The 144,179-nt window shown below is 43.0% G+C and overlaps 5 protein-coding genes across 6 annotated transcripts in view; 1 reads left to right on the forward strand and 4 right to left on the reverse strand.

The window, feature by feature from the left end:
- Window positions 1-1,374: 1,374 nt before the first annotated feature.
- cfap90 (cilia and flagella associated protein 90) lies at window positions 1,375-6,034 on the reverse strand (the record flags this gene model as incomplete). The annotated part of the gene is made up of 3 exons (XM_079176309.1): window positions 1,375-1,470; window positions 4,863-4,965; window positions 6,009-6,034. 3 exons carry the CDS (start codon window positions 6,032-6,034, stop codon window positions 1,375-1,377), a joined length of 225 nt encoding a protein of 74 aa, XP_079032435.1.
- Window positions 6,035-10,612: 4,578 nt separating this feature from the next.
- On the forward strand, window positions 10,613-79,526 carry LOC306708349 (triple functional domain protein). 2 transcript variants are annotated; one of them, XM_079176170.1, is made up of 63 exons: window positions 10,613-10,841; window positions 25,473-25,523; window positions 38,451-38,525; window positions 40,477-40,591; window positions 42,235-42,427; window positions 45,208-45,312; window positions 45,494-45,690; window positions 46,014-46,266; window positions 47,047-47,169; window positions 47,618-47,809; window positions 49,149-49,280; window positions 50,336-50,566; window positions 51,288-51,410; window positions 52,445-52,636; window positions 53,149-53,318; window positions 55,986-56,160; window positions 56,360-56,555; window positions 57,256-57,422; window positions 57,547-57,666; window positions 57,812-58,003; window positions 58,107-58,256; window positions 58,350-58,464; window positions 59,242-59,357; window positions 59,499-59,621; window positions 59,733-59,927; window positions 60,036-60,151; window positions 60,805-60,871; window positions 61,014-61,123; window positions 61,686-61,755; window positions 61,879-61,968; window positions 62,050-62,142; window positions 62,256-62,367; window positions 62,528-62,718; window positions 63,222-63,323; window positions 64,643-64,672; window positions 65,356-65,501; window positions 65,608-65,707; window positions 65,812-66,055; window positions 66,151-66,261; window positions 67,035-67,228; window positions 67,320-67,490; window positions 70,518-70,613; window positions 71,195-71,343; window positions 71,440-71,506; window positions 71,737-71,840; window positions 71,962-72,031; window positions 72,125-72,214; window positions 72,301-72,393; window positions 72,694-72,744; window positions 72,840-72,917; window positions 73,038-73,229; window positions 73,395-73,575; window positions 73,694-73,960; window positions 74,052-74,560; window positions 75,403-75,650; window positions 75,819-75,960; window positions 76,051-76,078; window positions 76,202-76,364; window positions 77,090-77,211; window positions 77,313-77,391; window positions 77,510-77,710; window positions 77,818-77,956; window positions 78,621-79,526. In XM_079176170.1, the coding sequence occupies exons 1-63, from the start codon at window positions 10,772-10,774 to the stop codon at window positions 79,176-79,178; spliced, it is 9,345 nt and encodes a 3,114-aa protein (XP_079032296.1). In that variant the 5' UTR covers window positions 10,613-10,771; the 3' UTR covers window positions 79,179-79,526. The 2 variants fall into 2 exon arrangements, with proteins under 2 accessions (XP_079032296.1, XP_079032297.1); XM_079176171.1 differs by having other exon boundaries at window positions 73,712-73,960.
- Window positions 79,527-83,149: 3,623 nt separating this feature from the next.
- Window positions 83,150-124,239, reverse strand: LOC306708812 (growth factor receptor-bound protein 10-like). Its single transcript, XM_079176753.1, has 17 exons — window positions 124,103-124,239; window positions 121,257-121,364; window positions 115,623-115,716; window positions 110,509-110,758; window positions 110,140-110,263; window positions 99,236-99,392; window positions 96,836-96,951; window positions 94,842-94,916; window positions 94,258-94,395; window positions 93,880-93,990; window positions 91,964-92,062; window positions 91,478-91,555; window positions 90,808-90,924; window positions 90,252-90,318; window positions 89,645-89,732; window positions 89,162-89,255; window positions 83,150-88,491 (listed from the first exon to the last, which is right to left on the reverse strand). Exons 2-17 carry the CDS (start codon window positions 121,305-121,307, stop codon window positions 88,345-88,347), a joined length of 1,806 nt encoding a protein of 601 aa, XP_079032879.1. The 5' UTR covers window positions 121,308-121,364; window positions 124,103-124,239; the 3' UTR covers window positions 83,150-88,344.
- A 16,394-nt stretch (window positions 124,240-140,633) lies between these two features.
- LOC306707911 (uncharacterized protein) lies at window positions 140,634-142,979 on the reverse strand. The gene is made up of 5 exons (XM_079175563.1): window positions 142,914-142,979; window positions 142,750-142,772; window positions 142,350-142,461; window positions 142,080-142,253; window positions 140,634-141,937 (listed from the first exon to the last, which is right to left on the reverse strand). The coding sequence occupies exons 1-5, from the start codon at window positions 142,914-142,916 to the stop codon at window positions 141,320-141,322; spliced, it is 930 nt and encodes a 309-aa protein (XP_079031689.1). The 5' UTR covers window positions 142,917-142,979; the 3' UTR covers window positions 140,634-141,319.
- Window positions 142,980-143,568: 589 nt separating this feature from the next.
- LOC306708605 (uncharacterized protein) overlaps window positions 143,569-144,179 on the reverse strand; it is a 3,349-nt gene continuing 2,738 nt past the window's right edge. Inside the window, exon 6 of the mRNA XM_079176472.1 lies at window positions 143,569-144,100. Coding sequence (XP_079032598.1) covers window positions 144,087-144,100 — 14 coding nt within the window. The 3' untranslated portion in view covers window positions 143,569-144,086. The remainder of the gene's footprint in view (window positions 144,101-144,179) is intronic.

Below are 144,179 nucleotides of genomic sequence, written 5' to 3' on the forward strand. Positions count from 1 at the left end.
ACACTTCCCCCTGTTTCCTGTCTTTGTGCTAAGCTAAGCTAATCTACTGCTAGCTGCAGCTTCATATTTAGTGGACAGATAACTCTCCGCCATAAAGACAATTTCTCGAAATGTCAAACTATTCCTTTTTAATATTAACATGACGATATGATCTGTGTAACTATCACATTCACCAATACACCCTCTGGCTTACAAACACCAAATGTCACTGTTTGTTGGCACTTTGTAATTTTCTGCATGATTACTGTCAGAGTGTATCGAATACATATGTTTTTTCTTGGTAAATATAAAGTATGAAATGATTTGTTTTGCTGATGGAGTAACGATCAAAGGTGATGCAATGAGCTACATTCACTGCAGAATCTCTGAGGCTGACTCTGCTGATTGAGGTGTGAAACCATTGTTCTTTTTTAGGCTTTTGTGACCACATGCCAATTTATGCGACAAAATTTACATTTTACGAAGCAATTTTTTCCTCTTCCTCCTTTTGAAAACAACACCTTGTGTATTAGCTCCAAATCCTCCTAAATAAACACTGCACTTCTAACACCAAACAGATTCAAATACTGTATCTTTTCTAAGAATAAATGGTCTATTTCTGCCAGAGTACAAAGCCAGAAGCAAATGAGAGATGTCTGAGCTCCTATTATGTAGGAGGTTGGTCTCGCGTAGGTTCAGGATTAATAGACAAAAAGAACCCAAGAACTTGCAAATCAAAGCTGTTAGTGATGCTGTATTTACATAAAGCAAGGGTTAGAAAGAACCAACTGCATAAGAGAAAACCAAGGGGACTCCAAAAAAACGTGCATGCATAGTGGTATAGTATATGCATGTGAATGATTGTGGGTTAGGTTGAAGCAATCCTTTGTAACTTCTCGTTTATGTGAGCTACGTATGCTCAAAAGACAAATCCTAAGAACCCACATTATTCCTGTCACCGAGAACATTCAGTCTCTTAAACCCATTGTACTGAAGGCAGAAATCTGAATACTGAATCTTTGATATCATGTGCAATATCGAAATGTAATAACTGGAAGACATTCTTGGATTTATAGTCTGTCTGCACCATCTGAACTTTAAATTACGCTCACACTGACGGAGTGATTTCAGCCTCAAACTAGAAAATGTAGCATAACGTTCCTGGAAAATGTCACGTCTTCGTATTTTCAGAATTAATCCTTTGACGGATTATATTTCACTGAAAGTATCATTTATTTCTTGCTTATTACCACGATACAATACAGCAGTATATCATAAATACCTTCTGCTTAAACAATGGTTGGAATGATGTGGATCCATCAACTAAACTGAAATCCATCAACTACAACACTGGTTGATTATCTTCTCAGTGAGAACAAACATGCTGTGATACTTTCAAGTCACGGCCACTGATCCGAATCCTTCTTCCACATTCCAGTTCATCCCATTTTTCCTGGATATCTCAGTGTTTATGCAAGCCAGGCGTGCGTACTGCGTGCGTGTTTGATACCGGCTGGGATCACAATGACGGCCGTACCCTTAAGAAGTGAGCGCCGGTACAGCTCTGGGCTCCTCCTGGGCTCCAGCAGGACGACAAGGCAGAGAGAGAAAGAATAAATATTCAAAATAGTTAAATTAAGGGGGGAAAAAAGAGAAAGGTTTAACTTGTACTTTGCATAAAAAATGCCAAGGCACCCTACTTTACAAACTATTCTATCACAATTCAAAATATGTACATATTTTTCTGACCAATGTCGTGACTGTGGTTTAAATTGCGATTCAGCTCTTTAAACGAAGCGCATTTAAATGTTCATCCTGAGGTCCGTAACGTCACAGAGTGATGAATGAAGTGCTGGGATGGGACTAGCTATATATAGCCCACTAAATGTGTAGGTAAAAACCAGTAAATGTGCTGATACAGTTAAACGGACACTGTATCCAAACCGTCACCTCTTACCACTTGTGAATGCACGGACGATGTCATTAAAAGTACACTTTGTTGTGAAGGTGTTTACAAGTTCTGCCGTAATGATTCATTGACACATATTGCCAATAGGGTAAAATATTGTCTGGAGTGAAAATTGCCCCAACAAATGAAAACTATTAGCTTCACCACCATATTTGATATGTATGAAAAAAACATATGTACAGTGTTGCTCAATAATACCCAGGGTGCCTTGTTGTGAGCAACACTGGGAGCCTCTGACTTCAGGCAGGTCAGACTAACTATCCACAGAACAGACAGTACCTGCTCCTGGCTGTGGCAGAGTCACTGCTGGCTTTCTATTTGCATAAGAATAAGTGGAAACGGAACCCCAAAAAAAAAAGAAACAGCACTGCCATTATCCTCTGAATAGTTTAAACAATAAATTATTTTTGATTCACATTCAAGTGTGAATTCCGGAACAGAAAACGTCCTAATTTAGCAGGATCTGTCAGCCAGCCTCTCAACTCGCTGTAATTACAAGCTCGGCAGCTTGTGTGTGTGTGTGTGTGTGTGGCGGCTTTGTTCCCCACCGTCTCTGCTTTCAGTGACCCAGAAACTCACTGTGAGCCACAGTGAATGATTCCTCTGTGGAGATGAAATGAAACGGAGCCACAGACAAATGTCATGAAACTTAAATGTCATAATACGTACGTCAAACGTCACATGGTGAAAAAAAATAGCGTGTAGATGGAACATTTTCATTTTCAAGCGCCTTCATCATTTCATGTGTTCGCCTCGATTTAGGCATTTTGGCCGTCGCCATCTTAGTTCTTTTCAACAGTAAAGTGACACGAAAGGCTGGAGTACAACCGAACATTGAATAAGACATTTTTAGGCGACCAAAATATTACAATTATCTTACATAAACTGAAACGGACTGAGAAAGAGTCAAAGTTGTAAGACAAAAACACAGACAACTGCCAAACCGGACAAAACCGTGGCAGCGACCTGTCAATCACAAGGTAGCCCCGCCCTAAAGTATTTCTTGCTTTATGGTCTGTTTGACTATAAATGGACCATCATTTACCAAATTAACATCATGTTGTATTGAAGAAGACTTGAAACTAGAGATTGAGACCATAAACTCATGTTTACAATGTTTACTGAGGTAATAAATCAAGAGAGAAGTAGAGTCATTTTCTCTCAGACTTCTGTACAATCAGATCCTTTTTTTCCATTGGCAGTTTGCCGCCTGTAACAAACTGACATTTCCATCTACAAAACACTCCAAAAGCCATATTGCCAATGTTCTGTTTTCATTAACAAGCGTCAGGAAACACCAGGAGAAGGTGTTATTAGCTGAGAGTGGTGATGCTTGCGTGCCAAGTGTGTAGGTGGTCAGTGCTATAAGGCAATGTTCCCCGACGTCATTACTGAACTGTAATTCATGAGTTTAAAACTTCACTTAAAATGTGAGAAAATACACACGCTATAAATATATTCTCCAAACCTAAAGCCTGATGTGAACAGACCCCAACGACCATCTACCATATGGTGTTAATTACCCATAGCTTCTTCCTTTCTGGTCGTGCTTTCTTGACATCATTTCTAAGCCTTATGGCTGTAATATTACGCCCTCTCTTACAGTTGCTATTTTTGGTATATTCTCAGCTCCAGATGACTCCAATGTAATTGCTTTTCTTCTCTCTAGTAGCTAGACACCTAATTTTATTCAAATAGAAGGATGTAACCCGTCCATCACATAATCAGTGAATCACAGATGTGATGCAGAACATCAAGGGGGGAGAAAATGAGATGCTCTCTCGACAGCTCCATTAGGAGATTTCACAAAAACCTGGGAGCCATTAACAAAGTAAGTGAATAGCCTACCTGACCTGGGACTATGACCTCATACCTCTAAAGGTAATCTGTCCTATTTATGCTTCAACATACTTTTTTTGTGATCTGTCTGCATTGGATGTTTTTTGTTTTTTTTTGTTTACTTTACCTTTCTTTATGTATTTGCACCTTGAGATGATCACTTATCTCAATGTCTAATAAAAGGAAAATAATAAAGCTTTAATACAATTATGAAAGCAATGCAATCATTTTCAACATAGTATATCATGTGGGGAACATTATATAAAATGTATCCCCGATACTATATCACCACTGAGTCAATGGTGTGTCCTCTCAAAAGGAAGGATTAACATGTCTTCATCATCCATGGATTTAAATATGTCAAGTTTTAATGATTATTCATTATAAATACTAGTATTAATGAATATAACAAGCCTATCATCTGTCATCATAAGAAGCTGATTTAAAGAAGTAAACTGTCTTTTTTGGCGAGTTCGTCCCATTGGTCCCATTACTGGATGGTTTCTTTTACTACAGAATTACCTGCTCTGTTTGGTGAATTGGTGGAGTAGCAGTAGTCACATGGGCAACACTTTCTATGACCCTCAGGTCTATAATGCATTATATAAACATACATGTAATGTGTTATAATATGCTTATAACACTGAATAATCAAAGTAGTAATAGTAGTAATAGTATAGTGAATTATAATAGGCTACATGATCCTTGTAAAAATAAAATAATGTCAGTGAGTAACCAGCAATTATGAAGTGTGATACTTGACCTTATAAGTCATTACACAATGTTTTATTATATGTTGTGTTTTTAGAAGCTGCAGTAGTGACAGGGAGTCAAATAAGTCAAACCCAGGACAAAGTTTGGATTACTAAAGGATCCACGATTTCTTAACAAACTAAATAAGCAGAAATATCGAGACTATTTCCCACAATTCCAAATAGGTCGAGACAACTCAAATATCTTGCCGAGGCTAAACACACTTGTCTTCATTCAACTCAAGTTTGAGCTCATCAGCAAGCTAAGAGAGTTTAAATGAGACGCTTAGGAACCAAAATAGCAACTAAAGTGTGGTCATTACCTCCTTGTTTGTGTCTAGTCGTCTTCCTTTAAAGTGTCTTCCATCGTCTCGGTGCAGTCTCATATCATAACCCTCTGCCTGTTGGAACACTTGGACCTGCCAACTGAGGGACAGAGAACGAGTGTGTGTCATTCAAAGCGTGTCCTCAAACAGAGATAGTTCATTTTACGCCACTTTGGGTAAAGAGCAGGAGGTAGTGGTGGAACCGAATGCAACAATCACAACAACTTCACCTCAAAAGGGGTTCAAGTTACAAGAAAAACAAACAGCAATGTGGTGGATCAGCAATTTTGAAATTTAACTGGTTTAGCTGAAAGCCACAAACCTAATGAGAAATGAAAACTGTGCTTCTTTTTGTAACAGGAGAATAACAAAGAGAACAGTGGGGATTATTAAATTAACTGTTGCTACTGCCAACAGTTATTGATAAAGCTACCGTTGTTTTTCGCTTTGTAAGATGATTTCTACATTCGGATTTGTTTATGAAACCGAACGAACAGCCTTCCAGTACATTACAGGGATTTATATCAAATGAGACAGTCTGGCATTAGGGGGTGTACGTGTATTTAAGCAGATGCATTTACCATGACCAACGCTCTACAACTGATATAACAGTTATAGTTTTGTATTATATTATAATATATTACATTATATTATAGAATGCTGATATTCAAAGAAAATATATAATACTCTGTTAGCTGATACACAAAATAGTTGAGAGTCAACAGTGGACTTAAATACAGTGATAGCACATCCTTGCACAGTTGCATCGTCCTTTATGTCAATAGCACTTGTCCATTCGAGGTCCTTCAAAGGTCTCTCACTGCATCTGCTGTGTAAAGGCCTTTACACGCCGCGGGCCTTTGTTTATTTCTTGTGCGATTAATTCGCATGTCAATATATTTATTCTGACTGTATAGTTGTTGTCATGAGCTGGCTACTTTCACGCCCCCGGTGTGTAAAGGCCTTAACTCTGGCAGCAGAATCCATTTTATTACACTGGACAGACTATGCCTCCAGCACAGTTTGGAATATGTGGTTCTGTTATGGGTGATGAGAAAAGTCCAATTGCTGGGGCTTTGGATAAACTATAAATAGGCTAACCTCCCAGTCCCTCAGCAATATGGAAAGATACAGATGGTGCACCTCAAGTCCTGGCAAATTGAGTCCATTGGGGAGACAGGGAAAGTAGCTACAAAACAACTGCTGTACAACCAGAAGTTCCAATCCATAATGCTGTAGGGAACCTTACATTTTACAGTTTGACATTCTGGGAAATTAACTTATTCACTTTCTTAGAGAGTCAGATGGGTGGTTCAAAACCACTTATGTATCTGTTATATATGAAGCTACAGCCAGTTAGCGTAGCTTAGCATAGATAATTGACAGTTTACCAGTCTGGAAGTTAGTTTTATTGGGAGTTATGTGCAGAACCTTTTCTTGACCGCACACAGGGATTTCCTGGCCAAGAAATTGCCGTTAAAGTTTGTATACGTTAGTTTTTGAACAGATTAACGCAAACCTTCGGTCACAGCCAAGCACGCAGTTTCCCCCTGTTGTTAACCTTTATGCTAAGCTAAGCTAACCGGCTGCTGATTTGTAGCTTCACATTAAACAGAAAGACACAAGAGTGGTATCCTCCTCTCATCTAAGCCGATTTTGGTTATATTTTGCAAAAACAAAACTGAGAATATAGAATTGCATCCATTTTGATAAAAAGAGGTGATCAGACAAATAAAATGATGCCATCAAATAAAATGATGCCATCATTTTATTTGTGGAACACAAAAAAGAAAGACTTTTAGAGGTTGTGTATGTATGTCACCCGTCATACACATTTTAATCCATCACATCACAGAGTGTGTGTGTGTGTGTGTGTGTTTGTCTTGTACAGTGATAGTGGCTAGAGAGGAAGACGTTGTTCACACGGTGGTCCAGCACATCTTAGCTTTCCCTCCATTTCGGTGATTACAGCCGTGACATCGGGACACAACTTATTTCCTTATTTCTGTGTGTGTCAGCTAGTCCCACCTGCTGTTATGGTTCTCTCCTTCCATGTAATTATGACCGAGCAGCAGGGGGTGGCCAATGAGAAGACACCACTCACTGCGCCAACACACACACACACACACACACACACACACACTGAGACAGAGAGAGAGAGAGAGAGAGAGAGAGAGAGAGAGAGAGAGACACACACAAAGCCTGAGTGCAAAGGTGCACAGATGTTGATAAAAACTGCCGCAGTAGTTCAAGAGGTTCCCAACAACAATGACGTATGAGGACAGAAGGGATATGTGGACAAAGAGAGAGAGAGCGAGAGAGAGAGAGAGAGAGAGAGAGACAGACAGAGTGAGGGAGATGTGGCATGATCCCCGCCTGCTTTCATTCATTTTAGAGGTCGTCTCAGAGCACAGGAGTAATTACTGCTGACATTTCAGTGGGCTATATTGCTATTTGGCAGGAATCACTGTGGTAATGAAACCACCTGAAGGCGGGGTTCAGTCATTCAGTGGTCCGGAGTTATTAAAGGGAAGGTACCAGTGTTACTGAGCCTTGTTCATATCTGTATATGTTTTTTTTCCACTGCCTCAGGCGATGTTTTATTGATCTGGAATTAGATGTCTTCTTTGTGTCATTCAAAACAGCGCCGAATATTTTACGAGCAAGAAGTTCTCATCAGTATGAAGCAGCTTCAGCTACTTGTTTACCCGAAAGGGACAGAGCACGTTTATGAACATCGGTACAAAAGCACACAATGTAAACATGCCGTAGATAGCAAGAATGCTAATTTACATCCATATTCCCTGTAGGCTGGTCACAAAAACAGAAACATAACAAGGGGCAGTATGAGACAAATACACAAATATCCCGGACAACACATGACCTTTCAGAAGGTGTCCGTGTCCCTGGAGAAAAGAAAAGAAACGCAATATTAAAGAGAACAATATTATTGAGAAAAGCAACACATTTTGAACTTCATCAAAGTCATGAAAGGCCCCAAAAATATCCATTTTGTCAATCAGCTTCTTACAGCTTTCTTGTTGTTTTCTTGTTCGAAAACAGTGTTGTTGTACAAGAATTTTGTTCAAAACTTATACATAATAATAATAATAACAATATATTGAGAGGAGAGGAGAACCCTGAAGGCAAACTTCTCCCATGAGAGATTCAGCTCATTCTTTCACGACCAAACACTGTAATATCCCTCTGAGGAGGAAAGCCAGTCCTTCACTGGTATCAGTCTCCCCCTGCTGGACATGACAAGTAACCACACAAGAAACTAAACACCACAAACTGTCGAAGCAATAAAACTAATTATACTATATGTCAATATACAAAAGACTTTAATTTTCTGAGCAGCTTTTGGTCGGTAAATCTAAGAAGTCTTGATAAGCAATGATGCCAATTAAAGCTCAGCAAAATAAAAATTCCACAGCTTATAGCTGTGTTTTCCTGTTAAATCAGCACCACTCTAAACTTTATCAATATGTATTCTTACTATATTTTAACACCTTTTATGATTTATTGCGATATTGTCTTCTTCATCTGATGTTTCTGAAATATGTTATCTGTTAAGTAAGTGAGCTTCAGCTATAAATGTTAATAATTGTGAGCATCAGTGTCATTGTGGTTGAATAAATAGAATAATATCTCTGTAAAAATAAATCATTGTAGGTATATTAACTTGCATTGAAATATCACCAATGGGCCTCACAAGGCTGATCTGCAGTCCTCCACTGACTGTATTGAATACAGATAAAGGTCATTTTCCATGTTGAGTCACAGTTATAAAAACAAAATATGTCTGCTGCGACATCTTCGCAAAACACTTACGTCAATATCAACATTTCTACTCACTGGAAATCATTTGCAGTGTTTTGTGCAGTGTGGGTTACTTGTTAAAGCACTTAGAGCACGCAGCCATGCTGTGATGCTTTCACAGGAGGACCTCCGGGTCCGTCCCTGGAAAGCATTTACTTGACATTACATTAAGGAGGCCCCGAATGTTACTTAGTACCAAACAACTCACAAGTTGTGGGTGATCAGCGTTAATGCTGTTCGCAGCAAGACAGAAGGCAACATAAATCCTGCTCTGACTTTGACTCACACTACGAACTAGAGTTGTTAAAGCCTACTATTCACCCTATCGACGCCCCCCGAAACCTCTGCAGCCAGAGTCACACACGCTGTTGGTGTTTGTTCTTTCGCTGATAGGAATTTATGGAGATCCAAAGTGTATACAATAAAAGAAGACTTAGATAGTTGTACAGTTTATACTGATGCAGTCTCAAACAACTGCCCTGCAAATGTTATGGAAGTTATTTTGAAGTTATTTTAGAGACGTGTTAATCCAACTTCATTCCTATTTTTGTTGGATTATTTTGTGTTATACTGAGAATTGTATCTAATATTTAGTCAACCCTCATTAAAATGCATGGTGTAATGCGATGTAGCATCAAATAGCTCATCAATAAGATGACATCGTGTCCTTTAATAACTTATTTTGAAAAGAAGCAGAATTAAATAACATTTTATCTGACTTTTTACAGTTATTGAATTATCTCACAATTGTTTTTGTTATATTACGTCACACAGTTTGTATTTATCATTTGATTGTATTAATGACCGCTTTGTGTCACTGATTGTGTCTTGCTTGTGTATGGACTTCAGAAGGCTGGATTGTAGCACCGTAAACTTAAGTTTCTTGTTTTTATATTGTCACTGGAAAGAGATTTTGAGCAGATACATGAGTTCCAGCAGGAACCAGCAGAGGGCATCAGTAAAACAGCTCAGATGAGAAAGGAGAGAGAAACGAGTGCCATCACAGAAACAGCTGACCTATTCTGTTTGGATTGTGTCAGGGAGGCTTTACCAGTCACTGTACTCCTCCCTTTAAGTATGAGTAACAACATTCGCACACTTTTTTTTTATGGAGAGTTCACATAAACAATCAACAGTAGGCTACATGAATCATGCACTTTTTTAAAAACGTATTTAATATTCTTTACTGTTATAATACTTGTTTTGATCTTGTTTTTTTCACTATGTCTCTTGTTTGCACTATCCACTATGGTGCTGTAATCCTGTAAATGTCCCCACTGCGGGACAATAAAGGATCATCTTATTTTGTCTTATGTGTTGTCTTATGTGTTTTCATAACTCGCTGTTAACATCCTGTATGTACCTTCTTCTTCTTCTTTTTTTCTTTCCGTTTTGAGGTTTATTGGCGGTTGGCAAACAATGAATTGGTGCATTGCCGCCACCAACTGGTATGGAGTGTGGATCAGGATGTCTAGTACTTATAGTTTAGTATGAAAAAATATAATTAAAAAAGAAAAGAAAAGGGGAAAAAAAAAAGAAATAAAAGAAACAAGAGGACGAAACAAAAAACAACTGGCTCATATTTTGTTAATAACGTTAGTTAGTCGAAGATATTATTTGCCTTCTTCTTGTCCATGTGTAGTTTTCATAACTGTTTTTTTGGTGTGTTTTTTTTCATGACCGACGTTTAGACGCACGCGTGCGCGCACACGGTGACCGCCGTCGTTCCTTGATGACCCATCGTCGGCTCATTTCCGAATGCTTACGGAGATTCACCCCCTCCCTTCCCCCTCACCCACCTCCCCCGTCTCCTCCCCGCTACAGCTACTCTCCCCTCGGCTCAGCTCCGAGGAGGAACCCGGTGCCCCCTCGGCTGATCTGATCGTTTCCAATTACGTTACCCCCCAAAGATGGAGGTCTGCAGATGGCACCACTAGCGTCTACGAGTCCGTGTTGTGTCTTTAACGACGCTTTTGTCGGGACAGAAGTGATTTCGTGCCACCCTTTTTGTCGATTTTTTGTTGGTGGGGGATATCTACTTTTGGGAGTATAACTCCTCCAAGGGTTCGGGTTGTGTGGCAGCCATGAGCTCCGGGGAAGGAGCCGAGGAGACGACGAAGGACGCTAGCGACATAGCGACGTTCTTCAAAACCGGTAAGCCGAATAACGAGCCGGAGAGGTCGGACTGAGCACCGCTGAGAGCTGCTCCCCTCTCTGGTCCTCTGGTCCAGCGACGCGAAGGGACATTGTTCCCGTCTGTGTTGACTGCTTTTGGGGGGGTCTTTATCTCATGCATGTCACAGCTGTTGTTATAAACAATGTGTACAAAACACAACAATGACCAACAAAGTCTTGGAAATCTCTAAAAATCGGTTTATTGCATGTATTTCTCCAACTACATGATCAGATCCGTCCAGTCTGTTGTAGACAAGCAACGTTAGCTAGATCGCTAATAGTCCGAGTTCCATCTTCGGACACCACCTTGTCACAGCTTGGGTAGCTTTCCGTGTACTTTTCTCCAAAAATACTGTATTCTATGTGTTTTTCCTTGTCCATGGCACTACCACAAACGCAAATGATTGCTGTCATGAGTATGTGGAACATAATTTTGACCCAGTAACGTTAAAAACGGTTGGAGAATGGAAAACACGGGGAACCGCAAACGTATGTTGTTTGTCCCGAGACAATTGGAATCAAAGCGACTTTTTATTATACAAAAAAAAAAAAGAAGACATTTACGATTGTATAGATCATTTACTTTTGTCTAAATGTGGACTTTGCTGAAAAACGAGAGAAGAAGAATCAGGTCAGGGGCTGTCCGACAATGGACCAGGCGTGTTAATAACTAGTTCCAACGTTAGCTTCCCAATGCTAACCTGCTAGCTTAGTGAATCCTGAATCAGATTTAAGTGAATCCTGTCTCTGCCTGGTTAGCTAACAAATGCTAGCTTAGGTTAGCGTCGCTTAGCTTGCCAGTGAGTTGACAAAGCTCGCGTCTATTCTAAACTGCTTTAGTGGTGCATGAAGTACAAACACAGACAGTATCTTTAAAGCCACTATTCCGTTAACTCGTTGTTGTTGTTTTTTTGTTTTCCGTGCTGTCAAAAAATAGCACGACTGTGGAAGCTATGTAAACAATACATGGCGTGGCACAGATAGCCTGGGTGTGTGTGCAGGAGAAGCTAGCTGTGCAACATAAGCTATCAAGGCCAGAAGGCTGCCTTTTTTTTTTTTTTATCAATAACACGGTCTGGTGGTTGTGATAACACCGCAGAATGACACTGATTCACACATTAAATGTTGCTTTTGGACACGATTATATGTCGCATACTTGCATGCACGGATTGCTAACGTTAGCTAAGTAGGCTAATTAATCAGTAAGGACTGTGACTTGGAAGTCCTAACACGGGCCTACAGTGATTTCATGGGCTGCAACAATGGCTCATAAAATGTGAATTCCAGGGGTCCTAGCAGAGATTAAAGGGATGCCTAGAAAATGTTAAGTTTTATTTCACCCAGCTGACTTTGCATAGTGAAACCATGTGGAAGGATGTCATATTTTCTGCTCGTTTCCAGTATACAAATTGATACCGTCTGTGCAAAGATTGACAATATATGTTGTAATTTAAGTTTCCTGGGACACAGTTGAATGTAATGGGGATCCATGCGTGATCGTTCATGGGTTTATGGGCTGCCCTTGAATATGCCGGATAACCCTCCAGCTATGTTCAGTGACTGCAAGTAGTAAATTAGATCAAGTGCCTGTCATTTCTGCCAGTGTCATCATCTAACTCCACTCCTTTTTTTTGTAGCACTAGCTTATTGTTTACATGTATTTATTCATGAATCAATAGCAGTGTAGTGGTAGTTAACCTCCACCAGTGAAAGTGATACTCAAATAGGAAACAAGAGGCTTACAAGAGAAAATGAAAAATTTGAAGTACAGTCGGAGGGGTGTAAACAAGGAGGAGAAAGCAGAGTATTGACATCCAGCCCTCTGGCTCCTGTGGTTTTGTGTTTAGCGAGATAATAAGCCACAGAGGGAAGTTCAGTATCCACACTGAGCTGATCTGATGGCTCCCTTTTTAGGGAGAGAGAGACGAGAGGCATCCTGTAACTCACTTGCGACCAAACTCTTTGTATGTTTTGTTGATGGTGCACAGCTGCAGCCATTCTGCCTCACTGTTAATCAAATCTGTTGCATAATTAAAATGTTTAGATATGCCGCCTTTTCTTATTAGCACAAGGCCATCTGCAGCAGTTTAGGAAAAGATCTTTATTTACCAATATAGCAATTTACCAATGCCAATCTGTACGTGAAGCATCTTCTTGTTCGCCGCAGAGATGGAGGTCCTGCTATACATTCAAACACCTTTACCTCATCTCTCATGTTAACCGAGATCTTAACTTAAACATGACAGTTACGAAGCATATGTGTTCAACACTAACACCTCGCCTTGTTGAACAAACCTCTGAAGCCACACCTAACACAGATTATGAGGTCTGTGTTGCTTACTTAGCTCAAATATTACTTTTTTTTTTTGAGGTGGAACTGCTGATTTGTCCTTTTTGCAAGATATTGCTTCAGTGTTTTTACAATCCCCTGAGGGAGCCTGGCACCACCAGTAGTGGGCTTACGTCACCGCGTGCAACAGGACAGCGAATGACGAGACCACCTACTATATGAGATAATGATAACTATTTCCTGGAAACACGAGATCGGATTTTTCAGTCATGCCCATTTTCTTTTTTTCCCACTTTTATTTCTGAGCACTATGTCTGGTTTTGTATTTTACGCAATCTAAGGAAGCTGGCGCTGAATAAATGTGTATGTTATTTGCTCAGAAAGAGTAAAAAGTGGAGCGTTCTTGCTCTCAGAATCAGTCATCTCAGTAGTGAAAACAGTATAGGTGGTCTACCAATGGCTCTGTACAACAAGCTGGTTGGAAGGCCTGAGTGTCCTCGTTGTTTTTGCTCAGGAACTTCCTCCTTATAGATCTGGGAGTCTTGTTTTGACATGCACAGGTTTGAGTGTCTCGCCACAGGCAATGCCTTTCCCCCCCCCTTCCCTCCATTCTCATCTCTTTTTCCATCCTTATGCATTTGGTGTCTTTGTCTTTCCCACGTCCTCCCTCTTTGCTTTCTTCCCTACTCGCTGTCTGACTGCCTGCTGTTTGCGTGTTCGTTCGCCAATGTCTGTTTCATGTTTTCCTCCCTCTTTCATTCTTGTTGCGTCGTGTTGGGCCTCGCTGTCCTAATGCAAAATGACATCTAATAAAAAAAAAAAAGAGAGAGAGCTTCCCCCCGTCTCTCTCTCTCTCGCCCCTGTCTTCCAGACTGGAATTAATACCGAGGCCTCAGAGCTGTGAGACGGGGAGTTTTGTTGTGGCATGTTGTCAATCATCAGGTTGTTCCACACTAAACATATCTTTGACTACGCTGGTGACTAAGAGGCTGATTTAGTGTTGATTTCATCCAGTTATTACTTGTTGGTACTGTAGGGTATTATTCACGGCGGGGGGGAATAAACCCACTGCCAGGCCTTCATGAATGAACGTTTAGAGGCAGCAACACGCCGTTCACAAGGCCGGTCTGTCTGTATGTTTGAATGAGCATCGGTGTGTGTTTGTGCGAGAGAGTAGTGAAACAGACGAGAGAGAAATCTGATCCAGAGCTTACATTTATGACTCAGGCTCATTGACCCAGGATGAGGCACGCACACACACACACACACACACACACACACACACACACACACACACACACACACACACACACACACACACACTGAGACTAATGGATATTGATCCAGGAGATGGAGACTGATTGAGCTCCCTCATTTCAGGTTTCCTCCAGGCTTAAAGCTGCCAAGTCAGACACAGAGCAGAGGCTAAAGCCTAATGCTGCACGAAGCAGATTTCTTTCATCATCCCATGTTCACGGGATGGAAGTAAACACAGAATTGGTGCATCATATAAGTCAACGCATAGGGAACGATAGAGCGGTCGGTGCTCCTTTCTTGCTCACAGATTTAGTTTCTACTTATTTACTTGACAGGTTGTTCAGAACTTGTTATCGTATAAACAGCCGGTTCCATATCCTGACTTTTTAGCTCCTTAGTATGAGCCACACCCCCGAAACACTGGATCCTACATGATAGCAACTCGATAGCACCCGATAGCGTCACCAGGTCTTATTTTTATCTGACCGATCTCTTCAGATTCATAGAAAATAACTGTTTCTGTTCCACCGGTAGTTAAATCATAATTTTTAGGTAACAAACAAGCAGAAATCAGCTGCAAAAAATGATTTCAGAGCACAGAAATCAGTACATCTGAAAGACTAAATTTCAGAAGCTCAGGCTGAGTAATCAGGGGTAACTCTTCTCGACACTCGGGCATCATGTGGTTTCGCCGTACGAGTAGCTCCGTGATAGGCAGCCGCTGTTCTGTCTGAATTGCTGTTCACGTGCACTCACACGGGCACTTTCTCTGATTTTTGCCGTTCCCACTGTCTCCTCCATCTCGTCTTCTCAATGTCTTTGTATTGTCGAGGTCACAGCGTACTACGATCACACCCACAGCCATTTCTACTCGGGTACCTCACACACCTCTAAGTAACTGTACTTTAGTGCAAAAAGAGAGGAGTGAACGTACTCAATGGAAGCCAGCTGGAGGGAAAGATGATGGTTATGAGATTTTAGCCAGGCAACTTCAATCAAGAGCAAATGGATGGCCGGGTAAAAAGCTTTTTAAAAAAAGGGGGCCGCAGATTAAGCTAAAACGTGAGGCTAAAAAAAACACTCTGCTCCAACTGTTCCCTTTGTTGTGGCATTAAAAATGAGATGTTTTAGTTAGAAAGGCATCCATCCCTCGAAACGAAGCACAAACACATGGTAACAAGATGAGCGGTGGCCCAAACCAGCGTGTCCTTAACGGCTTCTCTCTGTCACACTCGTATGTTTCCAGAAATATGCTGAAAACATTAGCTGGCTGGTGGAGAGTAAATAATTCAAATAGCTCTCGTTTCCCCTGAGTAGTTGTGTAAACACATAATCTTTCTCATCCGTAGTAACAGGTGCAGGTACATTAAATTTTAAAGCCGAGTAAACTTCCCCCCCCAACAAAATCTGCTGTGAGGTCAGTGTGAGTGGGAGGATTGGGATTTTTCTGCTTTCTTTCTTGTGTGAATTATCTGTTGAAGGCCGTGGCAGTACGATCAGAGTTTGTGTTAATCATCAGCGTTCGAACACAGAGTTAACCAGCCTCTCTCGGTGCAATGAGGAGGATGACATGGCGGATCAGGATTAGTGCACGAAGCCTGTTGTGATGCGCTTGATCCAAAATGACAGAAACTGCCCATTCGGAGAGTGTAGCAGGATTTTTTTTTGGGAACCTGTCCTGCTTTCAGACTAAGACCAACGCAGCCACAGCACCGACATGCTAACAGCTAATCTCACACCGAGGAAAGTGAAATAAAGCAACTGCTTGAGCACCACCTATTTGAACAACTGCCTGTTTTACACACCTAACAGATGAGTAGCATCACAAGCATGGGTTTGTGTTTCTGACCACTACCTGAAGTCCTATTCATGCTCCTCCTGGCTGTGTTTCTAGAGTCTGACCCCTGAGCTAGCTCTTTAGCTGCTTAATACTCCATTGTGTTTGTCTGTTGGTGTTTAGCAGGAAGTGTACAGCGGGTCTATAGAGGGTTCTTCACTTAAAACAGCTGCCTGCTGCAGTAAAAACAGAATAACAATGCTGTGAGTGTTGAGAGAGAGAGAGAGAGAACACAGTGCTTAGTATCAAGCTTAAAGATGCTAAAATGCTCCGTGGAGCTGAGGAGGACTACAGTCAGGTGATGGTTCTCTGTGGATTTAACATTAAACCTGCTCACATACAGGCACTCACAATCCATTGTTATTAAAAGAAGAATATTGTTTCTAGCACATTTAAATGTTAAGCCATGTGGTGCTCAGAAAGGCCAACCCGTGTTCAGTTGACTTTCCGTGGAAAATATTTGGTTAGACAGTTTCTGTGGTGAACCTGGTGCCGAGCTGGCACAGTCCACCGTTTCTGCTCAAAGCCTTTGTTGCCGCCCTGTGTATCGTTTCACAGGCTTGTGAGGACCGGTCATCTGGGTCACGTTTACTTTGGCATCACAGGATGTATTCCTGTGTGCAAAGTTTGGGCTTGCCCGCATAGTTTTATGATATTTTAATGTGTTATTAATGTGGTGAGGTGAGCCAAGAGGTAGATTTCTCACAGTGGCAGTCAGGCAGTAACGGTGTCCCGAGCCACCTTGGGTTTATGGTTGGAACCAGTCGGGTAGAGATTAAACGAGGTAGTCTTTATGAGGTCTTAAAATGTGATGAACCCACCTCGGACGCAGACCAGGAAGCAGTCGTTCGCAAAAAAAAAGAAGGGAGAATCGACCAGGAATATCTACAGATATTGATGCAAAGGGGAGAAATAACTGATACAAATTCAAAGTTTTTGGGCTCACATGTTGGGGGTCCGCGGAAGAAATGGTCCCCCCGCAAATCTCTGGGTAGACTAAACAGTACAATTATTCAATCAGAACACGGTGAGCAAATCCACCAGAAGCCATGAAGTAAACGGCAGCGCTGGAGTTTGTTTGTAGCCCAAAGCATGTCTGACGTCAGCGTGAACTCTACGGCGTACCACAGTAACACAACCCGAAACCAGAACAAAAAGCACCGGCTTGTGTTTCAGAGGGAAGGACATTCACTTCACTCATAGTCAGATTTTCACTCACTCACTCACTCACAGCAGTACCTGGCCCTGTTTGAGTGATGGTGTGATGTTGTCGGCTCCAACGACATCAGGGCAGGTTAGAAATGAGAGTTCATTGGATTACACATGCTGACCTAATCTAATCTGGTGTTTATTCTCTGGGATTACTGTGTGTGTGTGTGTGTGGTAGAGAGAGAGGAAGGTGGGAATGTGGCGCCTCGGTGCATATGGTTACATAAAACAGACACACACAACATTTACCAGTACCAAAACGTTTTGTTGATACCTTGCTTTACGGAATATAAACTCGTTTTTTTTTCCTACAAAACGTTTGAGCGAACCGCCGATCTTCCGTGGGCGCCGCGCTCTGTCTCCTCAGCCAGTATAGTTACTTCTCTGGTAGGATGAAGCCCGCCTAGTGTAAAGACTGGCAACGCGGGGAAGTGGCTAATTTAGCTCCTCTTGACCCTAATAAAGTCACAAAATCAAAAAAAGAAATCAAATGCAAAAAGTTGTGTTTTTATTATTTGTGGACTATTTGATGGCCGTAAAACCAAACCCTTTTGTAAAAGTTATTTTTATACGGATGAGATGGTGATTTTGGTACCTTTGGACACAGCTAGGCTAGCTGTTTCTCCACTTCCCGTCTTTATGCTAATCTATGCTAGCCATCTCTTGACTGTAGCTGAATTCTTAAAGGACAAAGATAACAAACTTCAAACCTAAATGGCAGCCTTTATCCAACTTTCAGGCCATGTGTACATTTTAGGATAAAGCAGTGTTGTAATCCAGAAAAGAAATATACTTCGTAAAGACTGCTTTCTGTGTTTTAGGAGCATGTTATGTAAACCAAACAAGCCTGGGCTAGGACCTATACTATGTCTTTACTAATACCCTTTTCCTGCCAAAATGAGTGCACGTAAAGAGGTTTGTAGTATGAGGTAGAGTTTAGTAATCCGTGAAAGTGTGACGGTGGTCACTCTCAAATGAGAGTTTGGGGACAGTTGGAACAGTGGAAATAAATTGTGTGTTTTGTACATAAATAAATTGTTCAAATGCCGGCTGATTTTATGTATTCTATATTCACTTCAACACGCAATAGCATTGCATTCCACCCCGGTTTCCGTCACTGCCGATCGAAGCTGCAGCCGACCAAAACCACTGCGGAGTCTTCTGTCCCGGGAATGAATAATGAACGTAACCTTCTCACCGAAGACAAAAGCCAGATGTTAGTAGATGTTTTATTTCCAGTGGGCTCAAGAAGCCAGACCAGGTGCTATCAGTGAGGCTTTACCGCTCACACAGACAGACGCACAGGTTTCCGCCCTGATAAGACCAAAGGTCAGCTGATAGGAGCTAATGGAGACGATCTGTGTCTGTGGTCCTGCTGTGGTCCGTTGAGTTGAAGGGTCGATCGTATGCTGCATTAAAAAGTTTTACCTCAATCACGATACTTACAAATCAGGGCAATGTGTTTACAGTCAGAGTAGGTAATGAGAGGGGGAAGTGTTGAGTGCTGTAGTACTATTTTGTGATGTTGCGTAAGAGTTATTGAAAAGTACAATATAACAATGTCAACTACAGTCTGTTCAGTTAACCAGGAAAATGAAGAATTAGGGTGTTTGTCAGATGTTCACTGAAACACATGAAACAACACACACTCTCTCTCTCACACACACACACACACACACACACACACACACACACACACACACACACACACACACACACACACACACACACACACACACACAAACCTCTCGCCTCTCTGTGTGTTTATAAAAAGGAGCTTGTCCCACTTTTCCCTCTCATCCGCCGCTCTCCCGTTCGGTAATTTCTCCGCCGTGATAACTAATTGGTGCAAGCTCGGGGAACATTTTTGCCGACGTCTCCTTGAAACAAGCTGGAACGAGAGAGGGAAAAGAGTCGAGGGGGAAGTGAAGAGGAAAATGGAGAGAAGGAGGAGAAGACAGGAGGTAGGTTGCGGGGGGGGGGGGGGGGGGGGGGGGATCGGTGCGCAGGTTGCAAGTGACCGTGAAATCACGTATACGCAGATAACCATTTTCTTTATGCATTCTTGTTAGCGGAGCATAAAACAATAAGCCCTGGAGTGAGTGAATGATTTTATTGTCCTGTTTAGAGGGAAATAAGGAAGTCTATTCAGTGCAGGTGTGAGAGAGAGAGAGCTTGTAAAGATAATGAAGAGAGGAGACGTGTAGATATGTGCCAAGCTGTGTTCCTACTGGCTAATGAAAGAGGTCAGTAAAAGAATTGAATCAGCTTGATTTGGATCAGTGTGAAAGATTTACAAGACTGGTCTGTGCTCCTATTTAGAGAGTAGAAAGCGAGAGAGAGAGAGAGAGAGAGAGAGAGAGAGAGAGAGAGAGAGAGAGAGAGAGAACCAAACTAGGACAAGTCCTGAAAGACCATTGTACTCTTTTTCTTTGTGTCTCCGGTGCATTTAAAACTGCTATCTCACTGTTGCCCTCCCCATCTCGCTCACTTTCTCTTTCGCTCTCTTCTTCCTCCGGCTGCCTTTCACCCCCCTTGTTTTCCCTCCCGCTAAGGGCCGGTAACCGAGAGACATTGATCCACTGTAAACATCACAGTCGGTGGCCTTTTGTGTCCTTTTTTTAAAAGCAAAGGCTGTGCACCGTTGAGGTCCCTGAAGAGAGCTTTTAAAGCAGTTTCCTTAAGTCCTGATCTGGAGGGCAGAACCGGGCTTTTTCATCATTGCTACAGAATCCAATGAGGGCTCTTATGTACCTGGGAGAGCAGAAAACAGGGTTGGAAACATGTCAGTCTTGTGCATCAGGTCCTTAAGAGTGCTGATCTAATGAATTAAACAATTCTAATGTATTATCTATCATAGACTTGGGTGCACAGGTAGGGAAGTATTTAAGGTTTCAACTTCGCCAGGAATGAAGAAGAGCTAGCGAGCTAGTTCACTGTAATGAATCTCTTCAGGGTTACACGAACGAGCTCTGTGACCGTTGAACCAAACAGGAAGCTGGTTTTAAGGTCGAAATGAATACCGACTGACTCAATTTAACTAGAAGGCACATTTTGTAATCACATCTGGCTGATACCGGATCTGTTACATTTAATAGGAGTATCAGCAAATCAGGATCCAGCATATCGGGTTGGTGCAAATATGTGAACAATACCATCACTGCTGCTTGTCGTCGACACAAACGTTTGGTTAAAAAGCAGGTATGTAAGCAAGTAACTTGGCAGATGACTGCTGACCATCGTGGCTGAACGAGCAAAGAAAGGAGCACCGCCGACGTCCCCGTACCGATCACCTTGTTTGACTAAGAGGTTATCTCCAATATATCAAATACACCAAACACTTTTATTATCCCCTGAAGTTTAGCGTGTCCTTACGGTGACCAGACGTCCCGGTTTGCACACTGACGCTTAAGTTTGTCATGCGGAAGTGAAAGTCAGATTTCTAGCTCCAGGAGGTCACTTCTTCTTTCGTAAAGTAATGCTGCGTTCCGCACACACTGCACGAGTACTATTTCCTGTGACGCACGGTGGAGACGCCCATTTAAAAGATCACATCAAGACGGCCAGATAGCATTGTACGATAGCACCCCTATGATAAACAGGGATGGGTATCGTGCTAGTGCTCTTATCGGTTCTTTTTGATTATTTTGTGAGGAAACCAGACAATTAATAAGGAAAATAATCAACATTGCTTTCATTTTTCTTTTATGGAAACAAATAGTCTTTCTTAAGCAGCAATACATAAAGTTCCAAAACTTTGCTAGACTCACTAGACCTCACGCAGAACCGTTAACCCCGGACCTTGTCAATACTCCTGGTTTCTACTCATTTAGATCTGGTTCCCATTTAGAACCGGGTTTCGTGGGGGATCCCTAATAATAATATTGACTTATGGGTCCCGGCTTTTAAAAATATGGTCCCCTCACTATTTTGATCATCAGTTCCATAAGTTGACATCATATATATTAATATATCCTCCAAGTTTCCCTCTCTCTATCGGTATCTCGCCACTTGCAGCTCGGTGCCCTTCAACAAGAATCCCGAGATGAGTCGTCTCTTCGGTACTGTATTGTTAAATGTGTTGTCTGTGGCCCTTTGACATTTAAATGTTAGCTAAACCCCCTACAGCACTCGCTGCCACTCCACTCTCCAAGACGCATTTGACAGCAGGGTATTGCTCATTGTTGTTGCGCCTCGCCGCCCCATTGAAGTCGGTGTGAGCCACACAATAGGTATGTTTTAAATGAAAGGGGGGTCTTTCCTATTTGTGCGTGAGTCAAACGATGAGTGGGCCTGCCGAGAAGGGAAAGGCAGGAGGCCCACAGAAAGGGTGGTCTCGTGTTAACGTGGGCTCAGAGACAGAAGTGGTGTGTGTGTCGGGACAAGACGGAGCTGTCTGCAGATACAGTACAGCCAGTGTTCAACAGAGCTGAGGTCTACGTGAGTTTACTGTATCTGAGAGCGTTTACATGTTTCGGAGAGACGGGAGTTTGGATGTTTTACGGGATCGGGACCGTTGCATTTGTTTGCTTTTTCATTTCCTCAACGGCCGTTAGATGTGTATCCGATCTCTTTAACTTTGTCCAAATAGCTTGGCTGACGTTTCAGCGGTTGGCTTAACCTACTGTGGTTGTGTGTGTGTGTGTGTGTGTGTGTGTGTGTGTGTGTGTGTGTGTGTGTTTGTGTTGTTGTTGTTGGATTAACACTGCTTCAATGGGCCAAATCTCAGAGGAAAAGCCTTGGTTCATAGCTGTCAATCTGTCTTTTTATACACACACACACAATGTGTGTTATGTCCTTTTTGTCCACGTGTGTTTGACTTCTGGTTCGGCTAGAACTCCTTTTTGTTTAGCTTGCGATAAGATGCGGGCCACCGCTACTGTAGTCTGGTATTACATTGTTGCACGCTGCGGCTTAAGTGGACATCTTTGGCATTGCAAATATGTGAAGTATGTGTGTGTTTGGTCTTTCTCTCGCCTTCCCTTTTCCCCTTCATCCCATTCATTCTCTGTTAAGTTGTCCCAGGTTCACATCTTTAGAGAAACATTCCTCTGAGATCTTTGTGCTTCTCTTCCCGTGCCATGTTATTGTGTGTGTGTGTGCGTGTGCGTGTGTGTGAGTGTGTGTGTGAGAGCTTTTTGCTTATGAACACGAGCCCCTGTGGCGTTGTTGCCAGCAAGTTTGCTCATGTGTAGTTGTGTGTGTGCTGCTATATGTTCATTAATGGAAACGGCCACCAGCTAAATATTGCTAAAACATAGCGGTCTATTAGGAGAGTTTACTTTAGCAGCCACTAAGTAAGGGGACCCGTTGTCACAGAAAGAACTATTATATCATAAAGACGGATTTAGATGAGAAAATAAAACCGTAGGGTGATTTAATATGATAGCGGGGTATTGGTCCTCTTTTTCTCCCTGAAGAGAAAGGTCTTAGCCTGTTACATAAGACGCTACGGTTAAGTTTTCAGGAAGGCAGATACTTCCTCTTAACTCGGACCCTCGAGTTAATGGTCAGTCCCTCTATTTCTAGTGTGTAGCAGCCACATTGTCGCGTTTATGTCATATCGGAGTAACTTTAATGAAAGGTTTCCCACTCGTATGTCACGTTCAGCACTGGATGTCGTTCACTAGCGATACCAGACAATCGGAGATCTCCGTCTACTGAATGTTCGAGGATTTCTAAACGGGACAGTACAGGAGTGCACCGTGGGAATAAAGCGCTGTGATTGGTCGACGGAGGGAGCCGGAGATTCTTGAAGTCATAAAACCTGCAACCGCGACTCACATCCCATACAACAAATCCTGCCGCCACACCAGACGTGGGAAAACTTCCCATCGATAAATCTATTATGACGTGAACGTGAAATAAGTTAAATCACTGCCCCGTCTGTTTGCAAGTGCAAACATGTGAGCGAGATACAACTAATACCACCGTCAACTGACAACTAAGGAACAGGTTTCAATGTTGCCTGAATTAAGACTTGTTAATGTGACTCAAGTAATTCTTTTTCACTCCAACTCCTCCAACAATTACTGGCAAATTATCAGGGTTCTGTATTAACGCTGGAGGACTGTAACAACGGGGCATCAACACAGATGATTGCACTCAGAAAAGTGAGCGGTAACACTCTTGATTTGATTTGCTTGTATAAGAGGATGCTAACCTCGTCACAACTGAGGCTCTGTGTTAGTGTGTGTTTACGTGTTCCTCTTGCTTTAGTGCACTTTGGGCGTATAGAAGTCTGTTTTGTATGTAGAGGAAGGAAACAGCTGAAATCTGTTTTTAAGTCAGTTTCCCCAAAGTAAGCACGTATTCCCTTATCACAAGATCAAAACAACTTGCACAGCATTTAGCGCACCACACACTGCATGTACTGTATACTGCATTTAGTATAGGTCTCCGTATTGTTAAATACGTGACGGCAGAGATCCTATGTTCGGTGCGACCACCGGCTTCTCTCCGCCTGAAAGCCCGTGAGGTTAAAACGGGAAGGAGTCGAGCCTGAGTCAGAACAGAGGGAGCGTGTGTCACTGAGTCAGCCAGCTGAGCGTTGTTTACATGTTGACGGCACATGACACGGACCATGTCTTCCTCTCAGTCACAGCAGCAGCTCCTCTCACACATCCAGCTATAGGCTGCATCAATGGGCCGATTGTTGTAACCGGCTAAGCAACCGGTGGGCCTCGGTCATGAGATGTAGGGGGATGAGAAGAGGACTTCGTGCGTGCACCGGTCCGGTGTTGGTCTTGGGAACAGATCGGTGGTCCGTTGGTATAATAACTATGGATGGAGATGATTTTATGCTCAGTGTTTCTTGTGACTAACACGATGTGGATACTACTGAACAAGCTTTCCATCAACCTTATATAATGCAAGTAAACACCTATGAGGGCCCTCCGGCACAAACAGCACCAGCTTCCCTGTTTGCTGTAAAGCAGCGCAGCAGATTTCTGACAGTCTGTACAGACTTGTTTTTTTTTTTTAAGCCACAATAGCACTGATAGCAATGTCAACGTGACACTGTGTGTTTGTTTGTGGTTTGGAGAGAGACACTTCAACAACCATTCGATGGATTGCCACGAAATGAACAATAAGGACTTTGATGATCCGCAGACTTTTTATCTCGTACCATCACTACAATTTTTATTCTTCCAATTCTTTGGTTTGTGATCAGCGAAACTGATACTTGCGAAACTAACAATATTCCCGTCAGCCTTCGCTCTGCTTGCCAGACAGACTCAGTACCGGGTCAACCCCTGAGGTGTAGTTACACAATTCCCGATAGAAGATGTTGCATGATATAGTATTTTAACAATAAAGTTGTGCAAATTCAGCCTTTAGTAAATATACAAGCGAGTTGTGTTCAAAAGATCCGGGAACATGTTCTCATCAGTAATACAATAACATGCTTGGTATCACTGAAAACAAGAAATTCTGATCTTTCTAATGCACCTGAACGCACCTCAACTCAACACGCGCAGCATCAGCTGTTAACAGGGAAGCGAAGCGTTCACACTGATATACAGCTATGTTGTTGCCAAAGTATTTCAGGCATTTGTCATTTTCGCCCCAAAACAACGGATTCTACTTACTTACGTGTCCCCAAACTAAAATAGAGCTCATGATGAACCTGCTCAACAATAACATGTTAGCATGCTGATTAGCATTTAGCTCAAAGCACCACAGTGCAGCCGCACTGAGCTGCCAGTATGGCTGCAGACTCCAAGTTTGCTCCTAGTTTGCTGTTGTCGTGGCATTTTGACCATTTTTGGGAACTTGGCTTTGGATGTGTCAGCAAAGTAGCGGGAATAGTGTTGAGTAATCGAGATATAAAATACCCTTTTCTGGCACAATGATCCATAAAGTGTAGAGGATTGTAATGGAACCTATTTCACAACATGTCATCATTGGTTTGTTGTATATTCCTTTGAATCCTCCTCTTTATTGTTGATCTTTGCTAAATCTGCTCTATTTCTATGTTGGTAATAAAATCTTGTTTTTGTGTGTGTCCCTACAGATGGCTCCCTCCCTAAAGAGCCAAAAGGAGACGTATCGAGTCAGATCGCAGGTAAAGCAAACACAAACAGTGATTCAACATTTTGCAGTTTATTTTCCATCCTCATCACGTCAGTTTTTGTGGAGATGGTGGACAAGGAGTTGGTTTAATATGTAGTCTCACACACACACACACACACACACACATTAATATTTCAGTGTTCAGTGACAAAGACAGGTCATTGTCACTGTAATTTCTCACATCTCCCTGACTCCCCCTCCCCGTCTCCATCCTTCCATCCCCCCCACCATCACATACCATGTTTCCCAGCCTGTGATTGGTTACCTGTGTCTAGCACATCTGTCGCTGCGTCTCTCCAGCAGGCTCTCCATGATGAGTTGAGATGGACGATGTCTGTCGCTTTCTTTCTCTGTCTTTTCCAGCCCTCTTGACTTATTATTTGGTTGTAGATTTGATACCTCCTGTTGCTTCTGCTGTCTCCTCCATTAATGATTATTCCCTCATCCTAAATTGACCTTTCTTCTCAGTCACCGTATTGACCAAGTCAAAAAAGGATGTTATGATGGTTCGTTCCCGCATACAAGATGGATGATATCCGCTCCTCGATGTTGCTTCCCTCTGATGTGACATTTTGAGGAGACGTGGCCACTTTCATATTTAAGATTATTACTCTCCTGTGCGTCAGTGGGACGTTTTAATATTTTATGGACTCGGCTTTCTAGTCTGAAAAGGAGACATGCAAAATGATTGACTTTCAGTTGCTTTGGTCTGAAAGTCTCGGCAGCGTCGGGCTTAGAAAATCACAACCCTCAAACCCTCGATCTAAAGGAGGGCAGTGAGTTGGCAGGTTGCTCTGGTGCCCGGGGGCCCGCGATGGAGACGGCTCTAGCGCCTGCAGAAAAAGGCGATGGAAAAAAACACGAATGCAATTACATCTCGACAATACTTTGCTTCATCGCTACTGTTCGGTCTGTCCGTGCAACACTGTCACGGCAGTGTTTTTCTTAAGCTTCCTGGTGCTTGCCAGTGATCACTTCCTGGTTTAGAAAGGAGGGGGTGATGGGAGATAAAGCCTGTCCATCTGTTGGCCTGGCCTCCTCAGCCACTGGTCTGACTGGGCGGCTGAGAAGTGGGTTGCAAGGGGGGGGGGGGCAGCAGTGCTGTTATGTAATAATGTTAATGCCTTTGGACCTTGACAGATGTGCTGAAGAGTGCTTTCCAAGGAGGACTTGTGCACTTCTGTCTCCTTGGTAGTTTGGTCCAAATGAACCGCTAGTGTGAATCTTCAGGAATCGATCTCATTCTACAAGCTGCCGTTTCATTTCGTAGTCTCCTCCAGATGGCGTGTCTGTGCCGATTGAGATAGCTGAAGCAGAAAAAGGGGGGCTTGTTGTTGACAGTGAACTGCAGCAGGAGTCAACAGCTGAAAACAACCCGACAGTGTACGACATACTGTGTGTCGCACTGAATCTCAGCTGGTAACAGAAAGAAGCGTGGAAGTATTTTACAACACTAAAAAGTGTCTGTTTTCCTGTTTCTATCACGGTCATATCGGACTTTTAAATATAAACCGTAGTGTTGCAAACGAGGCCTTTTCTCCGTCTCGTCACGGTTTGCCAGAATGACATCATGTGGCATTAAAAGACCCGGACAAATGAACTCTTGGCTCCGATAACAAGCCGTCTTTTCTCTCTCTCGCTCTGTCTTTCTTTCCTCCCTCCCTCCTCCCTCCCTTTCCACTCCTCCCCTGCTGTGTTCGGGTCGCTGGGGTAACCCTGGCCTGTTTGTCGCTCGGTTAGCCTACCCTGCTATTAGAGGTCTGGACGGATGGAGAGAACAGAAAGGCGGAGGTAAAGGAAAGATGGTGCGCTCTTTCTTTTCTTTTTTCACCCAGGCCAAAACTCAGATTTGGGGACAGAATGGGGAAAATGGGGGAGGACGTGGAGAGTCTGAGGGGAGTGGACTGGAAACAAACAGGCTGTGCTGTTGAATCGCTCACGCTGAGCTTCTAGATAATGATACCCCGCTTTCAACGCAGCATGAAATCTGTCCTTCACAAATATCTCTTCTAAATAAAATTGCCCCCTTTAGTCCACGCTGTTTCTGTTGGATCGCACCAGACGGCTGGCCGGAGGAGTCATTCCAGTGGTGTCGAGGAAGATTTTACTCGTAAGTTTAGAGGCCCCAGCCTGTCAAATATGACTCTAAACGGCCTTAAACTGCCGCTTAGAGCGTTTTAGTGTCTCATTATGCAGCGCAGGCTTTCATGCCCCAGTGACTCTGTCTTATGTTAACTAATAAAAGATGATCAAGAGACCATTAAAGAGAAAAATAAACGTTCACGTGTCAGGCAAATATACAATCTGTTAAACTTTTTATTAAAAAAAATGGGAAAATGTTAAAAATATGGATGCATATTGCTCAATCGTCAGATGTAACAACAGGCCATAATAACGTGTTGTTCCTTGTTAACTAGTTACCAGCTTGTTTGTGTGTATACAGTGGCATAGCCCGTGCCAGCTGTACCCACAGTAGGTGCATTGTTTAGTAGCACAGCTGTGTCTCGATCGCCACAGCCAATCAGATCAGCCCCTTTTTGTTTCAGCAGTAAGGCAACACCTTCATGTGCCGGCAGCCAATCGGAGCTGCTTTACCGGGACAAGAGGAAGACAGGGTATCTGTCAACGTTTTATTTGGCTGGCTTTATGTTGCCTCTAGGGTGTCGGAAAAGTCTTTAATGACTGGAAAACAAATGTGCTCCACATCTACTCCCAGACACATCTGCAGACAGTAGCACTGCGTTTCTTTGGTTCTTGTAAAACACATCCAGTTTAGCAGTAATTGACAGTTTTGCTAAATGCTCCCCCCCCGGGGCGGCTGTGATTGTCCAATCAAGGCGGAGTAACCATAACTAGGCTAGAGCTGCACGAAGAGCCATTCTCAGCATTTAAAGAGTTTAGGTGGTTTATTTAGGAATAGGGAATAGAAACGGTATGTTTATCTGCTGTAGCATGAGCCACATCGTTTAGCTTGTCCTGCTCACTAACTCAGGACTTAAAGTAGCAACCAGCATTACTCCAAGTCCAAGGAGCACTTCATTTTATTTTGTGGGGTAGTGAGTGTAGGCGTAAGTTAGCAGATCTATCCCTTTTTGATTTTGGGGAAGTTTATACAGACAAACTCATTATCCAAGAGGTTATTATGCTAAAAACCTCTTTCTATTGTTACGTTGAAAGGTGTTTAGTTAGAATGAAACAACGGGTCTGGTCTTACATTTTTCTTTATTATACTTATTTTACTCTTTGTAGCCATAATGTGCATATTTAAGACCGCTGTACAGGGTTCTTATTCTAAAACCAGTCTGGGACATTAAAAAGTCAGACAGAGGCCACGGTTTTCACCATATCATCAAGCTAACGCTAGCTAGCTTGAAAGTAAACGAAAGAAAGAAAGAAAGAAAGAAAGAAAGAAAGAAAACTCGACAGGTGTACATCAGAAACGTAAGCTCAGCAGACCGTCCGTTGACTGCTGCCCTTTGGGCCATTTTCAGATTTTCACATCATGAATCTATCTCGAAGCGCATGACGGTGCTCAAGTTTCATTTTGACCATATAGTGCATAGTGATGTCGCTCACAGGGCTGTAATTATAGGGAGGGCAGTGACTCAGAAACAACTGTTAGACCACGGGAAAAACAAAGCATGAATAAAATGTTGTGAAATCAATATGAAAATCTAGTTAATTACATTTAATGTTTCCCACAATGAAAAAGCATGCAACCAAACCAGCATCTATTTATATATTTCTTTATAACCAAGTGATCAGGATTTAAGTCAAGAGGTCCAGGTCATGGACGCCCCAATTCCTGTCCACTCCCTCAGCTTTAAGGAATCCCCCCCTCCAAGCAAGGAATTTCTGGCACGCGGTGAATGTGGGAAGTCCACAATTATGCAGGGATGCTCCCACATGTGTCCGGTGTGGGTTTCTCTTGACCCCGTAACAGCTGGTTCAGAACCGACAGCGTCCACGTCAGCTGCTGCGGAGCCATTATGAGATTTCGCCTGCATGTAACTGCTCCTAAATCAGATTTGTCTTTTTCACGGTATGTCGGCAACTTTCCCCCCCCCTCCCTCCACTGACTGACCGTACCACCCGTCCCATCTGTCCCGGTCCAGGCAGCTGTTGCATTCTGTCTGTCTTTTTTTTTCTTTTGAAGCAGACACACACACACTCCAACCCCTCCCCGAGGTATTTGTCACAGTCTCTCTGGGGGAGTCTTGTAGTGGTTGTTGTTGAGTAAACTGCTTTGTTGTACGAGCCGGCCTAACGCCCAGTTGACCTCTCGGAGGCCCCGGCGAGTCTCAAACCTCTGAGGTGTGTGCGTGCTGAGTGTTGACATATTCTGATACACACGTCCCAGTTTACAGTCCTGACCTGAACGATGAACTGACCGCGCTGTAGTAGTTTCCATACGGAGAAGGATTGATGGATATTTGTGGCATTTCCCTCTTTGCCCTTTCTCACTGAGGGGTGCAGTTTCACCGCCACCCACTTCACACGGGACCAGTGACCCAGGACACACTGGGACGGACGTTCGATTCGAAAGGTTAATCTAGTTAATGGTGCGTTTTTTGTTGTATGGGATCGATGATCTTCCTGGAAAATACAGTTCACCTCACCTTCTGGAGAGTGAATTCTTCGGTTTCTCTGAATTAAGACGTCACGGATAAGGTAATAATAACCCTAATGGCTTATTGATTATGAGCAAAATGAGGAATGTCGTGAAATTACATATTCTTGTGTTTCCCACAGTTACCTTCATGACTGTTGGGTGGGTGTAGGTATCAGCAATCGATACTTTTAAGGTATTCATAATAATAATAATAATAATTTTATTTGTATAGCGCTTTAAAAGGTATTCAAAAGCACTTTACATGGTAAAAACGGAAACAATAAAAGCAATAACAACATATAGAGAGATTACATTATAACAGTAATAAACAACAACATACATAACTAGCATCACACGGTTCAAAGCAGATTTCAATGCAGCGCCAAGTATAAAACGTTAGATCCTTTTTGTACCCAGATCTAGAGTAAAAACACCGTTTATGGTTTTCTGCTATCCAGTTTACAGCGATACGAATCATATAAAAGCAGGAAATCCTCACATTTCAGAACCTGGAACCACTGAATGAGTTTTTTTTGCCTGAAAAGTTACTAAAATGTTTAATTGATTGTCAAAATATAGTTACTTTTTTTGTTTTTGTTGATGACTTATCAATTAATCAAATATTTACCGCAGCTCTAGCCTCTTATTAAGTAAGCAGAGGGACTAAGCAAAATCATAATAATCTTTCACAACATCAGAAATTGTTCTCTCAGAATTACAGCCCAAAAACAACAAAAAAGTGGCCCCTAAAACTGCTTATTATCTCTTAATAATGACATTAAATAACTGGAAGATAATAAGTAAATACACCTGTGACTTCTACATAATGAGCTGAAAACATTATGAGCAATTATAACTATATTCACGCATGCTGCACTTTAAACCTTTATGATGTATTCTGGGGGTAAACTATGGAACATTGACATGCATAGACACACACACAGATGTGTACGCTGCCCGGTACAACCATCATCAGCTACTGTTGGTCACTGACTGGCTGCACTGGACCGGCAGCAGAGGAAGGAAAAGACTGTGACGTGTATTTGATGTTGTGTGTAAGCCTCTCCTGCACTGTCAGGGGTTCTCCTCATCAATCTCAAGTCTCCCACCTGAAGCTAAGCAGCTTCCCAGGGTGCACAAATGCAGCGCAGGCATATTCTAATGATTGCCCCTCCTACACATCGAGGATTACCTCCAGGAACCTGCCTTTTCTAAAAGACGGGCAGATTAGCGGCTCACCTAATGCCGCGTGGGGGGGGGGTTCACACCGACTCTGAATCCACACAGATAGCCGCGTTCCTGCTCGGAAAAATGTTTGCACCAGCTTTTCCACGTGTGGGCGCATAGACAACGCACCAGAATGGGCGGTTTTTGGTTGTCTGCCGGGTTTGGAATATCTGCCCTCAGGAATCTGTGGATCAGCCTCAGCAGCTGCGACTCTGCCCACAGAGGACCGGGTCATTAGCTGCTGGTAGCAGCAGGACTATGTCAACGCCAAAGAAAGCCGCAGCAATTTCTTTTTTTTTTGGTCAAATTTGTGGAAGAATCATCGGGCATGGCTTGCTGGGCAACCAATCACAAGTGGCGGAACGCCCAGACAGGCTCCGCCCTCATCCAGTTGACAGGTACATACAACGCTGCGAGTGGTGGGTGTGTAAGTAGATCTACCATGATGTCATCACCCTCCTCTGCTTTTTTATACTCTTCCTCACCTCCTGCATCTACAGGAGGTGAGTTTAACTTCTTCTCTGGTTCCAGTGTCTTACATGCAGGGTTCGACGTAAGGGCTGCAAGGTAGCCGTTTACTTTTTAACGTATAAAAAATAGGGACAGAAAAACGTGCACCACGAAATGATTCCATTTTTGATAGTTGTTGCATCAGTGACGATGGTGAAGCAAACTGAGTTGTTCTACCGTGCGGTGAAAAGTTCGACTAACCCGTCAACAACGAACCGGATGAACCTGAATGGAAAAGTCTCTGTGAAGTATCCCGCCATCTTTTGAGCTCGATGGAAAGTTCTACTGCAAACATGTGCAACATACACAATGACATGTATATGTGTCACAAAGAAGATTCGCCTCCTTTTCTGTTTTATTTGATAGTAAATGAAATATTTTTGGACTGTTACAAGTCACTAACACTCAAAAATGACTTCACCACTCAATCCGTTATCAAAACCGTCCTCTCCGTTTTCTACTCATCCTCCTCATCCCTCCATTGACAGGAAGTACATTTTACTCGTCTTTATTTCTTCATATTGTTTTAAATGAAAAGAAAACAATGCTGAAAATAAAGATGGAGAAGCACAAGAAAGGAAAAGAAGGCGGGAAGGGAAGAGATTGGGACGAGTATCATTACCTGTCATTTCCCACCCTTTCTCCTCTGACATCGTTTTCCTCTCTCTGACTGCCTCTTCCTCTCTCTCTCTCTCTCTCGCTCTTCTTTTTTTCCTCAGCCTAGTTACGACGAGATGACTCGACTCATTATCTCACATTTTTGTAGTTTCTCTTTTCCTTGTGCGCTTCTTTGCTCTTTTTGTTCGCTCATCATTCATCCAGAAGACAAACCTTCTCCAGCGTGTGTGACCCGGCCGCTCTATATTTAGCTGCTGTGCCACTTTTTTTTTCTTTTCTTTTCCAGCGCACCGCATCAAGCACAGGGAAGTGATGTGTCTGTGTGGTTAAACTTACCTTTTGTGTTTGGCAGAGGATGAAAATCCACCCCCAAAAAGTACTTCAACACAGTTACAGGAGGGTGTACTGTACGCGTCAGGCTATTCATAGAAATACGTCAAATTTGAGATATTTCAACCCGTTCTCACCCAGTGCTCCTCTGCGCCTGACAGTTAGTGTTTGTATGCGAAAACACTGAAAACACGCCGTCACTGAGACGCACCGAACTGACGTTAAAGAGGTTCAAAGAGCGTCGTAGTTTGAAGCTTAACTGACCAATCGTTGTTATTGGACGCATTGGTGTGAGAATAGGTTGGATGTCTCCAGATACACTGCCATTCAAAGCAGAAAATGTGTCAGGGATACAGTCAATGAGCCATGTAATCATGAGGCGATTATAGCAAGTGATCCGGTGTAGAGAGGCGATTATGCATCAACAGTCAATCACACGGGATGAAAGAGGCACCGATAACAGTTTCACTAACAGTTGCATTAGCTGTTCAGAATGCATTTTGCTGACCGCAACGAGTTTATTTGCACTTTTCTGGAGCTTGTCGAAAGACATTTTGGAAGATGGAGGAGATCACTAACTGAAATTGCAGTTAATGAAGGAACATTAAGGTTTTAATTTGCAAAAGAAAGGAGGGAGGGGAAGGTTTCGTGGGTTTAAAGTGTGCATCTGTTTTGTGGTGTTTACACAAAGACGTAGTGTATCTGCGCAGACCTTAATCTTGTGACCGTTAAATCTGACTGTACGGTAGTGAATTCACACAGAGCTACAAAACACTCACTGTGTGCTCCGTCTAAACACACACACACACACACACACACACACTTAGTGGTTGTCTGCTTGTCATCGTGTCAACATCACATCAGGTCTTTTATTGACCTTTTTCATTTTCCTGCTGGCATGCAGCCAATCAGACAACAAGTTTGTGGGAAACATCAAAGATGGTCTTTGCTTTAGAAGATGAAAAACCTCCATGGGGGGAAAAGATGCTTACTTGTCTGTTTGTGTGCAGATGTATGCACACCTCTCTAGAATTAAGCCGAACACAACGGACATTACTACTAACGACAGCGTCTTTCTCTTGGTCTGTGGTGCAAAACAAAAAGAATGCGTGACGCAATATACAGCGGCAGTGAAGCAAACATTCAGACTTCATATCAGGTGCAAGGTACAAAAACAAGACATTGAACGGTTACACACACGATACAAAACAAGCTGCCAACATGCGGTGCAATCGACAGGACTATAGACAGAAATATAGCAGTCTGTTGTAAAAGAATAGAAACACATATATATATACACACAAATGAGTGCATGAAGAAGTTTAGATGATCATTTTCATTATCAATAAATCTCCTTATTTTCTCTCTTTTATTTAGTCTATAGAATGGTTAAAGAAAACAAACGCCAAATCTCAAATGTGTTCATTAACACAAGACAAAGAAAAGGACTTCAACACTAAATCATTAAAAGAGCAAATTCTCCGTTGTTTGACTAATTGATTAATTGCCTCGGTATATTCTCTATTTTTAACTCTGAAACATGTCCCATTGGATGAAAAGCCCATTTGTCTGGGATCCCAAAAACAAACGGCCATTGTTCTGAAAATACACACCAGAACATCGCTAATTATTCTGCAGAGTGACGTCGTCGGGCCGTCCCGATCTCACCGGCGAAGGCGTGACCCACCACTCTGCCTCGTGTTACTCGATGCCCTCGTTGGTTGGGGTGGGTAGGTTTAGGCATGAGGAGTGAGATTAGTAAGGTGTAGGGTAAGAAAAGCAAGACCACCACGTGATTTTGCATCATAATTAGTTATATATTAGTTATTAATTGTTCATAATTAGTGTTTATGTTGGGGAGTTTGTGACCTCTGTAACACTAGCTGTGTATTTTGCTTGTTTTTCGGGCTGTTGGAAAGAAATGGGCTTTTGGTCTCAAGGATTTTTGGACCACTGGGGGTTTTGGAATAATGTGCTGTCATAATAATGACATGGCACCATCGTATACATAAGGAGTACTTCGCTGAAAAACTATTTAGAACTTCTAATTTATAGTATTTGTTTGAAACCCATAACCCTGATTATCAAGTATTTATCTTCCTATAAATATGATCCCTATAGCCTAAGTTGACTCCCCCGCTCTCTCCATAGAGAGCGATGTCTGGTCCACGTGTGGCTCTCTGTCTGCAGCCTCGTCTCATGCATCATCTTTAAAGAACTACAAGCTCGCTCTCCACAGGAGCGCAGTGGGAAATGTAGTTGATCGCGGTAATTTGTTTTTTGTTGCACCCTAAGGGAAGTCGAGAGACAAACGAGAGGAAAGAGATGTAAAAATAGAGACACGTCCCGATTCTCATCCATCTCCTCCGGTGGCGGAAAATAATTAGCATCTCATTAGCATGCAGTTATAAACATGACGACGTGCTGAGCGCAGAGACTAGAGTACAATTTAGTGTGTGTGTGTGTGTGTGTGTGTGTGTGTGTGTGTGTGTGTGTGTGTGTGTGTGTGTGTGTGTGTGTGTGTGTGTGTGTGTGTGTGTGTGTGTGTGTGTGTGTGTGTGTCATAATAATAGGGGAAGGCCTAGAGAGAGATCACTGCTTCCCTTTACATTGTACTCATTATGTGATGCATTTTAACAAAATGTGTGTTTCTATGCACCACCACCGCACTAAGAAGCCCGTTTCCCACTGGATAGTAAACCCACTAACATCTGGCTTTTGTCTCTGGTGAGGTAACATTCATTCATTCCCTGAACACATGTCTCTGCAGTAGTCGCGGGTATTCATCGGGTCCAATCAGCAGTGATGGAGACATGACCCTTTTCTGGTGCGGTGCTGTGTGACCCGCGTTGAAGTGAATATACAATACATAAAATCAAAAGGGATTCGGACAATTATTATAATTCATTAACGTACAAAATTAACAATTCATATCGTCTCCTCACAGCTACCAGACTCCAGACAGACAGCAGCAGTTTCACCTCGCTGACCATCGACCGATCAGCTAGACGGAAAAAAAACACGACTCAAAAACCGCCTCGGTTCATCTTTCTGTTCCAACTATCCCAACTCTGGTTTGGTTGAAATCAAGCCTTAATTCACCAAGTTAGATTTAAAAAGCTGCCGTTACAAACCTACCAGACTCCATTGACAGGAACATGAAGTGACTTGGTTGTTGGCCTAATTGTAAAACACTCAAATAAAACTCCTCAAAACGGTCTTTGAAGGTCTTTTCACGGTTCCAACAAAACTGAGGTCTGAGAGTTTGAAAGAGAGACTGAATAAATAACAGAAATATATAATAAAAGAAAGAAGTAACCACCGTTTTAAACATTTTCACTGTTTAAAAACCCAGTTGTCATGCTCATCTACTGGCAATAGGAAAGGAGTCTTAGAGACGAGAACTACATTGTCTTTTCTTTCTCTCTTTCATTATTTCTTGTTTCTGAAGATGTCTGACTAGTTTCAAGCACACACATTCACTAGTGTGTGCTTGTGACGTATATTGACAAAATATACCTCAGAGTTCATTTTTATTTCTGTGCTAAAATGTCACATGTGAAAGAAAACGGAGCAGGAATCTGGCTTTAAGGCTGACGTCGATGAAGAAGAGGAGAAAGTCAGGAGGATGCAGAATGTCAAAAACAGACAGAATAAAAAAGAAAAAGAGACGCTTAAAATGTCCTTTTTAAAAAGATTAATGTGACTCGTCTGGGTCATCAGTCACACAAACCAGACCACCGCTCAGCCTGAAGGACAAAATCGGGGCCACGCTCCGTCCATCTGAGATGCGAGTTTAATCACTTAAGGGAGTTGTGGGTGTAAATATAGGAGTTGTTTTTGAGCAGGTTTTCACTTATTGAGCATCTCCTGACAGCCATCCGTTCGCTGGTGACAGAATACTATCAGTGCAGCGGAGAGGTCTTTGCCACCATCACACCCTCGAGATCCAGCTTGACGTTTTTATGGTGACCGTTAATAGTTCAGTTTATTGCCGTGACTTTTTTTCTGCTTTAATTCCCATGCTAGATCTTCAGGTCTACCTCCATTTATTCCAGACAAACCAGTATGTAAAACACATCAGTCCTTGTGTGCAGTGCCAGAGGATTTTTTTTTTAAATTTTCTTTCCAATAAGGAGCCTCGGTTATTAGAGAGCCAGGGTTGAGAAAATGTTGAAGCTTTTATGAAGCAGCTCAAGGCTCAGACACTATCGTGTGATTCATCACGGAATACGAGCAAGTAGTGGCAGACATTGATTTATAGGAAGAAGTCAGAGATTAGTAGTCTAAAAGAAGAAAAACACAGTTGAAGTGGGTAAAGTAACTATATTTATATTCATTTTGTGTGCCTTCTCTAATAGTAGCATTTAAATAAAATCCCCTGGCTGCGGTTTGTAAAGAAAGCGGAGACGTCTCGATTTCTAGGAAGAAAACCTGCCGTCAGTCGACTCTGCTCTTTTATAAGTTTGGTCTAACTTGGTAATTGGGGTAATAATTTATAACTATTGGATGGATTGGTCACCAACCTTTAACTTAAGAAACCCCTTTTCTATCATTGAGCAAACTGACCCCAGACTAATTGACCAATTATGGATATCATATTAAATGTATAACAGAGCAGAATAACAGATAAACGGTGCAATTAAGAACTCAATAACTGGAGGAAAGTTTGGTTAAAAAAAAGAAGCAATTTGGAGATTATTTCTCTTGAATATTTCATCAGAGGCGAGTTTTCCTGTTACTTTTAGGAACTTTGAATAACTCTGACTGTATTGGGTATTTTGTTTTATTTTTAACAATCATACATACTTAATAGGGCTTTTGGGGGCAAATTCTTTTGTTTTATTCTTGCTTTTTAATTCTGGAGCTGCTGATGGAAGTAGCTCTACAGTGAGCCCTCTTATTGTCCCATTGTTTTACCACTGTACAGCACATTGGTCAACTTTTGTTGCTTTTAAAACGAGCTGAAGTACAAGCGAGTGTTTTAATGAGTTGGGCGGCGTTAGAGGATGTGGGAGGGGCAAACTTTGTGTTGCGCAGTTTGCTGCTAGTTTGAGAGCACGGCGGCTAAACTATTACAGTTGACTTAAGTATGTGTATAGAGTCAAGTCAAACTTTGCCCTGGGCAAGTATATATTTCTGACACACGTTGAACTCTGGTTATGCTCTGACGCTAGTTGATGGGAACTGAAGGTGGCGTATGGCGATGAATGTGGCTTCACCTCATTTCACCTCTTAACAGTAAGATCTACAGCAGCTCTTTGTTTCCGCTGAACTTCCCCATGTTTGGCCTCACTTTGTCTCACCACTACTGTTTCTCTGCACACAGCCTCTGTGCTTCCTCTCGTGTGTGTGTGTGTGTGTGTGTGTGTGTGTGTGTGTGTGTGTGTGTGTGAAATTTACTAGACTTTTTCCTCATGATGCATGCAAACCGAAATTGGACTCAATCCCCTGTGTTTAAAAGCTGCAGATCTCCAGATTACAAGTGGACAAAATCTGCTCTGTCCCAAATAATCTGCCCTCAAGGAAAACAAAATGTCAGAGCTGATTGACGGGGAGAAAGGAGACTTTTATTTTATTCTTCCACTCAAACCCTGTTGTCTCTCTTTCTTTCTTATGCAGGTTTCAAGAGATATGAGGAGTTGAGAGCAATGGAGGTGCTGCCCATCCTCAAAGAAAAAGTTGCCTTTTTGTCAGGTAAGACTTTGTGTGTGTGTGTGTGTGTGTGTGTGTGTGTGTGTGTGTTTGTGTGCGTAGTCTCACAAGTCTACCAGCTTGTTTGATCATAATGGACAAGGCTAATGGAACATGAAGTAGGGTGTTTAGTTTGCAGGTATACTGTGTACTTATTCACCCACTGCTTCTTTGTCTAGCTCGCTCTCATCTCTCTCATGATAACAAGCTGTGCTTGGGGGTCAGACCGAGGCCCAGACACTTAACCCTTGACCCTTCTTCACACTCAGACTACACAAAATACACACACACACACACACAGACACACACAGACAGACAGCCATTGTTTAGGCAGCATCAGCAGAACTACAGCACAGTAAGCTACAGCTGTGTCTTTGCCCCCTCTAAGGGAAGCTCAGCCACGTCTGACAGACACACACACACACACACACACTCACACTCACACACTCACACACACACACGCACGCACGCGCTTGAGTCAAGGCAGGGAAAACTCACAGGAGGCCGAGCAGGAGATATGGACTGCCAAGAACATCCAGCAGGATTATTTGTACAAAACATTAGTGTGTGTGTGTGTTATCCCAAGAAAACTCTTGTGTGTGTGCAGCGAAGGTCACAAGCAGAAACACAGTGATGTGGACAATGACTCAGACAAACATACCGAAATTGAGGAGAGTGAGAGAAAGGGCGGCGTTGCCATGGAGATGACTTACTCTCAGCTACCGCATCCCATAGTAGTCGCCAGCGGAGTAATTGGCTTTGAAACGAGGGTGGGAGGGGCCGCGAGTGAAAAGGAGGGTAAATGAGCTAAGCCTATTATCCCAGAATCTGGCTCCTTAATAATTCGGCCATGTTGGCCCTCGCTCCCGTTTGGCCCGTTTGCCACGTGAGCGTTTGATGTTCTCCTCCGAGCAGCCGGGTCAGGCCTGCAGGCGCTCAGTAACCCGACTCAACTCACTCGTTTGCGGGCCGAGCGCAGCCGGCCCGTGTTTACATGTTCCCGCGTGAGTGGAGCGTCTCTCTGTGCTGCTGCGACTGGTCAGGAAATACAATTATCACTGTGCCAGATATTCATAATTCAGTCTCATGACTCCGTACTTTAAAACAGCGAGTGTTGCCAAACTACCAATTAAAATGACAAAATAATATTCAAAAAGGTTGGATTCAGGCCAGGAAGCTGTATACTGTAAATACACAAAACTGTAGATACTGTACACTACATGAAATACAGAATCCATGCATTTAGCCTCTAAGGGTTTGTTTGTATTTATCATTTTTAGCCATGCTAGCGGCATAGCTCTAATGAGTGCAATGTTGCTCCTTCAGTCAACAATTATTAGACAGATTGCCTCGACATTTTGAGCAAATGTTCATTATCTCTAAAGGATGAATCCTACTTACTGAAGTGATCCTCTGGCCTTCCATCATTGGGACAACATTGTGTGCAGGCATTCATGGTCCCCAGAGGATGTGTCCTACGGGCTTCGGAGACCCCTAACTTTCCCTCTAGAGCCACCATGAGGCTGACATTTCTGGTTTAGTGAAACATCTCAACTATTGCAATTTAGTGCACACAGTCATGTCCCCGCCAGGATGAATTGTTGGTGATCCCCTGACTTTCCATCTCGCACCACCACCAGGTCAGAATTGAAATCAATCAATACCGCAAGACTAATGACATCATCCTGTGTCGTTGGATTGGATCATTTGGATGTTATTTTGGGGACTTCAACCGTTAAGGTTTCTCAGTATCTTTCATTAGTTTTGATTATGGTGAGTTAGCTCTACAACGGCATATCACAGGCACAGAATTATGCACGTTGTTTTCCAAAAAAACCCGTTCAGCAGATCAGCGTTGTGAAGCAACAATGCCTATAACACTTACAGTATATGTTCTGTCTTCTACATGTTCTTACTCTAATCTAACTCCTTGTGTTTGTGTGTGTCGCCTCAGGTGGCAGAGACAGACGCGGTGGTCCGGTGTTAACGTTTCCATCACGCAGCAACCACGATAGAATACGAACGGACGACCTGCGGAGACTGATCGCCTACCTAGCCGGCATCCCCAGGTTACACATTCATTACATTTGTTCTGTGGTGTGTGAGTACAGTATCTGTGTGTGTGTGTGTGTGTGTGTGTGTGTGTGTGTTAAGAGATTGAGAAGCAACACCCGGAGCAAGTGGAAGAGGCTCTGTAAGCAAACACGTGAGAGAGGCGAGATGAGCATGTGAGGGAGGATCGGAGAGAGAAATAATTCAAGACCAGTTCGCTTCTCCGCTGCCAAAAAACAATCAGTTCTAGAGAGATGCTGAGAGGGAAAGCCTGAGATAAGAGGGGGATGTATAACAGAAAACAAATGATGGAAGGAAGGAGCGATCATCAGAGAGAGAGAGAGAGCGAGAGGGTGGGGAGAAGGGATTAAAAAAAACTAACAGACGGAGAGCGCATGTGTGAGGAGGTGTGTGCGAGCGAGCGAGTGCGTGTGTGTGAAAGCAAAACAAAGTGTCGCAGTAGCTGAGGCAGTGCAGCAGCAGCAGCAGCAGTAGTTTCTGTGGACGAGTAGCTCCTCTCCTCGCAGGTAAAACGTCTCTCCTCTCCAGCTCTCTGTTTACTTCTTTCATCTGCACCTCCTCTCCTCCCTCCATCCGTCTCACTCCATCCTCTCTCCGTCTGCTCTCCTCTCAATTTAAGTCACCACGGTATCTCTGTGTGGTTCACAAGGCAACTAAATTCACTGTAAATATGTTTTTTATTTTATTTTTTATGTCCTTTATGCATTTGTAACCACACCATCGTCAAGCCATGTTTTGCATATTTTTGTATGTTTTTTTTTTTTTTCGGTGACTAAAGGTGTTCTATTTTGGGAAAGGCAACATCTGCACACTAGCTGTCTCCTGACAGGCTGTTACAGAGGGAAAGGGAGAGGTTTGCAAAAGGACGGAGTGTATGAAGAAGATTGTTCTGGAAGTCTAAAGAAACGAAGGAAGGGCTGTTGTGTAAATGACCAAAAGGTCCAGGTTTGATAAATACAATAAGTGGTAGTAATACGATGCATATTGCAGAAAAGCTACAAAATAGTAAAAGTTATTTTTTGTAAGATTCCAGGTGTGTCGATGTAGTTCGTCTCTGCGTTTGTGTGTGTGTGTGTGTGTGTGTGTGTGTGTGTGTGTGTGTGTGTGTGTGTGTGTGTGTGTGTGTGTGTGTGTGTGTGTGTGTGTGTGTGTGTGTGTGTGTGTGTGTGTGTGTGTGTGTGTGAGGTTATGTGGTAATAATGTCGGCCAGAACAGGGCGCCACGGGGAGATGAGGTTGCTGATGCACAAATGTGCTGATTTGTATTTTTATATTTCTGCACACATTTGTGACTCATTCGTCGCAGGTTTCTGTGTGCGTGTGCGTGCGTGGGGTTGTGTGGGTGTGTGGGATGTGCGTTTGCTGCGTAGGCTTCTCACAGTATAGAACATGCGTCATCTCACTGTTTGTTTTTATTCTCATTTCTTTTCACTTTTTTTTTCCTCTTCCCCTTTTTCTCTCCATCCCTCTCTCATCCTTTCCCACGCCTGTCATCTGTCCCCCCCCCCTCTCTCTCTCTCTCTCTCTCTCCCTCCCTCCCTCTCTCTGGATTATACTCCCTCCAATCTCACGCTGCCCCTCCCTCTCTCCCTCCCTTCTCTTTAATTCCTCCCACTCTCGCCGACCTCCGTCCATCCCAGCGAGGCGGTGTGTAAACATGGCTTTACGGTCATCGTTGATATGCGCGGCTCCAAGTGGGACAGCATCAAGCCTCTGCTGAAGATCCTGCAGGAGTCGTTCCCGTCCTGCATCCACGTCGCCCTCATCATCAAACCGGACAACTTCTGGCAGAAGCAGAGGACCAACTTCGGCAGCTCCAAGTTCGAGTTTGAGGTAGGATGAGGGAAACCTTCAGATTCTTAACAATAACAGAATATTTTACTGTCATCGCTGCTCTCTGGCTGCTCAATATATCGAGAATAGATATCGTCTCAGATTTTGGATATCATAATATGGAATAAATGTTGTCTTCTCCTGGTTTCAATGGCTGCTTTACAGTAAAGCGATGTAATTTTCTGAACTTACCAGACTGTTTTAGTTGTTCTGTTATTTGCCTTTGCCCACGTTGTCATCATGTCCACATTGTGTAAATGTCTTGTACTGATGAACACTAATGGTCGCAATATCTATATTACGGTATTCAATCAAAAAGATATATTTATTTTCGTATCGGAGTTTAAACCGGAGGAGAATGAACTGCAGTTATGATGTGAGGCTCGTCAAAGCTCACGCATGACTACGATACTTTTATTATGTAATTATCTGCTGCTCCGGTGAGGATGGACTTGGCAATAGCACATTTTCAGCATGCTGTAATGACTTTTGGAAGCACCCAGATATAGCGAAATCAAGTGCTGCAATTCTATATTTGCCCCCCCGAAAAATCCTCCCTTAATATGCTGTCAGCCTGAGTTGTCATAACGACCGCTGTAGCCAGCTGAGCTGCTCATTGTCGGCACATTTCATTCTGTTCATCACCAGCCAGCTGTCTACCAGAGACGGGATTTCATCACAATCGACCCCGAAAACGGCACACAGCAGCGGATCACGAGTGTTTGTGATGCTGCGTACACACTTTTTTTTTTTTTTCACAGCTAATTTAACGATAGCTTCACAAGAACAGGCTTATTTTTATGCTCTGACCTTTTTCATAGTTGAACCGGCACCAAGATCTGCGTGTGCTCTTACAAACACTGGTACAGCACTGGACGTGCCGCCGCATGAGCAAGTTGTGAAGATGCCTAAAAGCCTGATTTGAAGCCCGTTTTAGTAAATGCCCACTAATGAGGACCAGACAATTTCTCGCCCTTCTGTTTGATCCGTCGTTAAAGACGCTCGCTCAGTATGCTAATGATTAGCTTCTCTTTCAAAGCAGTGAGACATGGGTTGATAGAAAATAGAGCTACATGCAGTAACGGAGGTGGAGCCCTGTTTGTTTGTACACTATGTGCTCGTTGGGTTTCTGTTTCGTTGCCTTTAGCCTGAGTGGATGCACTTGTGTGGAAATATCTCTTGATTTTTCACATGCCCACACACACACACACACACACTCAGGTCCTCTGTTGTCCGGTGACACCAAATTGATTGTGCGAGAGGAATTACAGCCAAAGGGCAGGTTAGTTATTCTCATGCTGCCTTGCGTTGCCACACAGGCATTGATTGGACACACATGCATTTGTATTTGTGTGATCTATCACAACCGGACCGCATACTCTACGTTTTGTTTTTGAAGATTTCTAAAGGTTGTACGCAGAGAAAGTTTACGCCCTGCGTTTTTTTTAAGCCCGTTTTTAAATGCAGGACTGTTGCTAGGACTACAGTTGCAGTGAATGTGTGCAAAATTAAAACGGCTCTGCCGCTTCCAGCATTCACGCCACCAATCATCTCCGAGCACGTAACATCGCTGAGTGTTACTGTAGCACGTGTGTGTGTGTGTTGAGGATTTTCTCCTGGATTGTTCAAATGAAACCCGGAGGTCGGACATTTTTCCCCCTTTCCTGTTGTTGAGTTGAGACGGGAAGAAAGGACGCGTCAAGCCGAAGCGCAGAGAGCCGTCTGCAAGCTCGATTTTGATTGTTGATAAACTGCTCCATGGGTCTGTGGGAGAAAAGGGGAACCCGATAGCCCTGACTGATTCTCCCTCTCACCATTCAACAGAGTACAAATCAATTAACTTGAACAATAGGGGGACATAGCCATATCAGGATTTTTGCCCTGTCAAGAGTCGCTCTGCTTTTTCACCCAAGGACAACAAGTGTGTCTCTGCATTGTTTGGCTCACACAAAGCTTATCTAGCTGTCGTTCTGTCTCCATCCATCCTTGGCCATGTGTGTGGGGGTGTTGTGCGGAGGTGGCTTCGCAGAAACACAGAGGCACAGCAACCAAACGGGGAGACATTTCCTTACTGTATCTCTGAAACTGATATTGTAATATGCAGTTGTTGTGCTGATTTTTATTTCACGTCACTCTAAAATGAGGGACGACCTGAGGCGAAGAAACGAGTGTGCCGAGGGGTTTTTGAGTGTCGCACTCTGAGTTTTAGAAGTCGCAAAAGACAACATGTCATGTGTGCAAAAAGCCTTTCTGGTCTGCAATAGATGTGGATGCTGTTAAATGCAGGTTTTTGGGAGGCTCAATTTTATCATGTTTTATGGCATCTTAAAGCTGCAGTGTGCTGAATGGCAGCATAAAGAGGATAACATTGGTTTAAGTCATGCCATTGATGTATTAAGTTATTCATTACATGGCTTTCTCTAAAAATCACACCTGCAGCTCTGCTGTCAGTAACAAACACTGTGTTGCTAACTTTTGGGAACTAGGAGCTGGTCATGTCTTCTCTAATATCCTTTCCCACCAACTTTAGCAAGTATATGCAGTTTTTTATATATATAAAAGCCAGATGTTATCGGGTTTTAGTGGGTTTTTTCTCCAATGGGAAAAGGGACTTGAATGAAAAGATTTAGGCATTAAAGAAATGCATTTAGAAGAGCGGAGAGATTAGAAGCATTTTCCACTCAATTGACTGAAATTAACCTAAATCTACCTAAACCCTTTTCAATCTCTCGCTCTCGCTCTCTGTCTCACCTTCGTTTTCCTCCACCTTTGCTCTCCAGACCACCATGGTGTCACTAGAGGGCCTGACGAAGGTCGTCGACCCGTCCCAACTGACGGCGGACTTCGACGGCAGCCTGGACTACAACCATGAAGAGTGGATAGAGGTGAGCTCGGCCCACACATCCCGTCTGTCTGATCCAAAAAATCTATCTTGAAATCTCTAAAACAATGGCTTTCAAATCCAGTAGTGCTGTTCTGATAATCAGAGTTCTTTTCTTTCATATTCATAAACGTACTTTCCCTCACTCAGATGTTTTGCTCTGTTTTTTTGTTTTTTTTATAAAGGTGCGTGTGGCGTTTGAGGAGTTCTCCGGTCACGCCACCCAGATGTTGTCTCGATTAGAGGAGATGCAAGAAACCGTGTCAAGGAAAGACTTTCCCCAAGATCTGGAAGGAGCCCGGCGGATGATAGAAGAACACGCCGCGCTGAAGAAGAAAGTCATAAAAGCCCCGATAGAGGAGCTGGACACTGAGGGACAGAGGTACGCTTGATTTATGACTGAACAGCAGGGCAAAAGCTGGAAAGCATCACCTTCCAAATGTTTTCCTCATATTAGATGTTATTGTGTCTCCTCCCTCACTATGATGGCAGACTTTTCGAGTGTAGTTGCTCAGAGCTGCTATAAACACTGAATACACTTCCTATCATGCTTGAATCTAAATACAACATCAGCATTTATTTTTCTATTGTGTTTTTATTTGAGTTTTATTTGATCTGTGCTCGTCAAATGTTTCTTACATAACATCAAGCGTGAGTGATGCAGCCTTAACATTATATATATCGCGTATTAAATCCCATCTCCAGATTGCTCCAGAGAATCCAGAGCAGCGAGTCGTTCTCCAACCGTAACGGCAGCAGCGGTGGCAGCGGCGGCAGCAGCAGCAGTAGCAGCGGCGGGATGTGCAACGCTGACACCCAGGGCCTGGTGCCACGGGTCACCCAGCTGCTGGACAAACTGCACTCCACCCGGCAGCACCTCCACCAGGCCTGGCACGTCCGAAAGCTCCAGCTGGATCAGTGCTTCCAGCTCCGCCTGTTCGAACAGGACGCAGAGAAGGTCGGTGGATGCTGGGAGTCCGGGGGGGTGTCACTCAGCATGGGCAGTGATGTAGCGGTAATCTATAACCATCACTGTAGGGCAGACAACTGCCAACATAATCAAAATCTTAATTACACCCACAGAGAGGCATTGATTCATGACGCTTGTGTGTGTGCAGAGCTCATGAATCCATGTCCTTAAACAGTGGCTTAAACTTTATCCCACAAATACAACGGGAGTAAAAAACGGGGCTTTGCACCCTGCACCAAATCTCAGGATGAGAGACTGGAGGGTGGAGGTGAGCTTCTGCAGGTACAAAGCCACCTGCTCTGGCTGCCACCCAGACCGCTCCGGTGATGACAGCTGCCGCACGAAATGGAAAGAGACAGGAGGAGAAATTCATGTTTGAGTGAGTAGAATAAGATAGCAGGTTGCAGCAACAGAGAGAGAGCGAGCTGCAGTCTTGGATACGCTGCAGTCGTAGGAGCTTGTTGCTAGGACACCATAGGCCACAAGTTTGTTCTCTCGGAGAGCCTGAGAGGATGCTCCTAATAGAGGCAGTCCATTGCTCTGTGTTCTGGCCTGGAAAGATGACAACTATCCGCACACTGCAGCAGAACACAAACACACTCAGGTCTACCCACACGGCTAAGTGCCAGCTGTTTGTTTTGAACCTGCTTTTGCAACGATCTGTCAAAAGTTAATGTTGAACCCCGTACCTGGTGGGTGTGTGCGTGTGTGTGTTTTCATTTGGCTGACATTTCTTGTGTGTCTGTTCTGTCATTCCCCGTGCTTCAGATGTTTGACTGGATCATGCACAACAAGGGTTTGTTCCTGGCAGGCTACACAGAGATTGGCAACAACCACCCCCACGCCATAGAGCTGCAAACCCAGCACAACCACTTCGCTATGAACTGCATGGTAAGACACACACACACACACACACACACACACACACACACACACACACTTATTCGCAGCAGGAGGTAATGCTTTTCCGCCCACTTGGACTATCAAGTCCGTGCCCTGCGCTCCATAATCATATATTTATTGAACTCGGCCGCTCGTACTGTGATTGACTGGAGCAGCCTGTACTTGTGTGCTCTCACACGTCTTCTGCGAGTCAGCAGCAGAAGCAGCAGCAGCACAACCAGGTATTAAGTAATTCTATTCTTTATCCACAGTCGGCCTTACGCAACCGTTATGAAACCACTGAGAGGAGGAATCAATCTAGCCGCTAGAGTTACTGTCCATGTGTGAGAAATTTGCAGCGCTTAAAGTGCTCTTTTTCCTCACATTAGGCGCTTACTTAATCCACAGCCCTCTGTTTAACCAGCTCTTTCCCCTCTCTCCCTGTCCGGCTGTGCAGAACGTGTACGTGAATATCAACCGCATCATGTCAGTGGGCAACCGGCTGCTGGAGTCGGGTCACTACGCCTCGCAGCAGATCAAGCAGATCTCGAGCCAGCTGGAGCAAGAGTGGAAGGCATTCGCCGCGGCACTGGATGAACGCAGCACGCTGTTGGAGATGTCAGCCAGCTTCCACCAGAAATGTGACCAGGCGAGTTGCAAACGACACTTAGAAATGACACATGTAGAGCTGCAACTAAAGTTTATTGTAATATAGTTATAGTTAATTAATTGATTAATCTACAAGATGTCCCTGAGCCCAAGGTGGTATTTTCAAATTGCTTGTTTTGTATGAATAACCTTTTCCAGACTGAAATATATTCAATCTCTTCTCACACATTTGAACGGCTCAAAACCAGTTTTTTTTCCCTTTTTTGAAAAAATGATGTTTTGTCTCCAAGTTTGCAAGAATGTAGAACATTTTTCCAGTTTCCAGCCCTGGACCAGACAGAGCAGTGTTTACGTTGACAGCAGGACTTTAGGAAGTAGCTGCGCTCATTTAAAGAGTAGCCCTAAGCTCAGCTAAGTGGCTGTAGCTTCACATTTGTGGTGTTGATCTTCTCGTCTAAGAACGCAGATAAACATAATTCCCCAGATGCTTGAACTATTCCATCAAGTCAGGTATCGTGGGAGCTGAATTCAGTAAAACTCACATCAATGCACTTTTGGAACCAGGTGAGGTTGTTGACCTTCAGTATCTCAATGGATGCTCATGGACACCTATGCACACACCTTCTGGGATGTAAAGATTCTCATTCGGCCTCATTAAATCTATAAAGCACAACATATGCATCACATTAACATATATTTACATACACAAATGCCGAATGTAAGTGCAGCATTTGTTTTGGGCTGTTATTTCTGTCTGCGCTCATTATTTCGAGCCACTATGGAATGATTCACGGCCTGAAAAAGCACACGAGCAGAATCCCAACCAGGGAGCATGGGTGGTACGACTTTTCCGACCTGGAATATCGCCGTCATCAGACCAGCCTTTCATGCTCGTGAGCTGAAATAGAAACTGCTTCTTTTTTTTCCCAGAGGTTTCACCTCAACCTTTTTCGCCTCCGCACATACCAAGAGGCTCATTTTAAATCTTTGATCTACTTATGTAGCTTTTTCTAATTATCATGGGAGAGACGTTTAATAGGGAATAATTAGATCCCTTCGACGTGCGATATTTTTTTGAGGCCAGCCTCGTTGATTGTTTTGTTTTCCTCCCCATCTCACTGGGGAGTACTGAAACTTCTGGGATCAACACACTCAGCCGTGTATAATTCTTCTGAAAAGAAAGCTTTAATAGAGCTCATACATAAGGACATTTGTGCATCCTTAGGCTCTGTAATAGTCTGGTATGTCTGACTTACACGTGACTCAAGTGAGGAGCACAAGCATGTAAACGCCTCCTCTGTTTCATGCCACGTCTCATGTGACATGCTTTACGTCTGAGTGTGAGTTTGTGTAAGTGTGCGTTTCTTCCCCCCCCGCAGTACATGGGTAACGTGGACTCGTGGTGTAAGGTGTGCGGCGAGGTCGATTTGCCCTCCGAGCTGCAGGACCTTGAAGACGCCATCCACCACCACCAAGGCCTGTATGAACACATCACTGCTGCCTACTCCGAGGTAACGGCACGCTTTAGCTAAGAACATCTAAAGGAAATGTACTTTCCCGTGGGCTGTATAATTGGCAGATATATCCTTGTTATTTAAGTTTCAGTGAAGAGTCACAATTAGATTTATTGTGTTATTAGAACATAAGTCACAATAACAATACAATAACCGTCGTAGGTTTTTATCTGTTGTGCAATTTAAACTTTTAAATTAAGTTCACTCTCACAAACTCTGGAAAATGCAGCTCTCATATTGTCTTGGGTAGAATTTAATTTTGTAGAATGAAGTCAAAGCTATTATTTTTATATATATATATATATATATATATATTATGGCTTTCCAGCTAAAGTCTGCACAGTACTACACTGTACTTCAAATTTAATTTAGAATAAATTGTACTCTTGATATTTCTTTTAGTGAACAACTTTTTATGAGTTCATGTTGAAAGAAAAGTACGTGTTTATATAAACACAGATCTAGTTTGAGTCTTTTGATTCATGGTATATTGTGAATGTACATAACATTATCTAGCATGCAGATAATATAGAAACATTCATATGTATATACGGTATACCTTGACATGTATGCACAGATACAGACGTACACCTACACATACGTACACAAAACCTAACGCAAGCGCGCACACACACACTAATGAATGTCAACAATTGGTAGTTTTATAATGGTTTCCGACCCCCTCATTTGCCTCCCTGGTGAGTGATCACACTGACAAATATGAAAGGAACTGCAACTGTACAGTGTGAGAAAAATAGTTTTTCACTGTTTCTCACTAATTCGTCCTTTGTGGCTCTTTCATTTATCATTTCCCCTTTTGAGGTTCTAATTGTAACATCAGAAGAGTGTGTTTTCTCCGGCAATTATCCACACAGCGTGCTGGCTGTTGGTATTCAGATGATGTTTATATTTCTAGGTCAAGTCACATACAAATGATATTTACACCAGAATACTTTTGGACTTGTATTTTCATTTTTAATGATTTTCTCTTTCTTTAATTGTTGTGCATCGTAGTTGTGGGTAAAAAACTTCATTTTCTACCTCCTGCTCAGGTGAGCCAAGATGGCAAAGCCCTGTTGGACAAGCTGCAGCGGCCGTTGACCCCGGGCAGTGCTGATTCACTGACGGCATCAGCAAACTACTCCAAGGCTGTGCACCACGTCCTGGACATCATCCATGAGGTGCTGCATCACCAGAGACAGCTGGAAAACATCTGGCAACACCGCAAAGTGCGGCTGCACCAACGTCTGCAGCTCTGTGTCTTTCAACAGGACGTCCAACAGGTCAACACACGCAGACACACCTACACATATATATGTTTGTGTTTATATATGCGTGCACACAAATGTTCAAACGTGGTACTTCCAGGACCAAACTTAGTTTTTTTCAGTATAAGATTGAGAGGGTTAGACTGTAATTTGAAAATAGCAGGGTAGCCTACTGGTTAGAAGCATTCTAACTCTTAATAGAGGGTTTGATCCCAGCAGCAGCCATGTTTCCCATCATAATGTCCTTGAAAAAGTCGCTGGAACGTCGTGTCTTCACTCATCGTGTGGTTCAGTGGAAAGGAAAGATAAATAAATGTGTTCTCTGCAGAATGAAGGCTTGAAAAGGAGTGCAGCCAGCCTGCCATAATCAAGTCCCAATATGATAATACAGTAGCATGCCGTCCCAAAAAAATATCACGGGGCATTCCTGAGTGTGTTGACATGGCAACTGTTGCTATGGCAACTGAATTGGGTCATGTGTCCATGCAGATGCAGCGTTCATCCATTAACCCTGTGAAGGACGGAGTGCAGGGAGAGGAGTGTGAAAAGGAGAGGCTCGGTGCAGAGCCTCGTACGACGCTGATCTTTGTTTCTGTCGTCGCGCTTCTTCTTACACACTCGTTTGATTACGATGCACACTCGCGTGTCTTACTCTACCACCTTAGAGCGCCCCCTGGTGGCTGCCTATTTCCGAGTTGCCCGTTTCACTTCATGGTCGTGTGGTCTCTCTGCACAGGTGCTGGACTGGATCGAAAACCACGGCGAGGCCTTCCTCAGCAAACACACAGGTGTGGGGAAGTCCCTCCACCGAGCCCGAGCGCTACAGAAACGGCACGAGGACTTTGAGGAAGTGGCACAGGTATCCCGGCTCTGTTTCTGTAACTCTCTCCCTCCACCAGGTTTAAGACAATATCACTGAGGCGACGGATGTGTTCCCTAATGGTAAAATAGCACATAGTCCCCAGTTACACAGCTACTAGAAAGTAAACTTTAACATCTGCTATGAAATTGTGTTTTCCTCATTTTATTTGTTCCTTTAAGTGTTGTGTTGTGTTTTTAGTCTTTATAAACTTTTGAAAGAATACATTATACGTTCTTTGTCTATAAATGAAAAGTTTAATTAATTAGCAATAAGACACTCCCTTGCTGAATTCAATACACCCCGGGGGTTTGGCATTGATATGAGTCGTTGGAGATGTTGCCTAAATTAATTAGCTAAAGCTCATTGGCTAGCTAAAGCTTGCTCATGTCAGCAAACTTAACATAGATATTTCTGAATAACAGACAATATTGAATGACTCTTATTCATTTATGCTACTTTACAGTAGGTTTTAACGTAAAGCTTTACCCCAAAATATCACATCTGGCTGCAGCAGTCTGGCTTTAACACTTTTAACGCAGCTGTTCCCACTAAACTTCCTGTAAATGCCCATCAGTCCACCCCGCATTATATGATGTATTAGTTATTATTCCTAACACATTTTAGGGGGTGTGATTAACATAAAAAGGTGGTTGAATTTTCTTACCGATAAGACATTTTAGGCACATAAGTAAAGGATCTCCCTCCACCACTGAATGAAACTGACACGATTGTGTAGAATACTTCCCCAGAATGGCAGCTCTGATCAGCTTTAACTGATAACCCACCTCAATGTGGCCATTTGTTTCTGTAGCGTCTTTGTTCTTCCTCTTTACACCACCTTCAGCACCCTCTGTCTCCATTTCCTCTCACTAGTTATCTCTGTGTACCTCTACTATCACACTGACTCCATCAGTGAAAAGGTCTCCTACACATCCTGTGTCCTCTCTCTGCTCGTCTTCAAAATATGCTTTACTTGTATTATATCGTCGCCTCGGGTTAATCCACCTCTCCCTCTCTTTCTATCGGTGTAGAATACGTACACCAATGCAGACAAGCTGCTGGAAGCGGCCGAGCAGCTGGCCCAGACGGGAGAGTGCGACCCAGAGGAGATCTACCAGGCCGCCCACCAGCTCGAGGACAGAATCCAAGACTTTGTTCGTCGCGTGGAGCAGCGCAAAGTCCTGCTGGACATGTCTGTCGCCTTCCACACGCACGTCAAAGAGGTAGGCAGGGAGGATGACGTAATGCTGAAGTGGATGGTGGGCTGTGTGTTTGTGTGGATGAGAGCTTTCACAGTGCTCTTTGAGCAAGAGGGAAGTAATTATCAGATCAAATGGAATATGTGTGTGTTGTTTTGCTTTTGTACAGTTAGTCACATAGAGGTGGACATTTCGCAGGCCTCACCTCGTAAACAAAGATAGTTAGGATAGAAATAGTGTCGAGGTGAATGTTGAGATTAGGAGCTGTCCTCTCTCTGAGTGTCGTTAAACAGCTTTCGTAATTGCAAAAGTGACGGCAAATTTGTGTTGCCGATTGTTTGCATGTTAGGGTGTGATCACAGTGAGTGTGTTCTGTGACCAGAGTGAGGATTGTAAGAGGTGCAGACCAGTGTGAGCTTCAGTGCAAGTCCATCAAACAAATGTGTGTTTTCATAAGTCAGCCTCAAGCGTAGGATAAGAACACTCTTGTGTTTGTAAAACAATATGCAATCACACCAATGCATGTCCTCCTGTAGCTGTGGACGTGGCTGGAGGAGCTCCAGAAGGAGCTGCTGGACGACGTCTACGCCGAGTCGGTGGAGGCCGTCCAGGATCTGATCAAACGCTTCGGCCAGCAGCAGCAGACCACGCTGCAGGTCACCGTCAACGTCATCAAGGAGGGAGAGGATCTCATCCAGCAGCTCAGGTAGAGATCAATGCGCCGGACTAGAAATGAAATGTGTCGTATAGAAGTCTATCGAGATATGATTCGGTGCCACGTCGTGCTTATTTTACATTTTTTATGAAGCTGCTAAGATATCTCTTCAGCCATATGGTTCTGTATGTCTTCTTTACTGTTGTAACAGAGGACACATGCGTTCTTCTTCTCTGTACAATAACAGACTGTATTTTAAATCTAGAAGAGTAACTTCATATAAGCCTACAAATTAGTAGATATGAACAACAAAACTAACAACGGTACTCTCCTTCTGACAGTGATCTGAAATCAGCCTAACCTGAATCCAAAGGCGGACCGACGCTATCTGTAAAACTAGTATCGGTTGAACTAGAGAGTAAAACTGATAAACCAATTCTTTAAACCACTAACATATTAAGAGAGAGAAGCAAGCAACAACATAACAGTGCACATGCTGCAGTGTGCCCACAAAGGATGCGGTAACCCTCTGGGCCAAGTAGGCCACGTTCACCCTGCAGGCAAGACAGATTTGTATCTCAAATAAATTCTTTAACAGACTGGCACGCTGTTATTTGCAAGTGATCGGATCGGATTTGTGTGTCCCCAACATGGTGCCATTGCGTAGCTACGCGATGCAGCTTTCCAACGAGGAAGCGTTCGCCCTCGAAACAAAAACACCGTGTCGAGTCGCGGTGCAGAACACCTCCATCGCACCAGACAGGAGGTGGCTGGGTATACATTGCAATGTTAGGAGGAAGCAGCATGAAGTGAAAGAGCCAGCAGACTATTTATTTTGGTGTCTGTCTCCTCTGCTGTGCTACGTAGCGCTCTAATAGTAGCGGCATGGATTCTGCTCGGCACTTCCACAGTTTTAAATCCAGTTTGAGCAGCCAGAGCGCCCGGATGCAGACGCATCTGTAGAAATCCTCACTTTTTTCGCCGTCCAGACTTAGTAAGAGAAACCGAGATACACTCTGGATATGCCTCCAAAAAACCTGATTTGGGCTGGCAGTCAAGAAGATCTATAAAGGACGATACAAATGTAAAAAATAAACAGCTCAAAACTGTTTTTAGGTCCACTTACATAATGGTCTCCTCTTCTCTTTTGCTCCACAGAGCTTTGGCAGCGTGATTAAGACATTTGGAATTGAAATGTGTGTGAAGGGAATATATGAATTATATGCAACAAATAGTCAGTGTCATTTTAAAAAGACAGCGTTGAGATGCATGAAAACCCAAAAAAGAAAAGCTGAGACGATTGTAGGAGGTGTTTGAGAGGTGGATGCAGTTGACCCTCCTTCTCCAACTCTATTTTTACACAGATACCAGTCCCTCTTCTTCCTCCCTCTTCATCCACCCCCCCTTTTCTCTCTCTCTCTCTCTCTCTCTCGCCACCCCTTTCTCCCTGATGTGTTGGCTCCACAGGGAATTCTTACATAAGTCTGCTTTTATAAGCGTGTGTCTAATTGTGTGGCAGTCTCCCCGGGAGGCAACTGTATCTCAATACACCTTTTGCTTGTGTGTAGGAGTGTATGTGTGTGTGTGTGCGTGTGTGTGTGTGTGTTGTGTGACTCTGTGCTGTTTGTGCGCACACGTGCGTTCATGGATTTGCATTTGAGTGTTGGAGTGTATCTTTCACGCTGGATAATCAACCTGAAGCCAATCAGCATCCGTCTGCCCTCCGCTGTCTTTGCTGACTCACATTTGTCCTCTCGTTAACTCACTGGTGTCTGTGTGTTCATGCATCACACATGTGTGCATCTGTCAGATTGATGATTCACAATCTGTATGACCCGTTTTTTCACTTTCCCACTCAATGTGCGGTCCACATTGTGCTCACCGGTGTTAAACTGTCGTTGTATATCAGACGCTCTCAGCGCATTACTGATCCATGTAACGCAGGTTATCTGAGTACATCCTTTGAGTGTGGAATTATTCTGGTGCAGCAAAAAGACAACATGTAATATCAGGAAAAGAAAATACTGGATCGAGGCATTGATGTCAATTAGACCCCAACTGTGACATGATCAACATGCAATTTTAAATAAATAGTTAAAAAAAAATGAACAACTTTACAAAAACTTTCTCTATTTTTGATGACAAAAAAGAGGAGAAAACATATTTTAGACTTTTAAGACTGATGGGACTAAAATGCCCAGAATTGTAGTCAACCAAAACTTGAACAAATTTGATTAATTAATCTTCATCAATAATACTTGATGCATTCTTTTCTATACTCTGTTCACTTCTACCTTTTTTATGCATTTGGTGTTATTTCCCTGTTTAAAACATTCAAGACAGCAGGATGTTAAACAAAGTGTGGGACTGGAGTCTAGTGCTGTTTTGTTATTAGATACAAAATTAAAAGGGGAGCAAAGAAATCGAGACATAAAAAGTCAGTCCACAAAATTCGGTCTTGAAAAATGAAATTTCAAAGATAAAATTGTGTTTTCAGGCAGAACTTTTCACAATTTAAATAATCGTTTTACTTTTCAACTTTTCCGCTGCTTTGCCGTATTACAGCTGAATAAGCTGCTGCAGGCCGTGCTCTGCAGCAGTTTCTAGAGCAGCTAAGTTTGCTTGGCGTTGAGCCCAACTGTGTCTTTGTAGCTGTTTTTTAAAGTGTACAGCGCTGCTTCTCATAGCTTATTGCTAAATTGTGTGTGTCTGTTCCAGGGACTCGGCCATCTCCAGCAACAAGACGCCCCACAACAGCTCCATCAACCACATTGAGAGCGTCCTGCAGCAGCTGGACGAGGCCCAGGCCCAGATGGAGGAGCTCTTTCAGGAGAGGAAGATCAAACTGGAGCTCTTCCTGCAGCTCCGCATCTTCGAGAGGGACGCCATTGACGTGAGTCTGCTTGGGAGGAGAGGGGGCATGACTGTTTCTGCTGTTTGTAAAGTAAAACAGACATTTTAAGAATACCATTAAATAGAATACCATAACATTTCTTTGTGCTACATCTCAGTCAATAGCCTTTGAGCGTTGTAAAAACACTGTCGTGGTGTTTGTGGCCTCTGAAAAGTGGAATCTTGTTGATCTTCCTCAGATCATCTCTGACCTGGAGTCGTGGAACGAGGAGCTGACGGGTCAGATGACTGAGTTTGACACAGAGGACCTGACGCTGGCCGAGCAGAGGCTGCAGCACCACGCCGACAAAGCCCTGACCATGAACAACCTCACCTTCGATGTCATCCACCAGGGCCAGGAGCTGCTGCAGTACGTCAACGAAGTCCAGGCCTCTGGTGAGAACACCACCCAGACTGTACTGCATATACAGCACCATGGCATCTTTGAACCAAAAACATTGCAGTCTGTTAATAGTATTTAGTAGTAGTATAGAATTTATTTTCTTAGAATTGTTTTCAGGCATTAAAGGGTCTTAAAAAGTCTCCTGAAATCTGCAAACACGCTGCTTTTCTGAATCTGTCCTCCTGTGAAGCGGCCATTATAAGCTATTAAATCTCAAATGCTGTAAAGCAGAAGTGAAGAGATGTTTGACTGTCACCCGGTTGCCACATCAGACATCAGTCATCCATGCAGCTGAGGGTGAAAGTAGGATAGAGCTCCTGTTCACTGTTGCTGCACAGATTTCTGTGTTGGCTACATTAGTTTAATATTGATACTGTGTAGGTGTCTCGGGTCAGATTCGGTCAGCGTTTGTGATGAGAGGCACCCACTCACAAACCATAATAACTCACCTGTGATCTCACATGCTAATAGGTGCTCTCTAAAACAGCACAACGAATGGTTACATCATGTCACGTGTATTATTGAAACATACTGATAATATGTTGCTTTACAGGACAAATACAAATGAGAGTAATAATTAAGACTGTCGGGGATAAAAATATTGAAAGTTCATTACAATCGCAGGCAGAACTTCAGGTCCTTCGGGTCTGTTGTGATCCATCCAAACTCTTTAACGTGTGACTTGCCTTTTAGGCGTGGAGCTGCTGTGCGACCGGGACGTCGACATGGCTACACGGGTTCAGGACCTGCTGGAGTTTCTCCACGAGAAGCAGCAAGAACTGGACTTGGCAGCCGAGCAGCACCGCAGGCACCTGGAGCAGTGCGTCCAGCTGAGACACCTGCAGGCTGAAGTCAAACAGGTAGCACAAACAGTCTTGAAACTGCGACAAGGCACCATCTGCAGGCCAACGTTTTGCAACTACAGTATACCAGGATATCCACAAGAGCTTCGATCACAGCTTTCCTTTTTTTTTTTTTTTTTAGGTTCTGGGTTGGATTCGAAACGGCGAGTCGATGCTGAACGCTGGTCTAATAACAGCCAGCTCCTTACAGGAAGCTGAACAGCTGCAGAGAGAGCATGAACAGTTTCAACACGCCATTGAGGTGAGATACTGTTTGTTTATCCCATCAATTTCACCCTCCATGATGTATTCTGTCCATGCTCTTAAGGTAGTTTTGACACCGTTAGTTGCTCATAATTTGAGGTCATTCTAACCCCACACTTTCTCCACCTCTTCCCTCTCTGCAGAAAACTCACCAGAGTGCCCTGCAGGTTCAGCAGAAGGCGGAGGCTCTGCTCCAGGCAAACCACTATGACATGGACCTGATCAGAGACTGTGCAGAGAGCGTGGCCTCCCACTGGCAGCAGCTCATGCTGAAAATGGAGGACCGACTCAAGCTGGTCAATGCGTCGGTGGCCTTTTACAAGACCTCTGAACAGGTAGGAGACCCCACGGAGGGTCCAGCATTCATTTCAACTACTCCCCAAGAATTCTGCAGAAACGTCAGTGTTTTCCCGAGACTAAGTGTGGCTGTCCCTTCAGGTCTGCAGTGTGTTGGAGAGCCTGGAGCAGGAATATAAGAGAGAGGAGGACTGGTGCGGAGGAGCCGACAAACTGGGACCCAACTGTGAAACGGACCACGTCAGCCCCATGATCAGTAAACACCTGGAGCAGAAGGAGGCCTTCCTCAAGGTTAACATACAACAAAGTCAAAGCAAACCCCGAACATTCCATCAGGTTACATCTCTGATCTCAGTGTGTTTGTGTTTATGATACTTCTATCAGGCGTGCACTCTGGCGAGAAGAAACGCAGACGTCTTCCTCAAGTACATGCACAGGAACAGCGTCAACATGCCCGGGATGCTGAGCCACGTCAAAGCACCAGAACAGCAGGTTAAAAGTAAGTGACAGAGGACAGTTATGGTTAAGTGGTTGAATAAGAGTGATGAATAACTGGTGAAATAGATAGTAATGGGTAAACAACCCTTCGAGTGCTAGATGTACAGGTGCCAAGTTGACCAAACCAACACTGACAGTTAAATTACATTCTAGTGTAAGAAAATATATAACTCTACATCAAATTATTCCAAACGACATACATTAGTGGGTTCACGATATGTTCTGTGAAGCGGTTTGGACCTTCTGATCTCTAAAGTACCACAGAAGCCCTAAAATACTCAAGTAGCATTGTTGTAAAATAACTGACAATGGTGAATATGATATGTCCAAACCAGTGTACTGAAAGATTTGTCCAAGAAAGTTACTTTTTGATATGAAAAAAAATCAAAATCAAACTCATCAGAACTGTCTTTGTTAGTCTTTCCACTGTTCGAACAATCACCAAGTCTGGTTTGAGAATCTAAATAAGTAACCATCTTAACATTTTCACTAACTCTGTTTTCTGGGTGAACTTTACACACCAAAATAAAAATAAAATCTTCAATCTATCGCCTATTTTATTGTGTTTTTCCCTGAAAATAGGCACACATTTTGGTTTAATTAAGTGTATTCAGTGATGAAAGTACTTCCGCTCTTGCTATAATATCCAACGGTAGAAAAGCTCCTTAACAAATTTGGATTCCTGTTATGTTGCCAATATTTAGAACAGATTTAATGTGTCGAGTTACATTTCGTAGTTAGTTGTTGAATGCCTGAATTTAGTTTCTGTTGTGTTAAGACATCCTGAATGAGCTGCTACAGAGAGAGAACCGGGTTCTCCACTTCTGGACCATGAGGAAACGACGGCTGGACCAGTGTCAGCAGTACGTGGTGTTTGAACGCAGTGCCAAACAGGTAAATGAAACGCACGAACAAATAGTTAAGGTAAAGAAAATACACATTTTACTGTGTGTAGCTGCAGTAATATAGCTACACACTCGCACTGCTCTCTGTTGTCACGCGATCTGACGACACCTGCATCCTGTGTGTTTCCAGGCTCTGGAGTGGATTCACGACACTGGGGAGTTTTACCTGTCCACACACACCTCCACCGGCTCGAGTATCCACCACACCCAGGAGCTGCTGAAGGAGCACGAGGACTTCCACATCACAGCCAGGGTCGGCCTCACACACACACACACACACACACGCACACGCACACGCATGTCACAGTGTGTATGCCAGTGCGTGTGATTGTGCATATAACACTCTCTTCTTCTTCTCCTCCAGCAAACTAAGGAGCGTGTGAAGCTGCTGATCCAGCTGGCTGACGGCTTCTGCGAGAAAGGCCACAGTCACGCTGGCGAGATCAAGAAATGGGTGACGGCCGTGGACAAGCGCTACAGAGACTTCTCGCTGCGCATGGACAAGTACCGCTGCAGCCTGGAGAAAGCCCTGGGCATCTCCTCGGACTCTAACAAGGCAGTACGTGGTCATGTGTGTTTTTGGTCGATTACAGGCGTAGAAGATCAGCTAATTCACATTCCGTCCGTCTCTTAAAATGACGTTAATATTTTACTTTGTCTGCGTCAGAGTAAGGATCTCCAGTTGGACATCATCCCAGCCACGGCTCCAGGGTCAGAGGTCAAGCTGCGGGATGCCGCTCACGAGCTAAATGAGGAGAAACGCAAGTCGGCGCGCAGAAAGGAGTAGGTCACCACTTCCTGTTTGTGTCGTACTTCATGAGAAAAAGAACTAGCTTTTTCACGTTTTGCATAAAAAAAGGTTATAAAATTGCTAGTTCAGAATAATTTAACAAGAGGCGCACGAGGTTGTGCCTTTTTATAAAACTGTTTAGCATTTAGCTCGCATAGCTAAAAGCTCCACTTCTGACCAGTACGTGTCATGCCTACAACCTAAACAAATAGCGAGTCAGCATTTTCACAGTATTTTCCCTGTTGTTGGAAATATGTTTTATTGCTCCAAAGGACGTGTAATTAAATTATTGGCTCAGTGCCCAAAAATATGCAGCAGAGCGGACTAGTGCTTGCTCTGTCATATCGAAGCTGAGCCCCGACTTACTCGGTAGTTGTAAGTGGTTCCGAGTAAACGAGTGATCGAGCTCCACAAGAGAACAAATGAGTCGACGTGTAGTACGCCGGAAATGGAGACTCTGTCATTTTGTATGAGCAGCGCAAATCATGAGCGGTCACTCGTGTTTTATGGCCTGAAACTCTTTCATTATGCATTCGGGTAAATGGATGAAGCAGAAAGAGAGCTATTGGCATGTTGATTTCATCATTCTGTAGATGAGGACAGTATGACAATTGCTAATTGTGTGTGTGTGTGTGTGTGTGTCTAGGTTCATCATGGCAGAGCTGATTCAGACAGAGAAAACCTATGTGCGAGACCTGCGGGAGTGCATGGATGTGAGTTCGGTTTCACAACCCACAAATTAAACTGTTTCTTGTCAGAGTTGCGCAACACATTTTCACACAAAATTTGGAGATGTATCAGAAACCCCGTTGAGGAGTGTTTTTTTTTTATATTTCGCTTCCTCTCTCTGTGCAGACCTACCTGTGGGAGATGACCAGTGGAGTCGAGGAGATTCCTCCAGGAATCATCAACAAGGAACACATCATCTTTGGAAACATGCAGGACCTCTTTGAATTTCACCATAAGTAAGAAAGACTTTTTAGGACTTAAAAAATGAAATGTTTGAACTGGACCTGCAAGTATAACAGGGTCCAAGCACCCTGATGCTAGTTTTAAATGAATATTAATGGTGTGACATCTTTTAGCAGCGTCTTAGTTCATCATTTCTCGGGACCCCAAAACCCGCCGGACGGTTTTAAATCCCTGTTTATTATAGCGAGAAACTGAAAAACAAAAAAAAATCGAACACCTCGGTCTGGAAAAGTAACCAAATCGAAGATTACATTTGTGATATTTCATAAAAATCACTTTATCCTAATTGACTCATTTAAAATGTTTCCAAAAATAAACTCTTTGCACCGACCAGATCCTGTAACACAAACAAACAAAAACAACAACATTAAATTCTGCGCTCCGCAGTGCAATGAATGACTCGTCACGTGACAGAAACTACTGTCTGTTTACACAGAGTAGAAAAAAGAGGACAAAGAAGTCAAGAGTTGTAGAAATAACACTTTTTATTCATTAAAGCTCTCGTTTTTTTTTGCTGTTTCTCACATTTTAAATCACTCGCTCTTTTTTTGTCAGCATCTTTCTCAAAGAGTTGGAGAAATATGAGCAGCTACCAGAGGATGTTGGGCATTGCTTTGTCACATGGGTATGTATTTCAATCTTATCCGCTGTCAGAAATTACACAAAAAGATTGTTTTGATGAGCGATAGCGGTCAGTGTCGAGCTCAAACACACAGCATTTCCGTCACATCTTCCTCTCTTCGTCCAGGCTGATAAGTTCCAGATGTACGTGAACTACTGTAAGAACAAACCCGACTCCACCCAGCTCATCCTAGAGCATGCTGGGAACTACTTTGATGTGAGTATCGCCCGTGCGTGATACATTTGGATGGATCCTTGTCAGCTACGTGCGATGACATTACTGTTCTTCTCCATGCAGGAAATTCAACAGAGGCACCGACTGGCCAACTCCATCTCTTCCTATCTGATCAAGCCCGTGCAGAGAATCACCAAGTACCAGCTCCTGTTGAAGGTAACCCACCAAACCGATTCTCACTGCTGTGGTGGCCGCCTCCATTAGTTGCTTGTTGTCCTGATTTCTGTGTTTGTGTGTGTTTGTGTTTGTGTGTGTGTGTGTGTGTTTAGGAGCTGCTGACTTGCTGTGAAGAAGGTAAAGGAGAGATCAAAGATGGCCTGGAGGTGATGCTCAGTGTTCCCAAGAAAGCCAACGATGCAATGCACCTCTCTATGCTGGAAGGTGATTAACACACACTCCTTGTTATTTATGTTGCAGGAATTTGTATCTACTGTCAGTTGTATTTATAGCAAGCTTACCTTCTATTAAATAACAGCTCTTCATAAATCAGGCATCATGTTTTGGGTTTGTTTTCATGCTAATATCCCCCTCCTTCTCCCAGGTTTTGATGAAAACATCGAATCCCAGGGGGAGCTCATTCTCCAGGATTCGTTCCAGGTCTGGGATCCAAAGACTCTGATCCGTAAGGGTCGAGAACGCCACCTCTTCCTGTTTGAGATGTCTCTCGTCTTCAGCAAGGAGGTCAAGGACTCGAACGGCAGGAGCAAATACATCTACAAGAGCAAACTCTTTGTAAGTAGACGACGGTGAAACGTACGTGGTGAATGGTGTTTGGATGAGATGTTTCTCTTTGCTTAACTGCTTTAAAGAGAGAGTGTGGTTCATTTCGGGGGGATCTATTGGCAGAAATGGAATATAATATTAAGATGTTTGTTGTGTTCGTTAGCTTAGAATGAGCCGTTTATATCTACATAAGAAGCCGGCCGCCAAAACAAAGCAAACACTGGCTTTAGAGATTTCATGTTTTTCTCACACTGCACCTTTAACTCAATTAAGAACAATGTATTTTAAGCGCCTATCATGCTTTTTGAGTGTCTGTAGTGGTAAATGACATAATTAGCCTTTTTTATGTTTCTCCGTGCCTCATATCTTCAGCTGCAGTACTTCTACTTTACAAAATACAAGTAAATCTAATGGACCCTTCACTTAAGAGGCTCCCTTCATCTGGAGAGAGAGCTTTTCAAATAGCTGGTTCACTGCTGATATCTTCTCACGTTGTCCTTCTCTCTTCTCAGACGTCAGAGTTGGGGGTGACGGAGCATGTTGAAGGAGACCCCTGCAAGTTTGCTTTATGGGTGGGACGAACCCCGACTTCCGACAACAAGATTGTGCTCAAGGTAAAACACACTTCCTCTCTTCTTTTCCTTCTAAAGGGTCGTCTAAATGTCCGCAAGGGTTCGACCGATATAAATGTTCTAAAACGGAACTCAAAAAGTCTTAAAACAAAGAAATTATCATTGATTAAATGATGAGGAACATTTTCCTGCACAATCAATACTTTTATTTTTATATTTGAAGTACATTTTCCTGATAAAACTTAAATTTACTTAAGTTACTTAAGTAGGGTTTTGAATGCAGGACTTTTACTTGTAGTGGAGTATTTTCACAGTGTGGTATTAGTACTTTTACTACAGTAATGTCTCTAAATACTTCTTCCACTACTGTTTTTCCTGTATAGTAAATATGCAATCAAACAAACGTCCATATCGGTGTGTTGGATGTCACCGACAGATCAATGTCTGATTGGGAAACAAACGCGTCGGAAAATCTTTACGTCGGTCTAACTCAGTTTTCTCTCGCCCCTCTTCATATTCATCCTTTCTTCTTATGTTCTAATCTTTCCTGTATTCTCTGACATCTCGTTTGATTGCATGAGGGCTTTCTGTAGTCACAAACTCCATTTCTGTCTCCTCTGTCCGCCTCTGTCCTCCGGTTAGATTCTGCTTTGTTCCATCTGTTAACAAACTCGGGCACATCTGCATACCTGGGGCTGTGTTTTCTGTGGATGTTCGTGTCTCTAATTCTCTCTGTGGGCCGACATGCTTCCACCAACGCTGCTGACACTGATTCAACCCCTGGTCGCCCACAATCTCCCGTCCTGGCTCTGTGCCACTTTGTCAAAGTGACGAGTAGCCACCTTTCTCCTCCAGAAAAACAAGCTTTTTAATCATTTCAACACCTTTTGTAGAAGTTAGAAATGGCGTCGGTTTATTTTGTGCTATGTGTGAATTCTTCGAGCCCCCGTTTTTAAAACATCTTCCGTGTGTTTTTCCCGTCGAATATTGTCACAGACGGATTCAAATTTTGTGTCAGCTGTTGGAACAGCATGAAGCCAAAATCCTCACACTTTTAATTCTGCGCGTTACAACTCTGTATTACATGTTTACCACCAAACTAACCACTGAGAAGCAGTCATATGGTATGTGCCTTGTAACTGAAGTGTGTCTCATTACTAACTACACACACACACACACACACACCATCCATTACAATGTGCTACACGTTTAATTGGCCTACAGTTTGCTGTCGAGGCAAATTATCAGTGTTGTGCGTTTCTATCATGTCAAACCATTTTTGTCAACACAAAAGAAAATGTCATGTTGATCTTCTGAAACCAAACCAGTGAAATTCTCTATTTTCTATTTTAAATTCAAAGCTAAGTCAGGGATCCAAACACGGAGCAATGGTGAGTACAAACCGTCCCACAGCACAGCCCTCAGCCACTTCTCACAAGTCTGAAACACAGAGTCTTAGCACCTCTTATCCTCGCCCTTCTTCTTGAAAGATAACTTAAAAGAATACTTCAACCCCAAAGTGACCTTTTTGAATATCAATCACCTGATCTTCAATTCTGGAAGAAAACTTTATTTTTCTCGTATGCCTGCAAAGCCGAACGAAGAATCAAAAAACGGAGAAAAGTCTTGAGTTGAATTGAAGCCGATGGGGGCTGCTTTTAACAACAGCAAAACTATATTAAACATCCGTTTACGTCTCATTTACCCAGTTGTATGATCACTACTTCCTTACTATTTCCTATTTTTCAGTTTTTTGATTATTTGTTCATTATAGAGGCATGCGATAAAAATATATATATTAGCATATAAATGGTAATATTATTACATAGTGGAAGTATTCCTTTAGGAACACACTAGATGGGCAAAAATGAGTGTGGGGGGCAGTTCATTGGACAGCTGACAAAATAGGTTGGGAACGGCTTCACCCTTCAGTTGATAAGAGACGCCAAGAGGTGAATTCAGACTTTGTGTGGAATGCACAGAGTGAAACAAGAATTCTCAAGAGAGTTAATTTCTTGACGGCTCTAACCTCTTGACTTCTTGAACACTCGTTCCATTATTTCCCCAACAACAGGCGTCGAGCATCGAGAACAAGCAGGACTGGATCAAGCACATCAGGGAGGTGATCCAGGAGCGCACCATTCACCTGAGAGGAGCGCTCAAGGAGCCCATTCATATTCCCAAAACGACTACAGCCAAGCACCACAAGGGAAGGGGAAGGTAAACACGTGACACCCTGCAGTTTAAGATGTTCTGAGTCGATTCGAATCAATCACGTGCACTCTGATGCTTATGCTCACGGCTTTCATTGATTCATGTCTATCAGGGATGGAGAGGACCTGGACAGTCAGGGTGAAGGCAGCAGCCAGCCAGACACCATCTCTCTGGCATCCCGCACTTCACAGAACACACTGGACAGCGACAAGGTTAGCCAACACGCACACACACACACACACACACTGATAACGTCAGTCAGAAGAACCATCCCCAACCAGGTCGTTGTGGTTATCCTTTCTCCCCCCCCCCCCAGCTCTCCGGTGGCTGTGAGCTGACCGTGGTGATACACGACTTCATGGCCAGCAACAGCAACGAGCTGACGGTGCGGCGCGGTCAGACGGTGGAGGTTCTGGAGCGCTGCCACGACAAGCCGGACTGGTGCCTGGTCAGGACCACGGACCGCTCCCCTGCCCTGGAGGGCCTGGTGCCCTGCGCCATGCTCTGCATCGCCCATTCCCGGTCCTCCATGGAGATGGAGGGCATCTACAACCACAAAGGTGGAGAATGTGCCGTGAAATGCTCAGTTTTGACGGAGTGTGTCTGCACCATAACGTATACATTTCAAACCATAACACTGCTCTGTGTTTCACAGACACTCTGTCAGTGTGCAGCAATGACTCCATCATGCCAGGGTCGTCCGCTACGCTCCAGCCGGGTCATCATGGCATCGGCTCCCACACCTCACCGGGGCCTAAACGACCAGGTATGCTCACCTGTGCCACACTAACTGCAGAGTTGTGTACAATTTAACAAGTACTCTTCAGCACACGTTACTCCCACTAGAGCACTATCAAAGTGAAGTAAAACCACTTCTTGAGTATGGCGTTCTAGTGCTGGTTCTAGCTAAAGGTATCACTTTAAGCCACCAAGTACTAATGGAACTGTACTGTTTAAGTGTACGCTATATTTAGACTGTTTTTACTGGTTTACATTACTGTCAGACAGCTTTACAGTCTGTGTTTCCGAGGAGGAGCTGAAGCTGTTTTCTCCCACCAAAGCCACCAGACTCCTTTGACGAAAATGTCAATTTTACCTCGCAGAAAACGGGAGTTGCTGCTCTACCGCTGCCTCGATCCGTACATTAGTTTTTGTTATTGTGTGACTTGGTGAATCAGAACTAAACCCTTTAAAAGTCTCACAAAAACACAAACAAACTAACCGATTGAAGCAGCGGTGGACCAGCAACTCTTGTGTTCTGCGAGGTAAAGATAAATATTTTGTCTTAATGGTGGTCTGGTTGCTTTGGCGAGAGTATAGCTGGATATAACGGCTTCAGTTCCACGTCAGAATGTCTGTCTGACGGCAACGTAAAGGTGAAAATAGTTCTTTCTTTTCTTGGTGGCCCTTTAACTGTTGAATGCTATGTAGATCTTTCAGATAAGAGGTTGTCCTCCCTCGTGTTATTCTACTGCGTGGCTTTAAATAGTCCCCCACAGAGCAGCAAGCTGAGTTTGGTGCGTTGGGTTTATTTCCAAGGTAACACTCTGCGGAAGTGGCTCACCAGCCCGGTGCGTCGGCTAAGCAGCGGCAAGGCGGACGGCCACGTGAAGAAGCTGGCCCACAAGCACAAGAAGAGCCGCGACGTGCGGAAGAGCGGGGAGATGACGATGGGCTCGCAGAAAGACTCGGACGACAGTGCCGCTACACCTCAGGACGAGACGGTGGAGGAGGTGGGTGGATACTCGACGCTCTCGATGTCGTCCCCTCTCGTGTAAAGTATTGTGATGTAATCACCCACTTTGTCGCCCATGTGTGCTGCAGAGGGTTCGTAACGAGGGCTTGTCGAGCGGCACGCTGTCCAAGTCCAGTTCTTCGGGCATGCAGAGCTGCGGAGAGGAGGAGGGCGAGGAGGGCGCCGACTCGGTACCTCTGCCTCCGCCCATGGCCATCCAGCAGCACAGCCTGCTGCAGCCAGACTCACAGGACGACAAGGTGAGGAGAGGGAGGGCGTCACAGTGGAGACGGAAGAGATGGGTCACCGAAAAAGGTACAGACAGGGAAAGATGAGGAACAGGAGACGCAGAGGAGAGATTAGGATTTGGGACCTTTTGACTTTTTACATTCTCGGCGCTACAAAGTTGGTTCACAGAGTTCTTTCAATTTTAGGTCAGAAAGGATGTTAGGAGTTCTTTCGTTCCTTTTGGAATTAGGCCCGGGAGAATCTATATATAGTGATATGAGCCGAGACGCTGTCAGCGATCAGAAGCTCTACTTCAGAACATTTTCTCTTTTTGGTTTGACTGTGGAAGGCGGTGTTGAAATTGGGCACTAAAAGCAGCAGAACAGTTGTGCTCTGTGCAAGAAATAGTCAAAGGAGAGACAGCTTCTATCGGGAACGTGTTCAAATTAGTGACTCAAACTATATTTAAGGGTTAATTTCCTTTAGATCAAACATCCTGTAGATTTAGGGATGGGGTAACAACTTAAGCTAATTAAAGCATCATCGATGAACTTCTTAAAGGCAAATGAATCACATTGTATACAGGTCCTCTTTTATTGCTTTTATGGTTTTTAGTTCTTGTAGTTTACGTTTTTCGCTCATTTCAGTCTCCCTCTGTTCCTTGAAAAAGGGGCGTTTCCTGACACAGTTTTAAGTGACTCCTTAGATTTTGTTATGCATAACTTTTTATCTTTGCATGCTGCATCATGTTCTCTTCTAAAGCAGAAAGCAATGACAGGTTTCAGGTACTCCAAGTCTCCTCGACTAAAGCGAAGGCACCTCTGACACTAATTTCTGTTTCTCTTTTGTTTTGTTTCCTGGTTGTATCGTTTGCTGTTTGCCACACTGTAGCATTACCTTGATTTATGTCCTGTCTTTGCTTTGTCTCAGTTTCCATACCTCTCCATCTGAAATGCCCTGCTACTCCCCCCGTCTCTTCCCTCGGTCAAATCTTTAATTCTCTCCTTTTTCCCCCCCGCTCTTCAGCTTTAAATGCTACTTGCTAAAGCCTTATTCTTTGTTCTGGATTGAAAGGAAATGAAGCTAGCTGCTTTTCTTTTGAAAATATACCTTTCTCTATCCCCTTAAAGTCACTCTTCCTGACTTTTGTATTTTTCTGAACCCTTAAAACATTCCTGAATTTCTTTAGTAGAGAATTGTTTCCTTCCATCGTTTCTTTTAGTTTCATTGATTTTGACTTTCTGCCCTGTTTCTACAACACACCACTGTAGAGTCGCCCGGCAGATGAGCATGACCATTACGGGAGAATGTAAATACAGAGAAGATGCGTGTAGCTCTTGAATCTATATGGATGACAATGTGGAGTTTCAGTACAGATCCGAAGGCTTTAATGCCTTATTTGAGTCTATAAATTCCAAGGACAATTTTTAATTTTATAATGCCGGCTTGAGTCTGTTACGGTAACACGTGGCTGCAGCTTTTTCCTGCATGTTTATCACTCGTACGGTTGGGAAAATGTTGGTGGCTGAAAGGAAAGTAGATGAGAATAATACATACAAGGAGGAAAGTCGGCGTCTCCGTCAGGTGAGCAGGCAGCTCCCCTGGACTATAATCAAAGTTTAGACCCCACACTGAGGTGACAATTCAAAAGCCCCCCCTTGTTCCCATCATCGTCCAACCCCTCACTATCCCTCCCTCACCCGCCCTGCCCGCTCGTCCTCATCTCCCTTTTACCCTCTGTGCGTTAACCTCATTACCCATGCGAGTAATTGGCATCTCTAAACGCTGGCGAGGCCAGAAGGGCACACAGCCTCACCCAGAAAACCTAATTGTGGAAAGTCTTGAAGCACAGCACAGCAAGGGTGAGAGTCTCCTGAACTATATATACATACATACATACATATTCCTCTTTCATTCTCGCCCTGTTAGCATCCTTTCTTTTGTTTCAAAAGCTGTTCATCATCACCCGTGAAAGCAACGGAAACATCCTCCATTCAGACGTCACTTTTTTCCCTCCGAACCTTCTCCCCATCACCATTTTCTGACATTTAACTCTTTTTTTTTTCCCCATATCTTGATTTTGTTTCAGCCTCATGTTTTTTTACCTTTTCATTTTTTTTCATATACTTTCCCTTTTCACTTTGTTTGAACCTTCAGATACAATTCACGTGTGGAAACATCTTTTTGGATCGCTCTCTCTCTCTCTTCAGACGACAGCATTGAACATTTAACAAACATTTTCACTGAGTCATTGCTCGCTCAAATAACAAAAATGAAACATTCACGTTTAATAAAACTAATGAAGAAAGCTGAAATGAATCTTTAAAGGCAGAATGAGTAGGATCTCCCCCAAAACAAATAATCCCTCTCAATCATCACTTATGACCCACTAGAAATGTGTCCGTATCTTTTTGTTTCTTCCTTTGCTGTGTTCATTTCTGGGCGTCAACATCTACAGAAACGCAGCGACCAGGTTGCCGGATCGTAAGCGCGCATTCAGGAGGAAGCTAAATGTCGGCCATAGCGCAGAAAAAAAGCCAAATATAGCGAAACGTCAAGCGGACAAAGCTTGTCCCAAAACAAGAGTGAATCTGGGGCTGACGAGCACCTAGACCCTCGTTGAGGACGATCCAATACAAACGACAAATCCTACTCATTGTGCCTTTAACCAGAACTTGAGAATTACCGTCATACGTTAAATAATATTAAGCTGTAATAGCTTTTTATATCCATTTATGTACTCTTCCAACTTACAAGTACATGAAGAATCTCACTCAAGGGTTCAGTAAGCCTTGAAGTTTTATCATAAAACAGATGATGCATTTATTGATTTATAATTTTCTGTTTTTAATTAATATATCTTTTTAAAATGACAAGTAAAGCTTGTCTTAATTATAAAATAGTCTGGTTGCTTTAAACGGCACTGTTTTCTCTGTCGGAAGAGTTGTATAAGAGCAGATTTAGTTTAGTTTGGTTTTGTTAGATTGTGCGTCTTGTCAAGCTCTAATCTTCGTGTTTTCTTCTCCTCCCTACTCTCATCTCTCTATTTTTTTACCCAGACCTCTTCTCGTCTGTCGGTCCGTCCATCCAGTTCGGAGACGCCCAGTGCTGCTGAGTTGGTGAGCGCCATCGAGGAGCTGGTGAAAAGCAAGATGGTAGGATGATAGAGGAAAACAAGAGCACCTCCAGTTTTGAGGTGCCCATCGTACATGAAGTTATTCTTCCATGGCTCATTTTTCTGAGAGAGAACTAGACTTCTTCACCTCCTCTTGGGTCTGTTTTCAGGCCTGTGACAGGAGACTTTTTGTCAATCACAACCATTTTCAGAGAGACGGTGTTCCTATTGGCTACAAATGTAGATGTGCACACATGTCCCTTCTTACGGTAAAAGTCTTATTCAACGGTGGATTATCCTGCAGGAAAAGTTGCTATTCCAGCATTGGCAACAACTGCCTACACTCCAAAGCAGCCCGTAAAAAGAAGACGGACTCATTAAAAAGAGACGCTGGTAATTTCGGCGACGGGTTTCAGAGATGGAGTGATGATCTGAAGACTTGTATAGTAATGAAATTAGACCCGTACTCTTCGGTGTTTATTAAGAAACCTGCCAGCATGTGGATTAGGGCATCAGCTGACTACCTGTTTATGATGAAATTATCAGATACACACGCGTCACTGCACATGAGTCATTTCATTAGTCATGTGTGCCTCTACCTTCTGTTTTTCTCTGCTGTAGGCTTTGGAGGACAGACCCAGCTCACTGTCGGTAGAACAGGGAGACAGCAGCTCCCCCTCTTTTAACCCCTCTGACAACTCCCTCCTCTCCTCCTCCTCCCCCATCGAAGAGATGGACGAGCGCCGGACCAGCGTCCTCAAGAAAAGGCAGTACGTTCACGTCATCTGTTTCACACTCCCGAGGCGTTCGGCTTATTTCTTGAACGTTAAGTAGAAACGTGAGATTTTCCTTTTTTTTTCTTGTAGTTACATTCTGCTGGAGTTGGTGGAGACGGAGAGAGATTATGTCAGAGACCTCGGCCTGGTGGTGGAGGTGAGTTGACGCCTCATCAGCTGCTCTGTCAGTTGTACACAACTTACTGTCTGGAAATATGACGGTTTGGTGGTTTTCTAGTAAGTTCCTCTGTAAGTCAAGCAGAGTGGTTTCCCTGATAGTAGCACAGCTTATTTTAAAAATGTCACTAAAAGTATTAAAATTAATTTGCTTTTACAGACTGGCTGTTGTAAATGTGTGTTGCTGTCTCTGTGTGTCTCCATCATAAGGGCTACATGAGCCGGATGAAGGAGGAGGGTGTCCCTGATGATATGAAGGGAAAAGACAAAATCGTGTTTGGCAACATCCACCAGATCTACGACTGGCACAAGGAGTATGTGACACACACACACACACACACACACACACACACACACACACACACACACACACACACACACACACACACAGTAAGCTAGCACAGTAGCTTACTCCCCTGTCTCTGTCTTGTTTAGTTTCTATCTTGGGGAGTTGGAGAAATGTTTGGAGGACCCTGACAGACTTGGACCGCTCTTTCTCAAACAGGTTCGTCCTCAGTGGATTTCCAGCTCCTGCTTTATTTGTTTCATGCTTTTAATACGTGTGATCATGTTGTAATGTTGTGCTTTTTGTATCCAGGAACGGAGACTAAACATGTATGTTGTGTACTGTCAAAACAAGCCCAAGTCAGAGCACGTCGTCTCAGAGTACATTGACACCTACTTTGAGGTATGAGTCCCTTATTTTGAAGATATCGCAAATGTGCGTTAAGCTATCGGCCTCTGACCTCTGACCTCTGACCCTCGACTCTGTAGGACTTGAAGCTGCGGCTGGGACACAGGCTGCAGATCACAGACCTGCTCATCAAGCCGGTCCAGAGGATCATGAAGTACCAGCTGCTGCTTAAGGTTGGTCTGTTACAATACAGCAGGGGGCGCCAGAGCTTTGTCTGCTGCTTATGCGCTCCTTTATCTAGTCTCGTCCAAACGATTTTTGTCAGAAAGGAATTAAAGAACTTACCCAAATATACGGCGGTTGAGTTCAGTGATTGAAGCAAATAAAAGCCATTAATTGCAGTTTTACAGTAATACAGAATGTCACTATCATCCACCGTTTAAAAGTGTACGTCACTGCTATTTATAATCTACCCTGATATTTAAAAGTTGAATTGTTCAATTTACATTTTCTTACTTTTTTTTCTGTTTTAGGATTTCCTGAAACACTCTAAAAAGGCGGGGCTGGAGTCTCTGGAGTTGGAGGTAAGATAATGAGATAGTGCTTCTTATTCACTTAAAATCAAGCCGAACATTTTCTGCAATTCCATCAACCTTTTGATCCTTTGTGACTCTTACAGAAAGCGGTGGAGGTCATGTGCATCGTGCCAAAAAGGTGTAACGATATGATGAATGTCGGAAGGCTTCAGGGATTTGATGTAAGAAATCACATTTAGTTATAAAACACATTCTTCACAGCGTGTTGCCTTATTTACAAAATCACTTATCTCTTCTCTACCCGATCTTCACATTTCCACCTCTTTCACCTCCCTCTCCAGGGGAAGATCGTGGCTCAGGGTCGCCTTTTGCTGCAGGACACGTTCATGGTGTCTGACCCGGAGGGCAGTTTGCTCGGCCAGATGAAGGAGAGGAGGGTCTTCCTCTTTGAGCAGGTGGTCATCTTCAGCGAGCTCCTTGATAAGAAGAAAGGTTTCTCCTTGCCAGGCTTCCTCTACAAGAACAGTATCAAGGTAACGGACATATGTGAGGGGCAAGGATGTGCAGTACTACAGTGAAAGCCAGGGGATATAAGGAACTTTAATCAGTTAAAGGGCTTATTAACTATTAGAGCTCATTATTGACCTAAAGCTGACTTGTATGCACATATACAACGATACTTCTCCCTCTCGCTCTAGGTAAACTGTTTGGGTATCGAGGAGAACATGGAAAGTGATCCGTGCAAGTTCATCCTCACTTCTCGGTCGACCAACGGCACCGTGGAGTCCTTTGTGCTTCACTCCTCCCACCAGGGGGTGCGTGAGGTCTGGACCCTTCAGATCAGCCAGATACTCGAGAGCCAACGCAACTTCCTCAACGGTAGGCTGATAAAAACACACGTACACACACACATACACACACACACACACGGGACACGTTTTATAGAAGGAACTGTTTGCGACACAGCTCGTGTTGTTTCCTTTGTAATTTACCACAGCTCTGACCTCACCAATAGAGTATCAGAGGAACCATGTAGGGGCCAGCGGTGGGTCGTGTGTGCCCAGCACGGGAGCTCCGGGTGGAGGCAGCAGTGGGTCCAGCGTGGCCGCTGGGGACGGAGGTGGAAGCTCCCAGGGTAGCGCCAGCCCGTTAGTGTCCCAGGTCGGCTCTCGTAAGCCATCCAGGATCCCCCAGCCCTCCCGCCTGCCCCAGCCTCTACGTCACCACCCTGGTGCTGACCCCGACGGCCCAAACAAGATGTCAGGTATGAAACGTCTTTTATTTGTGAATTTTGTTTCGTGTGGCAAAATGAAAGATTTGACTGAGGCGTGAGGTTTTGCTCACTTATGATCCAGGTTCGTCCCCATGTCCTGTCCCCCCTACCCTACTCCCTTCAGGGGGTAGCCCGCAGGGCAAGCGCCCCGTCCAGACCCCAGAGGACCAAGCACAGACCCCCACTTCTGCCACTTCTGTAGCCTCTATTCCCCGCGCCACCGTCGGGCCCTTGCCCTCTACACCCACTTCCAAACCACGGCCAGGAGCCGTGTCCCCTTTGGCCCCTCCCCTGGCCACTCCTGCCTTCGTCAAGGACGGCCTCCCCCCTCCCCCTCCCAGCCCGGGCCAGAAGTCCGGATCTGGATTCTGGAGCTCCATGCCGGGCTCTCCAGCCAGCCGGCCTGGCTCGTTCACCTTCCCGGGGGAGGCAGGAGAGACTCCGGTCCGTCAGAACTCAACCCAGATCCAGACCGGCTCTGGATCTGGGAGCCAAACCCACAGACACTCCACACACAGCAAGGAAGCCGACCGCATGAGTACGTGCTCATCGGCCAGTGAGCAGTCCATCCAGTCCACCCAGAGTAATGGGGTAAGACTACTACCTGCTGCCCAGTGCTGCACCGACTAACACCCAGGCAGAGGGAGGCCTGGTCTCTCCTGTCCTGTCTGTCTCCTGTCCTGCTGCAGCCAGCGCTACTAATCTGTCCCCTACTACGCATCTCTGACAAACTTCACTGCTCTTCAACATCATCCTCTCTAGCTTCCTCTGAAGAAAATCTCTAGCAAAAGTTTCCACTGTCAACATGTTTCCTCTAGTGGATCAATCGGCTCTTCAGCGATTCCCTTTTCAAGGCTGTCTCTAGATTTCTTAACTCTAACAAAGCTTGTACTAACACCTGACTTCCTCTTGGCCGTCCTTCACCTCCTGCTGTCTTCATGGTGTGTTACTGAAATGTACTTTTCCTGCAACTAACCTCCGGCGTTTGTGGTTGGCCTACAAACGTACTCAGCATTGCTCCTCTCTTCTTTGCCTGGAGCTGCAGAGCAAAGACGAGCGAGAGGGGACGTCTTCATCTTATTCCTGCCTTTCTTCACCGAGTTCTTTGTTTTTTCCAAGAAGAAAATAACGAATCACTGTTTTGAGTCTTTCTTGCACTTCACTCTAATCCTTTCAGAAGACTTTGTATCAAGTGGAAAGTAATCCCACCTCTTTTTCCAGTGTTTGTCTTCTGCTTTTCTTCTCACTTTTCTTTACAAAAAGTAACATGTTTAGATTTGTTTATGGCAACTTCAGTTCAGTCTGAATGAACCTGCAACATAAAAGCTGAATTCTCGTCGTAATTTAAGTTTCCACATTTTTTACGACAGCGAACCATGTGAGTTTGTACTGACAGTTTTCCTCCTGTTGGTGTTCCCTTCCCCGTGGTGCAGAGTGAAAGTAGCAGCAGCAGTAGCGTATCCACCATGTTGGTGACCCAGGACTACATGGCCGTGAAGGAGGATGAGATCAGCGTCAGTCAGGGCGAGGTGGTCCAGATCTTGGCCAGCAACCAGCAAAACATGTTCCTGGTGTTCAGGGCGGCTACGGAGCAGGGCCCCGCCGCCGAGGGCTGGATCCCCGGATTTGTGCTGGGACACACCTCGGCCATCGTCTCCGATTGCCCCGAGGGATCCATGAAGTAAGAAAAATGATATCAGGATTATTTTGACTGTAATTATAATGTGAAAGCCAGTCGTCCTGAGCTGACTTTTTTTAGTAAGTTAGATGAGGAATTCCAGCTCTCTCTCTCTCTCCTACTTGTTTAGTTAAACAATTTGATTTGACTCGGTCCATTTTGTCGTCCCAGTAGGAAGCCTGCGTCCTGGCACACGACCCTGCGCATCCGCAAAAAGTCTGAGAAGAAGGAGAAGGAGGCAAAGAAAGACACCAAGCTGGAAAACGGTTACAGGAAGTCCAGAGAAGGCCTGGCCAATAAGGTTTCTGTAAAGGTTAGTTCATCGGTACATCTGAGGAGACTATTGAGTTTCTGCTCCACAGTGCTTTTCTCACTCTGACGATGATTTGTTCCCTCTTTTCAGCTTCTAAATCCAAACTACATCTATGATGGTAAGTGTGTTTACTTGTGTTTACTTAAAGATTAACAAAACAAATTCCATATAATATAAAAAGCACAGTTTATCTACTTTTGGAGATCATTTCAGCATTTAAATTAGTTTTTCTCTCCTCCAGTTCCCCCAGAGTTCCTTGTACCTCTGAGTGATGTTACGTGTGACAACGGAGAGAGCGTCACCCTCAGGTGTAAGGTCTGTGGTCGACCCCGGGCCGCTGTGACCTGGAAGGGACCCAACCAGAGCAACCTCACCAACAATGGACACTTCAGCATCGCCTACAGGTCAGAAAACACAGTCACTGCACAAGAATGTTTTTGTGTTTGATAGGTTTGCTAAAGCGCCATCAGACGACAGTTGACTGTGTTTTTACGGTGGTCGTTAAGGGCCAACGCGCTGCAACGGCCCAAAACATTTCCATCAGGAGAAACGTGCTGTAGCTTCAGAAACAAATGCCAATTTAAAAACACTTGTACAACAATGGAAAGAGCTGCGAATGAGTAAAAACAAATGTGTTAATGGTAAAACGTGCTGCAAATACAGAAACGGTGCAAAGTCAAAAGCACATGCGACAGTAAAGAGCTGCAGAGAGACCTGACGAGAGGGTGCGTTTGTTTTTAGAAGCAGGAAGAAAAGTGGAGTTATGAGGCGACATGAAAAGGCACTTATTACATTTGGCCTTCGTCTTTACAATATTATACAAGAGCAACAGATTTACGGAGCTATTTTAGAAGACTAAAGCCAAATGTAATAAAGAATAAGTACCTTGTTTTTTATGTTGCCTCTTTACTTTTCTTCCCACTTTAAAAACAAACACTTCCTGTACAGTAGTCTGGTCTCTCTCTCTTTCTTTCTCTCTCTCTCTCTCTCTCTCTTTCTTTTCATATGTACTTATGAACTGTCTCCAAATGTTAATGTTTTGGCCTGTCTGCCCCTGTCAGCTACCATATATTTGAACAAATCAGCACTCAATAATGAAGAAGTATCATTTAAATGTAAACTGTTTCAGTGATACTGGTGAAGCAACGCTGCGGATCATCGGCGTAGCTTCTGAGGACGATGGCGTTTACACCTGTGTTGCCACGAACGAGCTGGGCAGCGTAACGTCCTCGGCTAGCCTCAGAGTGTTGGGTAAGAACAAACTAAAATATACCCCAACAAATCCCTCCACGGAGCTCATTTGACCATACCGGTGTGCACATGAATTGATTGTCCTGTGTTCTGTGTCTCAGCCGTGTCCACTGGTGGAATCAGAGTGAGCTGGAAGGACAACTTTGAGTCTCACTACACTGAGGTGGTTGAACTGGGCAGGTAATAGCCTCAACTTCATATCATTTGAATTTGTTTGACTTGTTAAATGTCTAAACTACACCACACTTGTCCAGTGGGGGGTGACCTCTGAATGTGCGTCCTCTTTTCTTCTCGCCAGGGGTCGCTTCTCTGTCGTCAAGCGGTGTGACCAGCAGGGCACCAAGCGCCTGGTGGCGGTCAAACAGGTGAACAAGAAGCTGATGAGGAGGGACCGGGTGACCCAGGAACTCAGTCTGCTCCAGAGGCTCCAACACCCCCACATAGTCAGCCTGATAGACACGTATGAAACCCCCAGCAGCTATGCCCTCGTCCTGGAGATGTGAGTACAGACCAAAACAAACGAAATAAACAAAATCACGGGGAGTATATGGACACGTATGTAGCTTGAGAAACCTTTTGTCTGATGGTTAAACGTTTGTGTTTCAGGGCTGACCAAGGTCGTCTGCTGGACTACATCGTTAGCTGGGGGAATCTGACGGAGGAGAAAGTGGCCGACTACCTAAAGGATGTTTTAGAAGCTTTACATTATCTGCATAACTGCAGGATAGTGCATTTGGACGTTAAAGTAAGTAGTTTTACTTCGTGTTGTACTTGCTTGATATCACATGTATATAAGTGAACAGCTAATTTGTTTTCTTGCAGAAGATTAGATGAGAAGATTGCTCAGCGCAAAGACGCACATGATCCCCCATAAAACCACGTTTTCAACCCGATAGAATGAGGTGTTGATGAGTGAGCTTTAGAAGTGCTGATAGGTGGATCTTGTTAGCTTTGTTAGCTTCATATTCACCTTATGTACAAACATGAGTGCGATAAATGTTTGAAATAATGATCTCAGCTCGGTCGTGTGTGTGCGAACATCCTTGAATGAGTTTTTTGTGTCTGTCCACGGCTAATCTCTCATTCTGCTGCAGCAAACTGCAACATATTTTGGGTGCCCAGTTATTAGATAGAAGTTTTTCATGTCATGATGTGTCAAAACTTCTTAAAACACCTTCAGCACTTATTGCATCTTGAGTTGATCGTCATTGTAGTTGAAGCTCACAAAGTGTCTTTCCAGCCTGAAATGGAAACTTGCTGTTAGATCTTTCATTTAAATACTGAAGTTCAACCAGACTTTGCAAGATGTTTCTCTTGTAACAACAAATCAATCTGGAAAAGTTCATGTTGGACTTTAGTAATTATTAAAAATCAAGACTAATGGTGAACATTGTAACCTCTTTTCCCAGCCTGAGAACCTGCTGGTGGCCAACGACTCCAGCGGCCAGCCAACGGTCAAACTCACAGACTTTGGTGATGCTGTGCAGCTCAACAGCCTCCACTACGTTCACCCTCTGCTGGGCAGTCCGGAGTTTGCCTCACCAGAGTTGGTCCTCGGAGAGCCCGTGTCGCTGACCTCTGACCTGTGGAGCCTGGGCGTGGTGACCTACGTGCTGCTGAGCGGCGCCTCCCCCTTCCTCGACGAGAGCGCCGAGGAGACCTGCCTGAACATCTGCCGGCTAGACTTCAGCTTCCCCAGAGATTACTTCCAGGGCGTCAGCCAAGCGGCCCGCGATTTCATCTGCCTGCTCCTGAGGACCGACCCGGGCAACAGGCCTCCAGCCGGGCTCTGCCTCCAGGAGCCGTGGCTGCAGGCCGGCGTGACTGACGGCCGGGCCAGAGCGGAGGGCTGCCTGGACACCTCCCGCCTCATCTCCTTTATAGACAGGAGGAAACATCAGACTGACGCTCGGGCCATCGGAGGAGTCAGGAGCTTCATCCAAAGTCGCCTTCAGCCCCAAGTTTAAAGGAATGGATACACAAGTCCGATCCCTGCTATACCGTAGGGGCCGCAGGTTCCTCTGGAATTGAGCATCTTGATGGTCTAGATGTAAAAAGGAGAAATAACGAATGCTGATCTTATCCTCTTTCACAGAATGTTGATTAAAGTCCTGTAGTCCTTTCACCAATTAAACTGAGAACCATTGAGGTCTTAAGCCAATCAGAGCCCTCGAGAACAGAGTTCTCACCAATCACGTTCAATGTATGGATGCCCTTGTCTACTGCTGCTTGCTGGTTTCAACTCAAAACAAATTTTGTAGTTAAAAAAAAAAAAAAAAAAAAAGAAAACATTATGAAGTAATTTATTTTCCTTTGCAAGAGTTAAAGCTGATCAGAAGAGCCAATCGATCGAGCCTCGACTGTACAGACGCAGAGCGAGTGACGGCGCTGGGAGCAAACTGCCCTCTTGTTGCTGGAGGGACACAGACATTTGTGTGTTTTTGCTCTTTTACACTAAAACTTGTCACTCAAAAGACTTTTGAGACGCAGCCCTTTCTTACAGAAATAATGTATACAAAGGAAAAGTGCTGTCTACATTTCCAAGAGAAGAAAAAAAAAAAATACTAATTATAGAAAAATGCTCATCAGTTGAAAGTTGCTTCTTTTGGACCCTGTAGACACCCGGAGACGGTGACTGAGGTTCTTGACTTTATTGAGACATTTGTACGTCCGATCAGAGCTTTTTGATGGCTGCGCTTATATAATGTACCTAATCTAAAGATACCATGGTGACCATGTCGCGAATAACAATGCTGCACTGTCCAATCGGAGAAGAAACATCAGACGTCATCGTTTGCTTTTCCTAGAACAAACTTGTGTTGCGCAGATATGAGATGTTTAAGCCTTACCTTGTATATAGACTTCGGCCTTCTTTCCCCTCACATTCACAGTGGACTCCTGCCTTCGGATGGCAGGACGCGAGACTGTCGGGAGGCAACGGTGATTGCCAATCAGATGGGAGTGAATGTGGAGGTAGACGAGGACAAATTACTGTAAATGCACTCATTGTATGTTATGTTTGATTATCATGTGCAATGTTGCGGCTTTAACATTTTATGCAACTATTTATGAAGACATCTGTTGTATCTGTAATAAATCTAGAGAAAAGCACGTACTTGGTACTGCAAGCACTGCTGGTAGTTTGTGTTTCTTTGATCTCTTGAGCGTTACGACTTCCAGGCCAGGACGATCTACAATCATTACGGTTTAATCGGACATTATTTAACACGTTTTGTACTGTTTGCCTCTGTAGTATTGGTACACCAAAGTTGCTCTAGCTTTATAGTACTTAATAAGACAATGTTTCACGTTGGGTCACCTCTGACCATGTGGAATGATTGTTTACTGTAGTTCAACACGATTGGTTCTTTTAGTCTCTCGGGCCTTTCTTAATAAGGCAAGGGATTAAAGAAAGCGAACGCAGCGTCGCCGTTTTATTTCAAGAGTTCAACGGGAGATTGTTCTACATCATTTACTAAATGGTGTTCTAACTTTATTCACTTGTTGCCAAACATATTTCTTTCAGAAATTCCTGTTATTTAAAAAAGAGAAACTACCCTAAAACGGTGACTAAACGATGTTTTTTTTATTTGTATTTTCCCTGGTAATTAAAAGGAGACATAGCGTTGGTATAACCACTGAACTACACGTTGATCCGATATGGGGTTAGGATGTGTCCCGTTTAACCCTATTCTACCAGGAACAGAGATCACAGTCCTCTGTGACCTTTATATTTATTTTAAAGGTGTGCACAGGCCATTAAACACGGAAACTTGGACTGGATACCTCAGTTTAGGTTTTACTTTTTCATTGTCGTCTGTCTTTTTTTGTCATGTTTGTGTCCACTTTCATTTGTTTCATAAATGACGTGTTTTTATGTTTTTTTTTTATCTTTGCATGTATATTTCTTTGTACAGATCATATACATTTCTTCTTGTAAATATTCTCATTTTACCATCAGTTATTTGAAAATTAAACATAATGAACACATATACCCTGTTTGACATTTTATTTAAGTATGGCATGTTTGAGTTTGTTTTATTATTTGAACAACAAATTTTACACAGATTTAATTCAAACTAAAATGGTATTTTAACGTAAGCGTTCCTTTGTTCTTTGATGAGACATTCCCCGACATAGTTGTACTGAGATTATGAGTTTGGCAAAGGTCTGACATCAAATGCTCAAACGTAGTAAATATCTCTTACATTTGTATTTAAAGAATTGAGACCACATCTTTCATTATACAATCTCTATAATAGCCATGTTCTGGTAGTATTATTTATATATATATATATATATATATATAGATTTTTCCACATTGTCATGAAGAATCATAAGTCATAGAATGTTGAAAAAAGTCATGTAACAGTAGAGTATGATGAAAATATAATTGAAAAGTCATAGAATCGTATGTTGAAAAAGTTATAATATACTATTTCTATGTCATAAAAAAGTCGTAGTATAGTATGTCGAAAAAAAAGGATTAGTATAGTATGGCAGCCCATTTCCGGCAGCAAAAAAAAAAGAGATGAAAAGTTTGACTTGATAATAAAAATGTCGTCATAATGATGAGATAGAATATCGAAATCGTAAGAAACTTTAACACAACAGTCATAGAAGCAGCTCTTCATAGGTTTCCCTACATTTGACATAGAAATGTACTGTGAGTACATTGACGACTTCTTTAAACGCGGCTTTACAGCAGATGAAATACTTCACGTGGGATTGGACTCAGCAAACACACCGTGAGGATTTTAATCAAGAAGCAGCTCTGGCGTAGAAAGAATGAAACCGATGTGGCTGAGGTGGCGACCTTCATTCAACAGCAACTGGAAACATCTGGTCAGTGTCATGGTTACAGATGGATGCACCAAAAGTGAAATTGGGATGTTTTTATTATGAAGTCTAACGTTTCATCTCTTTTGTAATTTATTTATTAAAAAATGTTTGTTTGAATTTGTGTTTTGCTGGCGGAAAAAAAGTAATTACAAAAGTAGTAGTATAGTATGTTGAAAAATCATAGAATAGTACTTTATACACATTTTATATGATGAAAAAAGTCATTAAAAAACGTCATAGAACACTATGTTGAAAAATGATAGTATAGTATTTCATAAAAAAATGATAGTATGGTATAAAAAGTCATATTATAGTTTGTAGAAAAAAAGTCATGAAAAAGTCAAATGTTGAAAAAAAAAAAGTTTGTCCAAAAAAGTCATAGTATAGTATGCCGAAAAATGGCATAGCATGTCTAGAAAGTCATATTAAATTACAGTATGCTGAAGAAAATCAGAGAAAAGTCATCGTATAACGTGTCAGAAGAATAGTCGTATAATTTATTTTAAAAAGCACGAAGAAGTCACAGTATAGTTTGTTAAATGTCATAAAAAGCAATAGTTTAATGTCGACAAAAATCATAAACATAATCATAGTGTAGTATGTAAAGAATGATTGTACAGGATGTCAAAAACATTCATAGTGTTAGTATAGTGACAAAAAAGTAGAACAAAAAGCAATAGAACATGTCGACCAGAGACTTAAACAAAGTCAAAGTATAGTATGTTGAAAGAAATATAGTATTGTAAGTACAATAAAATGTTTTTAAAAGTATAGTATAATTTGTAAAAGAAAGGCATACAAAGCCATAACAATCATAGTATTATATATTATTTTAAGTAATTGTATAGTGCGTCAAAAAAAGTCATTAAAGCCATAGTATAGTATGTCAAAAATATCATAGTATAGTACATCAGCAAAAGTTATAAAAAGCCAGAGTATGTCAAAAAAGTGATGTATAAAAAGTTAAAGAAAGTCATAGTATAGAAGGTAAAAATGCAGAGTATATGGAGTGAAGGTGCAAATGAGAAGAACATAATCAAACTCATTTTAGTTTGTGGGAGGGGGGTGAATAACAGAACCAGCCCAGCCATTTTTGGTTTATAGCAATGTTGTCTTTTATTCTAATTTCCAATAAACAGAGAATATATCAGTCCCTTATTTGTACAAAAATACCTGAACAGGATACAATGTAGATCCAGGAGCCGTACAGACAGAATGAAGCAAAGCACAGTGGGGTTATCTGAAGAAAAATGATAACGGTTTATTTGCTCTTTAATTCTTTCCCTGAAATGTCAATTCGACTTCAGCCCATATTGATCTCAACCCAAAAATAAAACACAGCCAACACTCGGTCAGTTTCACTTGCACCTACACTGTGAGTCACCAACGTCGATGTGACTTGTATGTGACGTTGACCTGATATTAGGATTTATTAGTTCCAGTAGGCTTCAGTTACAGCGAACTGTAAATGAACGCAGCGAGTGGACGGACGGCTACTAAGGACTTCATGTTCACAAACAAGAGGCACCCGGTGCAAGAATAGGCTTAGTTAAGAAAAAGAGTTAAAACAAACAAACTTTGTTATGCACCTTAAAATCAGAGTAAATGGTAATAATGAAATGCACTGCCCTCTTGAGCTAAGGAGTATAAATTGCACTACTTGTGATGATAGGTGTGCAAAAGCTGCTAAGAATATCCCCAAGGGTTACGCATCGGTGTGTGTGCTCATGGTGAAAAACCAGTGGTACGCGCTCGCGTGTGTGTGCGTGTGCGTGTGCGTGTGCGTGTGCGTGTGCGTGTGTGTGTGTGTGTGTGTTAATATTCACTCATTTGCTTTCAGTTTTCTTGAAGCTGAAAAAAAACCCAGAGTGGAATCGGACGTGACAGACAGAGAGGGGATATTCAAAAGATGTGGTTTTCAAACAAAATGGCATCAGAATCGCCTGTCAGCTTACACACAACTGATGTTCAGAGATTTGACACATGCCAAAAATCCAGTTTGATCTCTAAAAATAAAAAAAAAAACAGCTTAATTTAATACTGTATGTACTGTGGTATGTTCTTTTGTTTTTATATAGGTATATAAAAAGGTCATTTTGTGGCAAACCAAAGAAAATACACAAAAATGTCAATACACACAATCAAATAATGGAAAAAAAAAGGACTAAATAAATCATTCTTCATTTTACACGAGTTATGAGCAAAAACATAACACCCCATACATAGTGATCTGTGACCTAGGTACAGTGTTAGATCTACGTCTTCCATAGCTTCACATACTTAGAAAACAAATGATACTGTATACTGGTATATTCATATACTTGGGCTTGTGTATGGGATTGCATTGTAGCACAGTGATTAAAAATGGAGGGAGGAGGAGAGGACCCATAGCGATGTGGCTTTGCGGCCCCTTTCTGACGGACAGGAAAGAACTGAAGACTGAAGACTGGGAATGCTGGGAGACCTCCAGCCAACCTGCCGTCTCCTCTATAAGTCCTCGGCTTAGCTCGACTTCACCCAGCCGACAAACAACCTTCCTCTTACTGTCTCTAAAAGGCAAGTTATGATAACCAGCAGACTAAGCAATCCTGAATAATGACTATAACAGTCTGGCCATCCACACACACACACATACACACACACACACACACACACACTCACCACAGGGCCATAGCTTACAGGCTGGACACAGGTGGGAAAAGGGGGGCTGGGGATTCAAGCATTATCCAATCCCTGGAGCGAGTCTGCCCTGGCTGACTAAAAAGGCCTGATTGGTGGAGCGCAGAGCTGGTGAGTCATTCAAGTCACGTGATTGGTCGACTGGTGGTGGCAGTGGATTGGGAGTCAATGACGGTACTTGGAGAGAGTTCAGTTAGCCGGGCAGGGGGTCTGATGACCCCCCCGTGCTAACCCTGTGGACTGAGAGTCTGGCACCGGATGGAGAGCAGGTGCAGGCGAGGCTGAGCAGGTGTTTTGTCACATGTATGCGGGATTTCCATCCGCTGGTCACATGACATCGGGAGAGGGCCTGTTAATATGGGTATCGGTGCTTGATAGCTTTAAAGAATCGACCGAAATAACCCAGTACCAACTTCTCCGGTCAAACGATACCTGCAATCAATCCTTTTTGTGCCCAGATCTAGTCCATGATTACCCAACCCTAAAACAACCAAGGTCACATTTAGTCTAAAAAACATCAGATGACATGTTAAAGCCACTTTGCGTGCCAGTATAGCGTGTGGAAATAGTTTTTTCAATGCCACCACTAGGGGGCGCCAAAGATGGATCATTTCAAATCATACAAATAATGGCGTTACGGTAGATTTGTTTAGTGATTAAGTGTCACATTCTACTTTTTTTGTGGACTCACTTTGCCTTCTATACCTGCCTCGTCTCCTTTTCACTTCATCTCCCAGAATGCTTTTCTACAACCACACAGAAATAGGTATGACCAAGCTGTTCCCAATGAAATGTTGACCTATAGCCACAGAAATTGAGCTAGCTAGCCTAATTACAAAAGGCTGCCAGTAATGCTTTCTTTGATTGTTGGCAAATTTGTTGATTTTCTTAATTGATCGGTGAATCGTTGGTGGTCGATAAAATGTCAGAAAAATTGTTACAAAAAAAATGTCCATTACAATTTCCTAGATACCACGGTGAGGTCTTCAAATTCTTCCGTCTGACCCACAGCCCGTAAGATATTCAGTTTCCTATAATGTAAGACGAAGAAAAACAGCAAAAGCTCACATCTGAGAAGCTAGAATCATCTTTTCTTTTCGCATTTTATCTTAAAAACAGATTAGTGACTATGCAGATAGTTGCCAATTAATGTTCTGTTGTCTAATCAATGAATCACTTCGGCTCTAAAGTAATTAATGAACACTTGTATAGCCCCTTACTGACAACACGCCTGATGGCTACAAGGCATTCTGGTCTACCGTGTCTCCTGCTGGTGAGGAAATGGCTTCCTCTACCTTCACTATCACGAATGTCTGCTTGTTCGATTATTGCAAAATTGCTGTTGAAGAAAGACGTCCTTATTGTGCGATTGTGAGGGACTGACAGCACAACCTGACGTTCACCACTGATGCTAGCAAGCTCCCATGCAGGCGCCGTGAACGTGGATGTGAACTAAGATAAATACAGAATCCCAACTTCTTTCTTGTAAAGATGTAGATGAGTAGATTGATACCAGTTTCCTGTCTTTAGAATATCTGAAACAACGAGAGAAATGAACCCAGAGTCATATATATTTTTTAAAAGTATTTCCATCGCGGTCTGATCTCTAAATATGAAGCAACGTTACTAGCCAATAGCTAGTTAGCTTAGTTTAGGAAGTCGCCCAGCCAAGAAATATTTCAGCACACAATCACTGGTAAAACCACAAATTGTCATTTTCAACAGGATATAATGTGTTAATTAGTAGCTTTGTTACGTTTGGAAAGAGCCAGGTTAGCGGTTACCGGTCGTTATGCTAAGCTAAGCTACGCGTGGTATCGATCTTCCCATCTAGCTCTCCACCAGAAAGTGCAAAAATGTTAAACCGTCCATTTAACATAATCTTTGACACTATTGATGTTACTCCATCTTCTTGAAATATGTCACTGTATGTGCATTATAGTATAGCTTCGATTTCATACACAAGGCTCACAATTTTCACATAAGGCGAGTGAATCTCATTCCACTGTGTGTTGACGCACAATCAACTGAGTTCACATTTCAAGTCATTTGATCAATTCCACATTAAAACAAACAAAAAAACCAAAAAAAACATGACGGGAGTGCTTTTTTTTGATTTGTCTTTTTCTGGAGAGCGGGAACAGTGGTCAGAATCTGAACATGACAGCTCCAACCCATCAATATCAAATCAATAATCAAAATGTGCAAGCAGTGAGCTCAGATCAGACTTAGAAAAGAAAATGACATTCAAAGATAAATTCACCAACAGATGTAACCCTTTAAAAAAAAAATTAAAATGGTAGAAGCTTGGGGGTGGACACACTTTTCAGGAATCTATTTAAGTCTTCCTCCTCTTTCCTCATTGTCTTCAGACGCACATTCAATTTTTACCAACGCATGGTCATGTTGGTTCAAGCCATACGGACAAAGATGTCCCCCAAACCTTCCTGAAAGGCACTGCATAATCAGCCCTAACTCTCTTTGCTCCCACGCCACTGTAATCCAATCAGAACTGGTGGAAATTCACGTGCATGCTTTTTTTTCAGAAGGCATGCAGGAGGAGGAGGACGAACGGAAAAGCAGGCAGCTTCATTTAGCTAGAGAGAACAGCTGTCGCCTGTCCGCCCGGGAGTGCAAAACTAGTTCTGCATTGAATCAACAGTAATAAAACAGCATTAAAATGACATCAAGTAATCAACTCTACGAGAGAGGCTCGTTGCAGCCTTCCCGATAAACATTCCTCTGTCCTTTCAGCAAAACCCTCGCCACTGCTCTGCTTATCTTGCCTTTAGCTACTTCTCTTTTTCTCTCCCGACTTTTCTCTGAGCTTCTGGTGGAGGAGGAGAGGCCGGATCGGGGGGGTTGCGTCTGGGGATTGTGAGACAGGACACAGCGGAGAGGAAGCATCGAGTCCGCTCGGGTGTCGCGGCAGGGCGGGGCGGGGCGGGCCGGGGCGGGGTGTCAGCTTATCCAGACTGGACTGCACAGGTTGGGAAAACTCCTGGATCGAGTTTGATAAGACCCAGAAGAGGTTCCCGTCCATCCCTGATTATCGATGAGGAAGTCAGAGGGTGGTGCTCCCCGACCCGCCTCGGTAGCGAGGCGGGTCGGGCGGTCACCACAGCTTATCAGGCCTGGAGGATGAGGGAGGTGCGGCGGGTTTGAAGGTTGAAGGACTCTGAGGGAGGGATCCAACCCGAGAGACCTGAAGCAACTCTTTTTTTGAACAGACCTTAGTCGTCTTGTGTTTTCACTACATATGGTCTCTCTCCAGGGTCAAAAACGGCAATGACAAAACAATCTCTCCATGACAACATCGCCGGAGTTGGGCAACTGCTGGGTCCACAATCTGCAACGCTAGAACTGTCCAACCGGTTCCCATTCCAACATCCAAAACAGCGGTAAGGCGGAGAAAAGCACTGGCGCACTGGGGGAAATCAAGCCTCCAATGCCGGCTCCTGCCGAGTTGTTCACGTCCCCAAAACTTGACTTGACTTTTCTCTATCTGCTCAACCTCATTGCGTTGGTGAGGGAGGGGCAGATGGGGGGATAGGGATCTCAGGGTGAGAGGTGTGCAAAAAAAGGGGTCGGAGGTGTTGGGGGCGTGGAGTGTCACAAGGCCACGGCGGTGCAGGGGTGTTTGAGCTTGCAGGGCAGCACTCCTCTGTTGAGCTGGTAAAACTCCACCAGGTGGATCAAATCGGTGAACTTGGTGGCGCCGTCGTCGAGGCTGAAGAACACCTGACCGTCCTCCTCGCACTTTAGACCAGAGCCAGAGGGAGGAGAGAGGACAGTTAACCCTCACACGACTATTAGATGGACAGCCATGAAATATTGTACAGACATTCACGATCACAGGAGGATGAATTTAACTGACTTTTGGTGATCCCCTGACTTTTCATCTAGCGTCATCAGCAGGCCAAAACTTTCTGCAGCATACCTTACCTCCATTGTAATGTGGGTGAACTGGCCCTTTAAGCCTTTTCAAGTAACAAAATAAATTCAAACAGATGGCTGCCTGGGAGGAAGGAAACGCTTCTTTTAAAAAGGCATGGTATGCTTTTGAAAAAAAAAAAAGGTTGGTGCTGACTTTAAGTCGGTGTAGCAGGCCAGATGTTTCTTTATACGATGAGATTAAGCTGCATCTCAGAGCATTAGGGTGGACCTGCTTGAAATTTGCAGGGGCAGATATGTTTCTCTGCTGGTGATGCCATGATAGCTGGCTTCTAAGATGATGACTGCAGTTTTAGTAATTGAGCAACCAACATTTTACTATCCTAAAAATAAAAAATATCAACTTGGCAGCACAATTCTGAGTTTTCTATGTAAGTAAAGCAGTAATCTGCCTCTCTGTGACTTATTTCAGTGAATTTTTACAAGCCAGCATGACATATTTCCTGCAGTGATTGTGTTGTGTAATGTGACTGACCGGAAGGATCTGGAAGTGCTTGATCTTCTGGTGGTGGCACAAGGTGAGCACGAATGCCTTGGGATTACTCTGACTGTCCCGCAACAGGAATAATCTGACACACAGAACGTTAGAGAGAAATGATCAAACTGCTACATGAAATATATACATATATATATATATATATATCTTTGATGGGTTTTACAATGTTACATGTTTCATGATAAGCTACTGCATGAGCTGAGGGAGCCGTGCCTCTGTGAGAACCTTATCTTAATCCACTGGGTGAAGGCTAAAATGCGTGACTGTCATGCCAAAAAGCTGTTTTTAGACTCCAACATTTAAGATCTAAGCTTTTCTTGGCAGCGGTGATGTCTTTATTTTTTTAAACATTTTCCCAAAGCTCTCTACTGCATTTTACATGAGCAACATTCATCACATCAAACCACAGTTCCCAACCTTTTCCCCACTCATATAGTTCAACTTAAAAAACGTTGTTCTTACTCGTCTACTTGGCCTTGTTGAATGATCATTCTGTGGGCTTCCTCTCTCATGATGCGACCATGAAACCATACCTGTGTCCTGTGGATCACTAAAAGAAAGACAGAATTTAGAGAATTTAGTTATGTTCATATTCGCTGTACATCAGTATATCTATGAGCCCTGGGCAAGGAAAAGTTAACACCCAAATAAACACTCTCCCACTGGACAAAATACTCAAACTACCACTAACATCTGGCTTTTGTCTTCAGTGGGAAAGGTTATTCCTGGGACAAATTACTCCAAGTTGATGTTAGTGCCAAATGTAAATAAATTCACTCAAAGTGTTTCTGATGTTTCCCTAGAATGGGACGGATGCGAGGTCACAGTGACTGTGACCTTTGACCTACAAAATATAATCAGTTCATCCTCGAGTCCAGGTGGACGCTTGTGCTAAATTTTAAGAGATTCCCTCCAGGCCATCCTGAGATATCACGTCCACGAGAATAGAGCAAAAGGACCCATTTCCCATGTTTAAAAAAGATCTGCATGTACGCATTCATTTTGGTGGAAAAGGAGTAAGAAGCTGGTGATTAATGTTGTATTTGTTAGAGGTCTGAAGTGAGAGTACCTGTGCTCAGAGGGGATGGGTGCAGGGGGCTGGGACTGCCCAGGACATTCATACGCTGGCTCCGTTTCTATGTGGAGGAAAGGGCACATGTGCAACATTTACCATAAGTTCACAACAAAGAAAACTAAAATCCTTCAAATCAGCCACCCAGCTACGAGCCTCGACCTTCCCTCTTTTGAGTGCAGTATAATAAAAAAAAAACATTGTAAAGATTTGCTTTTGTCCACAACGAAGAAACTAAGGAGTGGACAGCTGCTTTAGCCTCGTCAGAGCTGTGATCTCAGCAACAGATAAGTGGAGCTGCTGCACAATTTACTAGGAAAAGTGATGCAGGGGGAAGATAAATGAGTTCCAAATGGAAAAAGGCTTCTGCACAACCATGTTGGTCAAAGAAAGAAAGAAAGAAAGAAAGAAAGAAAAGGCCGTGCTCTCGAATGACTTGCAATACAGACTAAACCAATGAAGAGTTGATGGTAAAATGGCATTTATAAAAGGAAACCATTCTTCGTATTAATCACATCAAACAACTGGAGCTTAAATCGGTCCCCCTGCTTACCCTCCAGGTCTGTCCCTCCTCCAGGGCGGCGCTCTGGGCCTCAACGGGGTTGTCGATGACGCGGCCGGTCCGCCCGGAGAAGTCCATGGCGACCAGGGAATTCTCCGATACACTCCGCTGTTAGTAGACGTGGCAGGTTGAGGAGTAGGGGGAGGGGGTGCACAGGGGGCATGGTGAAGGGGGGAGGGGGGGTAGATAAGGGTCAGAGGTCAAATAAGCCAGACACACTCACTGGGGCATGACAAATCCTGTCTGCACAGGAGACCCACTTCACTCCACAAATGACACACTGAGGAGAAGCTCAAGCCTCTCCTGCACAGATTATTCAGATTTTCATCTAATTAACTACTAAAGTTTTTAAAGTCATTTAAACAACTGTGCTTAATTCTAAGCAATAATGATCATAATTAGCATGGTTTATAAACATATAATTATATAAAAGGATATATTTATGGATTGCAGACCTTAAAAAAAATTCATTTCAGCAACATATCGCTACATGTAAAAGTGATCCAGCCCACAGCGTTTCCTCTTTAAAGGAGCGAGGCACAAGGGGAACGCAAAGTGATTCCAATTCACCATCAGCTAATCAATGGCTTAATCCGGATCAGTCTCGGGTGGGTGGGGGTTTGAGGTTGTACGGCGGTGATGTCAGAGAGCAGATACTCACCATGGGTGCAGAGAAAGGCGAGAGGTTGGACTTCCTCTGCTGGGGAACGTTGTAGCTCTGATACAGTAGTATCCCGTGCTGTGAGGACACAAGAGAAGAGACGCCATCAACTCATGTTTCCAAGAGATGGCAAATAAGGAAAGGGAATCTACTTATTAAAGTTACTGTGAGGAACTTTTAACTGGTTATGAAACGGCCTCAGATAATACTGATGCCTCGATATGACCTACATAAGTAAACGAGACCATCGGTGAGAAGATTGGCTGTTTATATATCGTATATATCGGCCCGTATTACTGGACCCGCTTGGAGGGAAGGGAGGCACGAGAGAACCAGAACCAGGACTGACTGGAGCACGCTGTCAGATCCTGGAAAAGTCCCTCGTAGTAACTTTAAGTAACTACTAGGTTTGGGTTCTAGTTTGCAGAACTGTACAGTTACACGACCCACAGCCACAATTACAACATGTGAAAGTAAAGGAAGTACTTTGAGCAGTCTGAAGGCGGTCATCCAGCAGGTCCTGCTCTGTTCGTCCTCAGCACTCAGCATCTTGAGCTCCTTACAGTCACTCCTCACTTTGCTGGGCTGTAAACCAAACAGTGGACAAAGTGGGATATGAATGAATGAGACACTCATCATGAACAACAACAAGAAGAAAGGCCTCTTTTGTGGTTTCTGGCATTTCAGTTTTTCGTACAGACCCTCAAACTAGTGGCATGGCAGAGCAAGACGGTAATGTTTTGTAACTCGGGCTCGTACTTCAGCGGTTGCAAAGATTGGTAAAGTAATTTGTATTGATCAGTGGTACATTATATGCAATCAAATGCATAACATATGCAGCAGTTGATAACACACAATTAGCCTTTATAGTTGCATTTTATGATCCCTGTTAAGGCCAGATTATGTGACGTTTTCTAACAATAACCACAAGTAACAACTGTGGAACAATAGTAAAAGATAAAACAGTAGCGCTGTAGTGAAGTATAACAGTAACAGTCCTAAAGTTAGCAAGCTCACTCTAATGTTAGACAGCAATAGCTCTCCAAAGTTTGCTAACATTAGCCGCCACAAGCTACTGTTGTCATACCAGAGCAAGTGAGTCAGTAGCTGCTAAACCTCTAAATGTATTAAATTGAACAAGGGTGCATTTTACTGCTTATGAATTCAACTTTTCATTTGTAAAAGGAAGAATGTGTTATTTCTACTTGGAATAAAATGCGCAAGCTTTAAAGGACATTTTTGTTATGGAGTCAAGTGCAAATAATGGGATCTTTTGAATGAGGAATCAGCTTTTTAATCTACGTAAAACTACACTGGAGGACATTCTCATATGAACTTTTATTTTTCTAAATTCTAAAACTATAAGCTTTATTTTTTCCAGGTACCAGATGACACCATTAAAACTCACTAAAGTACATTTAGTTGTGCGCTCGAGTATTTCATCTGTGCTTAAAACAACATACAGTGTTAAAGTCCTTCTCGTCTCTCCTTCCCCCTCCTTCAGTAACGAGGACGTTTGACACACTGCTCCTCAGATGAAACCCCGACCGATAAATTAATTAATGTCCCCATAGCAACAATGCAGCCAAGTTAAATCCCTCACCCAATCCTGCACTGTCACCCCCGCTGACAGCATCTGACACCCCGGTTGTCTTGTGTGTGTGTGTGTGTGTGTGTGTGAGTGAGAGAGAGGGGAGGGGGTTAGGCGGGCCAGATTCTCTGTACCATCCTGGCTTATCCCAGTGGGCTTATCCCAGATCAGCAGGTGACCCACCACCGATTACTCCTGGAGTGGGACACACAGGGCTGAGTGTGTGTTTGAACCCCCGCTGGGCGGTTTTAACTCTTGTGTCCTCTGACACACACACACACACACACAAGATATAATACATGTAGAAGGGAAGCAGGTGCATCTGTTAAGAAGCGGTTTTACGAAAGATCACGTAACAGCCAGTCTTCCACCCTGATAGGAGGACAATATCCGTGTTGAAATCATTTTATTTTTTATAATTTTTACCCGATCAACACAGAATATAACTGAACAAACCGAATGGTGAACTATTGCATTATAAATTGGAGAATTGAAAAAGTGGTTTATGAAACATTTTGTATTGAACTTACTATAGTATAATTATTTTAGGGATTATGCATCCTGATACTTCTTAAATGACTCCTTGGAGGTACTAATACCACCATTTAAGAAACACACTACATGGTACAGTTTCTCTTTTATTGGGTTTGAGGGAATCTCAACTCACTAAAATAAACAATCTATTTGAAAATGCTCGACTACATTGTTACTGTAGAAAGTATAATTATCACATTCAACCTGCAGATGATTGTCAATCTCCAGCAATGGATTAAATGAGCGGCTCAGGTTGCAGCATTGTCTCGAGTGTTACCTTGATGCAGAACTGGTAATCTGTTGGAGCGTTGTGGAGTTTTCTGCCCGAGATGATGGTGAAGATGTTACTGTCCTCCAGATCCGACAGCAGCTGCAGGTGACGGGGCTCCTGTTTGTTTGTGGGGAGGCAGACGGAAAGGGATGTCAACAACAACATCAAGAAAAGAATTATGGACTACTTTTGTTTATTTTGCTCAGGAAAATGGCTAATTAAGATTTTTTTTCTTCTTTTTAAATAAGTTTTGTTTAATAACAAAACAAGAAGTTCAGGTTTTCACTATTGACACATCACAACTATAATGTAACCGCAACTCAACTAGTTGTTTGTCAATCCTGAAAAGTAAAGTATCTATAACTGATAGCAGTAACTCGTCACCTTGGATGTTCCTTTAGTAGAGTAGTAGAGCCCGGAGCGTCGCAGGAACATGTAGAGCTTCTTCCAGGACCTGCGTCCGGGCTCCTTCACGTACATATAGCCCTGGATCTCTGGACAGCTGCTGGAGTTCAGAAAGTTCTGCAAAAACACACAAAACAGCATCTATTGGGAACACTGCTGCAGGGGAACAGAATGTACACAACACAAATGTTTGTGTTTCGTGCTGGAAGCGGCGTGTTCCGACATGATCGTGTTTAGAGATCGCAGTGGAATATAGAGGCAGGTTTTTTTTTGTCTATGTTCCTGAAACTCTGGCAGTAGCAACATCGGGTGAATGCAATTAGCATATTTCAGGAACTATGTGTATGTGTGTGTGTGTGTGCATATTTCTGACTACCAGATGTCCACACTTTAGTGCGAGCTCTTTTTCCAGGGTGGCTACTTAAGAGTTAGGATTTAGCTTGAGGATTATAATTAGATTTAGGATTAATTTTGCGCTTAAGTTAAGCATTATGTAATGAATCAAGCCCTTACATGTGTGCTATTCAAGACGCGTGTGTCCCTTCACCGAGTCACCTCCTTACCTGTAGGAGCTGCGACTGAGGGATTGAGCCATCGGACTCCTGACACCAAGCCACCATCTGCTCTGGAAAAAAGTTCTGGATGGAAAAACACACAGAGGCCGACAATGAGTGAGGGAGGAAGAAAGAGTGAGAGGGAGAGGCACTAGAAACCACTTAGTGCATATGCAAGCTCAGAGAGGGCTAGTGTTTCTCTATGCAGAATACGTCTCTCTTTCTGTGAGTGTGTCTGATGAGCACAAGTGGTGGGGGCGAGAGAGGTAGAAAGAGAGAGAGAGAGAGAGAGAGAGAGAGAGGGCACTCCAGCCTGGGAGTAGATGCAGTATGATCTCACCCGCTGACGTAATCCCCTTTAGCCAGCAGCGCTACTCTTAGCGTGATTGACAGGCCGCGGACAGCACTCTGGTGTTTTACTGTGCTCATTACCACAGAGCTGAGGTCACCTGCTGGCTCTGACACTCACCTAAATCACCACAGCAATAATGTCACTGTACACCCTGGGCGAGCACGCAACAGCATGAGCCCCCATGCTGAGTCCACATCAGCAAAAAGATGCCAGGCAAACCCCCCGGGCCAACGCTGACTCGCATGCTGCCAGAGGCCGGTCTGCGTCCTCGGAATGATGAACCGCTTTACATTTTCATATTTTAGCCGGCGCTGTTGTCCAAACGGACTTGGAATGAGGGCAGAAGCAGAATGAGCTTCAGCTTCGACATCACCGAACATGAATGTACTCGGGGACAAATAAAAGCATTGTGTATAAAGTTAGACTGATTTGGGATAAGGGATGTGTATCTGCGACACAAATACAGTACGGAGCTTGATTCAACGAAAGAGATGATGACTGTGTTCAGTGTGATGTGGCTGTTAGAGGAAGTCTACAACTTTAGACCGAACTGAAAAATCTCCACAACTATTGGACTATTGGAGTGAAGATCACTATTGTTCTGTCTGGGATCCCTCTTTTCTATGTTCTTGGCCTCCAGGGTTACAGATACAAAATAAAACAAAGTGCTGCAATGCGGCCGTTTGGTTCCTGACGAACACGCTACTAGCTAAACCTGACAGCAATTTGCTCGCTTCCAGTGGGTCTTCTCTGTTTGGTCTATCCTTCTTCCACATAATATACTGTACCTTGCAATGAACAACATTGTCCTCCACTTTATTTAAATTGATTACTTGTGGTTGTTTGGCTTTGAAAGACAAAGCAGCCTACTCGTGAAAGAATAGTAGCTGCTTTGTGCTTTGCAGTTGGATAATAATGTAGTTAGTTAGTTGGCAGATCTAGCGAGAGTGTGTTGCTGAGAAAGGTCTTGAACAAAGTTAATTTAGTTGAATGTTCAGAAGATATGTAGCTTGTGAGAAATGGGTCCAATATTTACTTTGGGGACTGTGTGGGCAAAACAAATTGGTCATAATCTGTGTTTAAGTGACACAGATACAGAGAAATGGATTTAGTGGGCCGTGTTCTTTCTCAACCGTCTCTGGTTTTACCAAACAGAGCCTCACAGAGCTGCTAGCAAGGATGTAGACTTTTCTTTTGAGGGGTTTGCCAGCCCACGTAGAAAGAAAACACTGGGTCATTCTGGTAATTTCTGCCTAAAAGCAACAAAATGTAAAAGGTTTTGGATGTCTTGGATATCTTCAGCTCCAATACAAAAATATCAAGGTGTGAAAATTGTCTGAACCCGAGCTGTGTGCGAGCTAAACTGAAGCCCCCTCTTGGTCGATTAGTCAATCGGTCGGTTTGGTCTTAAGTCTTTATGCATGTTTCATGCTAAATAACTAATTCTCACAAAACTACTGATAAACAAAAGATTTTAAGCGGTGCTTTTCTTTTGCATGATTCTTTGAGGACAAACTCAGTTTTTCAGATCTGTCGATTAAATCGACTAATCGATTGGTCGACTTAATCGGACGAGTGTTCGTCGACTAAGATCTCTTTTTAGTCGAGGACAGAACTATAAATGACTTGTTTAGGGATGCAAGAGACTCACCAGGGGGTTCCTGAAGAATTCATATTTGGCATAGTTCTTCCTGAAGAGGAATTTACTGTCGCTGCTCATGGAGGCTTGAACCTGAACCACCAGCTCGTGGTCCTCCAGACATCTCTCTGCATGAGGAGAGCAGACAGACAGCGTTAGTCTTAGTGTTAGTCTGGGATATGTTGTCCTCTGGGATGTAACTGAAGGCAGATTGTAAATCAGTGTACGCCGCTTTAGAGCTTAATCATATGGTAAAAAAAAATAATTATTAATTCAATAAGAAAAACACATTTTATTGACATTGTAACTATGTTTCACTGTTCATAGTTCTGTCCTTTTTTTAGGGTTGATCTGCAGCATAACAAGCAGCTCTTTTGCATTCATTTCCTGTCTCTCTCTTCATGTTTCTCTTCTCTCTTTAACATTGAAAGCATATTCTGAGATGTCCTTGTCACCAGAGGACCTTGTTTACTGTAAACTCTTTTGAACAGTGTCCTCTAGCAGCAGGAAACACAACAACCTTTTGATGAGCCAGAACAATTAAGTTTATTTAATCCAGTACTTTAAAAAAAAAAAAAGAAGGTGGAAGCTGGTATAAACTGGAAAGAATTAGTCTCTTTTACAGAGTTCATCACCTTTTCTAAGACTCATAAATCTCCATGATGTGAATTCACATTATTGCCATAGTTAACAGTGCTGCGCTCTATAAATGTCTTATGATAATTGAAATTAGGCACAAACACATCAGCAGTTCTACTGTTATTGTACACAATGACACAGCAAGAAAAGAAATCGCCTGTTACTAGGAGACGAGCGAGGGAGTGAGAGGTTAAATGAGGAGGGGCAGTGAAAAGAAGGAGCGTTGTGAGGCAGGGAGGAGGTGAAGGTGGAGAGGAGTGAGATGGAGAGAGGGGGGGGGTAGAGGAGGAGGTGGTGAGGGCATTGCAGGAAGATGATGTCATGTATTTAGGCTGATTGCTGAGCGCAGCGAAGCCATAAGCAAAGTACAAGCCACAGACAAACACACAACCGAACATTAAGAGCTCACACAGGCCTAACCTGCTCACTGTGCACCACAGAGGCACAATTACTTTCTCTGTGTGTGTGTGTGTGTGTGTGTGTGTGTGTGTGTGTGTTCTCCTCTTTCTTGAAGTTGAGGGTATATGATCTCAGAGTGAGGCCGCTTAGAAATAGATAGTGACAGGATGTTCTAGTTCTGCATGGACACACAAACACACACACACACACGAAATGATAGCAACTAGGATTTAGCACTAATTCTCCTGTCCAGATTAACTCACAAAGCCTTGTTTTATTGAGACAAATGCACACACACACACACACACACACACACACACACACACACACACACACACACACTTCGGACACGTTTCTTGCTAATAATGTATTCTGGCTGCAGTTTAGGGGTGGGAATGTCTGATATCTTTTTGAGAGAGTGTGTGTGTGCGTGTGTTTTTGTGTGTGTGTGTGTGTGTTTGTGTGTGTGTGTGTTGCGCGCTGGCAGCGGAATTTCCTGTGGAGAGTTAAGGAAAGATTGATTGGCTAGAAAGGCTAGGGGCTCGTCCGACGGAGAGGCGCGATTGGTTCCTTGCTTCTTTGGTATGACGCTTTAGGCCCCACCACACACACACACACACACACTCAACCTCTCCCTCTCTGTCTCTTATTCTCTCTCCCTTCATTTCTCTCTCTTTTTCCCTCCCTCTCTCCTCACCTCACATTCCATCTCTCCAGTGCACTTTTTTCCAGGAACGCAGATCAAGCAGCAAAGCACAAAGCGATCCTTTGACTCTAAAAATACAACTCGGGGAGTAGGAAAGCCTCACCGAGGACAAAGACAGACCCAGAGAAGAAAAAAAAAAGAATAAAGAAATAAATAAAGCTTTAAACAGAGACACAGCAAAAGAGAGGAAGCAAAGCATGAGTCTTGTGTTTTTTGCTCCCCCCCCCCCCGTGAACAAACGATTGGGAGGGAACAGACATGTGAGCAGAACATGGAAAATGCTTAATCCTAAAACCACCACACCTCCCTCCCTGAGCCGTATAGAAGGCATACAAGCACTCGTGCCATGCTCAAGTGAACATACACACTGAGGGTACACACAAGAGAGTATCCCCAACCATGCAGGGACACACAAAAGGGGTTTAGACACACACACACACACACACACACACACATACATACATATATACACACAAGACTGAAAACACACCGGCAGAAAAGATATATTCTCTTAAAAACCCACCAGAGATAAACAGGAGTAGAACAAAAGTAGAATGTATGTCCATTCCGTCCAAAAGGAGCATGCATACAGATATGAGCGTGCCAAATCTATGCTTGGTGCACACACACACTCACCATATACTGCATACATACACACACATCCTTACCAAGGCCAAGGATGGGGTGGTGCTCCACCAGTGTCCAGGCGTTGTCGTCCACACAGTGGCTCTTGTAGACCAGGAGCTGACACACATCTCTGGCCGTCATGTCTGCTGGGATCTCCACCACTTTACCGGCTCCATCCTCGCTCCACACCTTCACTATCTGAAAACACACGGGGATAGTAATGAGAGTATGTAAATAAGATGACGGTCAGGCTGGAGAAAGTCTAATAACACTCAGAAGGCGAAGCGCGTCCTGAGCCACTTTTGGGAATTTGGATCCGCAGAGAAAAAGGGAGAAATTAACAGATCAGAGGCTACATTTACCTCCATAACCAGGTTCTTTGTCAAGTCCAGTCTTAAAAAGTCCTGTTCACATTATTCTATCACTCCAACGTGAGAACCGCTTTAAAAAAGAAAAAGAAAAAAGAAGGATGACGTCCAGGAAAGGTCGGCCGGCCCCTGTGCTCTCAGTTCAACCCTTTTGTCCACAGCTCAACCCAACTTACTCATACGCACATTCACAAACACGCACGCAATCTGCTCGCGCACAAACCACGATGAAACATTTTTCGTCACATGCAAACATATCCACAATTAGAAAAGTAGAGAGACCGCATATTCGCACTTGGAGAGAGAAATAAAACTTTGTAGTCACACATGTTGTGTTTTGTTCTTCAAAATGTCACCGCTGGGAGCAGCAAACGGGTACAGCTCAAAGCCGCAGAATACCTCCCATTGTTGCGCCATTTTGAACCATTTCAACCAAGTGCCCAAAGAGACATTTAAACCAGTGTAATTTTGTCTTCTCAGAGTGCGTTGCTGCACAGATAACTACAGACCAGCTGCTTCACACCACTGTACGAGCAGATTCACACACACGCCACAGAGAGCTCGCTCCCACATGCAGCGCAACACACAAAAACACACACAGTAACATGAGCAAATGAACATGGGAAACTGCCTGCAAACCACAAAGACGACTCCGGTTATCCTCCAGATATCAGAAAGAAATGTGTGCGTGTGTATGTTTGTGTGTGTGTGTGCGCTCACACACCCACATACTTAACATCTTCTGTTCACAGCAGGGATTCTGCTGCCCTGCACGTCACACAAAACCAACGGGGAACTGTTGGAAATTACATGAAACAAGACACAAAGCTAGTGATAGGCGAGGGTCGGAGGGCTGGGGGGGGGGGGGGGTTTGGTATGGAAAATTAAGTCGAACAATGGAACTGCAAAGTGGAAACACACAAAACACCGAACAACAACAGCAACGGTGGCCTAGAAATGACACAAAACACCAGCAAGGCGTCGCAAAGAGAGACTCCGAATGCAATCAGAAACAACGTCACAGCGCTCTCTGCCCCTGCAAAGCCAGAAGACTCCCTCCTCTCCTCCCTCATGCCCCCGTACGAAAAAAAAAGTGATTTCATGACGCAGGAGTTTTGTTTGAGAAAAGTTTCAGAAACATTGAGAGGGGGAAAAAAAAAATGCCAAAAGGTCCCCATCGCTGCAAACTGATAACCACACACATACTTACACACATGCACACACAGCTGCCGACGGACATCCAGAAAAGACAGGAAGGCGCACACAAAGTCTCTTACCTCCACAGCCTGAAAGAGGCAACAGTCTGGAGAGCAGGATGGCATTTTCACACTGAGACGCTCTCCAGTGACACAGAGAGACAGAGGGAGAGAGGAAGAGGGGAGGAGGAGGAGGAGGGAAGGAAGTCAGGAAGAGAGGGAGGGAGGGAGGGACAGATTGGCAAGGAGAATGCAAAGAGAGGTAAGAGGGAAGAAGGGGGAGGAGGGAGGAAGTGACAGAGGAAGGACGAGAGAGAAAGAGAGACAGAGCGAAAGAGAGACAGCCTGCCCCTTCTTCTTGTGCTGGGCAGCATAAAGGCTGAGCTGCTAAGAGTTGTATGAGCCACCGCTCTGCTCCGCTCCTCTCCTCTCCTCTCCTCCTCCCTTCCTCCGTCCCTCCCTCCCTCCCTCCCTCCCTCCCTCCCTCTTCCTCCTCACATTGGATTAACCCAGTGTGGGATTTTTCAAACGGTGAGCTGCTACCTGTCACGTACTCGACACGCTTATGTTCAGGGCGGCGTTCAAATCCCCTCATCCCCTTCCAAAAAAGATCACCGTCAGCTCCTTTTACCAATGGCGCCGCACCAAAAGAAACAGTCTCTCTGCCTAAAACACACCCACAACTCCCCCCGCACACACACTCACACTCACACACACACACACGCACATGGATAGAGGGAAACAAGCTCAAACTACTTAGCCAATCACTGAACACTCACACGAACACATCCCTTATTCTTATGCATCCACTGACATTTCATCTGAGCTGCCTGACGGTTTTAATTTCTACCCCCTCCCTCTTATCCTCTTCCTCCTCTTCTTCTTCCTCCTCCTCCACCTCCTCCTCCTCCTCCTCCTCCTCAGCTGTATGTGAAATACTATGCGAGAGTGTTGGGACCAGAGCAACATGTGTAACGCACACTGACGGGCTTCGAGGTCTGCAAAGAAGGCAGTTGAAAGAAAACGGTGGGGTGATTCGATCTGAAGCAGTAGGGGATGGTTGCTCAGCAAATCTACCCGGCCGAGAGAGAGAGAGGGAGAGAGGGAGAGAGGGAGAGAGGGAGAGAGGGAGAGAGGGAGAGGGAGAGATAGAGAGAGAGAGAGAGATTGGGAGATAAAGAAAACGAAGGGAGGGTGGGAGAGAGAGGAATAGAAAGAGCTATGGAGGAATGTGAGTAATGCAATACTGAGTCATAATAAGGCTCATGTGTAGGGCACAGGCCAACCCAGCTGGCCCCTAATACAGTGTGCATGAGAACTATGAGTCGAACACACACACACACACACACACGCACACACATTCTCAAAAGAGGAAGACAAAATGATAAACTATCTTTTACTTTACTGCTTGACTTTTTCTCTCCCGTCTCAGGCTAAAGTTTTGCAGCCATTTGGGGAGCAGTAGAACGCTTACTGAGTGCATGTTCGTGTGTGTGATGAGCACACAAACAGAAAGCGTGGGCATAGGAAGCGATAACAAGCTCACTTTCCTTCTTTTTAATCTCCCTTTTCTTTCCAATTTCTTCCGTTTCTGACTCTGTATTTCGAGTACTTCTTCAACAATTGTTCTACCTGCAAGGTCCTTCAAATCCTTGGCCTTCATCCTCATTGTTTATCAGGTTTTATCTTTACACAATGAAATTTAACTCACCTTGGCTTAGTCCTCCCCCTTCTGTTTTACCCTCCCCCACATCCGTCTTTTTCTCTCCACCAGAGGCGTGTGAGGGGGGGTTATGTACAGGGTTATTGGTCTCCTATGCTGCTTCTAACACACACACACACACACACGTAAAGCGGGCTTGTAGCCACGGCATATTGGATTGAAGGGTCATGGACATGTCACCTGCATGCCTATAACCAAAGACACACACACACACACACACAGGCGTACGGGGTCAGAGCTCAAACACAATAATCTGCGCCAGGGTCAGGCCCACTTGACCAAGAGGTTTATGGGCCCCTAAACCTATCAGGCTGTACGCAAACACACAACGATTGTACAGACAGATACCAGCTAACACACACACACACACACACACACACACACACACACACACACACACACACACACACACACACACACACACACACACACACACACACACACACACACACACACACACACACACACACACACACACACACACACACACACACACACACACACACACAGAGATGATCTGGTTGTTTTAAGCCAGAGCAGATCTATTCTACAGTAATACGACCCGCTGATTGTAAAAGCTATCTTGATTCGTTCAGAGTGGAGGGGGCAAGGGTAGCGACGGACAGTATTTCTTTGTTTTTAATGTATAACTTATGAGTCTTAACAGTGCAACTGATACATTCTGGGATGTTTTGCACCATTGTGGCAGAAGGTAATGTAAAACTTACAAAATATTGTAACCTGGAAGAAAAATGGGAAAAATAGGGATGTTGAAAGAAAAAGGATAACGTGGATCTAATGTGGTCGTGTATTTGGTACTGAAACCAGGACTAAGGACTTCACGTCTTCCTTACATAATCAACAAACAATATGTTGCTGTACAGTAGAGTCACCATGGTAAGAGTTGTTCAGCTCTATGTCACATGATTGGCCATTATATCTGCTGCCTTGTGATTTCTAGTTGTACAATAAATCTTCTTTCATTGCTAAACTAACAACATGGAATAATGTAGCTTTAATGTTAAATGTTGTGTAGAAATATGCACAGTTATAATGTACATATTATAGTATTCTTTAATGTTTGTTTAATATTTTATTGTAGTTTTATTCTATATTCATGTTCTTGGAGCATTTTGCCTGTATTTTCTTTTCCTTACTATGTTTTGTATATAATTGTTATAGTTTGTTGTAGGCACCACTCGTACGCGAATAAGCTACTTGGCAATAAACCCTGAATCTGATAGACTTACAGACCAATTGATGTAACTTGTTTACTTTACAAAATAATGTGTTAAATCGCTAATATAAATATAAATATATAATATTAAATTAACGGACAATTCTTAGAGTGTCCTGTAAGAAATGATCATGCCAGCAGCTGTATCTGTCCGTCTGCTGGAGGCTTCCACTAATGTCAGCATCTGAATGCTGGTTGGTGGAGACTTCCCACTCTGGTCTATTACAGTGTCAGCTGTCCTTCATGTCTGTGAGTGTTCGGGTTTCAAGCCAGACATAGCTGATTAGCTCTGCAGACAGGCCAAACTCAATTTCACCTCATTGGAGCGCCACCACAAAGACTCACTGAGTGGCTCACCTCCCCACCTCCCTACGACCCGACACTGTCACGCACACAAACATACAAAGTCAGACAGAAAGACCTCTACTGACTGATAGACGTGTACTATGCGAGTGTTGGTGATATCGATCCAATAAAACAAAATATGAACCCCATTTTGACCTGGCAGATATCAAAATAAAATTTAAAAAAAAACAGTGGTCATTGTACGGGACACCATTGATCTTATCTGTTAAAATTCCACAGAGACAAGTGAAACTCCCTCTTCAGGAATTAGAATGAAATCTTTTCCCAAAAACTAATTCTAAAAATAGTTTCATCGGTGCTGAAATCAAATGCAATTCCTGGCGCCCTAACTGGGAGAAATGACCTCAAACAAGAGTTCATCTGGATATTGTAACAACTGAGAACCTTTAAACAATCTGCTCGCATCATTATCTGGCTGCGTTCTTATGGTTTCTATGGGAATAAGTTATCGTAGCATCATGTTCTAGTTCGACAGTAATGACACATGTAGTCCTCAGGCAGCGCATGCAAGCGTATGTTTGTGTGCTTGTGTGTGTCAAAGAAGAGTATGTTTGTGTATTTGTGTGTGTCAAGAAGCGTATGTTTGTGTATTTGTGTGTGTGTGTCAAAGAAGCGTATGTTTGTGTGCTTGTGTGTGTCAAAGAAGCGTACGTTTGTGTATTTGTGTGTGTCAAGAAGCGTATGTTTGTGTATTTGTGTGTGTCAAAGAAGCGTACGTTTGTGTATTTGTGTGTGTCAAAGAAGCATATGTTTGTGTATTTGTTTGTTTGTGTATTTGTGTGCTTGTGTGTGTCAAAGAAGCGTATGTTTGTGTATTTGTGTGTGTGTCAAAGAAGCGTATGTTTGTGTATTTGTTTGTTTGTGTATTTGTGTGCTTGTGTGTGTCAAAGAAGCGTATGTTTGTGTATTTGTGTGTGTGTCAAAGAAGCGTATGTTTGTGTATTTGTGTGTGTCAAAGAAGCGTATGTTTGTGTATTTGTGTGTGTCAAAGAAGCGTATGTTTGTGTATTTGTGTGTGTCAAGAAGCGTATGTTTGTGTATTTGTGTGTGTGTCAAAGAAGCGTATGTTTGTGTATTTGTGTGTGTCAAAGAAGCGTATGTTTGTGTATTTGTGTGTGTCAAAGAAGCGTATGTTTGTGTATTTGTGTGTGTCAAAGAAGCGTATGTTTGCTGCGAAATTACAATGTTGAGTCATCACATTACCAAAACATGTAAGACATTTACTGCATGGCAGGAACTCAGAAATCCTGTAAGTCTTCATAACACAAACACACACACACACACACACACACACACACACACACACACACACACACACACACACACACACACACACACACGTGTACATGCACCTGATCTGATTGCAATGGGTCAGCAGACCATTGCGTGCAGAAGTTCATCAGCTGACAGAGGGGGAGGTACGAGTCCTAAACAGAGAGTGTGTGACTCAGAGCTTTGGTCTTGAATTACTTATCATGACACTGCTACAGCATATATATATATATATATATATATATATAAAAACTGTATCCATAGATTTTTTTTAAAAAGACTGTTTGCAGAATTATTTCAAAGTATTTCATAGTATAATAGGAGCAGTATATTAGACACAAACAAAGTTGTGTTTCACAATGGCTCAACAACAACAACAAAGCTGAATTATTATCGTTTGAAGATTTCATCACAACATTAACTCCTGACATGTATTAGATATGAAAGAATCTGGAAACGAGAGTCTACAGCCATGCTAGCAGCTCTCTGAGGCTTAGTTACTGTAAGACACAGCGGTGCTTTGAGGTAAATGCTAATCCCAATATGCTAACATGATCACAAGCACAATGTTACGTAATGTTCATGTTTAGCTGCTATAATGTTCGCCATGTTCACCATCAAGTACAGCTGAAGCTGATGGAAATGTCATTAGTTATGCAGTTATTTATTTATGTCATAAATCAGAGTACTGGACAAATACAACTTTTGACCTGATGATGGCTGTAGATGAAAAGCGTTAACCATTGACATCTGCACCAAATTTTATGGCAACCCATCCAATATTTGGTGAGATATTTTGCTCAGTGGCACTAGAGGGAAAGTCAGGGTATCCTGACCCATTAGGATTCCTCCTCTGGGGACTGTGAATGTCTTTGCAAAATGTCATGGCAGTTTATCCAAAAGATGTTGAGGTATTTCAGTCTGGATCAAAACGGTGGACCGAGACCAAATCGACCAACACTGCCATCCCCAGAGACTGCTGGCAAGGCTAAAAAAGAAAAACGCCCAATCGATCAGACTGCAAACTTTCTAAAATTTTGCAAGCACCAAATATTTCAATAATCAGACCACACAACGAATAACAAACCATGAGAAACCGACTCTTTCACATCCTTTTTTTCACATTAAAACCATCTTTTCTCTTGCCTTTTTCCACAGGGAGGTCAGAGGTTAGGGTCATTTTCTGAGCACTGAACCCTGAGCTGGAAGACATTTCGTGTCTTGCTCAAAGCTACTTCAGCAGGATGGATGCTTGCCAACACAGGGGGCTTGAACCCGAGTTCTTTGCTTGATCAATGGTCTCTTTTACCACTGGGCCTCCCTGTCGTCCCTGATGTTCGTAATGCCGCGTCTTTGGCCACAAATAAAAGCAGGAGTTGCGTTACAGCCGCCGTCACGATGCCAAAGAAAACCCAATGTGCCCAGTGATGACAGACAGTCCTGACCAAATTGTTGTGAAAGCCGGGGTAACATGACTGAACTGTGTGGTGTAATACTGCCACAACTTGCGTGGGAAACAGCGTTCAGCATCGTCTACAATCAGACTACTGAATAAGCTTCGGCTTTAGAGTTTTCCCTTCAGTGTGTTTCTAACATCTCGTGGAGATGCGGCGTCATGTTATCTGTTCACAGTAGCATGTTCATGACACCCTGAGGACAAACCCTTTCAACTATCAAACACAATGCAGGCCATAAACCTGTCATGTCACGCACATACACGGTTTTATAGCATGTGTATCCCTTTGAGAAAAGACGGAAGCTTAGAGAAGAATGCTCTGATCCCAACTCTACAGCTGGAGGGAGAGAGATCCTCCGATAAAACAGAGCCAATGCAAATACAATCTATGTCTGTAGACGCCTGAGAGTCTCGTCTGCATTGTTGTGTAAGCCGTCCTCAGCGGTCCTCAAAACAACTGAACTGACCTGCACACATCCATGCATACAGGTACTCACACATCTCCACAACCTTTTCTCTATCCTACAGCCTTTCTGTCAGCTTGCATATGACATTACATAACATAGCATGCCAACAGAGGCACGGACGTCTGGCCAGTGAGACGCTGGTCTCGCTGAACTTTAGTGATTTGATCAGGGAAGGTTTCATTCAATCAGCCGAAGACTAGCCATGGCATAGGAAAGGATTAAAGTACATGAAGGTTTCACACGCATCCACCAAGGGAGGCCATTTAACACCGGGGCTGCTTTCGGGAAGAATTTACAGTCATAACATTGCGAAACAAGACTAAAATTCTATAGCCATGCTAGCAGCTCTGTGAGGCAAAGCGGGGCTTTGAGCTGAATGCTAACATCAGAATGCTAACATATGCTAACAACGCTAAGCCACGAGGGTTTCCCCCTCTCAGTCGATTAATCAATCGTTTTGGTAAACACAAGGTATTAAAGTGGTGCTTTTGTGTGATTCTTTGTGGAGAACCTCCGTTTTACAGATCTGTTGATTAAATGGTTTTAACTAATCGAATATTCGACCAAAAACTATGGTTGAGAACAGCCCTATTCCCCACTTTAGTTAAATGTTATCATGCTAGTTGTCATGTGCAACTACACTAACTAGCACAAAACACAATGTAGAGCTGAGGGTGATGTTAATGTTATTAGTTTTGCGGGTTGGACACTGATGATGGAATAAACAAGTCAGGAGATCACCAAAGACATTAAGATACATCGTCTGGGAACCAATAGTGTCTGTAAACTCCAATGCAATACGTCCAATAGTTGCTGATATTTATTATTGGACCGACATTGCCATCACTCGAACTATGCCACTAACATCTTTCCATATAGAATTTTAAGCATTAAAGGGTGACTTCTGTATTTTCCATGTTTTTGTATCTACGACACATTTGGTTCACCCTCCTCTGCCCGTTGCCCCCTCTACTCTGGCTCAAACAAATACGGGAATCCATCGAATTCAAAGACCTCATCCACTTTGTCGAAATCATCTAAATATTTAACCATGAAATTGAAAATATTTCAGATAACACTAAGCTATGCTTTCTGTAGTCCAACACAACAAACTCTGACCGGCTGGCAGTCACGTTTCCACCACTGTCTTGCAGCAACATGTCAATTTCAGAACGTGACTTCCCCTTGAGCAACACTCTTTCCATAATGTTGTCAAGACGCTTATAATAACAATCAGAGCCTGTCAGAGGCAAAAACAAGGGAAAACAGGGTGCAGGTTGAAAAATACAGAAGTTACCCATCAATGTATCACTGTCAGATCAATTATTGCTCGTGAACTGATCAAATTATAGTGTTTCACATGATCCCATCACCTCCAGCCACACATGCATCAGTCTCCCAGCCACCTCCTCTGCTTGTCCAGCCAAAAGGTTTTTCTCTTTAGCCGACGATGATAAACAGGATGGAATGTTGGAAGTGATTTTTCCATGTGCTTTTTACTCCTTCCAGTGCAAGCTTTATCGCTGTTTGTGCAGGAAGAGTACAACAATCTTCCTGTTTTTGTGTCACGGTGAAGCATTCTTGAAGAATTTCTTGCCTACACCAACCCGGCGACATGCCATGAAAAATAAAGAAGAAGCAAAATGCTGGAATGACTCATCGATGTCAGATACAAGCATATGCAAAGCAGCGAAAAGAAAAACACCAAACTGCATTTAAACTGATCCAAACACACCACTTATCACAAAAAAAAAAAGTATTTCTTCCCCGTAACAAGCACTGGGCGATTATTTGACTCTTTAGATTCAAGACATGCGTTAAAAGAGCAAAAGTGAACAAAATGAAGATGTTCTGGGAAAGACATATGATGCAACATCTGTTCAGCTCAAACACACACAAAAGATCCTTTGTGCAAACTGCAAACTTGCTCTTTGACTCTAGACCTTGTGAGTTGATGTCAACGAAATGCATAAATAATGCTTGGCCTTATCACATGTGTATGCGTGTGTGTGTGCACTGAGTGTATAATTTAGTGTGTGTGTGTGTGTGTGTGTGTGTGTGTGTGTGTGTGTGTGTGTGTGTGTGTGTGTGTGTGTGTGTGTGTGTGTGTGTTGAGAGCATCTAAAATAACTTTTATTGTTCAGGTTGGGCATCCTGAAAACGTCTTTGAGAGGGATGGAACATTCCTGAGACAGGACGCTCTACCGGGGGAAGGAAGGGCAAGGCTGTGACAGACACACACACACACACACACACACACACACACACACACACACACACAGTGACGTTAAGAGCCAAGGTTGAAGCGTGTGAACCGGAAATGGGCGCCTGTCTTGCCGCGGACAGATTCAGAAGGTTCAGAAAGCTCCGACCTGCAGACGTTCCCAGCCGCGTTCCCAGCTCCACTACGGAAGTCTGCACTCTGTCTGCAGCATCCTGGAGACATCGCTCACCTCCGTCCACAGCAAAACATGTCCGTCACTCTGTATGTGTGTGTGTGTGTGTGTGTGTGTGTGTGTGTGTGTGTGTGTGTGTGTGTGTGCGCGTGTGCGTGTGATTGATAATGACGCTCCCACAATAACACACACACACACAGTCAGATAACCCAGGGTGAGCTGTTGTGTAATGGAAGGAAAGGCTGTCTGCAGCCAAAGTCAACACATGCTGCTCTGACCTGAACATAACAGGCCAGTCAGCTGGTTTCAAAACACACACACACACCCTCTCTTGTGATAGTGGTCAAGTAGAGGACATCACATACATTGAGGAGTCCAAAATAGATCACAACTATAGTGGTAACCAGTAACAACTTTGAAAAAGTACTTAAAAAGTAGAGGAGAGGTTGTATGGGCGTGCTTACGTGGATGTCGGCGGTCTGAATGGGGCTGAGAACGGGGGAGCCTGCCGGGCTGCAGAGCTCAGGGAAAGGGTTGGGGATGGCGGGCAGGGAGGCCGGACGCAGCAGATGCTCTTCCTGCAGACACCTGCAGAGGGAGACACACACACTATTGTCATGGCTGGGTGATTAATGAAAGACTGACAATACTGTATGCACACAATGACTGGCATCAGTTTGGGAAAAGAGAAGGTATGGCACACATATTAGAAGTTTTTCTTGAGGCTATGCTGTCTTGTTTGTTTTTAAGCATATTTTCACAGTGCTTCCAGCTGTCTTTATCTTAATATAAAACAGAGAAATCAATGCAGGGGGCAGGTTATGTGCGTCTACCTGACGGCCTGGATGTGCATGGGCTGGGAGTGCCGCAGCCTCTCCCTGGAGGGGGAGGAAAGGGGCGGGGGCGGGGTGTGTCGACGGTGGGCCTGGCCGTGTGACGGGTAGGCGGGGTGCATGTGGTGGTGGTGAGGAGCGGGCACGTGGCCGTTGTTCAGGAGCAGCGCCGTGTCTGCCTGCGTAGAGTAAACGCTCTCCATGGAGGAGTTCATGTCATTCACCAGCTGCTCCAGATCCACATCGTCCTCTGCGTGAGGCGGGATGGGAGAGGGAGAGAAAGGGAAGGAGGTAGAAAGTGAGCGACAGTGAAACGCTGCAGGACAGCAGATATCCACTGGCCTCAGTGGGTAACAGTGTTTGAGAAATTATTTTTAAACCATCCACAACCAGCTGATAATCATTAGAAATCATATGAATCTGTTCAGTTCAACTGTAGCCGCCAGGTTAATGATTAAAACAGAGCTACAGGAGAAGCAGAGTGATTCAAGTTGTTCATGTTTTCTCTCGATAGTTCACATGAACGGCTTAATAAAAAGGTCAAACAAGACAAACTATGAAGTCTGGTTATGAAAATGTCAATGTGATGTGTCTTGTCTTTAAAAGACAGAGAGGAGTCAACACTATGGAAGCCAGTTTGTCAGAAGTTGTCATCAAAGGGATCCTGTTGGGGTGAAAAGTTAACTTTCTGGTCTGTAAAGGGTTACCTGTTAGAACAGACAGCTCAGCAGTTTGACCTTTTGTCCCACTCCTACCTACTGAGGCAATGCCGCAGCATTCTGGCAAGTGCCTTTAATTTGTTGTAATTTAACACGGTCAACAGTCAAAATATTGCCAGAAGCACTGGGTCCTGAACCATCGATCACCAGACCAGAGAGCAAGAAAGAACACACAGCCTTGTTTTGAAGTTTCACTCCTCCTCGTGTTGGATTTCACTTTGGTTTGGATTTCTTCCAATGGCTGTGTAGTACACCGACTCACTAGCTTGCCATTGGTCCGATTACGTGGAACCTGTCGTCCACCGGGCCGAGTAGTTAATCAAGCGCTGGAAGTTGGCATCAACAGTCACCCAACAGACTGAACCCACACCAATCCAAACCAGGGTGAAAGGATCCAGTCAACAAGGCAGTTTCCAGTCAGGGCTCCTTTCACCTGACCTGTTACTAATTAACTGAAGTCAGTCCAGGATTAATACTGAATCAATTACCCTTCAGGGACAAATGGAGCAGAACTTCCAGACTGCACTCGTTACGTACCATTTATCAAGTTTACAAGCTAATATTAATGCTAGCTAGTGGGGAAACGTGAAATCTCTCTAATAAAGACAGTTTTAGGTTAAAGGAATACTTTGCCACCAAAATGTCATTTTATATCTCAATTCCTCGCCCAGTGTTACCTTGAATTTGTGAAGAGAACTTTGTTTTACTCACATGCCTAAAAGGTAAACAAAGAACCCAAACAATTCTTGATGAATTGAAGTAATTGGTTGCCACGTTTAACAACAGCGAAACTACATCAAAACATCCGTTTAAAAAAACTCTCTCGCAACTCGTTTATCCATCTTCACTTCTGCATAACTGTGTGACATTTTAGCGAAGATGCATGCGTTTGGGAAGTAGTGAGCATATGACTGGATAAAAATTACACTGCACTAGTTGCGTGAGAGTTTGTAAACGGATATTGTGATACAGTTTCAATTACTTAAATTCATCAAGACTTTTCGTCTTTTTTGTTTGTATCCTTGCATGCGAGAAAAATATATAAATGATCATTTTGGAGGGTTAAGTGCTCCTTTGAGTGCCTAGTATGTCTCCATGTGTTTCTTTAAGTGTGTGTCCAAAGCCATTTGGTCCCGTATGTGTCCCACCAAGACGCCACACTCAGAATTCCTAAAATTCCTTTAAGAAGAAATTACAGCACTTCTACAGCCTGTGCATGGCATATGGTGGCCAAATGATCAGGACGAAGTAGGGCACCAAAACACACACACACACAGAAGAGCCGAGGACATCATGTACGCTATGCAGCGTTGATGATCATGTGCATGTAATTATACAGGAGAATTCAAAGAAAAAGCACACATTGTACTGCATGTACACACGCACACAGTGAACACGCACGCCGAGCGGAAAAGAAGCCGCTGCAGAGCAGGAACAGCAGGACTCGGCCCGTCTGATCTCAGATCACAAAGGAGTTTGCATGACACACATATGCACACATACGCACACAGAAAGGACAGTCTGGGACACAAGGTCATGTGATGCTGGGGTTCATGAGTGGGACATGGGTAGGCGGGGAGGCACACACAGTTGGAAAAGAACAAGAGAGCACACGAGGACAGTCAGAGGTGATTATTATGTAAAGCCATGACATGTGGGCCTTTTTCACAGCAGACATTTAGACTCGTCACAGTAGGAAAAGCACAGGCGTGAGTCAGCTTGCATAATACCAGGAACCGAGGCAGGTAAATGAAATTGAGCATAAATTCATTTTATTATTTATTTGCTATTATTATTTGCTGACAGCCTCTCACAGCCTAGGTGGGTCCCGCCTACATTAATTAATTAATCTTCCGTGACTACTTTTTAGGAGTTGTTGACTATCAAAGTGCAGCAGTCGTGAATGAGGAGGTGGTGAAGAATCGTTGGTTCAGTTGTCATTGGAAAGTCTGGCTTTCTGGACAGACCGCACGTTTTCCCAATTTGTCACTTTATATATGCAAACACGTAAAACAAACATTTCATCAAGGCAAAATATCCACCTCCATCATCTTAATCTGGGGTGTGGAAGGTTTTCTCTCTTGCACCTCTGCTCCGTTGAAGCACCACTTTGTGTTTAAGGCCGATAAGCCGGCTGCAGTTTTACATTAAAATGTAGCCCAGTGCAGCTTTAAGAGGATAATGATGGTATCATTGGCATTCCTCTCCCTCTTCCCATTGCTGGCTTGGCCCACGCTGCACTGCTGGCTTCAGAGGGGGAAGCCAGTGAAGTATAGCATTAAAATATATCCTTCCTCTCTTCTACGAACTGCAACTTTTGAATGTAGATTAACTGCTGCAGTACTCTGGTTAGCATCTGACGACAAAACCTACCATACAACCGCGGCCAATTCATTCCTGCAATATCCCAGAATACGCTGAATGAGCGCTCTCTATCCCTGGCCACGACAACCTGCAATCAGCGATCTCTGACGGCAGTCTAGAGGTCAGAGAGGAGAGCTGGACGTTCATGGGCAAAGTGCAATTGAGTTCCTCTATAGGTTATATTTAACATAAAACTGCAGTCGTAGTCAACAAATACTTTATATTTTGTACTCAGATCAGGTCGTATTTATCTGTTGTCTGTGTAATCACATTTTGCATTGCACATGTTTTCACTGTGGACAATGAAGTGAAAGTGAAACTAGGGAGGTCACGCTCCATCACCACACATGATGTGTAAATGTGGGTGGGTAAAGTGACTCTCTTAACAACCTTTACTGAAATGCAAGTATTTCTTTTGCCATCGCTATTTTGGCTTTTCTGCAACCAGAAGTGGCAGGAGAGAGTGATGTTGCAACCGACGGCTCAATGAGACATTTTTGGCGACCAAAATGTTACAATTAACATTCGTGAAGTGAAAACACACTGTGAAAGGGTTAAAGTTGTAAGACGCAAACGCAAACAACTCCAAGACTGAACAACGCCGTGGTAGCGACCTGTCAATCTCAAAGTGGCCCCGCCCTAAAGCATACCCTGCTTTATCGTTTATTTTACCATCATTTACTAAATGAACATCATGCTGTATTGAAGAAGACTACAAACTATCAAACTCATGTTTACAATGTTTACTGAGGCTATAAATCAAAGTGAGAAGTAGAGTCATTTTCTCATAGACAATCAGATTTATTGCAACCAAAGAAGTCGCCCCCTGCTGGCCATTAGACATATTTCTTTAAGACACTTCCGCATTGGCTTCACTTTTAAGAACCAGAGGTATCCAGCTTGTGTTTATACTGAGCAGCACACAAAATGAACGCTATTAAAGTGAAGCAGTAATCGTAGTTATGAACGAAACATTAAATCTTTTCAAGTAAATTGGCTCGCTTACATGTAATCGACACCATGGTACGTATCAAGACACATGTCATCAGATCATCATAAAGGCAGGCCCGGCATAAACCGAGGGCATGTAACCCGAGCCTGGCATGATCTAAATATACAGCACGTCCCGTCAGTGAGGTTGATGTGATGTTTCTCTGGAGTGCAGAGTCAGAATGACACAGTAGCTTGGTGCCTTTTCACTGAAGTCATCAATCAGTTCTTTTTCTACAAAACGCACTCGACGACTGATGGCTACACTAGAAAACGAGTCAGCTTGGAAACAATGAAAACATTCGACTTTGCTGCTTATGCAACTATATGATCTTTTTCCTCTTACCATGAACTCTCCCTCTGCCTGGCACTGAATGACCTACAGGCCTAAATAAACACCTCACCCGATTCACGCGAAGCCATATTTAATGCTCTCACGCAAGCGTAGACCACCACACATCAGCAGAGCGGACAATCCACACAAAAAAAACAAGCAGCGTGATAAAAAAAAATAGGTTGGGGAGAGACTCCCCCTTTTCTCCCCACAAGTTGGCCGCTTTCCAAAAAGGATTTCCAAGATTTTCCACGATGGCTGAAGAGAGTTCTGGGAATATATTAGGATGGAGGGCGGGGGGTAGAAAAGTGCTGAGCAGTGCTAAAGAAAAATAAAAGGGGGGCGGTGAGGCATTTTAACACTTGTCTATAACCTCTCCATCTGGAGAGCAGAGCCTGCAGTGATGAAGGGAGACAATGTCCTAGATGGAGATGGAGATAGAGGAGGAGAGGGGGGATTTCGAGGAACACAGGAAGAACATTCAGTGGGCCAGCAAATGTGTTTTGGCTGGAGACATCCCATAAAGAGAAGGTATGAGAAAAGAATGTGAAGTGAGTAAAATATGGAACGAACTGTTTCTTCTTTTACGACATTGAGAGTAGAAAAAGACATTGTGGGATAACGGGCATATCATTTATCGCTTCATATTTCATATTTATATTCCCTGAACAGATCTGACATAAGTGGGATGAGGAGCGGAGAGTTACCGTGATGATGTGGCAAGTTTTCATTGGCCGAGCGCTGAAAGCCTGGAACAATCAGCTCCTCAGGCCGGCGAGAGGAAGTGCGGTCCATGCTTTCCTGTCAAAGAAAAGGCAAGAAGAAGAACAATTTTGATTAAAACAGGCAAAGACCATGTTGTAAACGCCATGCAGGGGGTTTAACATGTCAGATATTTCAGTGAAGGGTAAGACAACGTGTTTGTTTCAGAGTTCAGAGGGTCTGACAAAGGGAGGGTTCATGCCTCTGCTCTCGAGGAACATCAAGCCTCAAGTTCAGAGGTCAGTGACACTTTGACCCTGTGGCTCTGTGACTTTCTGAACTCTGCGCTCTCTCGCTCTCTCTCCCTCGCTCTCTCTCTCTCTCTCAAACACACACTCGTTTCAAACAGTCACGTGTGAAACTCACCCCAGATACTGACTTGTGTGTTTCAAAAACCCAACAACAGATCAATCACTTTTAAGAGCAAAAACATACCAGCTCAGGCACACTTAAACAATCTCACACGTCACACGGAGATGCACACACACACACACACACACGTACATGCACACTTATACACTGCCAAGTTCCTCACACGTTGTCTAATTTGAAGCAGCTTCACAGCAATAAAGCTGCAGTGAAGAAGGGGAGGGAATAAAGCCAAACAAATTTTCGATCTTCCCTTTTCCAGGAAAAAGAAGAACGAGGAAGGAAAGCTTCCAGGAACTGCTCGTGTCCTGGGGTCACGCTGTGCATGTATGCACACACACACACACACACACACACAGAAATTTACACTCACAGCTCCACTATGTGCTTCGAAAACATCCATAAATGCCCAGAGCTAGATTTATAGCTCTGAGAAGCAGCAGCCAAAAGCTTTCCAAGGAAGGCAACTTGGCTGCAAGGCCTGTGTGCTGAAAAATAAAGTCTGCAGGCTTCAGCTAAAGCGCTTAGCTTCAACACTCCCTCCCAACACTCCCTCCGATACATTTACTCATCATGTCAGTGACATTAAAGCAAACATGCAAACAACAATGAGCATCAAATCCACCGACGAGAAAACCTCACATTAACCTCTTAGACTCTTAACGGCATCCACTACAAACCCAGAAAACGTGATTTTAAATTCTAGAAAAGATCTTCTTAAAAGAAACCTTTTGGGGAATGCACTTACTCGCTTTCTGGCTGTGAGCTACACCATGACCAGACTGTAAACAAGGGAAACAGCTAGCCTGAACCAACAGAGCCAGGCTTGCCGTTTCCTCAGTTTCCTGTCTCTGTGCTAGGCTAAGCTAACGGGCTGCTGCTGGCTGTAGCCTAATTTGACAATGCAAGTAAAGATCTTGTCTTACTATTCCATTAAGATAGCAGATATGTCAGGCTGTATTATGGGAAATATACAAAGACATACTTCTACTAGATGCAATACTGCAGCCATAAAAACTAAATAAATAAAAAGTGCAAGAATCATAACGCTGCAATGAAGTGTTGGGAGTTTCTAAATTTAAAAAAAGAGGAGTTCACGATGTTCCATTTTGTTTTAGGTGAACATTCTTCTTCAGCACTCTCAGCACTGGTTTGGGATTACCTTCTCGAGGACATAAGGGTGTAATTGTGTGGAGTTGGCGGCAGGACAGTGAACTAGATCTAGTAACAGATATCAGTACCCGCAGTGTTAATATATAGCAACAAGCAAATCCCTTCCCCTCAGCAACACTCGTGCAGTAAAAGAGTCAGCTTTAACGGCTACATTCCCTATTAAAACTTCATTGTGAACTCCCAGTAATACACTTTCACTGATTCTACAGTCTGAAAAGATGGTGTGCTGATGCTACCTTAATGGTCAACTAGGTCCCGAAGTGACGAGAACTGATCTTGGCAAAGACATTGCCGTATTAAACATACTTTTCTGATTATTCTGGTGGCTTGACTACAGTCTGTGCTAAAAAACATCTTGAATGAGTGCGAAGAAATCTTGTTAAAAGTTACAGATGTCAAAATTACTACATAAGAATTCCATTGTGTAATAAGACTGAATTCGTACTTTGTCAGGAAGACTTTTAAAATGCTTGCTTTCTGAATAGAGTTCTGATCGATCAGTGCTAAGCTATGCTAACATTGTAGCTGCTCCATAAACACTCAAAATAACAAAATGTACGCATAAATACGGCAGCAACGTTATTGTTTGTACTATAGACAGTCTATGGTTTATACACATACATTAATACACATCGATTTTTATCCCGTTTCTGTATGAGGCAATATCGTAGGCCGCTACAATATGTCTTACTCAACTCAAATTCCACGTATTTTCCCAACGCAAGTTTGCATTTTTTTTGCGTCTTTGCGTTGACTTGTCTTGTTATTGCATCGCGCAAAAAGATCGCGTCACGCATGGTGGGAACACACCATAAAGCAGCTGCTTGTGAAGCTTGTGAACTCCAATCAAATGGTGTGTTGAGCCACAAAATTAAAAAGTTTGTTTGGTTTTGGCTTGACTGTTAATATGGCGGTTGGGTCATAAACCTTCTCATTTTACAGTGAAACAGTTCACTAAGTTATGTTTCTGAAATCATCTGAGGAGAGAAATATAGGCAATGTAGTGACATCATCTTTATTCATATTTGAAACCAGTTTTTTCACAGATTCTCTGTCTCATGTACTACTATATATAGTTATATATATATATATATATATATATCAGGATATAGTGGCAGTTTGAGCAAAAAGCTATTATTATATATATATATATGATACATGGTTATAGCTCCTTGGGTTTGAGTGAGGTATTTCCTGTGTTAAAGAAATCTGTTTGGGCCAGTGTTTTGGTTCTTGCAGTCAGCAAAAACTTTTAGAGAAAATGTTTGGCCAGGAGCTCCGATCAGCTTGACACATTCGGGTTTCTCTGTGACTGCTCTTGACATCTGTTTGTTGTCTCCCCTTTCACTCTGTAGCCCACAGCATTAACATCTAGGCATTTCAACATACCTTCTCTCGGAGAATCAAAGGCTACGCTTCCTCGAAAGCACACGTGCGAGACTGAGCGTGCCCGTTGCCACGGCGGACACTGCATACAGCCGCTGACCTCTGACCTCTCAGAAAATAAAGACAGAAAGAGCTGTAGTCCATGGTCTCAGACAGAACATACACGTTCGGGGACTGTTGGCACAAATACTGATTATCAGGGGTGCAGGATCTGTTGAACGCGTCATTCTTTCTGCTCTTCTGTCCGGTTAAAGTCCGAACTTAAGTGGTGCTTCGAGTCTGTGGACGGCGGTGTCTTAGTGCTCTGCAGTTCATGTGTATGCACATGAACAAATACACACTAATATGTAAGGAGATGGGAGGGAGAAAGATCTGCTGGCTGCTCCCTCTGAGACACTTCTGGCACAGATCCGAAGTTCTCACTAAGATGCATATACACACACACACACACACACACACTCACTCACACACACACTTTGTAGACAGGCCTGGAACGCTGCCCAGATTCCCCAACATGCCCAGCGTTATGTGTAGTGTTATGCAAGTATGCAGAAACGAGGGCTCATTTGCTCCTTATCTACACACACTAAACCTACAGTGACTGCCTGCAGATGGGGTAAATATGTGTGCGTGCAATGCTGTGTCACGTCAACTGGCAAGCTTTACATAACCACACACACACACACACACACACACACACACACAGCAATGTTGTAACCCACTTCTCTCCCTCTGACTATCAAACTTTTTTTTCTCCGCTAGATGCAGGGTGGAGGAATGTTGTTTTCTATGGGGATTCGATTCACTATTCACTGCAGTCTTACTGGTGCAAAACCCTTTCCTGGAAGCTAACGTGAACCAATCCAACTTCATGTCAGCTCACCGGGGGTTCAGCGGTCCCACGGTTTGGGTTAGCAGGGAGCTGCATTTTTGTACCTCCACTAAGAGGAGTAAGGCAGCTGAGGCTACGTCACCTCCATCGTCCCATCGGCCCCAGTGAGACGTCATGCCATCAATCCCAAGCCCCCCCCCCCCCCTGAGCCTGTCAAAGAAAGCCTGCAGCTTGTTATTGTTGTTTGTTTAGCGCTCTATTTATAGACCTCCACGATGCTCTTTAGCCAAATTCTTTAGGTTACTGGCGGGTTGTACTGGAGAAAATCCGAGCGGAGAAACAAAGGGCTCATTTTGCAGGAGTTCAACAGAGGAAGTGGGTCTGTTGTGCTGCACAGACGCCATATTTTACCTAACTAGGCCAAGAGTCATTCACTGTGAAGCAAGTAGACTCACACTATACACAAGTTGATGATGAAAATAATAATTATAATTATAAAACATGAAGCAAAAAAACTTTTTGGACCTAATGATTTAAATAAGGGCTATTAAAGTGTTCACACTGGGAAGGTTTACCTAAAAATAAAATTCACATATCAATTAATTTCCTGAATCAACGACAGCTACTCACTCCCAGCAACACTTGATTCCCCAGATCTACTTTGTTGTAACCGATCCGACATCACGATGCGAGAACCACGAGGAGCGAACATTAAGTTATTGAGCAGCAGTTGGACAAAAATGATACCAAAGATAATTTTGTCCGCATAACTGATCTTTGCAGTGGTCAATAAAGAATGAATTGCAAAATGTGCAGATTACAGACAGAGATGTCAATACATTTGGTGAAGAGCGCATCATGACTTGTTTAGGACTCAAATTTCACAGTCTTCATTTGGGATTTGAGTACAAAGACTTGAGACGTACTTGCATAAGAATGACTCGGTTCCACCTCTGACCTTAAGACCTTCGGACAGACTGTCACGGAGTTTTTGGGGGCATAATTAACAAAGGCTGGGTCGATGTGCCTTTTAGTTCTGGCCTCAAGAAACAATCAAGAGGTTGGAGTTTGAGGATCTAAAGGACCAAGCAGGCATATATGTCGACAGATACAACAGGCGAGCCGAGCCATTCAGTGATATAAAAACCATTAAAAATAATTTAATGTATTTTAAAGTGTGGGCTCTCTGTTTGGTTATCGTCAGACAACGTGCTGCTGTGTTTGGTAGGAGCTGTATCAAAATGTAGTCTTGATTTAACTATAATAAATAATTCAGAGTCATCTACAGACTTATGTCAGAGATGCATAAGATCAAGTCATTGATGTAACTGTAATCATTTGATCCTACAGAGACGTGCACACAAATACCGAAAGTTAACAACTCGCCCTTACTGCAGTGGCGTCTCCCTAAAAGATGTGCATGTTTGAACGTAAGAAGTTTAAAATGTTTTCTTTTACTTTCTATGTAAAGTCATTTTTGACAAAGGAGTCTAGGAGTCTAGGAAGAACCTTTGCAGTTCTCATCTGCTCCAATAGTAGCAAACCTCAACCTGCTAGCTTAGCTAGCTAATGTTAGTGGGCTAAAGACACCGTCCATAAATTGTTCAGGCTACAAGCCCAAATCCATTTTTTTGGCACATCCAGATTGATTTTTAAAATTGGATTAATTGTCTTAACCCAAACCATGATGGAGCCATCGTTAAAGTTATAAGTTACACCTGCGCTTTTCCTGCATTACTTAACGATAACATGCTCTTGATTAACACGCTACCACCCACCACTGACAAGCACACATGCATATAACACACAAAATATTCACCTGGTAGTTTGAGTGATGTAGGAAGTAGTCAGGGCATCCCGCTAAGGCCATGGTGTTCCTTCAGTGTTCCCTCTGCTGGGAATGACACCCGCTGGTCTCGCCAGCACCCTGCTCATGAAGGAATGGACACAGCACAGAAAACAGAAGCTATCACTAAAATGACCAAACAGAGATGACAATATTCACTGAATGAGAAAGGAAAAATAAAGTCAAGTAGTGAGGCAATTATCAAAAAAGGTGAATTACAATAAATAAATCATCACCAGGTGAGTTTCAATGCAGCAACTTTGTAAAAACGGTTTTCTAATTGGTGCACCTGAAAACAAGAAACAAAAAAAAAACAACCTTACATCCCTCTCTCTGCTAAAGAGAAAACAAAGCCCGCATGAGCAAATAAATGTGCGTGCATGGATGAACGTGTGCACACCGAATCCAATGTAAACACAGCCATTGTGTACGACACACACACACACAAGTCCGTACCCAAACAAAGCCTGGGGCTTAAGACTAAATAAGAAACCCTGTCCAAGCTGGCAACACATGACCACTCACCACCTGCAGACTGAAGGAGAAGGCGAGAGGGGGAGGGAGAGGGGTCGAGTCGTTCGGAAGTAACTTGAAATAGGAGTCGTCTATTTCCACTGCATTGTGCAGCGTTATCTGTTGTGAGTAAGCAGAGGGAAGTTGTGCGTACGTGTGTTTGGAAAGAGGATACACACTGCAATAAGTCAAGCTGTTCAGCATTGAGTCTTGTGTTGCTTAGATGCAAATCATGAATGCATTGTTGCATAGAGGGACATCTTTGATGCAAGTTGTTATCGATTATCTAATGGTAGCTACACCCTAAAATGTATACAATCCACTTAAATATGAGGGTTCCTTGGCGTTGCATCATGTTGTTTTTGAGTCCGATTTCTATCCACATTTGTTCTAAAAGTTTTGGCTGGAAAACACGTATCCTCGCCTGTTGGTGGAAATCCCAGATCACCATAAAACTCCAATTGACTGCTCCCTTTAAAAACTCCTATTGGCACCCAATTTCCTGAAAAGCTGCAATAACATTTTAGAGACGTCCAGCTCATTCGCTCAATTCAAGAGAAATACACACACTGCACAATGGGAAGAAATGACTTGTTAAGATGGATCTTTTAGCAGCCCACATACAAACTTCAGGGAAGTGCTGCAACCGATACTGTTTTCCAACAAACTGAATATACACACACACACACACACACACACACACACACACACACACACACACACACACACACACACACACGCTGAACTCTGCTTCTCTCTCACTAAATAGCTCCACTCACTCCTCGACTCTGCTGGTTTCTCTTCACTTTCTCTCCCAGCATGTCTCCATTGTACGGGTTATTATATAACATATCAGATGGTTCGAACAATATCTCTTCCTCCTCCTCCTCCTCCTCCTCCTCCTCCTCTCTCTCTTCACCCCACTAATTACTGTTTCCACTGGGGCTCTGCTATCTTTAGGTCGCTCTGCTGACTGAGAATCTGTGTCTAAATGTGTGTACACACAGTGAAAGGACAGCATCTCCACTGCTGATAATTGCACACTTTCTTTCTTTTTTTTTTTACTGCGACTGGTTTTATATCTCACACGTTCCTGCATAGGCTTATGCATGTGTTCACACCAATCAAACAGCTGGCCAAAAGGGCAAACTGGGCTGATCGTATATGTGGCTAATAAGCCTGAAAGCAAAGCTAAAGCGCCAAGTGCTTGACATTTGCTGACATTTGCAGTTCCTCCTGCAGAGAAAGGGAGTAATTCAGCTTTACTGGTCATACGGGGAGATCTAGGTTATTAAATGGAGCAGGGAGCAACTTAATAATGCCACACTGTGAGAGTGTGTGTGTGTGTAGATATAACACACCACCACACATCACATCTTTTTAAGTACAAATAACCACAAGCGCTGACATTGAGTGCGTTTTAGTAGCAGGTTTTACAGATTTACTGCATTTTCTCAACAACAAAATAAATGAACACAAGTAGTCTTCAATGACATACTATCCACGTGCACCTGTACTTTACACACACAGCAGTATAATTCTACCACTTAAAGGCCTTAATGTTGCCCGATCCCAAACAGAGCCGAAGTCTTCTTTATGCACCAGGAAGGAAGGAAGCAGGACGTTTAGCAGCATGCAGAGATTAGCCTATATTAGGTCACAGCTAATGGAGCTTTATGACAGACCATCAACAGACAGACACACACACACACACACACACACACTCACTCACTCACTCACTCACTCACTCAGCTTATCGTCCTTGTTGCAGCCGTTCTTGTATACGCTGTGGGTTCACATAACTCCCTTTCAAAGTAGCAATTAGTGGAAGAAACCAAAGTGCAGCTACAGTGAGGAGATGAAACAGTCACTGCAGGGGCTTTTTTTTTTTTTTGTTTACACTAGTGGTGCATCTAGAGACTAACCATCACCAATACTCAGCATGCATGCAGTGATAGAAAGTAGTGTTAGAAAATAACCCCAGCTGGTGATCTTTATAAAGTCAACAACATAATCGTCTCTTGCAGAGCTGTATGCTCCGTATCCTTTTAAATGTCAAGCCTGTTCACGGGCTATATTACCAAGAGATGGTTCGACAGACTTTAACATATCGACAGTGACTTTGTATCGCATATGCCACAGCTTAACATGTCAGTACAGTCGGTGGTAAAGTAAGTTTTATAAGCGTCTTCTCTCCTCTGAATTCCTGTGCATGACGATTAGGCTTCTGTCGAAAGACTGTCCGACACCGAGGTAAACCATATGCCTTCTATACTGAGTTCCCAAACAAACAAACAAGTGCTTACGGTAATCAAAGGGCAGCTCGCAGCTCAAGAATCGTGTCCAGGACGCACGGCGGATCGGCACTCGGTGCGCTTCGACTGTCCTCTTCTGGGTCTCGGCACAAACTGTTTCCTCCAATAAAAACTCCGTCCGCTGTTCTGTTGTCTGCACCTCGTCCCCCCCCGTCCCCGTCCCCCCACTCCTCCCCCTCCCCTGAGGTGCTTTCCTTGCACACGTTCACACACACACAAACGCACACACGCACTGTTCTCAAGCTGCACTTTTCGACCAGCTGACTCTTCCTCGCTCGCTTTCCACACACACACTCACACGCACACGTACACACGCACGCACACACAGATCCATACACACACACTGAAGGAAACCTCCTCTCTCCGCCCCGCCCTGTTCACAGCAGCACGCTGCAAGAAATAACCTTTTTTTTTTCTTACAAGCTCTCGTGACCTTACACATATCATGTTCAGCAAAACAAATAAGAGAATTTTGTTTCCAGTAAACCATGGAAGTCCATTTCGGCCACTGTGATGAAAAACATATTAGATGTCATTACAATGACTTAGTATCTAAAATAAATACTTTGATCTCAAAATAATGAAAAACGTTCTCAAAATAATGACTTGGTATCTGAAAATGAAGAGAAAGACAGTTGATTCGTGTTTTTCTACTGCACCACCGAAGTTGTCATTTCATTTTTCAATACTTTCTTAATAACTGTGAAGGCTGTCATTTTTTGCAGCGTGTTCAACGCCTGACTTTAATGCTTCAAGAAGAGGGGGGGTGGGGGGGGGGGGCTCCTCTCTGTGACACAGTCGTTAAAGTCATCCATCCATCTGGTGTCACCGCTGCAGATCTACAGTCTGCACAGCACTGTGGCCTGCAGCGTTTGTTCTATTTGTCAAATTCCATCACTCATTTACACCCATAGGATTAAAAAACAGCCAAACTCTAAAGTCCCTGTAGGCATATTATAGCCACACCACAGGAGTTAATCTCACTGACTCGCGACTACAGTAGGCCCATAAACAGCCTGTATGGAATAATGGGATCTTGAGTACAGTATTGAGCACTAGAAACAAGCAGAAGGTGCCAACAGAATACACGTGGCCTAAAACTGTAGAGGTGAAATATAAAGTGTATAGTATAGTTTATATGTAGGCCCTGCATGCTAAACTATATCATCGTGTTAGCATTGTCACGTTGAACCATAGATTCTACATAATGGTTTTGAAGACTTGAGTTCATTATTTTGTCCGTCGCCATTTTGGTTTTTATCCATTGCCTTCTTGGTTTCAGCTTTTTGGAGCTCAGTACCACCGAATGCGGAAGAAGGTAACAATGTCCTAAAGCATACTTGACAAAGCTTTACTCTAAATGGGACCATAATCTACTAAATGAACATCATGCTGTGTTGAAGAAGACGATTGAGACCATAAACTCATAACATTGACCATAAACTCATGTTAACAATGTTCACTGAGGTAATAAAATAAATTAAATGAATTTTAGGGTATTTGTTCTCACTTATAGCCACGCACTGGACAGCAATTGTTGGCACTGTCATTAATTCATTATTATCAAGTTTGAATTTGAATGTCATCAATATTTGGCCTAAGTAGCAGAACATTATCCCAATAAACCTTTTGCTGTTTTAGCTGAAATTTCAAAAGCTCCCACCAATGCTATGCACACACGCTGCCTCTAATGCACTTTAACTTCTTTCACAGGCCATAAATTGTTTGTACTGTGTTAGGTAATCCTTGACACCTCCTCCTCTTTCACCTATCCATCATCCGGCGGCCATTCACAAACTCCGGTTTCACCCACAGTCACAGGTTAACTCAACCCTTCACCTTATCTGCTTTCAGACCTGCAGTATGCACGACACATGTTGGAGTTGACAGCAGATAAGGTGGAGGCCATTAAAAGTGGATCCAGTCGGGAGAGACGATACTTTATTTTAAATCTGGCTTTTCATATAACCGCACAACTTGGCTGTTGCTCCTGCAGACATCCCCCTGCCTCTGACAGCCGGCTTATACACATGTGTAAGCCTGCCGAAATCCGACATGAGCCTGAACATGCTGTACGTGAGCCCAAGGCCGCATGTATGTGAGGCTTCGTCAGTTTCTACGGGAAAAAGAAAAGTTGTTTCTGTAAAATAGGTCAAAGGTACAGGCTAGTTCCAGAATCAGTGCTCCACGTAGTCCTTTGTATACAAAACCAACACCAGGAGGTACACTGGAAAAAACATATATCAAGCCCCCTGACCGTCATATGGGAGTGTTTACACTCACTCACAGAGCTTCTCTGATTGTAGCACTTTTGTAGTTTTTGTACTCATTAAAGTTCTGACTGCGATTACATATCAGATTGGACATTTAAATCAGTGTTTGATGGTCTTTTTTTAAGGTTAGATTAAGGTTGTCCGGGACAGGTCTGCTTTCTGTCCTCAGAGTGAAAACGACACGTTTATCTGGAACAAACTTTCAGCAAAATGCAGGTCCTCTAACTCTCACTTCTCTGGGCTGAAGTCTTTTATTAAATCAAATATTAATTTATTGTAAGATATACATTTTAGCTTATTTAAATATTCTATTCTTTTCACTCTTTAATGATTGTTTTTAATTGTATTTGAAGTCCTATTATATGTGTTGTATGTGTTTCAACACTGTTTCACGTCAGTTCATGAAATAGCAACAAAATGCAATCTGTTGCTTTGTGTACAGGGACACGAATTGTCTGTTTTTTTTCATTTCGGTGCTTCTTATTCGTGACGACGTCACGTTACAAAATGAAATGGTTTAGGCAACAAAACCTTTTGTTAAGTTTAGGAAAAACATAAATTAACTACACAGTTAGGTTTAGGCAACCACAACAAGACTTCGGGACACATGGTGTCAAACTCCGCTCTCATGCTCGAAAGTCCTGTGTTTATTGGACCCATCGACCTCCTCTCATGACCACCACAAATGGTCTTTTTCCATATTTAATACTACATCACTAGCTCTGACCACAGCTCAGTCACATTGATGCGTTTAATTCGTGGGTCAAACACGAAAGAAGAAAAAAAAAGAGAGAGGATTCGTGTCCATACATTCTTTGTGTGATTTAAACGTATGAATTACTTTGTTGCTGAAATGTGCTATGTACATAAACTTGCCTTGCCTCAGATTGCTCTTGGGGTTCACAGCAGCTGGAGCAGAGATCTGCACTCACAGGAGCAAATGGAAGACCGCACGATCAGCAACCTAAACCCAGTCCAGTGAAGACTGAAAGGAACCGGTGGTGAGAAGTCCCTCAAGGTTAAAATGATTGTTGAATGATTGGAAGTTTCTCGGACAATATAACTGGGACAATATACACAGCGTACATGTATAATATACATACATTAGTTTTTGGGTTCTAGTATTATTTGCTGGTTCCAGTTCTCCAGCACCGAGTCGTGGGGACAACAGGCTATCCCGGACATCCCTGACCCCAGAAACGTTGAACATCTCTTGAACCCCCAGGGCGAGATGTATAATCTCTACAGCCTGTTCTAGGTTTTTTTCCAAGCCTCCTCCATTTCATTTTTCTCTTTACATACTATAGAATAATACAGGACAATCAGGACCGTTTTGTCCTCAAGATAATACTGACATTTTATACTTTTAAAAAAGATGCCTTTGTTCTCCTACATCGCTGAATACCCTACATCCCGTTGAGTATCAAGGAGTGACACTAAACTTGTGTAATTGGCCCAATTTTGGCAACATTTGGAGTGTTTGGAACAAGCAGAGCATACCGATGGAGAGCAAAGAAATAAATTATGCCGCAGGAATGTTTTTTTGTTTTTTTCTATGGACATCTTGATCATCTTTTTATCCCACAGTCAATGAACTGATTTTAACTAAATTATGCGGCTGCAACGTGACTTTATTGCAGGCTACAACTACCTCTCAAGTCTAAATGGGGAGTGTTTGATAGTCAACAGATATATTTTGGGTGGGATTTTCTTTAAATGTCATTTATGAAGCTGTGACATGTAATTGCAGCAGGAAGGGAATGTATTCTAAACTTTATTTCAGATGAATAAAGAGAACATAAGAAGGCACTGGTGTAAAAACGTTCTCAACACCTCTCCTGGACGTCCCATCCAATCATGGACACAATTCCACATTGCATTAAACTGCTGACCACATACAGACACACACATGGTGTAACTTATTTATGGAGGAGAAACAGTCAACTGGATCATCTTGAATATGCTTGGGTAACCAAGTGCAGATTGCAACAATTTCCATCTTAAATTATTGACTCTGGGGTAACTAGTTATCTAAAGGACTGGTTATCTCTCTCTCTATTTGCAGCATCACTAGTTTCAATAAATGCCTAAAAAGAAGAGACAGAAAGTGGTATGTAACTAAAATATTATCCCATCAGCTACACTGGTTTGGAAGCAATTGACATTATCTAGCTCAAACTTGCACCAAAGGACAAATCATTGACAACAAGTCTCTGCTAGAGCAGATTTTAGGAGCATCTGAGGTCTGTTTGAACGCTCATGGATTCCAGCACAAGAACCCCGTGTGCTGGTAGAAACCAGAGCACGAGCTTTACGGAGATAAGAACCTCCACCACTTCAAAGCACAGTGCCTTCTCGGAAAGCCAACAAACTTTGAAAGGCTGAGGCCTGACTCGGTCTTATGACCGGTGAGTCCCACTGCTCTGTTTGTTTGCATAGGTTTAGTGTAATAGAGTTACGCAATGGACAACAGAAACAGCTTGATGCTTCCCACTGAAATGGGTCAGACGCACAAACACATGAACACGCACAGCGTTGTGAAAACACAGGAGAAGCGTAGCTGTTACATTCAAATTCCACTGAACCTTTTTTCGGGAAACAGTTAGGCATCGCAGATGTGGTGGAATCTGAGTCTCTCAAGGTCTCGGGAGGTCAACTCAGACACACACACACACACACACACACACACCACCACTCTCGCCACCACCATGGGCTAAATTGTCTCCAGTTGTAACTACAGTGTACAGTAAGCTGACATGGGATGCATAACAGGCTAACAGAGTGACTCAAAGCACTGCCCTGTCTGACTTTTGTGTTTTGATGTGTGAGACAATTAAACTCAGTGTGCTGTGACTGTTTGAAAAAAACTCAGAGAGCTCCGCAGTAAAAAACAAAACTCGAGGTCACCGTGACTGTGTTGATCGTGAATCCACGTGTGTGTCATCTCCTCCACGGTACAGCGAGATGTTTTGTAGGTGAATCATCTGTGTTTGTGTGTATTTGCGGACAAAGTGGGTGGTCTAACAGCTGTTGTTGACAACCTGCAGTTTTTTATCGATGTTCACAGATACCAACTATTGGATGGATTAGTGTGACATTCATGGTCCCCAGTAGGAGGAATCTAGTAACTTTGGCGCCAACATGAGGTTGTTATTTTTGGTTTTGAGATGAAATGTCTCCGCAACTATTGAAGGGATTGTTATGAAATGTTGGTGATCCTTTGACTTTACATACATTTTTAAAATTGCATTTTATTCAGTATTGATAGAGAGATGACAGGAAATCAGGAGGTAGACACACACACAGCACATTAACCACTAAACAAGCATTTAATTAATTAAATTAAAAGCTAAATAAATTAGATCTTCATTTGTTCAATATTGTAGTTTATTGTGCCGCATCTAAAATTTGCCTCATGTTCTGTCTGAATGCAACTTTAGTTCTTGCTAATGCATTTTTTATGTGTCATAAATGCAATTAATATATATTTAATTATATACCGAATATACTTCTGCTTAACTTTACACTTGTAGGTATGTCAAAGCACCAATGCAATATTTATAAAAATCTGTCTATATTTGATCATTTCTATGTGCTACTGACATTCACCGTTTCCTTTTCTAAGTTTAAGTTGTTTTGAAAAGACACATTTTCCCTAAATTAGCCAACAATTATAAGATCATGGTTTACAGTTCAGTGCTTCTCAGCACTAATGTGGAGAAGGTCCTCTGGACTTTACTGCTGGTTCAACACTATGGTCACAGTGGTTGTCGTTGTATTTTAAAGCGTCATTAATCCATCGCTAATCATTAAATCTAAATTAGCAACAAAAAAAAATGTGTTCTGTCTTTGGCCTCCACATGGGATTGGGATATAATTAGGCATCTACATTACAATCTTATTAAGAGCTTGGAAAATTGTGTTGAAAAGATTTTTGTTCTTTCGGTGGCGATAAGCCCTGAACTACAAAAACACACACACACACACAAATGCAAGTACATTTTAATTGCTTTATTGACAGTAAATCTACATTCAATTTGCACAGTGCAAAAAAAAAATCCTTTTTGTTATTTTGACTTGTTCTGGAAAGACTTAATTATGCTTTCAACCTCGATTATCTGACTCATGACAGTATTTGAAGCATACACTCAGTGTGTGTGTGTGTGTGTGTGTGTGTGTGTGTGTGTGTGTGTGTGTGTGTGTGTGTGTGTGTGTGAAATGGCCCCAACGCTGGCCCTCCAAAGTCGCTTAGAGTGAATGAGGAGATCAAAGTCGAAGCTGTAGATTAATCCACATAACAGGAGCTTTTCCACTAATAACAGAACATTCTTTTCCTTGTGGCTGCCTGGTACGTCAGTGCCACCGAGCCTCTACAGCCAACACATGGACCTCAAACAAGCCCTCCGTAAAAGTAAATTTTAACCACAGCTACTGAACATCTACACGGTGCAGACTCTTCTGTTATACTTTACAGAGTGACATTTAAGTATTATATTAAACTGTAAAAGATTGTGCAACATGTGCCAAGTTTACTGTGATTATGATGAAGTTTTGTCTGTCTTAAAGGTAAAAGATACTATATTGCTATATATTGCTTGGTTATCGCAGATAAAAGAGGAGCTCCATGTTGTGATCATAACAGATTTAATTCCCGGTCGAATGATAAACCTTTCTCTGCAAATATAAGAGAATTATATTAAGTTTCTCATTAAAATATTGAACCTCCTGAGTTTTGGACATTGTCTTTATCGGGCCCCCAAAATAGATGAAAACAGGCAAATTGGATGAAGCGGAGGGGCCACACAGCAATCATCTAACATTACATTTAAGAAATATCTGTCTGTCTGTGTGCCCTTCGCATATCTTAAGAGCCATTTATCCGATCTACTTCACACTTGACGGGTGTATCGCTCCGGACCCAACGACAAACAATGTCGAATGTGGTGAAATTTGGACACGGAGCACGTTCAATATCAGTAAGCTCTGAATAAACAAGAGATAGCGGTCTGTTCAGAAGCGGGCCCTGCAGAGCATGGCTCCTGCAGAGGGGCCTTTACAAGTCACGGCTTGCTGGACGCTGGATATACTGACGTTACAACCAAACTCTACTTCATTCCTCAGAAGTTAACGGCGCTCGACAATGCTCTTCCAGGGGACTAGCCATCTGCCCGCTCTGAACAGCCACTTCCCGAACGGGCACTGCACTAATCTTATGAAAACCCACAAGTTCTCCAAAGTCAATCAATGTTTTCCACAAGATGTTAGCTCCTCAATGGCCAATATCTTGGTGGCTAATGCTAGACGTGTTAGGTTTTGAAGGTTCGGTTTGAGTGTTTTGGAGTGTGTTGTGCTTGATCAGACTCACACTCATCCCACTTGGTCCGCAAACTTCCGCTGCACCCAGGATTCATCGCAACGGGAACATTTTTACTTTCTGGATCCAGTAAGTGAAAAAGATGGTGGCTGGTGGTAGAGGATGGTTGAATTAATTGTTTTGCAAGTCACAAATAAGTCTCAAGTCTTGGGTGTGATTTAGGTTCCAAGCCAAAACCAACAAGTCTGAAGTCAAGTCCAAGTCCCACATTTTGTATTTCAACTCTTAAACAAGTCATTCATTTGATGTCATTCTTTTAAAGCAGAGTAACAGTGAGTACAGTGAATCTACAGAAATAATCTGCACTTTTGAAAGCAAATTAACTTCAAAACAGTTAAGTTGGTCACCTAAACAAGCTGGATTCACAACATTGACATACTATCAACTTTAAAGTTGACAAACTTATCAGCAAACAGTTGCTTATCTACACATCCAGCAGCATTGAAGCAGCATCAAGTATTTGGCCAGCTGGCAGATGTAAGCTCCAAATTCACTCTCCTATTAGCTCTGTTTGGCTTTCCCCCAATTCCTGAGACAAATGTCCAGCTCTTAAGTTGCTAAATGCTCCACTTTATGCTGTTTGGTGCTGAGCAGGTGTTGTACAGTGAAGTTTAAAGAGCTTGTTTGCAGCTGCATGCTGAAGATGGAAAAGAGGTTGATGAAAGCAGAATCTGCTGGTTGTAGAACCAAAACCATGAGCTAAATAGGCTAAAAAGCTCCCTAGAGCTGAGGGGAATTGCAGATATGGATGATAATTCTGTGTGAGTTTATGACTACGAATGACCTGTTGAACATTACGTATATCGTCTGTTACTATAAAAGATTGAGGAGGACATCAAGTCTTTCAGGTCGATCTACATAAAATCAAAAGTCAGAGCCAAGCAGCAAGTCTTTCTTTATTTTGTCCAGTCCAAAGTAAACAGAATAATTACTTGAGTCTGACTCAAGTCCAAGTCACATGACTTGAGAAGCTTCAAAACGTCCCTTCAGAAACGTGTGGATGAGGCCGCAGACGCTCCTTTTTTCGACATATTTCCAACCTCACAGCTCCCTGCCGGACAACTGCTGCCGGAAGCGGCGTGCAGCAGCTCTTCCCGATCAAACAGAGAAATCATTTGTAATGGTATCGCACAGAGCGGGCCTGTGTTTTGTCTCAGCGAGAAGGCCTCGGCCGTTGCCAGGCAGATGTTTGGGTTGGAACGGCGTGTGGTGGAACGCCACCCTTCCATCTGGCTCGGGCTCCGTGGACTACAGGAATAGAGTACTGAGAAAGCAGGGAACACAACTCCCCTTTCAATAACGATAGCATGATCGAGGAATGTTCTTCCTGCACCTGCAAGTCTTTTCTTTTATGAGTGCACCAGAAGAAGAAAAAAAAAAAAGACTTGCGCAACAATCATTTGAGGAATTTAATTTTGCCTCGGCTAAATCTCTAGGAATGTCCGCATTGCACCTCAGAAACTGAGTCTTGTCACCAGGGATTTTCATTCTGAACCCTGAGAGTGAGGCTGGCATGAAAAAACTTGTTCAGTGAAATACATCAACAGTCTGTGAGGATTGTAAAGATTTCAGGAGTGATAAACCATGAATACATATTAATCCTTCATCTTGAGCTCACATTCTTAGACAATGGTCATCAATCTGGATTACAACTGAGATCGCAATCATATCCCAAATGTCTGGATTGCAATCATTAACTGCCGAATAATCCCTGATAATGGTTCAAAATCAACACTTTGCCAGAGTTTACATAAGACTCTGCTGAATCATGTAACGCTTTAAACTGCATAACTAGAGCAACAAGAAGAAACTGTACTCTAGTCAGTGCTTATCGACTCCAACTGTGGCTGAAAACATGCCGTACCACTGAACTGCTGCTGTGTAATTGCAGATTCCTGATATATTAAGCTGCTGACTGTGAAACACTCAGTAGATTAACAGATTTTCCCCTGTGCACCAGGCAGGCAGACAGCTCCCTCCCATCCTGCCCTGTCTCCCTCTTTAAGTATCAGCTGTCTGCTGCCAAAAGACTGACTGGATATTAATAGCAACACTCCCAGAATCTAAACCACATTTGTTTAGGTCAAGGCTGAGCTCAGCGTCCATTAAACAATACAGAGAAACTCGAACGGCTCTGGTAGCGCTAAGAAGAGGAATGAGAGATAAACTAAACAGATATCCGATGTTCTAATTGATGGAAAAGTCAATTGAAGAGGTTAATCATTTAAACTTGGTGGCGGTGAGTGCACTGCAGCCTCCATGCGTCAGCCAGCAACTCAGAGTCTCGCAGCTGAGCGCCGGCCAAGCGCTGCCTTGCAGCACGAAGATTAACTGTAAAAACCAAGAAGGCAAAAGCCAGTTAATCCCCAACGACCACTTTAGATGGGACACTTATCATTTTGTACAATATTTAGGCAACACTATAACCATTGTTAATACATGGAAAATCAATAGTTCATGCTAATAAATAATGTTTACTACTTATTAGTAATGCTTTAATTCATGTTTTTGCCCAGGTGTATAGGGTAAAACTAATGAATCTTCCCCAGTTGATTACTTAAAATAATAAAATCATTTTTTGTATCACAAGTTTTCTGAAAATGTATGTTTATCTCTACAAATGAGGCCTCATCTTATCAAATATGTGCTGTTAACAGTAAAGTGACTATTCACGAAAGTTTAATTGACTGTCATTTGACTTTTTCCATTTATTAATGATGGTTATTATGAAGTGTTACCAAAATAAATGTGACTGTGTTTATGATGAACAATCTGCGGTGAGTTTCACAACTTTAAAACAAATGTAGTTAGTGGGGCAATGCTCATCAACAGCATCTCTGTGTAAAACAGTGACATCTAGTGCACAGGCCTCAGCAGACATGAAAAATGAACGTTTGTTCATATCTTATCATTTCAGCTGCATCAATAATCTCAGGTATTGCAAGAAGTAGTAATACAACTCCAAATGCAAACTTCACAATGCAGCCGAAAGTTCACCTCTTTGATTTTGCGACGGAGTAATTTCAGAGATTAATACTTTGTCAGAGCACAGCGGGACTTTTCGTTTTAAGTGGCAGCAAAAGGTGAAACCTGAGCAAACCTGGAGAGCATGATATAACATGTAAGACTGTGAGTTTGTTCCAGATGACTGTGACTCGATGACCGGTACCAAACCCTGCTGACAATGTCCAGAACATTCTCTTTAACGAGTCAAACCTCATTTTTCTCAGAACAGAACAAAAACCCACAGTAAGAGGATTTGCACGCAAGTTCATCCTCTTGAAAGCTGACATTTTGACTTGCACTAACATTAATCCACTATGCCATGACAGTGAGCCAGCACGCACAACACAACGGGCACATCTGAACGGATGTCACCCCTCATTAATGCTATTAATTACACCTGTGCTCTTCCTGCTGTAGCATATTAAAATGACTGAGAGACAGGTTTATTTCCTCCTGGAGATCAATAAAGGGTTATGTTTTATACAACATAAATTGTGATTCTCCAGCCTTTTTTAATAGCAGCTTGATGTTTTAACATAACAATGTATCAAAAGACAATGTGAAAACAATGTGACATTGTAAGAGGGGTCACTCGTAGCGATGAACCTACGGAGAATTATCATTTAAAGAGCTTCACAATGAATTTCAGCTCATTGAGCAGCGGCCATGAGCTAACCAGTGCATGGGGCACGCTCACAGCAGTATCTGAGCAACTTCTTTCTCTGCTCAGATAGATATTACTCCTCTATATATTTACATAGTTATTTGCTGCTATATTAATGCTCTGAATATCGTATATCGCTCCTTTAAATCTCCATTTCGACAAAGCCAGTCCAGTGTGGGTTTACTTCAGAGCAGCACAGGAGGAGAGAGGAAAGCAGGGAAGCCTTATTGCCCCTCCTGTAAATGCATCAGCTGGCCTCAAACTCTAGTGAAAAGTAATTATTCTGCTGTTCAGGCCTGAGCTGTTTTTATTGGAGGTAAGGTCGTGGTAGCAAAGCTCTGGTGGCGGTTTAATGAGCGGTCTGCTTAGGCCTGAGAATGCAGGGGAAAAGGCCAAAATATCCCTTTACGGAAAGGTCAAATAAAAAACTGAGAGTATATGTGTGTCTGCGTGCCCGATAGTGAACACAGCCTCAGAGTCACCATCACCCTCTATTTGACATCAGCTGTTATGAGGCCAACTCTTAGTAAACATCACATTGTGTGGATGGTTTTAAAAAGGGGGAAAATAGAAATGAATTCCTCGCTCTAAAACAAAAATCACGCACCTATCCTTGTATTTGACCGCACACATCTCTGTGCAGGGGAAGAAGGAACTGCACACATTAGTGCATTTGAAAGTGATTTTACTGCCAAAGTGAAATTGTGAGCTTTTGTGGCGCTGCATAGCTCTGAGCTCTGGGCAGCCCAGTGTACACTGCCACTTACACACACACACACGCACACACGCACACATGCACACACCAAGCAATTTTCAAAGTGAGCCCCTAAATATAGCCATAGCACAGTGTTATTATCACAGCAGGGGCAGTGCACTGTTATCTCTCACCCTTCACTCCCATTGTTTTACTACTCCAGCAGATGACAGCTTCACAAGGGCTGGGGCCCACTTGCTCTGTATATGGCCTGTTACATAAGACCTGCACTGACGCTGGTTAGTTCACTGTATTTTCCAGCAGCAACACTTTATAAATTATTTTATGTCAGGTTTTATGGGGCAGAGAGGGATATAGCCTCCCAATTTGCGCTGCAATCACACTCACGTCTCACACCGTTCTTTGTTATTTGTGTTTATCAAGAATGGGGTTAGCCCTAATGAATGATGCGTGACATATAAAATAAAAACCACTCCATCAGCGTCTCTGTGAATGAGCGTGAGAATGGCGTGCATGTGATCGTACACATAAAAATACATGAGTGCAGGAAAACGAAAGACACTCATCGTCTTCATTAGAGACCATTAGAGACAGCTGCTCTCTGATTGGTGGGGAAGGCCAGGCTTCTTCCTTGCACACACACACGCAGGAGCATTGTGTCCTTTCTTTGTTACAAAGCAGCGACATGAAAATGTCCATCAAGAGCTTGCTGAGTCACCCATACAGACGTGGCCATACTGAACGGCATGATGGGAAGTGGTGGTCCGGAGTCAGTGGCCTCATCAAAGCCCCCTGCTGTGCTGCTGCCTGGCAGTCTGGACCAGTGGTTGCAGACAGACGCCGCAACGTGACCCACACACACACACACACACACACACACACACACACACACACACACAAATATTCATTCACAAAAGCTATTATTAAACACGCTGCATGTGTGCACCAGGCACTGGCCTGTTTCAGCATGTCCCAACAACAAATAACTTACTTTGCTTCTATTTTTGTCACACACAAACAAAACAAACAGTCCTCATGTTGTCCACAGTGTTTACACCCAAACAAACATACTGTTTATTGGGTGGTCAGTCAGAGGGAATGGTACATAAAGTGTTGTGTGGAAATGTGTAGTTGGGAAGTCTGCTAGCTAACATTAGCTACTGTTTGCAACTTCTTCGGTCATGTTCAATATCATCACAGCAACATTGGTCACACACCCCCATCATTATATAACAAAAGCTCAGTAAGGTGTTCTTTACTTGTGGCGCTCAACGTATTGACTGTGATTCCTGACTGTACTTCGGATGCTGTAGCTAGCACTAGCAGCGCTGCTCAGCTCGCAAAACCAACCAGCCAATAGAAAGAAATGAGCTGGCTATACTGTGTAAGCATAAATGCACAAGTATCAGACTTAACATAACACAAGACATTTCACATAAAAGAGGCAAGTAAAAAGCTTGAAACAAACAGGAAATTGCATCAGCCAATGAATTAGCAGTAACAGGACATCCTGTCTTTATCACCGCCCATGCTTATATAACATTCTAGTTTAAAATGACTGCAGCTCACACCTCACACTTTAAAAGCACTTTCAACAAACACACTGATTCGAGGGATACATATCATTTGTCAACATGACTGAAGGTTGCAGCCACAGATAGTTTTAGGTGTCTGTAGAAAACATAAATAAAGAGGCCGTTCGCCTTTTACAGACAAATGTACCAATGTTCCAGTCTGTGTATGAGGAGGACAAACCTTCTCACACAAACTGCGACAATGAGAGCAGAATCTTGAATCAGACAAACCGCAACGCAGCATGATATGCTATATGATATATCTAACATTTTCAGGATGAACTTGCATGCATGCATATATAATATCACCATTATCAATTCCAGATTGAGGCGTTGCTTTAATATTTTTTTTCTTTGCACCAAAAGGAAATGAGAATTGTTTCTTTGATAGAAACCATAACTTTACCCGGATCATTTTTTTTTGTGCTTTTTAAATAACCGCAAATAAAATCATATTATCATTCCACAGCAAAAGCAAATATAGCCGCTAATGAAGTTACTTTAGCTCTGCTTAAAGAGGTTACCCTCTTTGTCATCTTGTTAGCATGTGTATTGCTTCAAGTGAACCTTTCCAGTCACAGACCAAAGCTTCCATAGATCATGTGTGTGTGTGTGTGTGTGTTGTGATACATGCAGTGTGAATTCTCCGGCTAAAGACAAACAGCATGTTAAAGTATCATCCACAGATGTTGTGGGTAAATGATTGTACCAACTCAAGAAAAAACAGTTAGTTAGAGAATGAGTGGGCACAGCTACTGGACAGTTAATCATACTGCAGGTGCACTCACAGATGACGGTGTGTGTTAATTATTGGAGCATCTGTTTCACTTACAAAACGTGCTTTAATGCGTTATCGGGTGATTAAACAAAGCCTACATTACATCAGAGATGATCTGTCAAACAAGCATGACTCAGAATTTCCAGACGCGAAACACCAAGGGCAACTTCTGTGAAAATATTACAGTCTAACTGCAACCATCTGTGTGTGTTTGTGTGCGTGTGCAAGTGTGATGCAGCTTTCGTCTTCTGTGTGCATACAGTGTGTGTGCACCAAGGCATCCGCTTCCAGGCTACAGGTCCTTGCATTTCTGCAAGGCATCAAGTTTCACCTGTTCAAACAAAAGATAAGAGCTGTGAATTACATAAAGTTTGGAGAAAAATGAGCACTCCGTCTCCGGGACGTCACCGTGTGCCGGTGTTTTCATCAGCTCAGGCAGGATTTCCCTCATCAGGAGCAGTTGGGCGACACAAATATAGAGCTGGAGACAAACATGTTATGGGAGAGAGGGACACAGGAAAAGCCCGACCAAGTGTCTGTGACATCAAGACTTCTTATGCAGAAATGGCAAGAATCAAAACACAAGCAGACTGGCAATGATAAATTAGCTTGAAAAGAAGAAGTGGTGGGTATTTGTCCTGATTGAGTTTCTTCCTTGACCACAGTTAGTCAAAACCCTTTGTATAAACCTGCAATGATATTTAATTTTGTTTGCAGTTGTGAATCTGTGCTTTGGGTAAATGACTTCATTTGAAGCCAGAGGGCGTATTTCCCTTTCACTGAATAGAGTTCAGTTAAAACCTGATGACAGATGATTGTGGATTATTTGCTCTTCCTGCTGCACTGTGATTCCTGTATTTCCTTTGAAAGATGGGAAATGGTTCCGTGGACCACGTGCGTCCTGTCTTTGTTGGGTTGTTTTCTTTGGTCTCTGGTCTGCCAGAGGTGAAGATGGTTGAAGACGTCACCTGTGAAGTGGAGCCGGAGGATCACAACAGAATGGTCAGGACAGTGTAGTGATATCAGAGAGTGTGTGAATTATCTGCTGAGAGTCTCTCGAGTCAAGTGTGTCTATGTGTTCTATATCTATAGCACATAGATCATGAAATGATGATTTTAATGTTGGGCTTGTTTTTAACTGAGAATGGTTGGGCTGCCATCTAGTGGTGCATCTTTGCCACTAAGACAACAAAACAAGAGACGATATGAAATCCCTTTTTGAGTTTCAGTGTTAATCGTTAGCTTATGTTCAGTACAAAGAAGACGTGTTAACAGTTTGATATGATTGTATTCCACATGCATGAAAAGCTTTCAGTTCTTTTATCTCTGGACGTTTGTATTTTGTCACATTGTGCTAATGAAGATACTTTGCTCCACCTCACACTGTACTTTCAACATGGACGATCTTATAACTGCTACATCAGTGCAGCAGTATAAACATGTGCTTCCATTCACTAACTCATTTGAGTAGTTATGTTATATTTAAATGTTTCTCTGTGTTGCAACACCGGCATGTTTACTATCAGGAAATGTATTTGTTGCCTGATCAGTCTCTGCAAAGCATGAAAACTGATTTGTTTCAAACTTCATGTTTACTGTGTTTTTAATAACTGTTTTTTTTTTCTCAAATTCTATTCATTAGTCTGGTTGACTCTAAATATTCCAGAAAAAGTTTCCAACATTTGTCACTAAAGCTTTTCTTTAGTACATTAATGATATTCTCCTCTCCCATCTCTCTTAGACCTTTTTTCAAAACTTCTCTCGCTGACTCGTTTCTTCTTCTTCATGTTACAGGTCCCAGCATGAATGAGACTGATGTCAGATTTATGCCTGAGAAAAACAGGAAATAATAAGACAGGCAAATGTGTGGCTGTGTCTCAAGCTATGAGAAGGTGCTGAACGCGCACATACAGGTCTCGGGTCGCGAGGCAGAACCACAGCGCTGCACTGCCAACTACTGGGCATAGATATAAATACACTTCTAAAGGAAGTTTTATTATGACTGGCAAATCACAGAAATTCGTTCAAATATGAATCAAATATTCATAAAATAACAAAAATGTGACCATACATTTTGTGTGCGTCACATTCACAAAACTCACAGTTTCCATTATTATGCTTTCCAATAACATAGAGGGAACTCTTCAGACCAGTATGGACATTCCTTAGTCTTGTCATAATCATCTCTTCTTTTTTAGCATTTTTTTTAGCAGTTTATAGTCTGCTGTCACCCCGTATATATGTTGTTGTAGATACTGACAAAGAATCACTTCTTTAGATGAGGTTGCAGTAAATAAAACCAAAACAAATGATCAATCTTTGTGATTTTATTGTGATTGACATGAATCAGTACATGAACTTTTGTATCTTCTGTCTGCTTTGTATTCAGACATGAATGCATTAATATATTTGTTGTTAGTAAGTAGTTGCATCATTAACAATAAGCGTTGATAAACAAACTATATATTGATAGCTTTGATCGCTAAAAGCGAGTCTCCCCAAAAATCATTGTTTTCCTATTGTACGGCGTTTTTAAGACGTGCATAAAAGTTAAAATATTAATGTTCCAATCGACCGAGGCAGCCAATCAAATGAAGCAAGAGGCTTTGCTAAAGATCGTTTTTTAAGCTTCCGGTGTGATCGACCCCATATATGAATTTCAGTGCCTACAGATATTTACAGTGAGATCATTTTAGTTTTACGGATAAAGAATCACATCAAAAGGAATCATTGTTCACATCATAAGAAAGGATCACAGGAATTGTAGCCCTATTTATCAATATTTAACAGGCTATTCAATCATTTCCCCCTTTTAGGATCGAACTCATTGAGGGGAGTAGAACTTATCATTCCATTTAAAGCCCCGACACCCCAGCCATTTCTTGAGTTCTTTCTTCAAATCGTTTTCAACCTTCTCCCTCTTCTCATCGTACTTCGCAGATGTTGGTCGTGCTTGCTCTTTGATGGTTTTCTCATGTTTAAACAAGTTGCTCAAACTTTCATTTTCGGCACAATTGCCATAAACCCACTCTTTCTTTTCAGCTGTTGTCAAACCAAACATATTCGCACATGATCTGCAAGGAGGCTTGACATCTTCACCCAAGAGGTCAAACGCCTGGCACCTGACATCCTTCAGTTTGATTGTTCCATCGAAATCTGGGTTCTTTGTCTTTTTTGGAAAGTAGGTCATCACTGCACCAGCTACATACCTGTCCCAGCCGCCAAGACAGGACGCAGCAATCATTAATTGCTTAGGAAAAGGGCCAGGAGCGGACATGGAGACTCCATAGTACTTGACTTGATCTTTGTTATCGGTTCTGTTAGAGACACAGATGGTGGAGGAGACCAGATCCCGTGATTCACCAAGTTCCAGGTCCTTGATGAGATTTCGCAGGCGACCTATTATGTCTGTTTCGTTCTGTCGTCCTAACAGGAGGACAATCTGCAAGCAATCACACATTTAATTCATGCTATGATGTACATTCATTATGAACTGTAATGTATTAAGATGTCTAGGTGAAGTAGGAATTCTATGCAGCTCTACAAATATAATTTAATCATCTTTTGACAAACTATAATCCTACCATGTCTAGCACACATGAAAATGGACTCCGTCTGGGTAGCTGAGAGGAATAGAGCTTAAAAAGCTCAGGGAAGCGGCTCTTCAATTCATTTAACATGTTGCCATCACTCAGAATATCCTCTGGTGAAACTGATGGATTGCGGATTTTTCCCAAAAAGAAGATGCTGTGAAGAATCTGTGAAGTCGAAACACGTTCAAAGCGATATCTGTTTGTATTTTGAGAGGCATTAGGTAAAAAAACAACATTACATTTCAAAAACATCAGACGTACCTCATCCACTAAAGCTTTTTGTTGAACTTGCTTATTGAGCTCCACCATTTTCTTGATAATCAAGAAAGCATTCCTTCTGAAAGGTTCTTCCTCTTTCAGAAATTCTGCTGCTCTAAAACGATAAATATCAAATGTTTTTAGAGGATTCAAAAGCAGAACGGATTAAAATATGATTTCCTGTTGTTTTTGATTTCAATATGTATCATTTTCAAGACGTTAATAAACAAACTAATCATTCGCAATTGGGTTAAAAACTATTCTTCCAACAATGTATAAACAGCCACCATTATTATCAGAAACTCATTTAATATTTACTCAAGATTTCACTTTTTTAACTCCAACTAACTGATTACTGTTTTGTTGCAGTTGTTGTCATGACTTTGTGAATCAGTTTACTCACCTGCTCTTACGCTGTTCAGCTTCCTGATGCAACCAGAAATAACACACGACACATTAAAACAATTACACATTTCACTGACAACAGAAATGAAACCAGCAAAGTACAATTTAATCATAATGATAATAAATATTGGAGAAGGAAAGCACTTAAAAGCAGCTACTCACCATTGTTAAGTCGTCAGTAAATGAAACAGAAAGAGAGAGATGAAACCTTATCTGGATTTGAACTACCACTCCTCAATGGGGAGGGACTTATCACGCAGTTTATTTGCTCTACTTGAAGGTCATGGTACTGGTTTGCTCACAACAACACCATATACAGTATGTAACTGTGCAAAGAAAAACACACGAACAGCAGAAATAGGATCTTGCACGGGAAACAGTATGTTGACATTAGGTGTGGTGCAAATTCTTTGCTGAACTGAAAGTGAAAGTGAACATAAAACCCTGCTCATGTCGTAACAACATATTTAACCCTCAAGAGCACTCAGAACAAAACTTTGAGTTCTGCTTTACTGGACATGTGTAATGATTAACTCAGCATGGTGGCTAAAACTCTCAAAAACATCTTTTTATATTTTGGAAACAAACAAAATATGTAGATGTGACTGCCAAATGATGGTTCTTTCAGCATTTATATGAGTTTGTTGGTCCCTGTTTTGCTATTATTTGTGTTGTCTGGATCTATGTTTCCATGTGAAGTTCTTTTGAGTAATCAAGCTAGACACTGACTTCAGTCTAAAATTAACTTCCTCATATCTTGTGGTTCGTCAGTGTTTATTTCAGCCACACTGAACAGAATAAACATCTTCTGCAGCTCAATGGTTAAAGAAAGTACTTTTATTGGTAAAAGAAGAAATGATTAAAGTGCTCATATAAGACAAACAGATATCACAAGAGAATGTGTAACAATAAACAAATATGTCTCACATTCATTCAGTCAATTATTGGAAATAGATTTTTAAATGTTAATTCCACAATCACATATAATCAATATTAACAAAATCTGCAATAGTTTGCATGCATGTGGTTTTGGCATTTTGCTGGAGAAATAAAAGGTAGTCCCTCAAGTGGTGTTTTGGGGGACGAGCTGGCTCCAAAATCTCCGATAGATTCAGTTGGATTGAGATCTGGTGACTTTGAAGGTCATAGCATTCACTTCATTTTCATAAACCAATTCACTGACCCCATTCAAATAATGAATTGATTGATAAACCTCTGAATCATTATTATAAATCTTAAATCATAATAAAACAGTTATATTAGATTACATAATCAATAAAGGAACACAGACATTTGTGTGTATTCATACATTTTTACACTCCAAGCAAAATAAAATCAGCTGCAGGCTCCTGGAGAAAGAGTTGGAAGTGAGAGAGAAAAGAAACACGTTAGATGACTCAATGGAACAAGTGACCAGATATCTAGACA

The sequence above is a fragment of the Pholis gunnellus genome (assembly GCF_910591455.1).
Source record: "Pholis gunnellus genome assembly, chromosome: 16".
Taxonomy (NCBI): domain Eukaryota; kingdom Metazoa; phylum Chordata; class Actinopteri; order Perciformes; family Pholidae; genus Pholis; species Pholis gunnellus.

Bases quoted from the DNA above. Each gene is read 5' to 3' on its own strand.
- LOC306708349 (XM_079176170.1), top strand. From the start codon at position 10,772: ATGAGCTCCGGGGAAGGAGCCGAGGAGACGACGAAGGACGCTAGCGAC. The intron at 72,032-72,124 runs GTTCGTCCTCAG...TTTTGTATCCAG, and splicing joins GACCGCTCTTTCTCAAACAG to GAACGGAGACTAAACATGTA. The intron at 77,212-77,312 runs GTAAGAACAAAC...TCTGTGTCTCAG, and splicing joins GGCTAGCCTCAGAGTGTTGG to CCGTGTCCACTGGTGGAATC.
- LOC306707911 (XM_079175563.1), bottom strand. The intron at 142,254-142,349 runs GTACGTCTGATG...TCGACTTCACAG, and splicing joins AAAAAGCTTTAGTGGATGAG to ATTCTTCACAGCATCTTCTT. The intron at 141,938-142,079 runs GTAGGATTATAG...GATTGCTTGCAG, and splicing joins TTTCATGTGTGCTAGACATG to ATTGTCCTCCTGTTAGGACG.
- LOC306708812 (XM_079176753.1), bottom strand. From the start codon at position 121,307: ATGGCCTTAGCGGGATGCCCTGACTACTTCCTACATCACTCAAACTAC. The intron at 93,991-94,257 runs GTGACGAGTTAC...ACAAACAAACAG, and splicing joins CTACTAAAGGAACATCCAAG to GAGCCCCGTCACCTGCAGCT. The intron at 89,733-90,251 runs GTACTCTCACTT...TCTTTCTTTTAG, and splicing joins CCCATCCCCTCTGAGCACAG to TGATCCACAGGACACAGGTA.